Source organism: Passer domesticus, chromosome 6, assembly GCF_036417665.1.
Source record: "Passer domesticus isolate bPasDom1 chromosome 6, bPasDom1.hap1, whole genome shotgun sequence".
Taxonomy (NCBI): domain Eukaryota; kingdom Metazoa; phylum Chordata; class Aves; order Passeriformes; family Passeridae; genus Passer; species Passer domesticus.
Window position 1 is genome coordinate 58,154,763 of NC_087479.1, and position 143,266 is coordinate 58,298,028.

General features: G+C 40.7%; 4 protein-coding genes and 1 long non-coding RNA gene across 14 annotated transcripts in view; 4 read left to right on the plus strand and 1 right to left on the minus strand.

Annotated features, from left to right (window-relative positions):
* The first annotated feature begins 3,683 nt into the window (after positions 1-3,683).
* On the plus strand, positions 3,684-43,971 carry FIBIN (fin bud initiation factor homolog). 4 transcript variants are annotated; one of them, XM_064426070.1, is made up of 7 exons: positions 3,684-3,782; positions 6,296-6,364; positions 20,223-20,330; positions 23,541-23,666; positions 25,678-25,798; positions 39,158-39,234; positions 40,213-43,971. In XM_064426070.1, exon 7 carries the CDS (start codon positions 41,448-41,450, stop codon positions 42,669-42,671), a length of 1,224 nt encoding a protein of 407 aa, XP_064282140.1. In that variant the 5' UTR covers positions 3,684-3,782; positions 6,296-6,364; positions 20,223-20,330; positions 23,541-23,666; positions 25,678-25,798; positions 39,158-39,234; positions 40,213-41,447; the 3' UTR covers positions 42,672-43,971. The 4 variants fall into 4 exon arrangements, with proteins under 4 accessions (XP_064282140.1, XP_064282141.1, XP_064282142.1 ...); XM_064426071.1 differs by lacking the exon at positions 3,684-3,782 and adding an exon at positions 4,654-4,748; XM_064426072.1 differs by lacking the exons at positions 3,684-3,782; positions 20,223-20,330 and adding an exon at positions 4,654-4,748.
* Positions 43,972-53,165: 9,194 nt separating this feature from the next.
* BBOX1 (gamma-butyrobetaine hydroxylase 1) lies at positions 53,166-73,508 on the plus strand. Its single transcript, XM_064426074.1, has 8 exons — positions 53,166-53,335; positions 53,779-54,128; positions 55,791-55,905; positions 64,848-65,046; positions 68,437-68,542; positions 69,436-69,632; positions 70,330-70,496; positions 71,618-73,508. Exons 2-8 carry the CDS (start codon positions 53,907-53,909, stop codon positions 71,776-71,778), a joined length of 1,167 nt encoding a protein of 388 aa, XP_064282144.1. The 5' UTR covers positions 53,166-53,335; positions 53,779-53,906; the 3' UTR covers positions 71,779-73,508.
* Positions 73,509-77,114: 3,606 nt separating this feature from the next.
* Positions 77,115-93,903, plus strand: PRRG4 (proline rich and Gla domain 4). The gene is made up of 9 exons (XM_064426076.1): positions 77,115-77,347; positions 81,661-81,767; positions 82,658-82,720; positions 82,801-82,828; positions 86,442-86,556; positions 89,809-89,972; positions 91,310-91,358; positions 92,049-92,184; positions 93,245-93,903. Exons 5-9 carry the CDS (start codon positions 86,451-86,453, stop codon positions 93,462-93,464), a joined length of 675 nt encoding a protein of 224 aa, XP_064282146.1. The 5' UTR covers positions 77,115-77,347; positions 81,661-81,767; positions 82,658-82,720; positions 82,801-82,828; positions 86,442-86,450; the 3' UTR covers positions 93,465-93,903.
* LOC135303868 (uncharacterized) lies at positions 93,492-106,829 on the minus strand. 6 transcript variants are annotated; one of them, XR_010365257.1, is made up of 6 exons: positions 106,618-106,757; positions 105,072-105,494; positions 103,108-103,279; positions 99,908-100,018; positions 96,912-96,985; positions 93,492-95,176 (listed from the first exon to the last, which is right to left on the minus strand). It is a non-coding gene; the product is annotated as an uncharacterized LOC135303868 (long non-coding RNA). The 6 variants fall into 6 exon arrangements; XR_010365253.1 differs by lacking the exon at positions 99,908-100,018 and adding an exon at positions 98,056-98,194 and having other exon boundaries at positions 93,493-95,176; XR_010365255.1 differs by lacking the exons at positions 99,908-100,018; positions 103,108-103,279 and adding an exon at positions 98,056-98,194 and having other exon boundaries at positions 93,500-95,176.
* A 3-nt stretch (positions 106,830-106,832) lies between these two features.
* Positions 106,833-143,266, plus strand: part of QSER1 (glutamine and serine rich 1) — a 41,240-nt gene continuing 4,806 nt past the window's right edge. The window contains exons 1-10 of one of the 2 annotated variants that reach the window (XM_064426059.1): positions 106,833-107,083; positions 123,193-123,302; positions 124,411-124,575; positions 127,878-131,576; positions 134,456-134,751; positions 135,773-135,889; positions 136,487-136,620; positions 137,936-138,147; positions 139,697-139,834; positions 141,158-141,255. In XM_064426059.1, coding sequence (XP_064282129.1) covers positions 106,968-107,083; positions 123,193-123,302; positions 124,411-124,575; positions 127,878-131,576; positions 134,456-134,751; positions 135,773-135,889; positions 136,487-136,620; positions 137,936-138,147; positions 139,697-139,834; positions 141,158-141,255 — 5,085 coding nt within the window. In that variant the 5' untranslated portion in view covers positions 106,833-106,967. Of the gene's footprint in view, positions 107,084-120,888; positions 121,128-123,192; positions 123,303-124,410; positions 124,576-127,877; positions 131,577-134,455; positions 134,752-135,772; positions 135,890-136,486; positions 136,621-137,935; positions 138,148-139,696; positions 139,835-141,157; positions 141,256-143,266 lie in introns of those variants that run through there. The other variant, XM_064426061.1, reaches the window with a different exon arrangement.

Sequence of the window (143,266 nt, forward strand, 5' to 3'; positions counted from 1 at the left end):
ATAGTCAACTTCAGAGTGGAAGAATTTTTGACATGAAAATGCAAGTAATTATTTTGCAGCATTTGGCTTCTGCAACTGATCTTCTTGCTTCTCCGTCTTGTATATAACACACCCAGTGCAGAGTAGTAGCTTGATGAATTTTGGGATAATATTTTAGTACTATAATATGGGGTTTCCCCTGTTTGCATTAAAGTCTGGGTCGGTTTTTTTTGTTGTTGTTGTTGTGGTTTTTTGGTTTTTTTTGTTTGGGGATTTTCTGCTTTGGTTTTTTGTTGGATGTTTTTGAATTAGCATATTTGTAGTTTTATCTTTGGTGTTGTTTTGCCCTGTAACATCTGTGGAACATTAACTTTTGCTTTCTGGTTAGAGGAGAGAAGGGAAAACTGAAAGGCAGCAGTCTTTTTTTAGATTTACTTTTTGAGCAGGCTTTGTCTGCGGGTGAAGCCTTGGAAACGGGACCTCTGATGGGATGCCTAGCTCCTGCCAGCTGGCTGCACAGCTCTGGGTTAGTAATTCAAGTTCTCATTTTCTTTTTCCATAGGAAGGAAAAATAAAAAAGATCAGATGCCGAACTGGAGCTGTTGAAAATGACATGGCTAATGAGCTTTTGAAGAGGTAGCCAAAGGGTGCTGCACAGGGAAACCCTTTGGGATGCCCCTCACAAATGCAGAAACACTCGAGTTGCCTTTCCTCAGCTCCATCAGTATAATTTGACAAGAGTTTGTAGTTCTGACCTAAATGCTCTTTACCGGCTGTAATCTTTGATTTATAACTAGGACAAGTTGTAGGACACTTTGCTTTCAAAATGTTATCTACCCTGGGAATTTGATTATGCTAACACAAAGGACCCCTCACTGGACTACTTCTCCTGACTACTGGCATGTACATTAAATATTTATTAATTCATTTTGCTATATGCATAGTTCTTCACCACTTTTCTTCCTAAGACATGATGACTAGGCACAGCTCCATGACACAGAAATAGCTGAGAACTGACAAGTCTGGAGAAGAACTGAGATAGAAATAAACTGGAAATAATAATAAAGATTTGGAACACGACTGTATATAAGGCTTGGACTAATACTGTTTTGAAAACAAGTGGTTTGGAAGGAATCAGTTTTTTCTCTTTGGAAATGTAAGTGAAATTTGTGGTACAGGGTTTGATCTGCTTTTATATTGATGAAGGCATAGGCAGTGTGATTAAACATCTTGCTTACAAATGAGTAGTAATAAAAATCAGAGGAAGAATACCACTCTTACACTTTGCTTTCTTAGGAGTTGACTAATTTAGAAAAAAGACCTAAGGACTGTACATAATTTATTGTGTAAACACGTTTATAATTGGGGTAAAACTCCTATGCCAGCACTCTTTAGTTGTTTGTGTTCTAGTGAATATTATTTCTGGGCTTTGTGTGGGTTTAGATGGTGTGAAAATAATAGCTAAATAGAAAATACTGAACTCAAAACCACATCAAGCTTTGTTATCTGTTCCTCTGTTTTCTGTAATAATTCAAGGTAGGCATGATTTGAATGGCAAGTGTAGCAACTTGCCACATTATTAAGGAGCATGAATCAGCATTAAGAAAATACCTATTTTTTTTAAAGGTTCACAATCTACTTGACACATAGTATAATTTTACTGATGTGTACTATATATTTATTTTTATATTTTTATTTATATGGTATTATATATTATTCTATATTAAATTATGGTGTATATGATAATGTATTAAATTATAATATATTTGTATTATGTAAGACTTAGTATAATTATACTTATTTCCATGCCAGAAGTCCAATATAATTCTTGCCCTTCATGTTTTTAGGTCCCTAATTGTGCTTATACAGGTGTGGCAACTGTCTCAATAGGAGAGTTCTTCACAAAGAATGCTGAAAAAGATGGGGCTTGGATTTTTTCCAAGAATGGAGTGAACAAAGCTGTCTTAATTTTAAATTATGATCTATAATTATTATGTAATTATATTATATAATAATGAATAATATTTAAATATTAAAATAAATTATAATGTAAAGCAAAACATTATTTTGATGCTTAGTGAAAGACTTTATGTGCTTGTTGCTGCTTTGTATAGTTTCCTGGAAGAGGACAGATGCTGCTCCTACCTCTTCATGAACTCTGTTGGACAGAAATCAAAATATGCCAATAGATTGCTTTCCTTCCAGAGAATCAGCTGTCTAGATTTACCACATGATGATGTGAAATGAAAGAAAAATTATTTCCAAAGACAACCTTAGATAATATTAGAGGAAATAAAAACTTGCATATATTAATTCTCTATAGCATCACAGTTTTAAATGGGGAACATGTTATCATCAAGATAACTCAAAAATGAAATATTGCTGCCTAATCTCATAAACATCTTCACATGAAATGTCACCCAATCTCATAAATTCCTCACAGTTGTAGTTCAAGTTCTCTTTTAATTGAAATCCTATCTAAACCAGTAGGAAACATTTGGGAAACAATTGCTTTGTAATTGCGTGGACTGGTGTGTAATTCTACTCAGTGCCCCAATACCTCTCCTGATACCTTGTTTTGATTCATAAAAAATGGTGTTTCAATTAATTACATGGTCTTCTCTATGTAAGTAACTTAAAAATTGACAATTTCTGTCACTTTTTGCTGAAAGAATAGCCAAAAAGCCGGTGGCATTACCCACAAGAGCAAGTTGACAGTGGTATCACCATGCTCTGAAGAAGGTTTTGCTGAAATACATTCACACAAATGTATGCTTTTCTCATGTTTAAATATATCTCATCTGCTATATATTAATTCTTGATATTTTTCATAGACTAATGTGGTATGTTTAATTTTTCAGTGGATGAAAACTCCTGGTACTAAATCTCGTATTAATGAAGAAAATCAAACCCTGATGGAAGTCCTTGGGACAAATGAAGAAGGTTCTGCATCTTCCAACATTGTCTTTATTCTCCTACTTCTTCATGTCCTGCTTCTCCTGCTTGTCCCCACTTTGTCTTTGTAAAAGTTGTAAATGCTCTGGGAAAGAGGAGTAATGCTGTTTCTCACAGAAGAAAGGCTTCAGTCCTGGCTAGAACTGTACAGTCACATTCAAGTGCAATCTGAGAATCATAGCATGGTTTGGATTGGAAGGGACCTCAAAGATCACCTGCCGTGGGCAGGGACACCTCCCATTACAGGAGGTTTCTCACAGCCCCAGGGTATGGTGAAAAATAGCCTGGCTGAGTGCTTAAGAAGTTTAGACATTACTGGGTTTTGATCTATGTGGTTTTGTTTTTTAATTTTGGAAGGTTACTAAGTTTTAGAGCAATTTTGCTAAAAAATGGATGCATATGACCTACACTTTATGAAACTATTTTCTATACCTTTCACTTATTTTACATCATTGCTGCCGCTTTAAAACCGGTATTACAGATGGTGCTGTCAGAGTCATCATAAATAAATAAAGGTGAGAAGTGTGTGTAAGATGCCCTGCCAGGCAGATTGCAAAATGGGGGTGAGGGAGGGGAGGACAGAAGGAGAAAGTAGAGGTACTTTGTTATACTTTGCTGCAGGCCATGCCTGTTAGTAATGTATGCCTGTGAAATCTTCAGTGAAAGCTTTTGAAAAAAGTGTTCATGTGGGGCTGTATGTGTCTTTATCAGGTACAGCAACATAAATCCATCTTTCTGTTTTCTTCTCTAAGAGCTCCTTGGACAGACAAAATAACTCAGCAGGAAATAAGACACCACGCTGAAAAATTGTCTGCCTTCCACAGTTCTCCATCTGGAAAATAAATCAGGTAAAAAGAAAAACAGTAAATCAAGAGCAGTGGGGACTTAAAAAAATGAAGTTAATGTTAACTAAGTTAGAGAAGACTACAGAATGAGAATGATTTTTTTTTTAATTTTTTTTTTTTTTTTTTTTAGTTCCTGTCAACCCCACTCCTCATCTGGAAAACAAAAAAAAAATCAAAAGAAACACGAAAAAATACTGACAGAGAGCTGGGTGATCTTAGTGTGGGGATCATATAACCTGGTTTTTCAATTACATGGAACCTTTGAGTGTGTGTGTTGATGTAGAAATGAGTATTTTCCTTAGGTTTAGAAGCAGATCACTTTTTCAGTACTCCAGCTACTTGTGTTACTGTTCTCAGTTTGCCTGAGTCCCATGGATGGGAGTTGGAAATAGAGTTTCCTTCTGCACACTGGATTGATTCTCCTGATGTAGTAGATAAGCAAATCCCAATTAGATTGATGGAGACTTATTGATGTCTTTTTGTGGGGAGAGATTTGGATTTCTGCTTTGTTACAAGGGCTTAAAGAAGGGTTGAAGATCAGACTTCGTAGGCAAGGATGACTAAAGAGATTATTTGATTATTTTATTTTCCTTGTGTACAGATTTAAATTTGTTTTTAGTAGTAAACTTCAATTGTTTGTTCAAAAGGTGGTTGAACAGCCCCTCTTTATGGCTCTTACATTAACGAAGCCTGGGAGAAGCCCCTGTTTTCTTTTAGAGGAGAAGATGAAGCAAAGCGCTCTGTTCTCTCAAGAAGGATTGGAAATGCCATCTGAGTCTTTGCACAGATTTAATCAAAATTAGTATTGCAGATTAGAAGCTGTTGTGGTTTGACACCACCAAACACCAGGCACCACTCGCTCACCCGCTCCTTCCACAGCGGGGCAGAGGAGAGAAAATTGAACAGAGAGTTTCATGAGTTAAGGACCTGAAGAAAACACTCCAGGGGCAAAACAGGCTCATCCTAGAGGTACAAAGTGAATTTATTGCTAACAAAATCATAGTGGGATAATGAGAAGTAAAATAAGCCCTTCAAAACATTTTTCCCCACCTCTCCCTCCTTCCCACAAACAGCACAGGGAGGCGGGGTGAGATTTTGGTCAGTTCATCACTCAAGGTTTTCTTCTGCTTGGCTCAAGGAGAGAAGTTGTTTTCCTGTGAGACCGTGAAGTTTCTCCCAGGAGAGACAGTTCTCCACAAACCTCACTGGCATGGTTCCAATCTCACCAGCAGCAGTCCTCCCAAAACTGCTGCGACATGAATTCCCTCCACGGGCACACAGCCTTCCCAAAACTGCTGTGGTGTGGGTCACTGTGTGCACTGTGGTGTGCATTTCTCCAAGGACAGGCTGCTCCAGACTGGCAGCAGGGCCCCCTCTGCACTGGGTCTCCCACTGGATCACAGCCTCCTCCAGGGATCCACTGCTCCGACATGGGCACCTTGGATCCCACGGGCTGGGGTGGATCTCTGCATCCCCTGTGGATCCCCACAGGCTGTGGGTGGATCTCTGCATAACCAGAACTCTTCCAAGAACTCTTCCTTCAGACCCGTCCTGTGACTTTACATGTTTGGAAAATATGGATGTACATATTATGTATAAGATGCATCTCTCCTCTCTCAGTACAGATCTGTACACACATTCGTTGTATTTAATAGTTTTGCAATTTGTTTGGGGTTTTGTTGTTGGGTTTTGCTTTGCTTTGTTCTGTTTGGGTTTTCTTTTTTGGTATATTAACAACTGTTTTAAGACCACAACTTAAACAGATAGGTATTTTTAAACTCCTAAGTGATAAAGTTAGATTTTATATGGCTTCAGATTTTGCACCCTAAGCAGCTAATTTTTGGATATGCCAGGGCAGGGCTTAGTATGTGGAAGACAGAGACTGGAAAGAAAAGGGTGGGTTTACCATTAAATGGATGGTACTGAAATGAACAAACAATAATTTCCATTGTAAGGCCTCAATCAACTCATTCAAGGAGACTTTTGAAAGGGGCTACAATAGTTCTTGTAACTTTGGGTAGGACACGTGGGAGAAATACCAACTAGATATTCTCAAGAGGTCAAAATGACTTAACTGGCAAACTTTAGGAAGCTTTAGTAAAAGGTTTAGTAAAGCACCCGATCAACATAAAACACTTCTCAGAGCATTAACTTGGCCTATTTGACTTAGCAAATATCAAACTGATTGGGTGTTATTTTACTGAAAGGGCTCCAAGAAGAAGGAATTAGAAGAAAAAGAAAGAGGGTGTAGGCACACTGTTTGTGGTGATTGGGAGTGGGGCTGATCCCTAATTGATCCCTAATTGGTCCCTAATGGGCTGCAGCTGTGCAGCACAGGTGAATGCTATTGAAGGTGAGGAGCCATGGAGTGCCCAGGGGTGCTGCCCAACCCCACAGGGAGCAGAGGGCACACAGGGGCACTGCACCAACAGCAGGGCTATAAAAGGCTGGGCTAAAGAATAAGGGCAGATACTTGCAGCCTTCTGAAGTGGCATGATGTTATTTTGCATTGACAGACACTTGAAGCCTTCTGAAGAGATGTGGTGTGACTCTGCATGGGCAGGTCCCTGAAGCCTTCTGAAGAGGTAAGATGTTACTCTGCATGGGTTGAAGCTTTCTGATACTGTATGGTGATATTTTGTGTGTGGTGGCTCTCTCAACTGTGACTTATGCTGCGATAGATGCTGCAATGAGAGGGAAAGATGGAAAAGATACAGAAGTGCATGTACTTGGTGGTATTCACATAGAAACTCCAGGATGAAGGTAGAGTCAAGACATGCTTTGCCTTGTGTTTGGCCTTAAATACCCTTTGACCTTCCTGTGCCTTTCCCCCAGGTGGGACTTGAGGTCATTTGGCCACCGGGTAGCTGGGTTAGGGCAGAGTGGAGCATTGCCCCCAGCCCTGGAGCCTCTGTCCCAGCCTGGCAGTGCTGCCAATCACAGGCACACCGGTGGCAACCTGCCCCCTTAGCCCCCAACATGATCCCAAAATGTCTTTCCAGTTAACCTTTCCAGTCTCTGTCAATCCATACAGCATCATTCTTTTTTTTTTTTTTTAATATGTTTTCTTCTCATTAAGGAACCTTAGCTTGAGGCAAACAAAACAATAACTGTACTGGTTATTAGGAGACTCCCAGTAGAAGCAAAGAGTTTTGTTTCTTATTCTTGTGCCATGGCATGCATTGTGAGCAAAGTGAAGCCTACTCCAACTCCAGGAAACTTAAGTGGTTGTCAGGTGGTGTAAATGCTGTCTCACAGCTGCAGGAGGGGATTTTTTGTTCTGTTTTGAATTTTTTTTCGTGTAGAAATCCAGTGATTTCTGAAGCATACTGGGCATGAGAACCTCTCAGCTTTGCCGTGTAGCACTGTGTATGGGGTTGCTGTTGCCTTCTTTTCTGTATCAGCCCTACAAATTTGCTCTGAAAATGTGGATGAACTAAGTTAGAGTATTTCATTTGAGTTCATACCTAAAGATAATTCCATAGAAATGTGGTATAAAACAAAATCTACAAGAATACCTCTGCTTTAGGTATAGTCAGGGCAGGAAAAAAGGCATTTCTTATGGAGTGAATCATCTCAATGCAGTATGTAAAAGATAGCAGAAGCAGAAGATACAGGCATATCCAAACACAAAATATTATACTATACAAAACTTAGTACCAATAACAAGGGTAAAGAGGCTTGACTCACATGTCATAGTAAAGCTACTTTAATAAAAATTTATGATCAGCTCAAGTTAACTGCATAACAACTGTATTTTTCCCCATTTATGTTTTTATTTTTCTCATTGTTGCACCTTATTTTTGTACACTATATGCTTCAGGCTTCTGAAAGAACTTTTCTCTTATTAGGATTTGATAAAACCTTAAAATTCTCTTTCATATTCATTAAGGAAATATTCTGCTTGGACTGTTTGAATGAAGAGACATGCTCAGTGTAAGGGCTGCCTGAAGGGGAACATGTGGCTAATATCATCATAGTACTTTATTACATTTTGTTTATGATTAGGAGTTATGATGTGGAATTCAGAGCACTTGAGGACCTTCTCAAGTTATACCACACCTCCCTGATATTTTGAATTTTTATAGCTTTCACCTCAATGTGAATGTTTAATCATCTGCCCCACAGGGATGCCGTACGCCTGTGTCTCTTTAGTAGCTTGCAGAGAGTTTTGAAATCTGGAAAACTCATATTTTATTTAAATGTATGCTTTAGCAGTCTGTTGTGACAATGAAAATAATATATTGCGTGTGTGAAGGGAATGTGGAATAAGGTTTCAAATCATGGTTCAGTCTTAGGGATTTGGCTACCTGAGTACTGTCTGGGCTTATTTTACTTTTCTATTAAAAATTTAATGGTGTTTTCTTTCCAAGAACTTAGCATGTTAAAACAGTTTTCTGATTTTTCAAAGAGGTAAGTTAATGAATTTACACAGGGGCTTGGAGGGGCATCATAACAATGGGAGCATGTGTGAAATGCCATCCTGTCCATCTGGACATTTTTTCAATATAGCTGGTCTAAGTGTTGTTACTAAGTACCGTGCAAGAAAACCTTGAAGGGATTGTCCCAAATATTCTGGCATTTCTTGCAAAGATGTTTTCTTGCTAATGCTTTGGTAGACAGATTGCTCACACCAAAGGATATTTGAGCGATTTCTTGAGGGAGTGAACTAACATGGAAGAAAAGTAAATGCCAGGAAAAATGAACTGTTCTTGAAATGCTGTACATTGGAGTGCTGTATTCCAGTATGTAAATCTGAATTTTCAGAGCCCACTGGAGCTAACTAGCCAGGCAGCTGAATAGGTGGTTTGTCTTTGGCTTGTGTGCATCCCAAGCATCCAGCCTGCCCTGCTGGTTGATGCCACATGGAATAGGTTTTGCTTTGGGCTGTGCTTGCACTCACCAGCACGCTGGGATGGCGGGTGCAGTTTGCCACTGCAGCAATTACCCCCACCAGCATGGATTACCTTGGATTCTGATGGCAGTAAGCAACAAGGAAACATCATTTTATTGATGCTGTTTCCTAATTGTTACGTAAAAATGCCCATAAAGTCACTATTGAGAACATGTTTGTCCTGTGGGTTACTCTTACAAACATTTTCAGAAGGATTTAAGCAACATATGAAGAATGTAAAATATTATATACAAACTCTACAGATTAATCTTATTTTGAGTAATCCAGGCAGAAAGTGTCCTTTGTGACTGCCTGTGAGGATGCTGTATGCAGAGGGGGCTGACATGGCAAGAGTTACCTCCTGTCATAAAGTGCAAGAGTGCACATTAAGCACTTTTCCACGTTTTTCCACACCTGTATTGGAATGTCTTCACCCAAGGCAAATTGTTTCCACATACATTTACGTCAGGTTTATGCTGATTTGGCCAGAGAATTTTAGTTAATAAATTTTACAATATGTAGGGGAAAGGTAATACCTATCATATCTGAAAAAAAATTAATGTTTTAAGAGATGTGAGTGGATCTGGAGTTACCTTAGTGTTTTCTTATTAAAAATGACCTAGCAGTTAAGTTAAAAACATCCATCTTGTTGTAAATATTTTAATTAATTGTATTTATTAGGAGCTGAAATCTACTTCAACCTTTCTTATTCTTGTAATAGCACTGTTCATAAATGTGGTTAACATTCCACAGATTAAATTTTTATTCCCCCCACCCTGGTCCCACAAGAGTGGATTTCCCACTTCCCTTTATGAGGAGTTTAGAACCAGATATTTTTCCCTTCTGCTTACCAAGGGATTAATAATATAAAACTTGGCAAGGAAATTGCTGTCTGTGAACCAGAGTGAACATTACTTGATGTAACCCAGATATACTAGTTTCTTCTGCAAGCTAAAGTTTTTGAAGCATAAGGAATATAGGAATGGTTTAGTGGCCTGTGCAAATAAAGAGAAAGCGACTTTAACTTGTAGGTATGAAGGAGAGAGTTTGCTCTGCTTTGGAAAGAGCACTAAGGAAATAGGATGTAAAAATAGCTCCAGTCTGGGGGAAAGAAAAATCCATTTCAAAGAGTATGAAATTTCAGGGTGGAGTTTTTTGGTTGGTTTTGGTTTGGTTCTTTTTGGTTGGTTGTTTTTGTTGTCTGGGGTTTTTTTCCTGAAACCTTCCAAGTTTTTATTTGTTCTGGACTGGTATGATTCATATCTTGATGGCTGCCAGGCCTTTTTAAATGAACATGAAGTTGGCAGACTGGGACTGTGCAGGCACTAAAAGCACAGCAGTAGCAGCCATGATCTAGAAGGAGCTGCTACATCCCTTGTTTGTAAATACTTTAAGGAGAGGACCAGAGGGGGCAGCTCTCCCCATGCTTTATATGAAAAAGTTCTCAGTGTGAAGTGAGGTCAGAGCACGAGTCTGAGCTTTGTCACCTTGTGTTTCTCTGAAAATGTGGTCCCAAAGTGGAACCGTTAGCTCCCTCCAGTTATGTTGTTCAAAGAAACATGGATTTGTAGCCACAAATGCTTCCTCAGGTGGGGTATGCAAGAGGATTGCCTACTATAATATTTTTAATTTGAACTTTGGCATTTTTCACTGTATATACTACATCTTCTTTCCGAGGCCTTTTTTGTTCACATGCTTTCCTGTCTATACAGCAATGAAGAACATGATCATTTAAATTTGATACAAGCAGCTCAGTCTCTGTTTTAGATATTGTTCATTTGTGCAAGCCAATATCTGTGATATATCTTTATCTGGCCTCATAGTGGGGTAAAAATTGCTCAGATACTCAGCTTTGGATATGTACTGGCTTTTCATTTTTTGGGTGCATTTGTCAAAATTTTCATGGCACCACTTCTGAAGCTTGTCCAGATCCCTCTGAACAGCTTCCTGTCCTTCAGGTGTGTCAGCCACACAGTGCTTGAGTGGTGGGTATTAACTACTGTACCATGCACTTGTGATCTCACCTCCAGAGTCTGGTGTCAAATGTGTGTGTATACATATACAATTACTAAAAAAACTAAGTTTTGGTAGACAGTGGCATGTTGCTGTGGGCAATTTTAACCATTTATAAGGAAAACTCTATATCTGGAAATGTTTGGACAGGACAACAAGAGGAGATGTTTTTGTTAACCTCTCCAGGCTGTTTCTAGAACTTATTTGAACTATTAGCTTTTGGTGGTTTTTTTTTTAATTAAAGACATCAGTGTTGCTTTTGGATTTTTGCTAAACTTCCTCCAAATGCTGCGTATAATTGCAAATTCAGCTAAGTGTTTTAACACATGTCTATTTTTAATACCGTTTTAACTAGTGTTTCACTTGGACCCCATATATTCTTCATGCAGTTACTGTACTTAAGCCCCATGGAGTCATAGATATTCTTGCAGCAATTTTCTCCTGACTATCCCTCACCAAAAAGGAGTGCTCCCCTCTTAAGACAACAGTGAGCTGAATGCTAATTTTTACATCCACAGCATGAAGGAGGAGCAAAGAAAACATTTCTAGCAGCATGGGGGCATCTCAGCGTCAGAGGGAGTGCTCTCCTCTGTGAAACTAAAGCTGCATCTGTCTTTGTGACGTGTTTCAACTTTTCACTGAAGGGTATACCTGTAAAGTTAGGCAGAAGGACTTTGCCCATATGCAGTTGAAGCCGTTACATCTCATCTTCTTTTGAGCAGAGTTCTTTCCTCCTGAACCTTTTTGCCTCTGTTGAATATCACTGTTTTCTTTCTTTGGCACTTATGCTTGGTGCTTCATTCGTTCAATGTTGTTATTATTCGCAAGAGCAGCCTCTTAAACACACATTTTATCATCATCATAATCAAAACAAATTATATACGTTTCCACAACTTAATGTGCTGCATTTAACGCTGATTTTTCATTCTTCCTTTGTTTAGGTTTTTGTTGGCATTTTGCATGCTCAGGCTTTTTTTGCAAGGGAGGTGATAAATGTTCTGTGCCCCCAGGGGAGGGGCTGCCTGAAAGTTTTTTGGCAATAGCTGCAGATATGTGGCTCAAATTTAAAATCCCTCTTTTTCACCCTTCAGTTGTATTTCTTTAAACAATACAGCAGAAATACAAGGATTTGTAGTCAACTCTGGTAGGATGGTTGGCTGTTGCTGCCAAATTAATGTCGGTAGCCTTTGAAGCATGTCAGTGACTGTGGCTATAGCATGAACCCTCAAGGTCTTCCAAGGCAGAAAGGCATGCAGGCTAAAAGTCTTGTGTTATTTTGAAATGGTGTTTTTGTTTAGTTATTTTTAACAGAATACATAAAGAAATTTTTCAGTAGTGGTAAAATTTTCAGCACCAACTATACTGAAATCAAAGGTAAGGTCTTAGACTATTCATGCAAAGATCTGGGATTACATTTTGCAAATACAGTTGCATAACAGAAGAAGGATAATAGCTCGTATAAATTTGCTTATAAATTTGAAAATTGGTCCTTTTTCATAATTACAACCATTCCTCACGAATAAAGCTCTGCTTGCTCCTTCATACTGAAATGACTTTACAGGCTGAGGTTTTTGATGTAGTGATGCAAAGTTTGTGAATAATAACTAAAATAAATACAAATCCATTTCATTTTCCTTTAGTAAATTATCTTCTATTACTTTTTCATGAGGTCATGTACATACACAAGGTATTTTTAATGGAATGACAAACGTAGGACTTCATCACATGTGCCGTGATAACTGTTTTCCAATTTGTATCAGGCATTGAGGGTGATCAGAGCTTTATGGGTGTATGTGGAAGAAAAACTTGCTTTTTTTTGGTGAATTCTTGTATCATTTGAAAGATACCTAACAGGCGTCAGAGCAGATATTCATTTGTCCACAAACATAAAAATTTGATTATTTTCTCCTGAACAGAAAAAAAAATTGTGTTGGTTAGGTCCTTCCTACCCAAACATACAAATAATGATGAGCTGAAAGGAAGGGCACTGGAGACCAGTGAATGAATTCCTTTAGTGATTTAATGAGCTTTGAATTAGGTGCTGTGGTAATGCAAATAGCAGCACATCTTTTGAGGCACTCACTGTTTGATAAAAAAGTTGCAGACTCCAATTTAGTATAAAACTTGGTTAGGAAAATTTGATCATTTTTCAGATCTATATGTTGTTTTTTTTTCTAAAAGTCTGAGGTTTATACAAAATTTGCTGTGTTTACATTAGCAAGTAATGTGGTGCAATAGATGAGCAGAGTGAGGTGGCCAGAGCAAAAGCCTCTAGACCTACATCATCACTAAAATGCAACCTAAAAAGCAATGGGTACAACCATGACAGAATCCTATGGATCCCCTTTACAAACAAATGCAAAAGGGTTAGTTTATTTATTTCAGAAGTCCTTACATAGTCCCTTTTCTTTATTTGGTAGACCACTCTTCACAAATAAAAGGTGCAGATTAAATTTATATTAATGTTTTATTATTTAGAAAGAAACTGAGAATCTTGAAACTGGAACCAAATTTCTTTTAGGATGAAAGTTTCCAGTCTTGAGCTTTACACGAAACTGTCCTTATAACAAAAAGTATTGGTAATGACAGAGGAAGTGTCCCTAGAACATATATGTATCAATTTGCTCCCAGCCACCTTTTACTTGGAACAAAGGCAAACATATCCTATGCAGAAAAAGCAAACCAGGATTTTTTCAAGACTAACTGAAAGCCTCTATTACTCTCCACTTCTTCATGCTTACGCTCACATTCACATTTCTTCTTGAAATCTGTGATACTGATACTTTTATGTAGAGAGTATTTGCCTCCCAACTGATATTTTGTTTTTTGCTTCAATCTGTTAAAAATTGCCACAAATTGCATCTCCCTTCTTGCTACACACACTAGGCTCCCTGCATGTGCAAACTGCTCCTTTACTAATATGTAAATTTAAACTTCTTATTTTCCTGCCAGCTTAGTATGACTGGATTCTGACCTCAAGACCTTCTGTACATTCCTAGGTTTTGTCATTACCTTAAGTATAATATAAATATCCAAGCCAATTCCTGACTTCCATTTTTTGGGGCCTGTAGCAGTTAGTTTTGGATGTGTTTGCTTGGCATGCAGAAGAGTTTGAGATGCTGCTTTGTGGCAGATTAGTTCCAAAGGATTGGCAAAATTGGGCATCATCACCTCCTTGTATCAGTGTTGTACGGAGTGTTACTGTAGTCTCTGAAAACAGAGCATGCTCTATTTTTATTATTTTTAGTTTAGAGTCTATCCTTAGTTTAGTTTAGGCTATATCCTTAGAGTCTTTCATGGTAGGGAAAGGACAGTCCTTTGTCTGCTTTTGAAGCCTTCACTTAAAAGCACTTTTTTCCCATGACAGCCTCAGACAAGAGGAGGAATGTTCTCTGTAAAGCCCAGCAGTTGCCCAAGAATCTGCCACCACACAGCAGTAATGAGAGTTTTTAAGTTCAGAACATCAGAAGTGAGTGTTTCCAGTTGCAGAATATCACAGTCCTGGCTCATTGCCACCAGTCTGTGCTCAAGCTGTTTCCATTTTTGCTAACCAGCAAAAGAATAACAGGATGTTTACTTCTCTCTTTTTTTTTTTTTTGAGCAAGTCCTGCCTATAGGGCTGCATTGAAGTTAAGTGCATCTTTTTACTTTTTATTCTATAATTTGCAGAAAAGGGATGTGGTAATAAAAGATGAGAAAAAAGCAAGGACTGAGCAGTGCAGTGTTCACATGGATTAAAGGTTTACTTTGGCAAAGCTCACAAGCACAACATGTACTTGCATCACAGGTGTTTTCCCAAAGCATCTCAGCTGCCTAGACAAGATGTCATGGCAGCAACTCGTGTGTGCTCTTTACTGCTGGAGCAGGGCAAACATTTTGCTTAACCACAAAACAGCTCATGAAAAAAAATATAAAAAAACATGATGCTGTACTCTCAATTGTTTTCAATTACGTAAGTGATTCTTGGGGCCAGGGTTATTCAGATTTAGTCTGTCAGAGTTCATTCTGTCATCACAGAAAATGTAATCCTATAGCTCAAGGCAGAGGGAGAAGATTGACAGTGTGCTCTGAGCTTTGAGCAAATTGCTTTCCCTTACAGGACGGTGTCTGAGCTCCTGCCTCTCTTGTCTTTTTTAGATCAGATCTGCTGGTAGCATGACCTTCTGGGCAGGGGACTTTTTTTGGCCTGCTCTTGGACAGCACTCATATTGTCTGGGTCTGGCTGACCCCTGCAATAGCAATCATAAATAGATTAGCAAACAACATGTAAAACTGAGTACAGTGTGGTAACTGTTGCTGAGGTCTGTCATGCTCAAAATCCTTGAATACAAATTTTTATGGAAATTTTAATTATTCTGGGAATGCAATCTATAATCCCTAAAAAATTATAAATGTACTGAGGTAGTGGAATGTAATGAAGTTGGTATATTTTAACTGAAACCAGCACTTTTTTATTAGTTTCTTGCTCTGGAACCTGGAATCAAACACCTTCTCTGCTGTTGAATGGAGCTATTTGTAAATACCTGACACATTAATGGTTTTGTTCTGAATCTATTCCAGGAATTGCACCTATCAACAGTACATGCTTATTGTATGAGAGTTTTGTTTGATTAGTGTTGGTAAACTGGTTTAGTGATGCTGGTACAGTTTAACAATTATTTGCAACTTGTAATCTAATGTAATCTAAAGCAGTCCTGCATGAGTAGTGAGATAGCTATTTTCTGTGAAATTTTTACTGCTTTCCTATTTTAATTAATAGGAGTTTCCTGACAAGTGAGGGGTAGTCTGGGACATGAACTTTTATGAAACAATGCAGGAAGTAATGAAAATGGTTAATAACCAAGACTGAGAGACAGAATGCTTTTGTAGAAAGTCAATATTAATATTTTAAGGGGTTTGGAATATTTTAATGTGTTTTTATCATGTTATGATCCCCAAAGAGTATATTAGGCAATGGGAAATTAATTACTATCACCATCTTTACACTTTAGAATATGTTTGTGTACAACAAACTTACCCAAACCCTACAGAGAGCAACTTTAACCCATGCAGTCATAGCAATTTGGACAGAGGTGGTGGGAAGTTGCTGGTATTTGATGAGAGATTCAGTTTGCCCCACGGAGCTCTATTCTTGTAGAATACAAACTCTTCCAGCAGCTGTGTGTGCCATCCTGTACAAGGTCACAGAGACCTTCAGAGATGTGCTCAGGGATTTCTCAGCACAGGGGAGCTGGGATAAATCTAGTCAAGTAACACCAGCAGATCCTGATCATGCTCTGTGGTTGCTGTAAAAAGTCATTGGAAGTTCCAGTTCTTTGTATTTATGGACTTAGAAATTTGTATAATTAATTAGACCTTTAAACTACAAAGATACATGAAATTTTACCCCGTGAAGTTGCCCTACTGCCTTCAGACAATTAGTGTCATTAGCAAAGATGATAGCAGTGCAAATACCCATGTTACTAGAAACTTCAGCCCTTAATGAGTAATGTATGGCAGCCCTGTAGTGGTGTACAATTTCCTGTTGTGACATGTTCAATGCATTACAGATAACATATCATTTCAGTGCCAAGGGAAAACAGTGGTTTGATATTAGTTTCAGCCCTTTAAATTCTGACTTGCAACCTTAAAGAAATGAAGTTTATATGTAAGACTAAATGAGAGACTGGAAATTCCTTCACTGACATGTTGCAGTAATGTTTTGTATGTTTGTGGGGAGCTGCAACTCTGTTCCGTAACTCCTTTATTTGAGCAACAATTCAACAACAGTGTTCAAAATGCTGTTTGTGCAAGATGAGTATGAAGGAAGGTAGATTAAAAAAAAAGGGATTTGTAGGGCTGACCAGGCAGTACAACTTTGCCTTGAAATTTGAAGATAAAAAGAAAGGAGGACACATAAGCACATTCCACTTTTCAGTGACAAACACTTCTGTGGCAGCAAACTGTAATCAGTTCTCCTGATGAATGAAGTGTCAGTCAGCCACCTAGCTAATAGGAGAGCAAGGCAGCTGTGGGGGCTCTTCTCATAGGACATGAAACAACTGAAGAGCTGGCAGTGGAAGGACTATGAACAGTCATCAGCTTATCTGCTGCTGGGGAAATATCCTCTGTGCTTTGGCATCTTGCCCCCGAGGTTGCCGGCCAAATGTGAGATGATTTACCATTAGGGTGAGGCCGACTGCCAGATGGATAAGCCCCTACAAGCTGAGCTCAGACTTTCTGACGTCTCTCATTTCTCCTTTCTCTTCATCCAGAGCTGGGACCTTGTCAGGGGATCCACTGATGGGGAAAAGAACATGGAGAGTGTAACTGGTACTCAGGGAGAAGTGTGCAGTGTCGGAATGTCCACTTGGACTCCTGCACAGGATTGCAACATGGTTCATGCAGTATCTGCAAGGCCTTCTGTACTCTTGTGGACTTCATCCCAAATGAATTGCTGTCTAATCTGCAAAAGTATTGAAGCCTTGAAGTGTTGTTTTGAAGCCTGGAAATACTGTATTGAAGTCTTGTATATTCCACTCAATATAGGGAGCAATTACTTATTCTTAAGCAGCGTTAATACAATGTCATGCATGCACATATATATGTGTATAAACATGTACATGTACATGGAATTTGGGGGATTGCATTAGCTTTCCCAATTATTTGTTCATCTCAGCTTTCAAAGCAAGTAGAAGGTGAAAATACAACCAATCTCCTTACCTTTTAAATAAGTACTTTGGAATTACACACATAAGACACCTTTTATTTTTAAAGCTATGTCCTGTTTGAAATGAGCATGAAAACCATGTGCAAAATACTAATCTTCTCTTTCCAGGAGGAAGAGTTGACACTTCTGGGATTTCAGCCTGTGATAAGGCTATTATTAACCTGAAGCTTAAATTGCAAAGCCTCTAGTATGCTTTAATCTGTTGTGAAGCTGTACCATCCTGATGGATGGCTAGTAGCTCACAATGAGGCTTTTTCTAACATCAGGTGGCATCCCCCCTGCGTTATTGTGTGGAATACAACAGAAGTACCCCAGTGGTTCTCGCTTTTGGTGTCCTTCTATCTTGAGAGAAAGGAGGGGCAGATTTGAGGAGGTGGGCTGTTGAGGAAGTATGGTTCTCCCCTCCTTTGGAAAGAGCTGGAGAGGGGACAGGGCTGACCTCACTTGTGTGACAGCTCTGAGGATGTCACTGTTTTCTTACAGATGCTCCTGCTTGTTGTGGCACTGGTCTGTCCACTGAAGGACAGCAGGTTGAGACCAGGATTAAAGCCTCATTCCTTTCCTTCTGACTGATTGCTGAACTGGATCATTGGCACTCTCAGTGCAGTTTAACCACTTTGGTGCTTGGGTCTCAGTTTTTATCTTGAGCTTCGAGTTTTTGCAGTACAATTTGCGTGCAATTAACTTGTTTGAGAACAAGAATTTGCAAGTGAAACTAATTTTAATAGAAAATACATTTGCAATGGGCATTGAGATTTCTGTGCATCCAAGCTCTGAGGCTGTTCCATTGGCATGGGTGATAAATCCTTTCTAAAGGGTAACACATATTCAGGGCTCTGTGGACCACACATAAAAATATGAACTCACATTTTCCGAAGTAGAGTCTTTGTTCATTTTACTTTGGTGGTAGTATATTACCACCAAGTTTGTAGAATAACCAAAAACCTCCTTATTTCTGGAAACTATTTTCAAGTTCGGAGGCAGGTCGAAAAGGAAGGAATTCCATTTTCTATGACATCCACAGATATCTGGAAGTCTGTGTTTATGTCAATATCTCTTGTCTCTGTAAATGCAGTTTTTATCTTTTCTATCAAAAAACTGGTATGTCCAGAACGGTACCTTGGTAAGACCCCAGGGAGGATTTAACAGAGGAAGAGAATCTGTGGAAAAGATAAATTTGCTAATAGTGCAGCTATTGTGTTTAGCTGGTGCTGCATCAAGAGGGGAGACATCTCCTTCTGTCTCTGAGTGCAGCCAGTGGGACAAGCTGTGTGCTAGTGGGGCCACAGGGAGACTGCCTTCCTCTTGTGCTAGAGGAATACATTATCATTGAAACAGAGGAAAATAAAGGATCCTCTTGTTTGAAATTACATTCACTGCCCCAGAGGAGGAAGGTTTTATTGCTTGCCAAGAGGGATAAACTTTCACCTGAATGGGGAAATTGCGTAGATCTCTCTAGCAAAGAAGAAGTTGCTGGAGGGTGGGTGGCTGCAGCAGAGAAAGAGCTCTGTTCCTGCATGCCATACAGCAGGTGGGGTTTATCACTTGAAATAATGTGTAGTACAAGTTTTTGTCTTGAGATTGCAAAAAGTGTCCACAGTAATGTAACCACAGTGAACTAATCTGAGTTATTTTGAGCTGTGTCTGAATCTGACCCCAGTGTGTTTTGCTTCCAAGTAGGAAAGGCTAGGAATGACTAAGTACACAAGAGTTCTTGTGGATTATATTTAAAATCAAAGATTCTGCTTCTACATAGCAACTTACATGCCTCGTTTTGCAGACATATGGCTCATCCTTCATGTGTCATATCATGAAAAATATGGCTTGTAATGCTGCTGTGAAGCAAGACTTTTGTGACTATAAATACAAATTATGTTGTTTGTGGGTTTTAGTAAAGTGATTGTGAGCTATGAGAATATTTTCCATTTAGGGATGACTACAGGATGATGTTTTGCGTTATATATGTGTGTATGTGTACATGTAGATGTATATAAGTCCATAGCATTCTCAGACATCAAATGCAGGTGGCTCTTTCTGAATTCCAAGAGCAGAATGTATGTCTTGAAAAGCAGATTTGAGAAGGAGATTATTGGTACCTAGGCTTTGTAAGGCTGGAAAAGTGGACTAGCACTACAATATGTTGGAAAAGAAATATCCGTTAGGAACAAGTTCTTTAAACCACGGCAGCACCTCTGTAGCTTCCTTAGTGACATGGATTTTTCACATGCCTCCCTGAAGCTCAGAGGATGGCTAATTGCTAATGAAACTAATCCTGTCTTCCTGGAAAAGCCTGTTCCAGGAACACTCGATGCTGCTGATATTGGTGTCAGGAGGATCATGAAATAGGAAATAGCTGTTTGAGAACTTAATGAAGTCTCACATGCTGCAGAAGGGCTGCTTTGGAGGCTGTCATGACCCACTGGTATGGGGCATGATGTTCGTTCTAGGTCCTCCTCATGCTGAACAGATATGTGTCAAAGAACTCTTATGCTTCTGTTATGTAGCTGCCTTAGATTCAGCAACAGACCACTATTTAGACACATAAGGCACTGGTTAACAAGCCCTTAAATTTAACACTTCTTAAAAGCAGTGGCTAATATGCCCTTAGTTTTTACAGTACTCTTTAATGAGCTCTCAAATCCCACAATTCGAAGTTGCTGGCTGAGAAGCCGCACTACAGCACTTCTCAAAGGTGCTGGCATAAGCCACAACACTGCTTTTCAAAGGTACTGGAACAAACCACAAGACACTTCAACAAGCTCCTCACTGTAGCAACAAACTCCAGTATGGAGTCTGGGGCGGAATATGATAGCTGTTCTTTCCACAGGCAAATCAAGGAAGGACAGAAATAAAGACAGAAGAGAGAGAAAACAAAGAATATCACCAGTCTTTAGATACTTCATTGGTCCTGCCACATGCATAGTCCAGAGCTGAGGTAAGAGTGAAAGAGAAAGGGAAGAAAAAGGGCACAAGGGGGCCTGATCCACTTCCTTTTACAGTCACCTTGGTGCATGCCCCTGATGCAAACTAGATTTTTCTCGCTGTTTTGTTTGCCCGTGTGCAGACACCCCCTTTGAGCCTTTCTCTAGGAAGCGAGTAGAGGGACAGGTGTACTGGGCAGGAATCCCAAGGTGGAGCAGGATGCTGGTTGAGAACAGATCTGCCCCACTCCCTGGGACCCTCTTTTCCAATCACACCTTTCCTGTCCTAAGAGTCAGAACGTTTGAGAAAAGCATGTTTGTGTCTGGTCCTTTATGGAGGCTGAAAGGATGGTGAGCAAAAAAGGGTTAATAGGGCTCAGAGCTCCTGAGCCTGTCAAAAGACAGCAGAAATCTCACAGGAAAGATATCTGCTGTATCTCATCATCCCGAGCCACTCAAGAAACCCCAGAGGAGCTTCAGAGATTTGGCAAAAGGGGTTGATAAAATGCAGCAAGGCACATTAGGATTGGAATGCAGTACTTGTCTCTGGAGATGGGAAAAGGAATCACAGTAAATATATTTCTTCAGACTCGCATCACCTCTCTGTCTAATGGTTCAAGCAGTCACTACCCTGAAAGTGGGACATGATTTCAGCATCATGTAAATTGCCTTTCTCCTTTTCTGGTGGGTGAAACATCAAGTTGTAAGTGGTTCTATTGCTCTATTAACAACAAGTGTTACAGCCCATGAAATGAGCTTCAATGTGAGCTACTGCTAGTGCTATGGGAGTCACAGGAGGATCCTAAAAAGGTAGGCACCAACAGGACTTAAATCCTGTTTCCAAGGGTCACAACTTGGCCAATTAAATGTAATATGTCCCTCTGAACGAACTACTGAAAAACAAGTTAAGACCAAGCCCTAAGGCTGAAGTAATTTTATGTCCTTTTCAACCATATTTTTGCTAAAATTCTTTGTGTATTTTGGTCATTAAACATTGTCTCCACACTGTTTAAGTGGGCCCAAGGTGAAATCAAAGCACACAAAATCTCAGATGAAAGCAAATCCAGTAGTATCATCAGATACTACTGGATTTGCTTTCATTACTACATCCAGTAATCTCAGAAAACCAGCAAATCCTGTTGGTTTTCAAAAAGTCAATCAGTTTAATACTTTTTCTTCAAAACAGGAAAAATCTACAGGTGAGATGACATTAGAGTTTAGACTTGCATTATCATTCATATTTTATTTTAAAATCAATTTTGAAAACATCTTTTAAATCTGTTTGTTTTGGGCAATAATTTTAAACTGTCTGTGCAGAATTGTCTGAAACAAATTACCATCTCACAATACCTATATTCAGGTTTAATTAAATTGTTTCAACAGCCATTGCAAGAAATGAAAAGGAAGCTAAGAAATGAAAAAGATTTCTTCTAGCACTGAGAAACAGCTTGACAAATTACTTTTGATTACAAATTTAAAATACCAACAAAAGCATAAAACCAGAACAATAAAAAGAAAGATGATTTTTTTTTTTAATACTTTCAGTGGATAGTTTTTAACAGATTTGTGTTTGGTTCCTGTCAGTTTGTAGTAAGAAGTGAACCAGTATTAGAATCATAGCTTCAGTGATCAAACAAGGACTAGAAAAATTCTTTGGCAGAGATCCATCTACACAGGAACTTGGCCCGCATGCAGAGAAAATACAGTACAGATGTATAAATTACACAGGCTGGGGTAGTGCTGGTCAAAACCACCCATACTGGAGTCATGTGGGAAAGAAGGTCTAGACACCATAGATTGCCTTGCTTCCACTAAAATCATGCAAACTAGAAATTAGCTAAAACCACATTTGCACAAGTACACATAGAGAAGTTTCTAACCAGCTGTGTGAACTAGATGTTAAAGTGGGACAACCAAAGAAATTCAGCCAGTTGGATTCATTGGTAAAGCTTACGTACCATTTTAGTTGTAATTACATAGGTTTTTAAACAATCAATTAAGCCTACCAGAGAGGCAAAATCAGTCCACACTTTATTACAGAAAGTAACTTGCAGCCAAGGGTTAATTGTTGCAGTCCTACATTTTCATTGCCGCAAACAAACTTTATTAAAAGAGAATCCAGATTCCTAATTATTAGCACACTGGGCCAAATCAAAACAATGTAATTTATTTGATAATTTTAACCAAGGACAGGTTTTTTTCCTGAGGGAAAAAGTCAGAGTAGAAAAGGAGCAATGCAGGATTGTTCAGTCATTTTTGGGAAAGATAAGGAACTCTGTCTAGAGCTACTATGATTTTTGGAAGGCATGAGAAATTGGGGAAATGTAATATATGTGTTTATGTAATATATAATACCATATAATGCTATATTACATATAAATTCATAATATGTTATCATTATTTCTGAGATTTGGATTTAACTTCCCTAGCTGTATCCCTTTTGGTGATTGTGGATAGAGTCTGGCTACTGCAGATAGCCAGGGCACGAGTGCTTTTTGGACCTACATGCTCAGTCCCAAGCAGAGTACAGATTTCAAAGGTATGGATATTGCCAAGGAAAAAACTGCTCAGGTGATGACATGGACAAGAGAGTGAGCACCACTAAATCTTCTCAAAACTCCTTCAAGATCTTTCTGTGGTCTGCGTTCACCCAGAAAAACACTTACCTGGGCAGTCAGAAGCTGGCTTGTGTTTGGATATTGTCAGAGAACTTTTTATGGACAGTAGGGCTGCCAGTGTGCAGCTGCTATAGATGGGAGTTGTGACAGCTTTAGCTGCATTACAAGACAACTATTTAGGAAGTTTACAACTTTTCCAGGTCCCATCTGTGTGCCTTCTTGTAGGTCAAGCCATCTCCCCCTGCCTTCAGCATGCAGGCACAAGAATACATGTGACACTCAGACATTCCTTCAGGGTCTCACTCTTGCCATCAGTGGTGAGGCTGCTCACTGCTGCATCTCCTCTTCTTGAAGCCTCCCTTGCCACTTCCTTCTTTCCCAGACAGCACTTTTTGTGTGTCAGTTCAATTATTTCAGCAGCTGTTTTGTGCCCTCCCCAGCTGAGCCCCGCAAGCTGCCCCTGCAAACGCTTTCTGCTCTGGGACCTGGCACCCAGCAAGGGATGCACAGCCAACTACTCAGCTGCAGCATCTTCTAAATATATCAAACATCTTCTGTGATATCTTTGTAATCACACTCCTCACGCCTTTCAAATGTTTCCCCCAGTGCTGGCAGATGTCACTGAGTACAGCGAATCTGTGGCTCTGGATGTGCCTTGGATTGGGTGAATGCAGACCACGACCAGCCCTGGACTCCACTCCAGCTGCACTGCAAACACAAAGCCTCTCACAGGTATGCATCCACCTTCCAAAAAAACATGCTCTCTGAAAAATTATTTCCTTCACTGTAAAATAGAGTGGTGCAGGTGTTTCTTTTTTCCAGCTAAGCTGCCCTCCACAAATAGAAATATAACTGTTTACTTGTCTACATGACATTTTAATTGAGAGGTTTTACTAACCACCACAATGGATGTACCAAATAAATTCTGACCTAAAGTTTGGAAAGAACTAATGCCTGTTTTGAGTGGACAATGAATATGCAGGGGAAAAAAAAAGATGGAAGTAGCTATGTATATATAAGGCATGGCATGGTCTTTCAGAAGGCAGCAGAGAAAGAGATTCCTTCAGTATTTATCTATATTTAAAGACCAAAAAACCCCACCTACAACAGGATTTTTCTGAAAATAAGTTACTTATCTCCCTGTACTGATACTGAAAGTGATAACTGGCACCAGTTAGGTTAGACATTGTGTATATGTGGTATAGATGCTCAAGTTGTGATGTATGCTGAGGCTGAAAGGTTCTCCTGAAAAATCAGCCAAAAAACAAACTTAAGGAATACAGATAGTTTTTTACTAGGGAAATGCCTAAAATAGTGTGAATCTTTAGTCTTTGGTGTAGCATCCTTAAATAAGATGTTTGTTTAACTGGAAATGAAACATTTGTGTGACACTTTTTCATAGAAGATGCTGGCTGTTTTCAGTTGAAGGCTGAAGCCAGTTGAGGTCTGAGAACCTAACTTGCACAGTATTTAGAGGTGCTCAGTGTAAGAAATCTTAGAGTTGGTTTTTCAAGTGCATGAATTTTCAAGATTAAGTCCAGGTCTTCAAGACAAGCAGCTGGAAAATAACAAGTGCACAACTGGCAGATACCCTTTTCTGGTTGGTTTTCCAGCCACCTGGAACTCACCTCCTCTTCCAGTGCCCTCCTGCCTCTCCTGTGTGTGCCAGTCCGTGTGGCACTATCCCCCCCAGCAGTATCACAGCATTCTGCAATTGTAGCCACTGCCATTCATCCCCTGCTTGGCACTGGTTTTCCCACATGTCCTGGTACAGCTGCTCCCCTGATGAGCACCCACTGTGAGTCATCCAGAGTTGTTGAATTGTGCTGGTTAGTTCCTGGGCTTTTCTCTACTCATCACAATGAGCTCAGCAAACACCTCGGTGTCCATCTGTGAGCCCTTTTGCTCACAGAAAGCAGCACTGTGTTCTGAGGGTCAGCCGCTGTACACAATTACTGCCACGAGTTGCTCAAACTTAATTTCTGAGTTGTATCAGTCCTTGGCCTGCGGTGATTTACTGGGAGGACGTTCAAGAGCTCTTTTTCTTTGATGGCTCATTTCCCTCCTGTTTATGTCTGTTTGCTGTATGTATGTGCACATGTATAGTAATTTAGCTTAAATCGTTCTCATATGTTAGCATTCTCATATGTTCCTATGAGCTCATAGTGTATTTATAGAAAGTAACTGTATTGCTTCTCAGGCTTTATTTTAGTGTGTCTTCCAGTCTGTGTCATAAGACAGATATTTCTGGTTTTATGGTGCCTTTTTAAAATTTTTTAATTTGAAATTATCTTGCTTTAACAGGAAATTTCCGCTAACACGCTGCAAAGCACATTAGTCCAACTAATACAATCACACTAATACTTATTTATTTCTGTCCCAGATATCTTGGTTTCAATGGAATGGACTCCATTTAGGCTCTTCCACAGCTGTAATAGAGTGGTTTACTTATCCTGTGATCAATTAACATCCAAAGATTTTTCTCCTCTTCTGCCTTTAATTAGAGTTGAGTTCTCTGTCTTGAGTTCCAAACTCAAGACAGAAATTCATGCTCTTAGTTCCAGAGCACATATTTTTGCAGAATTTTGTCCTGATTCTATTTGCAAGTTGTAAATCCTTCTTTATCCTCCTTATATTAATTGTCTTCTTGTTTTAGGGCACGATCATATTTAGTTAATATCCTCTGGCTCTCTGTGGCAAAATCACTAATGAAAATGTTAAATTATGTTGGTTCCAAGAACAGCTCTGAAAGAAGTTACTTTATTACAGTAGAAGAACCTGGTGTTCCACTTTAGCAACACTTAAATACTCCTGGAAGGAGAGACGTATCTTGGATTATATAATGCTTGCTGATTACTTTAGAGGTAAGACTTTTCCCCTAAAATCATTAATAAGTATTTTATTAAAATAATAAATTATAAAATCACAATGTGGGGGGTTTGAGCAGAATTACTCTTTTGGAATCATAAAGCAAGATTGACATCAGTCATTAACATTATTTGTAGTGGAAATCTGCCATCCTTTTAAGTTAGTTTAGATCTTGCATTTTTCCAGTTCTGTTTAGTGCATGCAAGGGCTTTGTCATGATCATTAAAAATTCACTCCTTTCACTCCATAATTTCATTGGGTTTGAATTTCAGGATTTTGTTCAGTTGAAATGTCTAACATAGCTTAAAATATAAGCAGGAGGAATTAATGAGAATTTCGTCTGCTTTCTGGACAATGAAAGTGTGTTCTTTCTCCCCTTTTCATACTGAACAAAAATGCACAGTAAAAGGAAACAGTTTTAACATGTCTTTCTTCACACAGTTTTAAGTTAGTAGTCACCTAACTTATTAGGTGTTGCATAAATAGATTTTGCAAAAACTGAACTGCATCATCTTCCAAGAGAGGGGGAGCGGATGATGTATATCAGTGATGTGTATTTTGTCTTTATAGACAATTAATAAATCACAAGAAAATTAGGGGTTCTTTGGTTTATATCAGAAAATCATCAATGTACTTTAAAGTATTAAAGACATATGTCACTCTAGCTAAGTAAGTCAATAAAGACCTACGTCAAAACTGATTATGCCTACCTTTGAAGAAAACAGTAATATGTGAGCTACATATTTTGGCTGTTTCTAAAGGATGAACTCTTCTCAGCAATCTTTTTTGTTCCAATTCACTGTTTAAATCTTGGCTATTATTTTGTTTTCTGGGAAGTTAGTATAGCGTTTGCATGAGCTGTGTCATGTAAATTCAAAAAAATCTTGTCATGTGAAAGAGGATATTTTCTCAAACCCTTTGTATTTGATTAGTCTGTCAGTGCTTTGGGTCAGCTGAGACCCTTGTGCACAACCCAGTCTGTTAGAGTCCAGTTTTGGGGGCCCTTCATTAAAAATTCTGGTGGGTTGGAGGGCAGTTCAGGGTCACATGGAGACAGAAGGACCTTCTCCCAAGTCTCCACCCGTTTAACTGGTTTGTGGTGCCTCAGGGAAGATTTAGGGTAAGAGAGACCCCTCCCAGGTCTCTGCAGTCAAGTATGTTATCTACTGCTGGCAACTGGGAGCCCCCTTGAAGGACTCAGACATAACAATTTATGGAACACTCTTTATTAATATAACAGAAAACTGTTAAGGTTTGAAGATTGAAGGTGATAGTATCTGGCTGAAAAAAAAATCTATTGAAAGCAATATACAAACAAGCTCTAATCACTAAAAAACTTAGCCTGAGCTAAGTGATCTGTACACAGACTGCAGTTCTTACCCCACAGATGTCCTCATGGTGGAGAAGATATGTTCTGCCTGTCGGCTGATGCTAGAAGCATCAATTGAGTCTTCCCTATCTTCTCCAAATTTTAAACCTACTTTTATACTAATTTTTGTATTTAGTGGAGCTTGAGTTACCAGTCGCATATCATGTTCCATGCAGGGTGGTCATGCCTTGGAGATGGGTAACATCTGTATTGCATCTAAGGTAACCTTTGGGAATGGGGATGGGTGTCTGTGATCTCACCATGGCTGCTGCTTCAATGGCAAGAAATCTTTTTCCTCCCTTGTTTGACAGGTTCTACATGGCTAATCAGGTACCAGGTATCACCTAGTTATCCGCTTTTGCAAGAATTTTGGCAGAGACCTTGATGTTTCCACTTCACCCTCCATTTAGGCCCCCTCAGCATGTACTGTGTGTGGGAAGTTGGGCATGCTGACCACATTCCATCCCGGGAGTAGCAGCAGCAATTTCTCCCTGGAATTTTAAATATTGTTATAGTTATGTCTGTAACTTTCCACCCTGCTCCATCCTCCATTTTCATCCCTCCTCAGCAATGCTGACTGCAATTTTTGTAACTTTATTTTCCTTGAATTGTACCCCTGGTCTGTGCATTGCTTTGATGGCAACTAATAGCTGTTACAGTATAACGTGTTTGGGATTGACAAATAGTCATTACTGGCAGCAAAAGATATCTTTGTAATCCACAACTTCTTTGTATTACATTTTCTCTAACCTGTTAGATGTTAGGAGGAAATTTTTTACTGTGAGGATGGTGAGCCACCAGAACAAGTTACCCAGAGAAGCTGTGGCTGCCACATCCCTGGAAGTGTTCAAGGCCAGGTTGGACAGGGCTCTGGTCTAGTGGGAGGTGTCGTGCCCATGGCAGGGCAGTTGGAACTAGATGATCTTTGTGGTCCCTTCCAAACCAAACCATTCTATGGTTCTAAGATTTGTAGTGTTCCAAAATGTTATTAGAACATCATTAATCAAAGAATGAAATACAGTGTAGCAGTCTTATTGTAGAGACGTAAAAATACTTGATAGTTGAGTGAATTGATCTGGCTGCTGTACTCATTAGTTTAAGGCGGTTTTTTACATGTTTTAAGATAAAGGACTCTTTTCTTTTAGCTTCCACTGGTTGCATTAAGAAACTTAACAAAGGAAAAATGGCCCAATCAGAAATTGGAAATATCAGAAATTCATAAGCAGGATGTTCCAGGTATTTTATGGAATATCACAGTAGACGTAACTAGGGATAAGAATGTTCCATTAATTCTGGAAACTGAGTAAAAACCAGTTTACCTTTGAAGGGTGATCTATTAGTAAATTTAGACAGTTTCTTACTATGATTAAGGATTTAATAAAATATTATTTCCTGTGAAATTCTTCATAAAGCATTTTGAGGTGTCATTCTTTGACAGCTTATCCAGCAAAAGCAGGCATGCAGTCAGGTAATGGAAAGGATTACACACATCAGCCACCACAGCAGCCAAGGATTATCCTCAGAGATGCAAAATTCCCTTCTGAAGGTTCCTGAGAAGCCAGGTTTCAAGCCTTCAGGAAATTATATTTTCCTCAAAGTCTACCTTGAGTTAAATCAAACTAAATTCAATGCTTTTTTGGGCAAAGTGGCTCTTCCAGACGCTTGGTGGAGTACTCATTCTTAAACCTGCTGCTAATGAGTAATGCATGTTTGTAGTGTCTGGACCTCACCTGGGAGTAACTGCCTTAGCATTGGGAAACTGATCTTCTGGTGAGCCACAAATCCCTGTCTTGGGTTCAGTGCAAACATATTGAAGATGAGACACTCCAATGAAGCATTTCAGGTCCAATTATTTTTCTATATTTCTGTCTGATTCTGTTCCAGTGTTACATTTGTGTTTGAATCTAGTATAGCACAATATTATTCTTTATTTGAATTCCAGTTACATCATAGAATGGCTTGTGTTGGAAAGAACATTTACAGGTTAGAGCGTATGAAAATTAGACTCACAAGCTGAGAGCAAAATGAATCATTTTATTGCAGAGTTAAGACAGTACTTACACACTTAGTGTGAGAATCTTTGTTCAGTTCTTTGCACACAACTGGCTGCAGGCCTGTAATAAATCCACTGGCCTGGCAGTTTGTTAGTTTCCTCAAGGTTTGTAGGCTTCGAAGAAACAGGATGCCTTTCCTGCTCTCAGATAGTGTGTAATCTACTTTCTCTTGTGCTCCCCAGGAATTTTCTGCTGTGCCAGGCTTTGCTGTTTCCTTTCGCCTCCCCCTTTTCTTTTTAAAGGAGTCATAGTTAAGGCTGAGGTAACCATTACGTGTTTTTGCGTGCTTTTAAGAGCTCTGATTATGTTAAAAAGGACAAGACAGAAGATTAAAAAGGATATTATTGCTAGACAACTCAGTCCAATGAAAACCCAAACTCGTAAATTCATCCCAGAAAACCAATATTTTGGATTTAGCCAAGAGAAATCATTTTTTAGATCTGTCAAAACCTTTTGTTCTTGCAGAGTTTGTAAAGCTCTGAGTTGATCTTTTAATTGAGTGTGAAGTGACTGTATATTCTGTTGTAAGGCTTTATCAAAGCCCCTTGGAGGTGGTTTTTAACTGTCTCCCAGTTGTGTTCTGTGTCATTCCATGGAAGGGGAGTGATGCATAAGGAATTATGGAAATGTTCCTAATCACAGTGCAGGGATAGATGAGTTTTTTGGGCCTCAACTCTTTTGCCTACTCATGTAAGAGCACTTTCCAAGGCATCTAATCTGACCATTATTTCTTTATCAATGTTTTCTTATCTTTGTAACTGTTTTGTGATATTAGTTAAAGTTTACTCCATGGTATGAGCAGTTTCAATAGAATGACAGTGATAGCCACAGAGGCTGTGGTTAATATTATTGCAGCAGAAACAGTAGCAAAGATTAACCAACCCAGAAATTTCCAAACTCATCTGGATTTCCTCTTGGACTAGTTGAGCCAATTGTGAGAGACCATCCTGTCCTTCCCAGGACCGAGTCAGACTTATAGGTACCCAAATTTCAAATCTTCTTTTAAATGGAAGAAGGATAGAATAGTTACACATATCTCCATAGGTGATACATTAGTTGAAAACAAAAGAATCAACAGATAAAAACCCCAAACCATTTATATATTCTATCAAGAAATCATTAGCTAAAGCAAAAACATACTGGTGTGCAGTACAAGTCACTAGTAATTGTTGCTCTTGCAGTGTTGAAGTAGCAATTGTCATATTCTTATCTAATTTTACTTGGTGTCTCCTGTTGCCAAAAGCAGGTAAACACATTTTCCGCAGCTGTTTGTGCACAAAGGACTGATTATTACCTCAATGATATTGAATTAATGATCTGGCCATCCCACCATCACGGCAAACAATACTGCAGTTTGCCTTTTGGGACAGGGGAATGGTTGTATTGGTCCCACTTTCTTTAAAGATACCACGTGGCCCCCAATCAGTTACCCTCCTGTACTGTAAGAACTGCTGTTGTGGCCACTGTCCTACACATGATGTCCATTCCAAATGCCTTACATTGGAGATGGGTGTAAAATGACATTTGGGGAAATGAGGTGGAAGGCATCCACAGGTTAGCTGGAAGCAGACAGAATGTCTGGCAATGTAGTAGCAGTCAATTTTCTTGCATTGTCTGAGTGTGCATATATTAAATGCAATTGCACAGAAAAGTTAGCACAAGGTAAAGGCAAAGAGGCATTTGATTCCATGTTAAGCAGACAGGCAGTAAATCAGTAGCAAAAGTAGTGTTAATACTGTACGTATCTACAATATCCTGAGCTAGGGGAGGAAGCCAAGTTCCTCCTGCCCATTCTGTTCCATTGGTGCTGATGGGAGGCTCTGGATCCCACCGGGTCAGAGGCTGGAACAGTGGAGGTTGAATGATGTGGGCCCAGCAGATTCTCCCTTCTGCCATTTGATGGCAGCGCAGCGGTAGAAAGACAAAGAGGTTCGTTGTTGTCCTTATGTGGGTTTGGTGTATCTCGCTGGAAGCCAGTCCTGTAGGTAAAGACACATAGCCTCTTCCCCAAGCTCACAGTGGAACTGGACCTTTGCACTGATCACTGTGACATCCTTGTATGTAACTTCTGGGTGAACTCCTTCTCCATCAGTGGTCTGACCCAGAAGCCTTTTATGTGCAGTTAAGTCATGTCTACTGGAGAGATTAAAAAAATTTAAAACATTTGGTTGCTTTGTCAGGCTGCTCTTGAGGAAGTGTGCCTATTGGATTCCCCCTCTTTTGTTTTTGTAGCATGTTTCTTCATGTCAAGTTTGTCCTTTTGACTATTGCTTGCCCTGTTGGGGAATGGGCAATATCTGTGACATGTTTGCTACCCCAAATGTGGAAGATTTCTTGTGTTTTATGAGATGTATATGCGGGTCCATTGTCTGTTTTTATGTGTTGAAGGACACCCATCGTGCTGAAGGCATGGAGCCAATGTCAGGTGGCATCTCTTGATTTTTCACCCTTGTGTGCTGTTGCTACTGTGAATCCTGAAAAGGTGTCAATAGAAACATGGCAATATTTAAAAGTCCCAAAGCTCAATATGTGTGCATCTATTTGTCAAATGTCATTAGGTTTCAACCCTTGTGGGTTTGTACCTAATGTTTCTGGCAAAGAAAGAGTCTGCTGACATTGTGTGCAACTATTCAGTACATCCCGTTCTTCTGGCAAGGTTAAATCAAATTGGTCTGCTAGTGCTTGGGCATTGTGATGGTAAAAATCCTGAGAAAGTTTTGCCTGCCCTAACTTTTGTGGTATAGTGACCATCATTTACATAAAAGTAATGCTCTGAAAAAGATCAGTTGCTTTCTGCAAATGCTGAGGACTGTTTAGACATGGAATTAATGTGGTCTTGCACTTACGGAAATTTGGCCTTTCTGCCTGGGATGGTTTTGGCTAAGGGTGTGTTCTTGCTGCCTTTTGTTTTTAAGAAACAAATGGGTTGTTATTTATTGCTGAGTGAAATGGCAAGCACTATTAATATCGTAGTGCTGACAAAGAAAGCCTTTTCCCAGTTTGCTGTTCTTTTTTTCTCATTCTTTGGAAATTCCTGTTCTCTTTCCATAAACAGATACAAACAGACTAAACATTTCCTGCAAAATATGGCGGTGAGCACAAAGTAGCACTAGCAGGGTTATCTTGCTGATAAAAAGACGTAACTTTTTGGTATGTTTGCACTGTCAAAGCACAAAATTTCACTGAGATGGGAAGTTTTGTGTCAGGGTGTCTCTCTGGAGCCAATTTTGATTTGTGCTGTATAAAGATGAAAGGTATTCAGGAGCAAACTGCTGAAGTAGAAGGTTTTTTTGGACCCCCATCTTCCCAGCAATACCACATAATGCCACTTTTTTTCTGCTGCGACTTGCAGCTACAAACCTCTTTTGTGAATATGAGTCGCTGTGATGCTGACCTGCACTGCCCTGCCCAGAGAGCCAAAGCCCTGTAGGAGATGGGCGTGCTCTTTGGTGGCCTGAATAAGATCAAGGAATCTGCACGCACCAAAATTGCTAGAATTTGTCAAGCCTAAGAAAAAAATAAGAGCTTGGGGATTTATATATTTGAAGGCTCTCTGAGCCTTGTGATATTCAGCAGACTCAGACTATCCTCAGCATTTAAAACACTGCATACCAAATCTTGGGGCAAAACTGAGTTTATGTCCCTGAAACAGTTGACCTTAGAAGCAGAAATGCTCTGCAATCCCTGGCTAGTGGAAACTGCAACCACTAAGAGACAGCCTGGGAAAACTGAACATGAGCATTCCTCAGTGCTTTTAGAAGAATATGACCTCAACCTGATACTTTTTGTTCATTTGGTTTGTGCTGAATGTTTATGGAAGCTCTGTCCTTTGTAGCTGATGATTTAAACACAGGATTATGTTGCCTAGAGGTTTTTTACCCCCTGATATGAAAAGTTTGGCAAGTAGTCCAGTCTTTACCTCTTCTGTTTATCCCTGCTTCCTAGCCCAGCAGCACTGGCACAGTGAAACTGCCAGCATCTACTAGAGCTGATCAAATATAGGTATGATAATAACTGAAAAAAAAAAAAAGGAAAGGAAATACTAGTTTTACCACAATCTTGTATGTCTATAGTGAATTTTATTATGCAGCTAGAGCACTACAGCTTTATTTTCTGGTGTTGTGACCCGCTTGATGGGGGCATGGTGTTCATTATAAATTCTTGTCAGGTTGAACAAACACACCAGTCCATGTGTCAGGGAATCTTCTGCTTTACTGTAGAATTGTTTTAACTCTGGCAACTAGCCCACTACTTAGTCTTAAAAGCCTTGGCTCACAAGCCCTTGATTTTTACAACACATTTCAACAAGATCCCAACTCCTGCTTGGAATACTTCTGTATAGAATCATGGGTATAATATGATAGCCACACTTCTCAAGACAAAGCAAGACAGGAGAGAAATAAATGCAGAAGAGAGAGAAAGAGGAGAAAGAAGATCACTAGGTCTTAGATCCTGTGTTGGTCCTGCTGCAAGAGTGGTCCAGATCTGGGGTAGTGAGACAAAGAGAAAGGGAGAAAAAAACCAGAGGGGGACTGATCTACTTCCTTTTTATAGTTAACCTGCTGTGTGCTTCTCCTGTAAACTGGATTTTTTATGCCATTTGGTCCACACCAGCCATATCAAGCCCTCCAGAAACTGAGTTGGCATTGGGAGAGTTGATGCAGATGCAATGAGAATGAGTCTGAAGGCAGAAAAAAAGCTGGATCAGCGAAGTGCTGCCCCTACTCTGGGAGGGATCTCTTATCCAATAGCAACTTTCCAGTCACAACTGTCAGAATGTTTGAGGAAAAATGTTCTTACGTGCTTATGCCTGATCCTCCACATCTGGTCACATGAGCCTGAAGCTGTGGTACAGTAATTCAAAACATTGATTGGATGTAAGAAATGTAAGAGAGAATTATTTGAGGAAATACAGTAGTTTAAACTAAATTTTAAACAAGAATAGAGTAAGTAGTAGTTTCCTGAAAAAAAACCCAAAGCAAGCAAACAAAACAAAAGAATCAAACCCAAGTGTACTGGAAAAAAATCCAACAAAGTCCCTTCCACACATTGTGCCGCTGATGCTATGTGAAGTGAGTTTTGCTGATCACACAGCAAGTTTGAATTGGGTACCCGAATTGCCCAGGGATCTTGGAATTCATCACAAACTGGCCTGAAGGTGAGAATTTCGGACTGTTGTCATCAGAGGAAGAAGAAAAGGTGACGTGCTGGGGAGGCCCCACCACGTAATCAGCTACCAGAGTACAAATAGTGATGCACTCTCTTCACTGGTGGTTCCTGACATACTGTAGGAATACATAAGAAATAGAAAACTTCTATATGGAGACCTGCATGGTGAGTGACAGAAGCTTTTGAGGGACAAGGTGGATCGAGTCAGGTTGCAGATCTGAAAGCTGTACAGCTGGTTTTGGATATTGCTGAGCAAAAGAAATGGCCAGCACTTTACCTCTGTGCTGACCCATGGAAGGTAGAAAATGCTCTATGGTGTTGTCTCCTTCAGGAAACAGTCATCCACAAACTTCTCCAGTGTGAGTCCATGCCACAGACAACAGTTCTTCACAAACTGCTGCAGTGTGGGTCACTATTCCATGCAGGGAGGCTGGGCTAAATGACCTTTAAAGGTCCCCTCCAACCCAAATTGTGGTGGGATAGCACATGTTTCAGCCATTTAACCCACAGAAGTTTACTCCAGGCTACTCCTGTGGAGAGGATGGGCTGTCCTGTCCTGCCTTCCAGATACTACTTCTTTTTGAATATACCCTCTTAATTTTAATTTCAAACAGTTGTCACAGTATTTGCTTTGGTTTTGCTGAACCTTCTTAGAGCTCTGAATAGGGAATTGTTTAAATGCCTCCAAAGCTGCTTACTGTGAAACAGAAGCATTCTGTTACTAGAGGGAGTCTGCTTTTCTGTGTGCTTCTGTGGGTTTAGGAGATCCTTTTGCATATTGACGCTCAGGCATCATCTATCTAATCTTGTGGGAAACCCTTCCAAATTTGTCAAGGTACTCCAGTACTGATGCCTCAGACTTTTCAGCACCCAGAAAAGACTGGGGTTCCACTGCCTAGGGAGAGCTTGCACAGCTGGCACAAACTCTGGGAGCATAAACCACAGTGGGATTAAAGAATCTGAACAAACTGATATGTGAGACCAAACATGATGTTCAGAGGCTGTGAGTGACACCCAGTGGGGCTTTTTCATCCAAGGCAACCAAGCTGGAGGAGCTGTAATATTTCCTAAGCCTAAACTAGCCCCCAAGCTTTAAAGCCAACCATAGGTCTCTGCTTCTTGACCATCAATGTGGAAGCAGGCAGGTCACATTCCTGCAGCTTTGAGAAGCACCCCATACACCATGGTTCACAGTCAGGGCAAACAATCATGCTGGGGTTCCAGGTCGAGCTGCAGAGGCAAATTTCACCAGTATCCATTGAAGGATCTGCAAAGCCACAAGGAAATAACCTTGAATGCTAATTCCTAAGCCATGCCATTCCAAATAAAAGTCATAAATTTTAGTAGGAGGTATAAATTCCATATTGGCATTCTGCTCCAGCCTCAAGCATGGGAGAATAACGCACTGTTCAGGCTGCTGAATGAGTGCTCTGTGTGCCCGGAGTCATTAAAAACCTGTGGAATAGTCAACCATGGCTGCACAAAAATAAATACACAGCTGACTGTAAGTAATTCCTTCACCTGCTTTTTCAAGTAGAATTTTATAAAAATGTTTGTTAAAGGGAATGTTGTATTTTTTTAATTTTTTTTTTTAACACAGAGATTTTGGTATATTTGAATTGAAACCATATGTCTGGGTTTATGCTGCTCACATACAAAGTCTGACTAGTTTTAAGTTTAATACACTGTTAAAAACAATGAAATAAAAATCTGAGTGACTGTGTTAGGATACCAAAAGGACATTTTTCAACTCCTAAAAAATAGATCTGTGAATACAAGTGAATTTTACTATAGAAGCATGGGGTGGGGGTTATTCTTTTTATCCTACAATTGGAAAGATATGGCTGAGAGGAGATTAAACTAATTAAATCATATGATTTTTTTTACATCTTCCATCTCATCTTACTTTTATTTGCAGAGAGGATACTATTACATATATTTCAGTTTTTACCTCAGGCAGGAAGGCTAATCCTCTGTGGAGGCATGTTTAATAAAACTCCATGCATTTGGTTAGCCTAAACAGGTAGGCTCCCCCTTTAAATTCACAAGCAAAGACTTCAAAAGATTAGTGAGGAGAGGAAATTTGATGAATAACTAGTATAAACGTGTCAGGATCTAGCTTTTATTCAGGAATTCATGTCTGATCTTAATATATAAGATTACTTATAAATCAGAAAATGCCATCCTTACAAAGATGGTAAGAATGGAAATTCTTTAGTGTGTTTAAATTGTTGGGGAATTGACCTGAAGAACAGACCTGGTGAAATCCAGCTTTCAGAAAATTTATGTTCTCAAGACCCTGCCTCAAATGACTATATTAGATCACAGGTCTACAAAACCTGAGAAACTGGTATAAATGGATTAATCCCACTGGAGATGACATCAGCATTTCCTCACCAGACTCTCCTAGATTTCTTCCAAGGCTTTTATTTAAATTCTTTGCTACCCCTGCCTGAGAAGGACATGGCAGATTGTATGCTTTCTCTACGTTGTGAGACAGAGAGAGAAGGAAAAAGAAACTTTGGGGGTTTTAAAATCTTATTTTACTCCTAACAGGTTAGATGGAAGGGGAAAACATTTTTTATGAATAATTATGAACTATATTTCTGTAACAACTGCAAAGTATGTGTTTCCATATTCCGCCTTTTCATGCTTACAGAGAACATTAAAAATAACATAGAAAGGATTGAAAATCAAATCAACATGTTAAAAGCATGATATGCTGTCTCTGTAACAAACCACATTTACAGTAATTGGAAAATTTCTCCAAATTTCTCCATGTGCTGGCCAGCAATGATGTTTTTTGAGTGTTTTCATTTCCAATGAGGAAGTGTTATTATTTCCACTTCAGGAACCTTGCCGAAGAGATGCTAGCAATATCCCTTTTGGGGTTCAGGATTTTTCATCAACAGGCTGACACTGCACTACTAAAATACCAGTACATATTTATCCTGCTTCAGCTCTCTTTTAACCTTTTCCGTTCTTGGAAGCATCCAGATGCATCACATCACTTTATAAAAGCAAACTGAGCATAGCCTCAGTTTTCTGCTTTAACAAATGATATTTCCATAAAGTAAACCAGCACCCACTACAGAGATGGGCTGTGGTAAAATATTTTTCCATATTTTTTTGCCAAGGCCAAGGTCATTTTGGTGTTGGCTAAAACTGAAGTAGGTTCAATATTACTTTCAAACTCTTCTGAGACAAACAGCCTGACAGACCTTTTCCATTAGTTTTATTCTTATTCAGCCTTATACCAAATCTTTCTATAGCTACTTGTGCTTTTTAAATTTGGTTTTCTGTAATGCTTATCCAAGAGAGGCCAGTGCTAATGGACTTGGCTTCTGTGCCCAGATACAGATGTGGTTTCAGCCTGAAGTTGGTGAAGGAGAAAAGGGTTATCATAATCAGTTAGCTTAAATAAGCTAACATTAAAGTTGTTTTCTCTACAAATTTGTTTTTGAGAAATCTGTTGGTCAGCTGTTCCACTTCTGAATTAAATATGCCTTTTTGAGAAATTCAAAATTTCAGTGAAACCCCAGACATTCTTCTGATCCTGGAATACTCAGTATGGTTTGTGCTTCAGCATACTGATTCTGAATTTCTGCTGTATTGCAAAGTTATACTGAATGAATACTAAATGCTTCATTTCCCAAACCTTTTTTTCACTTTACAGAATTTCTGGTATGTTCTTACGGCAATGTTCCTACAAAAACTCCTGGCATTACTCCTTCACAGACTATTTCATGCCCCCTCCCCCCCCCCCCCCCCTTAATGCCCTTTGAGCATTTAGCACTGTGCCCTACAACTAGAAATTACATAGACATACTTTTTAGTCTCATTTTAAAACAAGGTTTCTTTATGTAAAGGCATAGTACAGTTCATAGCAGGAAGACAGAAGCCAGTAGTCAGAAAACATTTATACTCTGAAGCCTGTGGGGCCTTTAGGACCATATAACATATTTCTGTTCTCCGAATAAATGGCCATTTACCTCTGAAATGTTCTGATGTTGCAAAGTTTACCATGATCTACAACAGAAATAGCAACTACATGTGAGCCAAAAACCAAAGATGAAGCATAGCTTGCAGAAGAAAATGTGTACAACTGAAATCGCCCGAAATCCATGCTGAGCTGTGCATTTGCCATCAGTTTATAGGCAGTTTCTGGGCTGGAGGCTGATTTTGGTGCTGCATAAGCAGGCTATGCAGAGTAAATCCTACAGTTCTTTATGTTACTTTAAACTTTGTTTTAATTGTTGTTCATTTTAGCTACTGTTCAAAAACAGTGGCTTTACCACAACAGCGTATATAATGCCAAGTATTTGTAAGACAAGAGTACCAGTGTGTTGCTTTACTTTTTGCTTCCCATACTTTTTCCTCATTTATACAGAAGGAACTTTTAAATGCTTGAGCAGGCATGGAGGATAAGATACTGAAGTGAACCAGTCTTTTCGCAATGCCAGGATTTAAATGAGGGCCTTCATGGGAGCATGCCACAAGGGAGATGTTTCTTGGATGCATCCCAAAAGCTCCCCAGATATCTGATGTCATGCAGCAATCCCTATGGACTCCCAGCAGAAAATGCAATGTTCAGCAGAAAAGCAGCTCACTCACTTCCCTGGTTTTCTGCACCCAGGTTGCTGGTATTCTTGATAAATTCCCTTCTGTCTTCCTTCCGTTTTATTGCCCTCTGAACTTCCAGCTATTGCCAGAAATTACTTTACAAAGTTCTACACTGACTGATTTTTATGTTGTTCTTTCAGCCTTTGCTGTGGTGTGCCTGCTGCTGTTAACTGTGATGAAGATTTCAGACCCTTCACTCAAGTCTTTGTAGAGAAAGGTAATTGCTACTTTCAGTGCATGTCTTTCAGAAAAAAACCGAAAACAAACTGATTTTCATTTGTATGCACATAGTTTCATGGACAATTTAAGGGTATTCATATTAGATTTTCTCACTGCAGTCTTGAGACTTTTGTCTTTTAGGTGTGATTTTGGAATTAATAATGGCTATTCATTCAGTCTTGTTCTGTCAGTGTAAGCCTTCATCTTTTCCACCATTTGATACTTTTCAGTTAAAACTTAGAATTCTGTTGCTTTGTAATCCTGACCCCTAATAGGTATTGCTTTGGATCAGGCTGTTGCGTATCTTTCGTCAAGTTCCATTTTTTACCAAACCTTTGCCTCCTCAGTCACTAAGACTGCAGATCCCGAATTGCAGACTTCCTTAAAAAATAGACATTCCAAGTCTGCTTTCCATTGGGGTGAGACTATTTGGATATAAAATTTAAATTAAACCTGGATAATGTGTGCCCGATTGAAAACAGCAGTGGCAGGCAGCTGCAGCAGGAACAGCATATACTTCTTAGTCTCTAAATGTAAAAAAAAGACAACATATTTAGTAAGGCTAGGGGTTTTTTTACTCTCTGTGGCACTGCTGAAAGCATAACCATGCTGACAAAGCTATAGCTGGGTGATTTACAGTGCAGTACTTCCATGAGGAGACATCAAAAGGGGAGTCCACTAGAACCCAAGTACCAGCCAAATCAGCTGACTGTCAGTAATACCACCTGGGTGGAAATGGATGGAGACAATGTATTATGATTGGCAAAGAACAGGGATCCAAACAAAACTTTAGGTGAAACAAGAGCACCCTGGGAATAGAATTGTTTCAAGAAGCCCCTGTGGGCTAACAGAGACCAAGAACAAACACCAAACAGCCTCAGCTGAATAAGCTTTAAACATTTTATAAAAAGCTGAAGCACAGTACCTTAGCCTAATCCAACCTATTTATATGAGTGTTTTGTGATCTTAATTACAGACTTAAAATGTTTCCAAATGAGTGGAGTGCTTCTGTTACAATAGCTTGTCTAGCTGGGCTTCTCAACAGAAAGTCATCTGGAAAGAGAAGTTGCCTAGACACTGAAAATATTTCTCATCTTGAGGTGTTTGTGATCTCAAAAGACTCCAGAACTTCCAGAGACTACTTTAAATCAATTCAGTAAGGAAGGCTTCAGTTACTGCTCTTGTTGTCTCTGGTTAGTTTTTTGTTGGCTGTCTGACTTCTTGGTTTATTTTTTGCTTTTGTCTCTTGGTGTTAGTCTTAAGACCATGTGAGCTTATGTGAAGTGCTTCAGTAGGCTCTGCAGTCAATACCCAGGCACACTGATATCACAGGTTACCATGGAGCATTAAAGGCCACACAGAAGTGACAGCTTGCACTCAGTAACGATGTGTCTTACATTAAAGGGCTTGGCCTTGCAGTTAAGTCCATCACTGAGCTCCCAGGAACCTACCAGACAGATGGGAAATAGGTGCCTTCCCTCAAGGAACAGTCAGCAAAGAAGGGAGCAGCTTGTGGAGCTCAGTACAGTTGAAATTGAGATGAGCAGCTGGTCTCTGCAGCAGCTATTTGCTTCACATGTGCACAGAGACAGGACAGCTTGTCATTACAGAAAGAAGCTGATGTGAGGGGAAGGGGCTCTAGACTGAGTTTGAATTATAGGTGTCTAAAATTATGGCAGCCTAAGAAATGGTAGACCCAAAGGCCCCTGAGTCCCATAAGCCTTTAATCTACAGTGCCCAGAAGAATATGAAAAAAAGCAGAGATACATCTCAAGTGTCTGGCTTATTTTCCCCAACTAAATTAACTGTAAGCGCCGTAGTTATTTACCACATGCAGAAAGTGACAAGATGATAGTTCAAGTACTTACTTGCTTACTTTACAAGGCAATGTAAATATTGTTGCACGCAAATCTCCCACAAACAGCAGTAGGAGTTTCAACTCTGGATGACTGCAGGTTCTGGCATAATCTTTGTGAGGTGGTGATTTTTTCCATGAAAGAAGAAAAATTATATGAAAGGAGTTGGTAACTTTACAGACCCTTTCTTTTTGTGATCTCAGCTTGATTTAACAACTCAAAAATGGTAAAGACTGATTTCTAAGTTACATGCACGGTTCAAGTGTGCCACAGTTCTGCTACTAGATTCACCCAAAATATTGTTTCATGAAAAAGAAACACTTCTTACTAAGTCAGCCCCACAGGATGCACTGTAATGGGGTTTTCCTTGAACATATCAGATATCTTGTTTAAGAGCAAATTCTGTGTTTCATTTTCACATCTTACCCTATCAAGGTTTATTGTTTTACACTTTATACTTGATCCTGCATCATTTTCCCATCCAAGTTTTTTATCAGTGACAAACTATGTGGCCCTGAGCAGCTCGGAGAAGTCCCTCTGTCCCCAGCCGTGTGTTCGAGCCGCTCTACAGGCCAGGCTGTCAGCGAAGCAGTCGTTTCTTAGGGGCAGAAGAGCGGAGCCGAGCAGCTCAGGTTTAAGGGCTTTTCTGTTGAGAAGGGAGAGGGGTGCGTGTCTCGCTCGCTGCCGTGTGACAGCCCCGCGGGGGCGGCGCTGGCGGCCCTGCGGTGCCCGGGGCGGGGGCGGCCCGGCCCGGCCCTGCCTCCATCGCCGCGGGGCCGCTTCCCCCTCGCCGGGGCCGCGGCTCTTAAGGGCGGCGCGGCGGGGCCGGCCCCAGAGCGCCGCCAGCTCTCGGGCCGCGCTGCCGTGCTCGGCCCGGGCGGCCCGCAGCGCAGCCTCGGCCGGCAGCGGAGCCCCATGCGGCACGGGCGGCCCTAGGCTGCGCCCCGGCCGCAGCATGCCGCTCCCGCTGCGCCTGGCGTGGCTGCTCGGGCTCTGCAGCCTCTGCCGCGGGTACTTCGAGGGGCCGCTGTACCCCGAGATGTCCAACGGGAGCCTGCACCACTACTTCGTCCCCGACGGGGACTACGAGGAGAACGACGACCCCGAGCGGTGCCAGCTGCTGTTCCGGGTGAGCGAGCAGCGGCGCTGCGGCGCGGCGGCGGCGGGCGGCGGGCTCAGCCTGCGCGAAGAGCTGACGGTGCTGGGGCGGCAGGTGGAGGACGCGGGCCGGGTGCTGGAGGGCATCGGCAGGAGCATCTCCTACGACCTGGACGGGGAGGAGAGCTACGGTGCCTACCTGCGCCGCGAGTCCGCCCAGATCAGCGACGCCTACTCCAGCTCGGACCGCTCGCTGAGCGAGCTGGAGGGCAAATTCCGGCAGGGCCAGGAGCAGGGCGGCCGGGAGGAGTCCCGCCTGGGCGACAGCTTCCTGGGGCTGCTGCTGCACGCCCGCGCCCTGCTCCGGGAGACCCGCCACGTCTCCAGCGGGCTGCGCGACAAGTACGACCTGCTGGCGCTCACGGTGCGCAGCCACGGCGCCCGCCTCAGCCGCCTCAAGAACGACTATCTCCGCGCCTGAGCCGCAGCGACCGAGCCCGGACCCGCCGCCGCCTCTGCAGACACCCCCGGCCCCACCGCCGGGCCCCCGAAGGCACAGCCCGGGCGTCCGCCTGGAAGGAGCACCTCCTTGGACAAACCCTGCAGTTAGGAAGCTGGGAAAAGACATCCGAGATCACCAAGTCCAGCCTTTGACTGAATACCACCACGCCCACTAAACCATGTTGAGAAGTGCCACATTTGCTCATTTTTTGAACGCTTCCAGGGATAGTAACTCAACCAAAGTACATTCTTCTTCATGGAAAAAAAAGACTTTATTTATTTTACCTTCTAAACAAATAGCCCAGTTCTATAAACCAGGAGGTTCGAGGTATGTTTAAGTTAATGTCCCATATTAAAAAAAAATCTACCCTCTGTTTTATACCATCTTTGATTGCAAAGTGAAGTAAGCTTTCTGATGTCTGATTCCCTGTTTGTTTTTGTATCACCTGCTCTGCTGTGGGTCACCCGTCCTAAGTGTAGCTGAAGTGAGGTGCTGGCCAGCTCCTTCCAGACTCGTGTGTAGCAAATACTTAAATTGCTTTGTTGTTAGTCCTTCAGGGTGACACCTCTGGCCCTCCTTTCTAATGATGTGTATTATATGTTCCTTAAATGTTGTTCCACTATGTAAAGCTGTGATTTTCATTTGTGTTTGGAAAGATGGGAACTATTCTGGCAGGATTTGTACTTCCAGCCTTGCTTATCTGTGACTCTAAGCTATCATAACCCTAAGAAGCAGCCAAAAAGGCTTATGTCAGATCCTGAGAATGCTCGTGGAGATTTTTATAGCAAAAAGAATGAGCCCTAGCGCTGGTTAGAGTTTTGGATCCCAGATTTGAGAGCCAGGAGCATGTTTCTAAAGCAGACAAAAAGGTTTTGTCTGTGCAAGCACATTTGACTTTTCTTGTTGGTGACTTTGTACTTTTGCTAGCTAAGTTATTAATATAACTTTGTGGTCCTGGACAATAGCAAAAGTGCCTGGTGGGAAAGAGGGTGGGGTTTTTAGACTCATTGCTATTTAACTGACAATTTTGGGTAATGTGGCTATTAGGTTACAGATACTGCAGGCAGAATACCTGTTGGGACGAAATGAAGTTTATAGGTTGTTGTAATAAATATTTGAAAACAATGTTAAAGTACATTTTTGTTATTACTTTCCAAGACGCTCTTGATTTTAAAACATTCTGTTGAAATGTCTTTTCAGCAAAACATTGAAAGTTTGTATCTCCTGCCAAGTGAAATAACTTGCTTTTTAGTAAAAACAAATAAAAATTTACAGAGTCTGAGGTAATCAAGTTTCATTAAAAGCAACAGTACAAAAGGCCTTGCGGGGCAGACTTTTTTGAGTTTTTAAGCCTTTTTAAGCACCCCTGGAAGAGAAGCTGATGTACTTCTGAGGTCTGTTCTTGTTAACCCTGCTCCCATTTAGTTATACTTCAGTCTGCAAACCGTTCAGTGGGTGAGTTACTCAGCAGTGCAGTGGGCCAACATAAGTCAGCTTGGACTAGAGTGCTGAAGACACCACGAAAGTTTCCTGAAGGTAGGTGCTTACAGAGCCAGAGGGCTCCTTTTGCTGAAGGCAGTGAAATGTAGCCTACTGGCAAGATACTTCAGATGTCATTTTGCATTTTTTAGTCCTCAGTACCTTTAAAGATTTGCTAGAAAAAAAAAGTAAACATTTTATTGGTTGACTGTGGTGAAGCCACTCAGTGTTATTTTTCTGTTCTCAAGTTAGAAACTATTTGACAAGTTCTAGCTCTTAAAAATGAATTTATTTTTGATACTTTCCTTGCCTCTAGACATGGATGTCACAAAAGAAGAGTGAGCCGAGTCATGGATTATTGTATGCTCACTATCTTAGCAAAACATAATAGCATTTCTGGGCTGGACCAAGCTCCAGAAGTGCCTGACAGCCGCCTCCCCCAAAGATGTCATGCTGTTCCAGTAGTGCCTAGAGGCTTCTTAAAGGAAGTTTAAGTCTGTGTCTTACCCACTTTGAGTCATTTGTTGTAACATGAAGTAAATAAACATCAATGTTTGTTATAACATCAAACGGTTTGTTATAATACATCAGTAAATAAACAAAAATGGCATGACCGTGCTATTTTTTAGGCATATGAGAGCAGTATTCAAATCCTAATAGAAAATAAGTAGTAGCATAAAACACAGCTTCTTGAATATCCTTGAAGCAGCTTGACTATTCTATTTGCAGTAGCAGATGTTCGGTCAAGCTGAAACTATTGCAATGCATGCAGCATACCAAAATGGTAAATGTTTGCAGAATGCTTACTTTTCAAAGCAGGAGATGTGTGAGTGTTTATAGTATAACTCATTCCACTCAGTGCCCTCTAAATTGTCATCTAATGAAACAAGACTGTGGTACTTTACAGTCCACACTAATGTTTCATATCATATATGAATTCTTCACACTTTTTATGTTTCCGTAAAATAGAAACATTTTTCTATTTTAAATATGGCAGAATTCTGATTTTCTTTCAGTAGCGTTGATTTTGGAAGGCTTTAAATGGTTCTTTCTAAGAGAAAATGAAGATATCTGAGTCTGGTCTATGTATAAGTTCATGCATTTAATAAGAAAGGTCAACTTTATGTGGATTTGATGAAGCTAATACAAAAAACTTTTAGGACATTTAAATCTACTAGAGTTTGATTTACTTTGATAATTTTGGCTGACCTAAGCAAAGGTATATGTTAAATACATCATTTTTGAGTCAGAGGTGATACATTAAATGTTTTTTGTAGAGCTGCCTGCAAGAACTGAGTGCTTAGTGATATTCAGCAGTTTAAGTTTTAAATTCAATTTTTTTCATTAAAAATTATTAAAACTATATTGCAATACTCTTTACAATCTTATAAATGTCTTTCTTTTGCTTTTTATCTGATAAAACTTATTTGTTTTGGTGGTATGAAGATCCCCTGGATCTGGATCTTTATACAGCCTATTTTAAATAGTAAAGGTCTTTTTATTGTTGAAAATGTGGTAATTACATTTAAGCAAAGAGCTTTAAAAGGATGATTGTAGCACAGTCATCCCCATTATGTCCTTAATATCCCCTATGTTATGTTAAAATACTATATTGGTACTAGATTCCTTTTCAGTATGCAGAAGGTATCTGACAGTGGGGGTTTTTTTGTAGTTTTCTGATGATTTTCAAAACATGTATTATTTAAAGAGATGATCATGCTGAAGAGCAAAAGACTATTTTCTGGGGGGGAAAAAAAAGTGCTGCAGCTGGAAAAGTCATAGAGAGCTCACTTAATACTTAAGTTTTTCATCAAGGGGAACAGGCTGCCCAGAGAAGGTGTGGATGCTCCATCCTTGAAAGTTTTCAAAGCCAGGCTAGATGGAGCCCCGAGCAACCTGGTCTAGTGGAGGGTGTCTCTACAAGAGGATTTTTAAGGTCCCTTCCAACTCAAAGCGTTCTAGCATTAGAGTCAAAGCAAGGCACTAAGGGACTCACCTGCACTTCTCTCCAGGTAGCTCACTTTTGAAGGCAGTGCTCTGATGTGGACATTCTCGTATCCACTGATACACACAGAACAGAAGAAGCTCAGAGCATGCACAAAACCATTAATAAAAGCTCAAGAAAGAAAAGTGTACTTGCCTTGTGCCAAGTTAATGGGTAGGAACTCAGAGGAGAGTGTGCAAACTGGATTTCAAAACTGCAATTTTCAGTTTCACTGGTTGACTTACCCAGGACCATCATCACAAAGAGAAGTCAAGCGAAGCTTTCAAAACCTTGGTGAGCCTTTAAAAAACCTTATGTGTGCTGAGCTGAGGTGTTTGAATTGTCTGAAGCTAAATTGTTGCTCTTATAGGTTGTCACGTACTCAGATGCAGTTTGGCAGGACGTAAACCTCATAAGCAAAAAATATACCTGGCTAGGTCACTAGAAACAACCTTATGAGCTACAGAGCTCTGGTTATAATCTTGTCTAGGAAATGTGTATTTTGTGGGGAAATTCTGTTGGATATGTGTATTACTGTTGATGTGGTTGCTTGTTTAGATGGTCTTCATGTTTCTTTACCAGTTTCTTGCTCATGCTTCTTGAATATCAATTTTGTGACTATTAAAGAAATTTTCAGCTAACACTGAAGTGTTATGAGTGCATTTCACAGCAACTATACCTAAAGTAAGCCTGTGGATTCAAAGTATGTAATTTTTCTGTCTTTTAAAATGTATTTTTACTTGCAGTTCATTGGGGAAATTGTTTTTTTATTACCTGGGGTTTTCTTTTTTGGTGAGCCATTAGCAAAACATTGTTCAATTTGAGAGTCTGCATTTCATTCCTATAATATGTGAAACTGGCAAAAAAAACCTGACTGTGCTACGTGATTCTTTAAAAAGCTGTTATTAGAACATATGTATAAAAAAAGGACTAAAACTGCCTATTTTCTTTTCTTCATTGAGTTGTCATCCTGCCTACAAGATCAATTTATAACTGAAAAGACAGAATTTAATGACTACGTCTGTAACAAGGAAAACATATGGTCTCCATAACCATTACATTTTTAATGATGTGGCTTGGACAGGGCCTTTCCTCCTTGAAAACTGCCTTACCTTGGGGAGGTACTGCTGGCAGTCTCCAGCATGCCATTAACATTCTTTCATAAGAAAAGACAATGCCAAGAGTATCGTGTTTTCTCAGATGAAAACCTTCCTTAGACTGTGTACACCCCTTGTAGGTGCTTAGAAACTGTTTAGTAGTCATTGTTCGTGTCTAAACTCTCTTGGAGGGTCAGGGAGGAAAGTCGTTGGAGAAGGTTGGCTTAGGGAAGAGATTAATTATCCAGTGACGTGGATGATGTGAATATTGTGAAGAGCGTGATGACCAAAAATATATATATACTTGCATCATATTTTCCATACATATTCCACTCTGCAAATTTTTCCCTGTGACAGGAGTTACCAACATAGAGTTGTTTCAGTGTTATAATAGAAATTTACTATTATTAATACTAACAGTTTGGTGTTATATATTTGGTATATAGTGTAAATGTTATAATTTACACTAAAAATTTGGACACACTGTAAACTGCAAGATGTTTTTCTGTCTACTTGTTATCTCTTCTCAAAAATACTGTGACTGTGATTTTTAGTTTAGTGTCAGGTTTTAATCCACAAAAATCAATTCAGTGGACTTTTAGTTTCTCAGCTGGTTTTATCTAAGACCTTGTTATGGCTTTTTTGGGGTAATGATTAAGAATTATTTCCTTTACACTTGCTGTGTGGACAGCTTCTTGGTTAATGAAGAGCAGTTAATTTATCTTAGTGGCAGGCTTTGTCCTTTCTTTATTAATATGATTTTGTTTCTAATTTAATGTAATTCATCTGAGATTTGTATTAAAGTGTAATGCACTTTTTACTTAGGATTCAAACAGAGGTACAACAAAATGCAAGCTAATTCATAATTCATAACTGGATCTGCATATAGATCAGGATGCTATTAGATTTGTGATTTTAAATAATGTCTCACATACTCTCTACTTTCAGAAGAGAAACCCTAGAAAAAAAAAGAGTGAATGAACAAGAGGCCATCTTCATCTGATCTACCAGATGTAGGTTACATGTGGTGTTTAAAAGCCCAGGTTCTTTTGTTTCTTTCCACACACCACCACCATTCCTTCTCCCTCCTAGGAGCTTGAAGTGGTTTTCAGGCAATGTCTCCACTGCAGTGCTGTGCAGCCATGAAGGAAGGTGGATACAGGGGGCTCTCTGCCTTCATGGTGCTATTTGCTGTTGGCTTGTGAGGTAACAAGTCTTTTTCTGCAGACACTGGCACATGCAGGCACTCTGTGGTGATCAGGAGTGGGGCTGGGGCCGAGCCTCATCCCCAGTGGGTGCAGCACAGGTGAATGCTATTGAAGGTGAGGAGCCATGGGGTGCCCAGGGGTGCTGCCCAACCCCACAGGGAGCAGAGGGCACACAGGGGCACTGCATGCAAGACGAAGAGTATAAAAAGCTGGATTAAAGAACAAGATGGGCAGATGCCTGCAGCCTTCTGAAGAGGTATGGTATTACTCTATTTGGGGGATGCTTAAAGCCTTCTGATACCGTATCATGGTACTTTGTGTATCCTGGCTGTCTGGACTGTGACATAGGCTGTGACACCAGAATACAAGGTGATGTAGTCTAGCCTTGCAACCAAAGGCACTAGACACGTATTTAGGCAAGAGTGATACCAGGGGTGATTTCAGCCAGAAAACAAACTTTCTGACACAATTTGAAGCATTAGAAAGTAGGAATTCTTTATTCTCAGCATGCTGAACACACTCAGAAAATATTTCCCTCATTAAGTGTCATGAAACTTTACAAGTTATTTGTTCCACCGTGATCGTACATCTTAATTAATAAGTATATTTCCTAGCTAACACACAAACATCACTTTTCCTGGAACTAATTTGTATGCATCTGCCTCTTACTGGGAGTCCTTTTGTGGTCCTACAGGGTTGTCTAAGGGTCTCTGGTGGTCGTACTCACTGAGTGTCCCCAGTGTTGCAGATGACCTCACCTTGAACTTCTCTCAGGGCATACACTGTTTCTTCTTTTTAGATGGCTTTGCCACAAAAGCCACCATATTCTTCATTATCTGCTTATCTACTGGTTGCCACTATGTTTAGCATCCTTTGTGTCTACTTTTACTTTCTTGTATCTATTCTGCTAATTAGTCTTTAAGCTCTATTTAGCAACCTCAAGGGGATCTGAAAATATCTATTGTCTGTCAAGCTGTCCAGTCCCCCGTTTTCTTGAGACTATGTCTCTTTTAGGCAAGTCTCAATGCTTCATTTTCCAGCACAAAGTGTTACAACAGTTATAACATTGAATCATAATACAGGCAGGTACACACACTACAATGATTACAATGACTGCCATAAAAGTGTTTTGTAGCAGTCTCCAATTTGGTAACCGTGAAGTAAGCCAATCCCACCAAGAAGAATTTTCCTCTTTGTGTCACTCTTCTACTGCTCGTTCTGTCGAGGTGATTCCTGACTGTTGGACTTCAAACCCATCATTGATGGATGTGCTGTTTAATACTTAAACAGTATCATTTGCCACTTCTAATAATCTATTTAACTTCTTTATATAAACTCACAGGACAAGGTAGTGCACATGGGGCATAGCATGAACCATAATCTTCTGCTTTCTGAAATCAAAGGGGTGTATTGCAGATCATGCTGCAGTCCCTGGATGGAAAATGTTCTTTTGGCCCTAACTCTTATTGTGCATTTTGCCAAAGTACCCTAATGGGAGAAATTAATATTGCTTGGAAACAGGACCAAACTGTCCTTTAAGAAGCAATTTATAGGCATTGTTTCTGCATAGACAATAGGTGCCACTCCCAGTACCAAATATCTGATTTCCTATTTTCCACTACTGCACTGCTGATGGAGTTAGGGCTTCTATACCTGATTCTTTTGTGTCCTCACTGCCATTAGGCCAGGGGCAGTCAGAGAAACTAAATGTTGTGTTTTGCATGGTGCAGCTGAGAAAGAGGGGACTGTGTGCCTGACCATTACCTGGCACACAGGTCCCACCTAGGAAACTTGAGCACTGGTGACAAATTGAGTTGTTGTGAAATGCTTTATTGAATAGACCAGTGAAGATGTGCTGGGTGGCCTCTGTGCAGAACTTAACCCAGAATACTCTTACCATTCCACTCATGCATACCAGAAAAAATCCTCCTGAAAGGAGAAGCTTCTGGTCTGGTGCTGTGTGTAGGGAAGAAAAACTAGACTTGTTTTCTCCCATCTTATCTTAGTAGCCTCCTGCAAGTGGCCCATGTGCAACCCCTCCTCCACATGCATTTTGCATGACCAAGTTACCTATGACCAGATGAACAAATACCAGTTAAGTGACATTTGTAATAGCAAGACAATGAACACACCTCAGTGTCCTGCCACAAAAAAAAAAAAAAAATTCTATTACCACTAGTGTATTAGGAGTCTCTTAGAAGCAAGTTTAGATTTCTTAATTATATGATAAAATAGGAGCTGTCTAGAAGCCCTTTAAATCTGGCAAGCTTCACATAGGGCTTCAGACTTAGTGATGAATCTTCCCTTTGAGACATTCAGAAAATAAAGGTTTAATATATTTTCCAGTCCCTTGTTTTGGCATTTTGAAAAAAAATATTTATAGAATATCTATATACAAAATCTAGGTAGCTAGAACTGCCTTGCTAAAGAAGAGCCTTTGCTTAGGTTAAATACTAAGCATGTGAATAACAATAAAATTATTTGGCAATCCACTTAGACAAAATGAGAAATTTGTGTACAAAAGCAGTGTGTGGACTACTGGATAGATGAATGTAATGAGAGTATGAAATACATTATGGAGAAACTTTGAAATTAAATACTTAGGGGTTTCATATGTATATCCAGACCTCTGGATTTTTCCTGCTTCCCCTATTTAGTAAGCTGGAGGAGCTTCCTGATGGCCTTAAACATCTAAAGCAAGTGCTGGTTCTCATGGTCTTTTCTTGAGCAGATAGCTACAGGAGTGCCTGCTAGATTTAGTACACAGAGAAAAGCATCCCTGTCCCCAAAGGAACTGGGTGGTTGGTTCTGGGAAGAGTGCTTTGTTCTACAATTCCTTACACATTGAAAGATAAGTGGAATAATTTGATCTGACCATTTCTGTTGCTCAGGTGCCTCAGTTCATGTGGATGCGAGTACCATGCCTTGCGCTGGACAATTCAGCATTGTCCAGGGGTCAAGCAATGTGACTCGTTACCGTCAGGTAAACTGCTAACCTTGAGCAGAAAACTATCCAGAAATGAGGTAGCAAAAGTTTGTGGCATGTTGAATTTTTATTTTTTTTAACCCTAAAGCATAACACAACTTTTCAGCCATACATAATAAAACTTCATCCAAAAAATCTCAGAAGGACACTGCAGCCAGTCTTGCAATATTTTTACAGTTCAAAAGAAATTGCAGTATGGTAGAAATACACACACACATATATATGTGTGTATATATATATAGACATATGTGTATTTATATTCACATTTGTAGAAAATAAATTCTATTTAATCTAGATATAAACACAGTTTTGGATAAAAGGTGTTTAAGTCTGTATACACAAAACTAGCTGTGCTGCATTGCAGGTGAGGATTAGTAATTACTGGGTTCCAGTGGGACTGCTATCCATAAACACAAGAAAGAAAAAAACCACAGTATTCTGCTTTGCTATACTCAATCAAATGAAATAAAAACAAATGGAGACCCAAGGGTCCTGTGTGGCCTAGTTCTAAACTGCAGCAAAAAAAAAATATTGAAAAACCATCTGATAACTCCAGAAGGCCTTTGTGAGTGAAAATACTGAAGCTCAGGACATTTTTTCTGTGCACAAAGACAGCTGGTGAGACTTTTGTCCTGGTAGCATCAATATGTTGCCCTCTAGCTTAAGAACAAAAAGAGAAGATTCTTAATAAATGTGCACTAACTGACATTGATGAAGTCATTAAAATATGTACGTAATGACTTACTGATTCAGGGAGCATCCCCTGAATTTTTCTGAATAAGAAAAAATATTAGACCAGAGCTTTTCTCATTCTAGGATCTGGATAGACCATCGTTCTGCAGTACAGTATGCAGCTGGCTTTAAATAAAAGAGTGTATCTATAGAAAATGGTCTGGCTGTGAAAGGAGAGAGGAACTCTCACAGAACTCGGCTGCTGTTGCTGTTTACAAAGCTTTTCCTTGCAGGGAGGTGGATTCTGCATTTTCTATTCCACAGTATCCACAGCAGGGGTTATGGTGTAGGTACTTTCATGCTTTAGGTTTTGAACATGGTTAGTAGTAGCTCTGGCTTTTGGTTTGTGGAATTGGTTTTGGTGTGTCTTTCTGTGAGAGACTGAAATGTTATGGCTAAGGGCTCAAACATTGTGATGAAGGACTTGTTGCCCTTTCTGGCAAAACTGCATAATGAAACTGTGACCACCAAAGCCCACCCCTTCCTGAATATGCCTCCTGATTGGAACTTTGGATTGGGGAGTTAAGCGGCCTAAGGGAGCATGAGATAACAGTGACACTATTGTCCAGTTATGTCAGGGCCAGGGAGAAGTAAACAAGGCCTGGGAAGAAGAAGGTATCCACAAGAAAGCCAGACCCAGTCCTGAAAATGTGCTCTGGCTGTGTTCGGGGTGGGGGAGGCTGTAGCCCCCAGACTCATGTGCTGGGGCCGGGTTTGCACACACCCTTACCCCAGCCACGGGGAGAGGAGGGTTCAGGGCTGTTGCACCATCTCTGGTCAGAGGGTGTAGCAACAAAAGACAGCCAAGATGATGGATCAGATTGGAGGGATTTTTGAATAGCTGTGTCTGAGTATACCCTCTGTAAGCAACATATAATGACTGTTCCTGAAGTCTAGGTAGTTGGAAGGTAAGGGAGAATCATTGTAACACTGTCCTTTTGCTGTACTTACTTCTTCAGTAATAAGCTGCTCTTGGTGGTGTTTTAGGAGCCCGGGATGGAGTTCCCTGAAGAATCGTGTTTCCTGGGCTGTTGGGGTCCACTCTGGCTACCTATGGGCCCTTGCCCACACGATACTTCATAGACGATGGTAAAAGATTAGAGAAGCGCTCTCCTCCACGTGGGAAACGTTGTCCTTTATTCCAAGACACACATCAGGTGGGCAAACCCATGGGATAAAAGAGAGAGTTCCCTGCTGGCAGGGAGCTTTTATAACCCCTGGGATGGGGACAGAGGGAGAGGTCCACAGCCTGCAAGGAGTGGCGAGGGGAGGGGTAACCCAGGGGAGAGACCACCAGGTGGTACCGGGACAGGTGAGGGAAAGACCATGTGATAGGGAAAAGGGGTAACAAACCACATGATGTAACATAAGCTACACAGTGCAATATAAAACTATTCTGTGCAAATTCCCAATCACCCATTGCAAGAGAGCAACTGGTGCACCACAACAGTTCCTTCTGATCTTTTTGCTACAGAACCCAATATATAACATAATAATGCTTTTTAAAACTCTGCCATATGCTTCTCCTAGTTGTTGAAAATACAGACATTTCTTGCACGTTTAATGGCAACTCAACTTTTCCCTCTCTTTATTCTCTAAGTGGCTTGAAAATCTAAGAGAACGAACGGCGGACGGTTTCAGGAGTTTCCCCCTGACGTCTCCCCGTGACGTTTTGGCTGCGGAGCCCGGAGGGCGGCGGCGCCGGCAGCGGGGCTGGGAGCGCTCGGCATGAGCGCGGCCGTGCGCGGGGTGCGCGCTGCGGGCGGGGGCCGCTTCGTCTGCGTGCACTGGGAGGACGGCAGCGAGAGCAGCTACCCCTGCGTCTGGCTGCGGGACAGCTGCCAGTGCCCCCTCTGCTTCCTGCCCTCCGCCGGAGCGCGCCGGCTGCTCCTCGACCACCTGGATGTCGACATCGTGGCGAAGCAGGTTGCCCTGGCAGGCAGCAAAAAGGTATTTGAAGCAAACCATCGTTCGCCTTCTCGTGAAACTTGTCTAACAATGCTCATTAATCTAAATGCGAGACAATTCCGAGTTGCGCTCTAATCACCGTTTGCTTGTTTGGAAACCTTACCTTGCAAAGCTTTCAGGAAGAATCGCAGTTTGGAGATTTCACATCTTTCCACCTTCACGTGAAACTTAACTGTATGGATGTTATGCAGAGGCTGCATAAACCCAAGCTTCAGCTTTTGTCATATAATAATGCTTTTAAAAATTGTGCCCTATGCTTCTTCGTCACTAGTTGTTGAAAATACAGACATTTCTTGCACATTTAATCACACTTACTCTTTTTCCTCTCTTTTTTTTCTTTAACTAAATGGCTTGAAAATTTGAAAAACAAATGGCAAGATGATGATGATGACTTTAATCCATAATGAGAATATCAGCTTTATTAGCAAACTTTCAATGCAAAATAACCTTTGTCTTGAATGAACACTCAAACCAAAGTTGAATCCAATAATCAGGACTGCACTAATGTCTGTGTCCCTGTCTACTTATCTACAGTAGCATTTCTTCCTGAAAATGGAAGGTTATCAAGCAAGAGAGGATAGGAGCTTATGCCCTACTTATGAATTTGAATTTTTCCTGATATATAAAATCCTGGTATATTATTTAGATTTTTTAATGTTTTATTAGAAGTAGTACGTGGCTCCTTTGGCAAACTGGTTTCCTTTGTTTTATACCTAAAGATGTTTTAAACATATTGAATATGCAGCAGTCAGCCCTGGTCAGATGGGGCAGCCTTGCTGCAGGGGCAGTTTGCAGAGGCTGACTCACGTGTGAGTACCTCAGCCACAGGACGAGGGTCTCTGGTGAGGAATTCTGGGCTCCCAAGTTGATTGTAGACAAAATGAATGCAATGTAAATTCATTACTTGATCAGGCAAGTTAGGAATTGTCTGCTTCCACTTATACTCAGAAACTGATAAAAGCACAGCACTAATGCTAAAAATGATATTGATAGTGTTTTATCATCATGTGAATGAGCAGAGCCATGTGAATTGGGAATTGATACATATTCATCCACCTTAAAAATTGAGCTGAGGGTCGGTGCTGGACTGAGCTCTTTCAGTTCATGACAAGCAAACCCATATGTTTTCTATCCATGTGTTTTTCAGGAATTGAAAAACCCAACTCTTTTTAAAAATTTATTTGGTAGAGGGAAGAATTCAAAAGTCTAGGAGATGGATTTCTCTCCTAGCACAAGGTCCTTGTCTGTCTTGTTCTTTTTCTTTTCTCTTGACCTGTCAGTGTTTTGCAAGAAATTTTCTCTCTTCTGAGCTGGGGTGAAGTGTACTCCCCAGTGATACGTGCCAGTTTTTACAATTCCCTTCTTTCTGTTAAGTGCAGCTCCCACAGTGGAAACAGTCCATACAAACCAGCCAATTAGGTCATGAGTTGAAATAAAAATGAACATTTATAGAAAGTGTCAGAATTTGAATGGTGTTTCAGCTGGGTTTTCATTACTTGTTTGCGGTCATGCTTCAGGGAAAGTTTAACTCTGATATTATTGATCTAAGTATTACAATTTCTGCTGTTTCTAAGGGGTTTTGTTATTCTAGATGATATTTTTCAAAGATTTTTTTTAAACTCACCTTTTCCTTTGTGTTGAAAGATCTCTATTACATGGCCTGATGAGCACACAAGTGAATATGAAGCTGAGTGGTTGAAAAAACGATGCTTCTCTGAAGAAGCCAGAGCTGTCATGCGAGCAGATTTATTTTTACCAGGTAGGAATTAAATCCATGTCTGCCATGCTTGTGACCAAATGCAAGGGGTTTGACACTGACAGTCCTGGCTAGAGGTGCCTGTGTGGGGACCGGGCACACACAGCTGAAGCCGTGGCAGCAGCCCTTGGTGCCCAGTACCAGGCTGTGCATGTGTGACAGGGACCCATGGTTATCTTTTCCCTCTTCTACCTGCTCTGCCTGAGAAAAGTACAACTAATTGGGCTGCACTCACTTTCCTAAAAGCTTTGTCTTTTCAGAAAGTGTTAATAGGTCTCATAAATAAGCCATGGATGACCAGTGGTCTTGACTATGCAAGTGTGTGAGTGCTATTTAAACTATTTAAATTTTTATAAAAAGAAAGATTATTTGAATTGCAAGGGAGTTACAACTGAAATATTTTCCCCCTTTTTCATGGCCTTCTCGTTAAAAAGTAACTGTGTAGCATGGCAGTGTGTAGTGCTGAAGTTCAGGTTGTGTTTGCTTTGCTTCCTGTGCGTATTTTAGCAGTAGACTGTCTTTTGATCACGAGGTATTTTGTACAACTGCCTTTGTAACATTTACCCTGTACAAATCACTTACCCTTTAAAGTGAATAATTCTAAACCCACAAGTTTTGGCATGATGCATATCATCATTACTTTGACAGCATTTCAGACTGAGCATGAAAGTGTGAAAGCTTGCAAAATATCTGCGATTGCTCTTGACAGTGTTCCTGTGAGATCTGCTGTTGCAGAAAGCTGTGTGTCTGTGTTCAGTGTTAAGAAAGTATCTGTTAAAATAGGACGTTACTGGTTTAAAAGATAAGAAATATCTCCATTCATTGCAGTGGATGCGGTAATAGACTCTTCATAGTTCAGAATGGAACTATTTTCCCCTGGTAATACAAAAGTTTCTAACCACTTTTGGCAAAAATAAACAGTTGTGTTTACTATTTTGAAGAGTTTGGCATGCTTTCAGAGTGAATATAGTGAAGATACAAACCTCATTCAGGGAAACTAGACTTGATTTTTCAGATGGCAGGCACTTTTATTTGTGAAAATGAATAGCCTATGAAAGTTAGCAGGATATTTTGTAGTCTTCAAAGGGGTCATCGTAAATTGCTTTAATTAATACCCAGACAAAATAATCTAGATCTCGGGTTGTGTTCATTGGCAAAGGTATTAATTACTGAGATTTCAATATTTGAGATGTAATGCTATGCTTTTCACCTATTATGAAGTCTTAACTGGCTGTGATTTGCCTTCACATGCATGCATTTGCACAGTGGTTACCCTTGGCATCTAAATACAATGCATGTTTTGGAAGCCAGTTCTCTGCTCTGCCACTGCTCTTCTTCATTGGAGCCATCCAGGTAAAAATATACATGAAAGATCTGTTTCATTCTTTGGGTAATGCTTTTTCAAATTCTGTTTCACCTGGTCAGTCTGAAGAAATAAAGTGTATAAATGTTACATCAATTAACTGGCTTTTTTTTAGTGGTGTTTTTCATCTCTTCCTCATGCTCTCAGACAAGGCCTGGCTCGTTATGATTGACACCTTGCAGTTTTTCCCAGGTTTCAGTTGCAAAAAAAAGGCTGTGAGTTTGCTTGCTGGCTGTTTAAGATCTGTTTTTGTTGTATATTTTGGTAAGTTTAGAACACACTTCCTTGTGGTGAGTGGAGATGGGCAGTGCAAATTACATGCCCTTAAGTAGCTAACCATGCCCCAGCAGTATAATGTTACAGAGAGTGGTATGAAATGCCAGCCCTGCATGCTGATTCAACAAAGAGAAATGCAAGCTTGCCAGACTGCTGTAGTTAAAGGTTAACCTTCACTGCTGACATTCACAGCTGTGGCTGTTTGTTTTTTTTTTTTCTTTTGCAAGTGGTTATTTGCTTTTAGTGCTGCTTTTAAAAAAATTGTTTTTCCATCATAGTTTCTGACTTAAAAATGTAGCTGTCAGACATTGTGTCAAGCCCAAAAAGACGACTAGGTCAGATTTTCAGTGCGTGATGAAGTGACTATAAATAGCTCTATGGCAGTATGTCAAGATTTCTGTTTTTAAAACATTGCCAGAGCCTATCCATGCAATACGCAAAATCATAATCTGTTATTTGTGCATATCAAGGCTCATTTCAGCCCAGCTTCTAAGATGCTCCCAAAAGAACAGCCAAATAGCCATATTCTACTTCTACAGCTGTGGTGTCTCAAAGATACTCTTTTTTCTTTCTGTTTACTTGAGTTCTACGCAGCAGATGTCACAGGAATGATTTACCATGTCTGTAATTCAGATGCTGGGGGTAGTAGAGGGTGCTTGTGAGAGACACTGAGTAAGGCAGTATCCAGCATCTAACTCCATTGTGCTAGCTGAGACTCATTTTCCAACATGCTGGCATTCCAACAACAGGATGGGGCTGGTGGGGTTCAAGGGATGGGGGTGGAATTTAGATAACATCACAATCAGATTTTCCTGTTGGGTGAAAGAGAAGATTCTGCAAAGCTAATCTGTAGTGGTACCTAATATTTTTAACCATAGGTTAGGTTAAGGTTTAAACAGCAGTTTAAAGGTTTCAAATGATGATATTTCTTTAAAACGTGATAATATGATACTGGATGTTTATATCCTGCACCATAAAAGTTTGAATCAGGATGTTAACAGCATCATGTTAACATGCTGTTTTCAGTTTCTCTGCTAGGTTCTGAGGGATGATAATTTTAGGAGGGTGAAATTAAAAGTAGTTTTTTATTTAAAAAGTTTGGTCATTTGAATTTATACTTCAGTAATAACTAATAAGGGCTTAATGATGAGTTAGGCTGCCATATACATAACTCACAATACAGCAAAAATACACTTGGCTTTCAACAAACATTAAAATACTTGCTGTAGGCAAAATAATTTTATATGAAGTAATTTACTCTAGTGGTGTCTAGACTTCCTTATATTACTCCAGAAGATTTGATCAGCATTGTCCCAAGTGGTGTAGTGAATGCTGGATAATTCCAGGTGTTGATGCATGCACACCATCTGCAGGTTCTGAATAAAGGGCATCTTCTCATTTTATGCAAACTGCAATGGAGTTAGGACTAACCTGGTATGATCAAGAAATGGGATTTTTGTTTTTTCTTTTTCCCCCAGATTACTGTTCTGAAATTATTGAAAGAGGCATCAATTCTTTTAAAAGAGTCTCATTCTTCCAATTTGGAAAACCACTTAAGACTTATTCTATAAGACTTGTTTTTATCCTGTATGAGTTGTTCAGTTACATTTGCAGAGAGGCCTGGACACGTTGGATAGATGGGCTGAATCCAGCAAGGTGAGGTTTAACAAAACCAGTTGCCAGGTCCTGCAGCACATCAACCCCTGCAGTGCTGCAGGCTGGGGACAGTGACAGGACAACAGCCAGGCAGAAAGGGACCTGGGGTTGCTGACTGGTGGCACACTGAACGTGAGCTGGCAGTGTAGCCAGGTGACCAAGAAGGCCAGTGGCACCTGGCCTGGATCAGGAATAGTGTGGCCAGCAGGAGCAGGGAGGTCACTGCTCCCCTGTGCTCGACACTGGTTGGGCAGCACCTCGAGTGCTGTGTCCAGTCCTGGGCCCTCACTTTAAGAAGGACATTGAGATGTTGGAGCATGGCCAGAGAAGGGCAACAAGGCTGATGAAGGGCTTGGAGCACAAGTCCTCTGAAGAGCAGCTCAGCTGTGGAGCCTGGAGAAAAGGGGCTCAGGGTGACCTCACCACTCTGCACAGCTCCCTCAAAGGAGGTTGTAGCCCGGTGAGGGTCGGGCTCCCAGACAACCAGTGACAGAACAGGAGGACACAGACTGAAGAAGGTCCAGGTTGGGCGTCAGGAAGAATTTCTTCACAGAAAGGGAGGTTGGGCATTGGAATGGGCGGCCCAGGGAGGTGGTGGAATCACCGTGCTGGAGGTGTTTAAGAAAGGCTGGATGTGGCGCTCAGTGCCATGGTTTAGTTGTCAAGGTGGTGCTAGCTCATAGGCTGGGCTTGATGAACACAAAGGTCTTTCCCAACCTAGTTGATTCTCTGATTTGCAAGCATAAAGATTTTTAATTTGGCAACTGCTGCTGTGCTGTGTGAGTGAGACCTAAAGCTGTCCAGACACTGACGACTCATTCTTATCTTTCTTACCCCTTCAGCTTTCAGAGCATATGTTCAAATACTTCTACTATAGTACAATGGAAGCTGTATTTGCTGCCTTAGCAGTGGGAAGAAATCTATGATGACACAATAAAACAATGAAGCACTTGAGTGGGGTCAGTTACCACCAGGAAATACTGCCAAAGAGTACAGTCCCTGTGCCGTTCAGTGCAGCTCCTTGACAGATTTTCAGGCTGAGGAGATTTTGTGAATACAAATGGGTAGAAAGTTCCTGTTGTTTGCTATGTGGAAGAATAACATGCCATGGGGAGCACACAGTTTTCTAAGCCTTTCAGGCAGTGTTTTTAAAAAAAACACTTTTAAATGGAAGAATGTAACTATCTGCATACTACAAGATCTTTTTTCCATTCTCCGAGTTTTGCTTTTCTGTCCTTTTCCAATTAATTATGGACCTGGTAATCTATCAAACTGTAAGTACTGGACAACACGGAGCATTTTCATTTGGAGCTAAGGTGTAAATGCTGCTTCTTTTAGCACAGACCTATGACTTGTCTCTCAGCTATTGCTCTTGTGCTCGCCTGGCTGTGATGCTCTCTGGGACCAGTCAGGAGAATTCCTTCACTGTTTTTTGTGCAAATATGAATTGTTTAAAAGCAGTTCATGTGTATATCAGACATAAGTGATAGAAATTAGACCTCAGAACTACTGCAGCTACTAGAAGGAACAAAATTGGCACTAGTGTATTTAAATTAAGCTCTAAGAGCTCTCTGAAAAAAACCCACAACTCCTAATATGTAAAGCAAAAAGATTAAAAATTCTGCAGGAAATTCTTTGCTAAAATTAATAATTTTCTTTGGGATATTTAGTATTAAATGTCGTGGTCACATTCATATCACCACTTGGAGCTATATGTAAGGTTTCAACTTCTAGTGTATTTACCATGGTGTCATTACAGAGTACAAATGTACTGTAGGCAATGTGAAGGGGGAAAGGCTGCTCCTGCAGTAGCTCAAAGGCCAAGCTCTTGACTGCATCAGCATGTCACTGAAGGGCTGGAAATTGAAGCCTTTCTTCTCTGAAATTTGAGGTAGGATTTATATGCATTTGTGTACCAGCTTGCACCTTTAAAAAGAGAGATAAATCTAAACCATTAAGGATGCTGACTACACTTGTCACTGGAAGGGAGTTTATATGAGCAAAGTGAAAGAGTTTATAGCCTTGCAAGGCAGGATTGAACCATGTTTACTCTCTATCTTTTTTGTTTTGTTGGTGTTTGGGGACTATGTTTGTTTGTTTCTTGGTGTTTTTAAAATGCAAAGTGATGAAACATTAAACAAAAAAAAGCTCTTCAGCTTTATTAGCTGTTTTGGGACTATCAGGGCAGAGTTCAGTTTCCTTGACACTTTGCAATTTCCACATTGTAGCAGTATGGTAGAGGTTAAAGATCTCTTCAGTCAGCAGGCAGTGTTATAGTATTATTCCCAAACACATTTCAGAGTCTGGCAAAGGCTAAATTCCCAGAAAAATTATTTCTCTTTAAGTTAAGTGATATGAGAAACATGTTGAATTTAGCTTTTGCCTCGCTTTGGCTCCATAGCTGTTTGGATGTGAGGCCAGATGACAGTCGCCAGTGCTGCAGGTCTGGTTGGGTGCAGATGGAGGGTGGTGGTTCCACAGGCCAGCTGGAGGGGTTGACAGGTTTGTCATGCCAAAGTCCAAGACAGTCCCAGGCTGGCATGCTGCGTGTGTGCTGTTCTGCAGTGCTGTGACAAAGCACAGGTCTGTAACCAAAGCCAAACCCACCTGAAAACCCAACACCACGGGCCATGCCCTGCTGCAGAAGTGTCATCCCAAATCAGGTGAAACTTCTAGCAAGAGCAATAGGCATTGGAAACTTGAACAAGAGGACACTTCACTCCATGTGCCCTTGGAAGCCTGGGACTCCTGGAGGTGCAGTTCAATTCCAGGTGCATGTATTTATTTTCCAAAGTGAAGAAAAATCTGTTGATATATTCCTTGAAATTCTACTTGTTGTTTCTGGAAAATTAGGAAAATATTTATTAGCAAGTCAGTAAGAAAATTAGGATGGGAAAGATGAAACTTAAAAATGTTGTGTTAGTTGTCACATGGTTATTCACCTGCTCTGTCTTTCAAAAGATATTCTTAGCATACTTATACAGCGTGCAACATACTTAAGTCTATTTTAATTTCTTAACTTCTAATAAAGGGAAGACATTAATATTTTATTTTTTCACAGTCTTTTAAATGTGTGAAAATATGTATATTAAGTTAAACACAGTGGAGAAGTGAGTAACTGACCATGGAGTGGTGTCAAAAAGGAATTTAATGATGTGAGATATGTCTCCTCAAGATTTGTGCTTTTTTATTTTGTGAACATGTTACAAAATTCAACAGCTTGTTGAATCATACTGCTGTTTCTCTGAAACACAGGTAGACCATAAAAGATGCTCTTTGTGGATAGCTCATATCTGGGCATGTGTTCTGATTCTTGGACCCTTCATCTCTAACTACTCTTAGCCAGATAAAAGAAGAACCCTTACCCTAACTCTGTAATGTCTGAGTTCAGGGTTTGTTTTTTTTTGTGAGTACATTGTATTTTGTGCTTCCTACCTATATCTAGAAAGAGGTGAAAAATACATCCAAGCCTGGCCTTCACATTTGTTTGAACAATAGTATGTCCTTCAGGCACAAGGTAAAATTACCCAGAGTTCTCAATTCTGAAAGCTCCTTGGAGTTTATAGTTTTTATTGGTCTGTCCATTGAAGAGGAATAAATAGAGATACAGGTGTTTTATAAGTGATGCCACCTGCATAATTTTACAAATGTTGATGTGGTCTCATTTCTAGTGTGTGATCTCTGTGACTGATGATTGGGCAAGTTATCTGAATATTAGTTAAAATACCAAGTAAGGTAGTTGTTATCTAAGCAAAACAATTATTCTAGATAAAATCTTTTCATGCTTTATAGTACACTGTTCTAAACTTCAGATTCACTGTTCTTAGCTTCAGATTAAATATATAATAGCAAGAAAAAACAAATGTGTCTTTGCTGTAAAAATAAAAGCCCTGATTCAATATTTAAGATAATGCTTGACTTAAACCAGTAATGTTTCAAGTTTTGCAAAAAGCTAGAATCAACGCTAACTTTATGCAAAAAAAAAAGGTAAGAATTAACATCTTTGTCCTTTTTACCCATTACTGTGTGCTATCTTTGAACGTGTGTATGTTTGTGCATACACAAGCCAGTAAACTGAAGAATTTAGAAGATATTACTAAGGGAGAAATGAACAAGAAGGCAGGCAGTCTTAAATTGGGGAGTATCTGAAATAGGTCTTGTATACAGGAGAAAAAGTAATTACCCCACATCTCTTTCCGTGTGTTACAGTACCTTCAAAAAGCCCATTTATCTGTCCAAGTGGTCTTTGGTATCTGCTGTCAGCACAACTTTTCAGATCAAACAAGCAGCTCACACCTCATTTCCTCAGTCTGAAAGCTGACATGTTCCATTGTTCATAGCCCACAAAAAGTCTGAAACATGTAAGACCCAAAGTTGGTATGAGAGAGCCTGGAGAGTCATAATCACCAGGATATTTCACCAGGAGTCAGTAACTTACCACTGAATTGTCAACAGTGTACCGAGTCCTTTCACTCACCCCTCAAAGAGCAACCACAAAGCAGGCATTCCAAACTTTGGGGAGAAGACACCACACATTTGCAGGGGATGTGCAGAAGACTTCTGCTTTGTGAATGTATGGTGTAGCTTTTATAGTTTGTGAAGTGGGGTGTTTGTCAGTTCCAACTTATCTTTCCACATCTGCTTCTACAGCAAGATGTTTATTGTCAGCTCAGGAATGGGAATCCCATGGTGCCAGAATAACTCATTAACTCAAAACAAGCTGTCCTGATGGAGTTATTTCACCAGTTAGCAAACTCATGTGAGAGGCGAGATGCCCTGAGTTATTGCACCAGCTGGCAAGCTGATAAGGGCAGGGGGCTGCACTCCAAATGCCCTTCATGTGTTGGAGACTCCAGAGCTGGATGCAGTACTCCAAGTGGGGTCTCAGCAGAGCAGAGAGGCAGAAAATGAATGGGCGTGAAAAGTGTTTCATGGACACAGGCAAGGGAAGCTGAAACGATTGGCTTGGGTTTTGAGAAGCTTCTTCACAGAGCTCTGCAGGGACCAGCATGGTCCCAAGCCCTGAGTTTGACCTCAAGTAACTCCTACAGGCTAATTGGTTCAACTCAGGGAATCCCAGCACAGTCCCAACCAATGAGTCTGACCTCAAGTGACCCCTATAGGCTAAGTGTTTGACCCCAGCATTGTCCAAATTTATGAATTTGACCTCAAGCAGGCTAATTGGTTGAACCTAGGTAGCACCATCATGGTCCCAAGTGATGTGTCTCAAGTCAAGTAAGCCCTTGGGTTGACCTATGAGAGATGTCTCAGGGTGCTCCTTGGTTTTTCTCCCTTGACAAGAAACCTTCAAAGCAGTCATATTTTCAAATTTTCGCTCTTGTGGCTCATCAGTACGGACAGAAAAATGAATATACACATTTCTGATGCACTTTTAGCAAAAAATATTCCTTTCAAAATGTCCTTTCATTCAATTTCTGACCTAAAATTCTGATACTACAGTGTCTTGCTGAATTTAATCATTAGTTTGCTTGTCATGGGTGCAAAATCAGGGACCCCATTTGAGATGGTTTGCAGGATTGAGGAATATTCACAAATCCATAGAAATACCACTAACTTCCTGCTTTGATCATATCCTGAGTTTTGATGCTAAAACAGCTAAGAACTTGTTTCTCTATTTCTTCCCTTTCAGAACGTCAGTACTGGGGCTCAGACCTTCAGCTTACCAAAATACCTTTTGAAGAAATCATGAGCAATGATGAAAGTGCATACAAGTGGTTGTGCACCCTAAAGAAAGTAGGAATTGTTCTACTGACGGGAGCTGCTACAAGGCAGGGAGAATTGATTAGGCTGGGCAACAGGATTGGGTTCCTGCGTCTCACATTTTATGGGTGAGTTTGTTTTATAAAATTTTTGTTTTGGCAGTGTTGTAATCACCTCTAATGTTCTTAATCTAAGCTTGTTATTTCTCTTCTGTGGATTTATATGTTAAAGCAAGGTGTATGTTTTTTTCTCTATATATTAGAAAATTTGGCATCAAGTTCATATACTGTAAAAGATAATTGCTTTGCTGTTACAGGTAGGGTATGAAGGGAAGAGCAGAAATAACACAAACTGCTGAGAGAAGGAAAAGTTCCTGAAAACAAATGTTGTTGAATATAGGATAACAATGAGATAGACTTACTTATCTATGCCATGAAACAAAACCATAAATCCCTAATCTAGTCCCATTCTGAACAGAGGAAGTAATCTGTTCTGAAACTTTTTTTTTAGTCTGATTTTGAGTTGTAGATATAGGCCAGACTTAGATGATGGTATTGTGGCCCACATCACCAAGAAGATGGGCTGAGTACCCATTTGCCTGCTTTCTACAGAATATGCTCTGGAAAGCCATAGCCAATCCCAACAAGCAGAGTGCGGCTTGAGGGAGCACAAGCAGCTCTTGTAAATTATCCTTTTGATGCCAAGAACTGGCAACCTGAAGCTCTAGCTCTGCAAGCACCTACTAAAAGAACAGACAAAGCATGATGGCAACTCTCATTTTGCTGAGCTGAATCAGTGACCTCCATCTAACTAAGAAGAAATGTTTCTAGCTAATACTTATCATAATTTTCATCTCTGAAACAGAAGTTCAGTTCTTACTGGCATCCAATTCTGGAGTGGCTTTTGCAACGGTAATAAAATAATAACTCTGGGTTATTATTTCCCTGGTGTTTCACTGGGAGCCAAATACATGGCCTACAAAAGGATAAACTTGGAATTGGCAAACTTGCCAAATTAAACATTACCTCAACAGAGCCATGAGTTTTAAACTGAAATGTAGCAGCAATGAATATAATTCTAACGCATGCAAGAAGAAAGCCTTTCTTCTTGTCTAGGTGTCTGCTCGGTGTGACCTCCCTAAAATGTCATTACTGTAAAAAGTGGAAACATTCTCTCTATCAGCCATATAACAACATCAAGAGTTTCCACATTTTTAATTTAACCTTTTTCTTTCCATTGTGGAAACCCAACTGGATTAATGAAGTCTCCAGTCATACCGCAATTCGTTTCTCCAACTTCTCACGCCCTAGACCTTGTGTTCCTCTGTTCTGAAGCCTTGTTCAGTGCTTGGTGTGGTGTCAAGGCCTTCCTTGGGGGCTGCAGCACTGCCATGCAAACAGCCAATCCATCAGTATCACCTGGAGGTCTTCATCAGCAAGAGAAGGACACGTGTCCCAAGTCTCATATGTATAAGACATAGACTTTTAATGAAGTGTAAGACCAAATGATTCAAATGTGGCTTCAGTTCCTAGGGCTGCCCTTTGGCAGGACTAAGGAGGTAACAGCCTGGTTTTCTACTGGTGAAGACTGAGCCCATATTGCTATCTAATGCAAAAAAATTGTTACACCTGTTTGGTGCCAATCTTCCTACTCTATCAAACAACCTGAACAATGGGCTTTGAAATCTGACCCTAATTATTAAACCACAAACCATTCCAACCCATTTTGCTCTCCTTAAGGTCCCAGAGTCCTCTGACATAACCTTACTACCTGTGCACCCAACATGGCCAAGTTGATGCTTCAGCTCAGTTGAGACTTAGACAAAGTAAGGCTGATTTTTCCATATTCAATGCTGAGCTCCCCATTAGCCTCTTTGACTTCAAGTCAGTAACTTGGGCTTTGCCCAAAGCTCCCTGTGTGGAAAGAGAGCTCCTGGGGAGTGCTTCCCTTGCAAATCCTGACAGTACAAAAGCAATGATTGCTTTTACAAAAGCTTCTGATGATTCCATAAAGTGTTATCACTCCAGCAATTTTATATATTTTGTATAAGACAGTTAAAATGTGTTAAATTGTTTTAGATCCATCAAGTGACACCATAGCCTATTAAATTAAAGATGGAGCAAATCTAGCTGCCTTCAGCACTAATTACAGGAAATATAAAAAGGGGCTATTTTTTGGCTGTCAAACTGTGGAAGTGTGGTTGAAATGATCATACTTGAGTACTGAGGTCATGTGATGATGAATATGTGCTGTTACTCAAGTAATGTACTGATGAATATGTGCTCTACCAAATAACAAAAACTATTTCTCCTAGGCAGTTAAACACATTTGCAAACACTCAAGAGAGTTTTCCCTCTGGAAATTGCAGAAATCTAATTTTAGCATTTTGCTTAATTTCTATACTAAATACCATTCCTAGACCAAAAACATTTATATACTATATAAAAATAATTTTATCTGCATGTTCTTTATCCTATTTTTTTAAAGCTGTTATTAAGAAGTAAAACTAGGCTCACACCATCTGGAACATATTTTCTCTATAGTATTCCACAAGGGAAAATGAGTTTCATAATTTCTTTTTGGTCCCTTATGTGCACGCAATTATACCATCTCTGTATGGTAAATTACACTTTTCCAGACAAACATCTGGATCTATAACAGATGCATCTTAGCAGATCCATGCATCTGCTAAGGATTGTCTTCAATCATGTGAACTTTGTGTAAATAAACCCTGTGGTTCTGGGTCTCAAATTCTCCTGCATGGTGTGTCACTCAAAACACATTTTGTCTGTGCAGCAACATGAAGTATTCATGTCCTAGCTGTGACTTACTTTTTTCACTGCAGTTGTCAGAAATCTTTTTTACTGAATTGTGCCAAATTCCAAGAGAGAAACTATGTAATAAAATAAACAGAGCTAGTTCTCAACAAGGGTGTCATAGAAAGGGGAGAAGTTTCAATATCTTTCATCAAGACATTTTTCTCCAGAAACCAAATTTTCAACTTACAGGAAAGATCCCCTGGTAAAGGATACTGTATATTTTCTAAGATTATGAAGCCTTAAAAATAACTTCTGGGGAAAGTTACATGGCCTTTACAAGTTCTGCATTTCATTGATAATGTGCTCCATGTGGTAGAGGGAAAGTGAAAGGTTGATGAAAAGAAATGAGCCAGCTTCTGTTCACTTATTTCTGAAGCATCTAGGATGATTTTTACTGCCAGAAGCCTCTTGGTTTGTGTCTTCAGCTGGCCTTTGCCGCCACTAGAAAGCCATCCTTCTTCTAGGTACTGCCCAGGTGCCAGATGTCCCTTGACACACTGAAGTTTTATCTAGGACTGCTGAAATAAGCCTCTGATGGTGTGGAGGGACACTGCTAAATCCTTATTTCATTATAATGTTGCAATATTTTCATGTCCAAAGATGAAGTGACTGTTGTACTGTGATTTCACAGTTTCAATGTGTACTGTCTGGCATGCTGGATGTTCTAACATGTTTTCTCTTTTCCCTTTCATTACAAAGACCAACTTGGCAAGTGCAAGACAAAGCAGATGCTAACAATGTAGCTTATACAACTGAGAGACTCTGTTTTCACACTGATTACCCTGTTCTGCAGCATCCACCTGGGGTAAGTTGAATTTACTGACTTTTTACTCCATAAAAAGGGAAAGGGAAATGTTCCTGTAGTGTGAAATATGGTTGGTGATCAGTGGCTAAGACTTTTGTCTTGAAAGAGCAATGTAAAAATATCAATATATTAATCTGCATATGCTGATCTATATACACATGGTGTGCAATTTGTACAGTATGATGTAAATTCAGCACGTCTCCCATATATCCCATAATTTTAAAATTAAGTTCACAAAGTATTGAAAATATTACCATATGAGAAAACTTTTGAGTCCTTTATATGCTTTGAATACTGTTCGCATTATTTCACAAAAGTTAGGTGTCTAAATGCTGTAGTCAGGTTGTGACATTTTAGGACTCATCTCTTCAGCTCGGGAGGGGAACGGAGAAAGAAATGCGATTAAGATGGTATAGTCTGTTTTCTGTGAATTGGTGCAAGATAAATACTTGTTTGCCCTTTCATAACACACAAAAAATCAGGGCCATTCTGTACAGCTGGACAACCACAGAAAATATGTTTTCATCCAGTTCTTGTCATATCAAAGTATAATTCACATCATTCCATAGAACTGGAAAGTAGTAGGAAGAGGAAGAGTGACTCAAAGCAAAGAAGCAAGACCTCTTTGCCACTGACTCACAGGTTGTAAGCATTAGAAGATATCCCAATGGGATGGATTTATGAACACGCTCTTTTAATTTTCTGGCTTTGTGATACTGGTGGCAGAGTGTTGTGAAGCTGCAGTAAATGAGAGCTCAGTCTGTCACTTGGGAAAAAAAAAACAACCAAACAACAACCAGAATAAAAGAACCACAGATGTGAGAGAATTGATACTAATAAACTGTTAAATATGCAAGCCAACTATTTTTTAAAGAGCTGTTAATTCATTCCAGGTTCAGTTCCTTCATTGTATAAAGCAAACAGCTGCAGGAGGTGAAAGTGAAGTTGTAGATGGATTTCATGTGTCCAACAAGCTGAAGAAACAAAATCCTGAGGCATATCAGATCCTGTCCTCTACTGCTGTAGACTATACTGATGTTGGGGTGGATTACTGTGATTTTGCTGTGCACTGTAAACAAAGGATTATAGAGTGAGTATTTTCAACAACACCTGAAAAGAAAATCCCTGTCATCTGGTGGATGATGTGTTGGTAGGAGAAGGTCTGCTCCTGCCACCTTGTGGGAAAACACTAGTTTAACTTGGTCTGTGGTTCTAGGTTTGGGTGGAGTTCGTTGGTTGATTGGGATCTTTAGTCTGTTTTTTTTGGTGGAATGTGTGACTTTTTCTGTGCATTGTGCCACTCAGTTGGTTTTGCCACACACAAAGAAGAAGTGGTGGTAATTAGATAACTCCTAGGCACATGCACAGGTTAGCAAACAGCCAAATGCCAGCCAATGTACATGTATATATCATGCCAAGGAGAGGTCGTGATTTGAAATATTTAAATTAAAAATTATATACTATCAGAAGATGAAATGCAAATTTCCTTATTATTTTCTGATTTTAAAAAATATGATTTATTAAAAAAAGATTACAATTAAAGAGTGTATAATATAGATCTTTGAACAAATTCAATGTCTACAATTTCTCCTGGGTTTCCGTTTTTAAGTTAGTATTAATTAGCAAAATCCAATCCAATATCAATCTGAATTTTACTATAGAAACATACAGATACTCTAGCAGGAGAATTCAGTTATTGTTTAATCATCTTGAACTGTTTCAGTAGCAACAGAATACATTCCTTTTTCTTTTTTCCTTTATTTTTTCCCCTTTTCTTTGTTTTATAGCACGGATTCCAGAGGCCAAGCAATTCGCATCAATTTTAATAATGCAACAAGAGACACAGTGTTTGATATACCAGCTGAAAAAGTGAGGCCATTTTATGCAGCTCTAAAGGAATTTAATGATTTATTGAACAGTGTAGAACACAAGCTTACTTTCAAGATGAAACCAGGTCAGTAAGCTGCTTCTCCTCACAACAATTTTTCACATGTTTTTTCCTGACAGTCAAAATACTTGAACACTGCTAGCACTAGTACTCAGAGGAACTTCAAGTCTTTCTATCATCTATTTTATTTCATACTGCTTTCTTACCTCCATCTCGTAGATTTATTTTGCCTTTGTTACACTATAAAGAAGAAAAAAGTGGTAGGGGAGAATAGTCTACCTATAGATTAGTCAAATGTACCTTTAAACTAAATACAAAACAGCGTTTTATGCTACAAAGCGTATTGGAAATGGAGGTATCAATAGCACCATAGACTGGCAATGCTATGTGTGATATCATGTGTGGCCTTAATCTCTGTTCTTTCATTCCTCAGCATTTCAATACATATATGAATCTCTCAAGAGATACTACAGAAGTAAATTCATCTTTGTATCTGACTGCCTCATATACTATGGTACTTGTGTCTAAAATGTCTGTGAGGAAATTAATCTCTCTCCATTAGAAATACACAATAAAATAATGTGTACAATCACATTAATGTAAAAACAAAGTGCCTTACATTACATTAATGGCATCCATTTTGTTGATTAACGCAAATGATGGTAGAGGGAATGAGGAGATAAGAAAGCCTGTGAGTTTATTTAATTCAAGATTTACCATAATGGTGACACACAAGGGAGAAAAATTCAATTGGTATTCTAGCATTAATTATGCGATTTCCTAACTTTCAGTGTTTTCACTTTGTTCTCATGAAATTCTCTTAACAGGGATAGTATGTATGTGTATAGTACAAATAGTACTAGACTGGTCAAATAAAATGTACCCTAGTGGTTTTCAAATATTTTATTTATTTCACCTCTATGGATTTGCATTCTCCTCAAGGCTTGATTTTCTCACTATGGACTCCTCCTCTACCACCCTGGTTTTTAACTCTTCATTATACAAGAAATGAAAGAGATGTCAAAAGAGAACTGGCCTCTCTGGTTGAGAAAGTTAAAATTACTGTGTTGTTGCTGTGTATCTCCAGCTGGGCTACTTAAAATTATTGCTCGCTAACTGTTGATACGAATCTACCTCTGTATTTTTTTGAAGGAATCAGCTCTAACATTTGTGCAATCTCTTTACAGGAGACATACTGACATTTGATAACTGGCGTGTGCTTCATGGTCGCCAGAGCTACCCACCCCGTTCAGAAGTGACACGTCACCTGGAAGGTGCCTATGCAGACTGGGATGTAGTCATGTCAAGGCTCCAGCTCCTTAGGAAAAGGGTCCTGAATAAGGATTGAGTTTTCTTCTAACTAGAATGATCAAAATATTGATTATCTAACCTCAATCACAACAGCAATATTAAAAAAATGAGTCGTCTTTTCAGAAACTGACATAACTTTTGACAATAACTTTTGTCATAGAACCAGGGTAAAGGCTTTGAGCTGACAGAGGGTAGGTTTTGATGAGATATGAGGAAGACATTCTTTCCTGTGAGGGTGCTGAGGTACTGCAGCATGTTGCTCAGAAGAACTATGGCTGCCCAGTCCCTGGAAGTGTTCAAGGCCAGGCTGGGTGGGGTTGCAGCACTCTGGGACTGTGAAAGGTATCCTTGCTTATTGCAGAGGGGGTGGAATGGTATGGTCTTTAAAGTCTCTTTCAACCCAAACCGTTCTATGAGTCTGTCATAAATATATTTTTGATTTCTATAAGCTAAGAAACATTTTGTTCATAACAATTTAAGGTTTATCTGTGGCCTGGTATTTGAATCTAGGAAATATATTGCTATGTCTGTAAGTGTATGTGCTTTTATAAAAGCAGTGTGCAAAGTGGCTTGAAAGATTATCACTTCGCTGGACTGACTGTGGATCACAATGCCTTCCTTCGCCTCTACATATCTACCTGCCATCTTATAGCAGCAAGAAAATAATCAGCTGGCAATAAGTGTTTGCAAGACAACACTGAAGAAGCTTTTGGGCTGTATCCAGAGGGTCATAAAGGACATGATTTCACTCAGCTGTCGAAATCCAGAAGTTGTAATGCTGTATTAGCTTTGTGCTGTTCATGATACATCAGCTAACCAGGCTGTGGTCAACAGGTGAAGAAACAGAAAAAAAATACATACCCATTTTACTATTTGAAAATGCTTCTTCTCTTTTGTCCTAGCTTTCTTCTCCTCCTACTGCATTTTGTAGCAGTGGATATTGGATCCAATCCCAAAGCACTGTTTGTATGTATATTTTGTGAAATCTTCTTTTATATAGCAGATTTCCAGCTATTGTTTAAAGTTTACTGAAAGTAAGTAGCATCTTGGGCAGATCAGTGCACTCACATCTCTGTGGATCACTTCAGCACAGGCTCCACTCTGCTGCTGTTGAGCTACCTGCTGCATGGACCAACTAATTTTGGCTGGTTAACCAGAGTCCAGAGAAATCTCCAAATGCCTGTTGTGGGAAGAAAACTGGACAAGCTGCCTAGGGGTACAAGTTGAAATATATTTTAATTTTTATCTATATATATCTGTCCAGATACATCTAAAATAGTTTTAGAGTATATACTTAGAATCATGTTACCCAGAGGCATAAAGGCATATGCAGTCCTGTTCCACATTTGGGCTCTCTTGACTGTGATAATGTCACACTTGTAAATTCAAAACAAATCAAATGCAGCTTTCCATTGCATGCCTAGTTTGGGCTGAAAAATATGTTTTTATTCTGTACCGTGTTTTTCTCTGTCACAAATCAGAGAATAGACTTGGTGATCTTGTCTCAAATTCTCCTTAAGGTAAAAGAGGTTTTACTTTAATCTACACCCTCATAAAGACAGCTGTCAGGGCAAGTCCATAGTTAAAATTTTCATGTTGGAAATATGAAATCACTTGTGTTAAAATCTAACATATTTTGGACACACATTTCAAGCTTACAGCAAAACATCCCCCATGCTGACATGCCAGTCCAGTAGGACAAAAAAGATGGTAAACATGCAGAAAGAAGACAAAAATCCCCTTTTAAAGTAAACAAACTTAAACAAAGTCGAAAGTTTAATGTATTTTTAATTATTTTTAATGACTAAGGGGCCAATAGCTTTAAAGCAGGCAGAAGATTTTCTTGCTGTACCGTGATACAAGTCTTATACAAGTCTTCAGCCATTAGCTCAAGCAAAGTGTAAGGCTGGAGGTCTAAACATTGGATGTGGATTGCAGAAGATGATTTCTCTATTATTCTTCTCTTCCAAGCAACCATTTAAACCAATATCCATTCATGCTGGCAATAATCAAGCTATTCATCTTTTTCAAGTTATTTTTGGATGCATTCAAAGCAGTGGAAATCACAGAACAACAGACATGAAGAAGATAGAGAAATTTTTAGGCTATACCCTACTCAATTTCCGAAGTCTTGCCCTGTTTTTATTCAAACAGGAGTGTTGGTATGAAAAGGTGCCAGAGGCCATACAATGCCCTTGAAGGGCAGTGGGTGAGAAGCAGCTGCTGCAGCGCGCACTGTGGTAGGTAGGATGCCTGGAAGCGCTGCTCATGAGGGAGGAGCTGGTTAACATCCTGCAGCATGGCTGGAAAGCAGGAGGACACAATTCCCTCGCTCCTGGTCACACCAGCCCACAGCTGCCTCCTGTCCTTTGCTGTCTTCAGCGCTGTGCTCTCCACTGGGTTTTCCATGCTGCTTCCTGGCAACGTGTCTTTGACTTCAACATGCAAGTACACCAGAACAGGGCAGCTAGGAGGAACATCCTATCCATTCCCTTTCTTGGCTTCTCTACAAGATTGCCAAGTAAAACAAATGTTGTACAGTCACCTTGTGACTGGCAGCTGAAATCTTTTTGCATCTCTCACTGTTTATCCAGGGATAGGGATCACATAACTACCTGTGGCTCTACCTCTTCCTCGGTCTAGCTTTCTTGAAAGTTAGGAATATTTTTTTTCCCCCTTTTTGTTTCCTTTTCTCTCAGGAAATTCTCTCCCATCCATTGCCTAAGAGGTAGTAACAACGGGGGCAAGGGGTGCAGCTGGCCGCAGCCTCCTAGCCAGAGGCTTTTCTCCTGGGAAGGGCAGGAATACCCTGAGGTGTTTGGCTGGGGGCTGAGGGGCTGGGCTCAGCTCCCGGCGCTCTCTCTCTCGCTTTGGGGACAGGAGGGGATCAGTCGAGTTGATGCTACCGCGGGGAAAATTCACCACCACTGGGGAGTCCAGCCTGGCACTGACTCTTCTTTACCACGGGTGAGTCTCTGCTGATAAGAGCAGCCCGTGAACCGGGACCTTATTAACACCCAGTTTAAGTGGAAAGGACCCTCACCATCTACTGCGGTGCCTCAGGGGAAAACCCAGGACCCTGACCCCTCCTTCTTCCCAGAGGAACATATCTCCCTGGCATCCACACCTGTTGCTGCCTCCCTAGTGGGGAGAAGAAACCCATGCTGGCACTTGCTGCCTCTCATTAGAAGTGGATGTTGCTCTTCTCTCAATGCCCTTAAGATGTGCAGAGCTCCACTCCCCTCACATCAGCTCTGGGCACACCGAAGCCCCAAGCTGATGACAGTGCTGCTGACCTGGTGTGATCTAGCTTTGGCTCACATAGGTTAGAAAGGGGGTCTCAAGTCATGGACTTAACTTGAAAAAGTCATGATAGCTCAGACTAAGGGTTAATAAGGGTTGCCACAGTGCTCTCTGACCTTTTTTACCTTTGTTGGAGCTGTGGGCTGACTAAGGGGTCTGATCTGCAGCCAAGACCTCCTGGAGATTAGACAGCAAACAGAAGTATGGCTCTGCAACTACCTCTCCCTTTCAGATCAAATGCTTCATCTCAGTAAGTGCATTTGTGTTCTATTTACCCAGGTTTATTTATTCAGAATAAGGTGAAGAATCATTAATTCTTGAAAACCTCCTTTTTCCTTCCAAGAATTTTCATTTAGTCCATTTCATTTGGCATATAAATCTGAAAGTGTTTTGTACCGAGGCATAGATCCAGTCAGCTTTTATAAGGCCAAGGAGCTATATTCTCTGTTTCCAGTGAGTGATTTCAGCAGTATTTTTAGGCTCTTGTTTAAGAAAGGAGAGATGAGCTCACATTTTCTGCTGCCATGCACAGCCATCCTTGCTCATAAGCACATACGTTGCTCCTCCTCCTGTAAGGGGAAAAGGGCTCTCCCAGATAAGGTTGTTGAATATAGAAGGGGCATGAGTTCATGGATTCCTTTCCAGGGCATATTTATGACTATGAAGAATTAAAAAAAAATTAAGAAACGTCTGAAATAGCAAGTACCATCCTCTCACCATTCAAGACCCCTCACATGCCCTTGCACCCTAGGACTTGTGCAAGGATAACAACACTGCTCAGGAGAAGCACCACAAAACATCACAGTGTTAAGCGTAGATATTAAATCAGGACTGAAAAATCCTGCCTTCAAAACTCAACATTGCTGCAGCAGCCCTGTTAATTTGCATGTTTCAGAGAGCTGGATGTAGAGGAGTCTCTATCTGTTCCAGTTCCTTTCTGGGTCAACATAACCTTTGGCATCAAGGTCCCAGCACAACCCTGAAGCTGGCTAGATGTACAAATAAGTACTCATTAAAACCTGCTTAAACTTCACTGAACCCAGTTATTACCACTGCAGGGAGTATACACACAGTATATTTAAGGAATCCTGCAGTACTCTCTGTTGCTGTCTCAACAATGGATGTTTCTGTGAGAGGACATCACTCTCCTTGGGCAGTGGATGCTGGAGGACAAGCTCTTAGCTTAGCATTGTTGTGACCAAACAAGGCAAAGAATCATGGTTTTTTTCTCATTTTACTTCTTCACCCATTTGTCATCCAGACTGCCAAATGAAGACCTGTAAAATCCTAGCTCTTCCTTGTGTTTAATGTGTTTTTATTTCATATTTATGTTATCACAGAAAACAAGGAAAGAAGAAATGTGACTGGTTCCCACTATTGCTGTGTGAAGGCTTTTTTTAAGGGCTGGTGTACTTATGCTCTCTTTTTCCACTCCAAGCTTGACTATTTCCCCTCCTTTTCTGAGGTCTGCTGTATTGGGTATCCCAAGGAGGGCGGGGTTCCTCAGCCAGGGTCTTAGGAGTTGGTGCTGATTCTGCTTTTTCTGGAGGTGTATCAAAGTATGCTACCAAAGACTGTTTTCTCCACTGGAAAGCTTCCCCTCAATGACCATCAATGCAAGTACATGTTTTAATCGTGTAACCAGGTGGACTAAGAAAAGCCAAAACCCGTAGGAGACTTCTTTTTGCTTTGTGTCTCTGAGAGGTGGGCTGTGTTCTGGAGAGGGAGGGGCACTGTTGGTGCATGGCAACAGCCCCGGGTGTGAGCTGTGAGGGTGATGAGGGCTCAGTGCAGCCCCGGGTGTGAGCTGTGAGGATGATGAGGGCTCCGAGCAGCCCCGGGTGTGAGCTGTGAGGGTGATGAGGGCTCAGTGCAGCCCCGGGTGTGAGCTGTGAGGATGATGAGGGCTCAGTGCAGCCCCGGGTGTGAGCTGTGAGGATGATGAGGGCTCCGAGCAGCCCCGGGTGTGAGCTGTGAGGGTGATGAGGGCTCAGTGCAGCCCCGGGTGTGAGCTGTGAGGATGATGAGGGCTCCGTGCAGCCCCGGGTGTGAGCTGTGAGGATGATGAGGGGGGTGGCTGCTGCAGGGGGCAGTTTTAGGCGGTTTGCCTCAGTTCCCTTTGGCATGGAGCTGCTAGAGGAGAGGGGTTTACGGGAGGCTCCCGGGGCTGTCTCGTGGAAGGACGGTGAGAGCTTCTCACGGAGTCCGGGGGAACGCCTGGATACGCACTTGGATGTGGGGAGCATTGCTTCAAGGAGGTGCCGAGGAACAAAGTTTCGCGCTGGGAAGCAGCAGCAGTACAGGTGAGCTGGTGTGGATTTGTAGCGGGGACTTTTGCCCTTTCCTTTTTCAATTTCGTCTCGCCGATCCCCCACCCTGTGCCGCAGGGGAAAAAAAAAAAAAAAAAAAAAAAAAAAAAAAGGAGGGGGGCAGGAGGCGATTATGAGGGCAAAAGAAAATAAAAAGAAGGAAGCGACTCCTCTTCCATTATTGTCTGCGTGTGAACTTGGGGAGGGAGCGGGGGGGCGTCCCCCGTCATTTGTGGTTTTAAGGGTATTGATTTGGAGGAAAACCTGCCTTTTCTAGTGTGTTAGGGGTATTACAGGGGTGATAGGGAGTCCCTGTGCCCTATTTTAAATGGAAGGGTAAAAGTATTGTTGTCGTATTATGGGTTTGAATTGAAGGTAGTCCCGCCCCGCCATTTTCATCATCCTAAGGTTTAAATTGTTTAAATTGAGGGGGCAGCCCTGTTGTCCTTCCCTTTAAAGGGTTTGAATTGAGGTAAAAATCCCTCTTTTACCGTAATTTGAGGAAAACCTCTTTTTCTATTATAGGGTGTGAAAAACGCCAATCACTTGTTTTTGAAATTTTAAAAGTTTAATAGCAATAAAATGGTTATAAAAATAGTAATATAATTAGAGTAATAAAATTTGAACTTTTAAGATTAGGACAATATGAGGCAATAAAAACAAAGCGATACGGACGTCTGGGTACCTTTTTCTGGGCAACACAAGCTCGAAAAAGGACCCCCGTTAACAGAGGATTAACCCTTAAAAACAATCGCCTGTTGCATATTCATACACCTCATACATGATGCATAAATGCCATTCAAACACAGGATTCTGTCTGGTCACTGTCAGCTTCTTCCTCTGAATCCTCATGCCATCTTCCAGTCTGAGCGAGGTGGGAAGAACTTAGTTTTCTTCTGATAAGGGAGCAATAAATTCCCTTTCTCTCAAAGATCTAGGTGTCCTGTGGCTTCCATCTGGTGTGAGTCCTTTCTTAAACAAATATCTTACATAGCATAGTTTCTATTTTAACATTATGTTATAACCTAAAACTATATTTAATACACTACTTAAGCAAATTAACATAGCATAACTTTATAGCATAATACAATATTTATTTTAATACTTGCGAAAAGCCAATCATAAAATCACATTTTTCACATAGGGGATGAAATTGAAGGGGAGAACACGTTTATTTGCCCTTGTTGAAGCGAGGTGAACACCCCCTGCTGCCTCAGTTTCGGGGGTTCAATTGAAGGAAGCTCCAGCTCTCGCAGCCTTTGCAGGGTTGAAGTCGAGCTGTGCCGCTGCATTTGAAGGAGCTTCTTCTGCCCGTGCTTCTTGAATGTTACGGTTCTTGGTTCAGGTGTTGATGATAAAGTATTTTTTTTTCCTGAGTTTTGTTGTCCGATGTTTTGTTTTTTTTTTTTTGGTGGGGTATTATGTTTTTAAAAGATATGTTTCTTAAGGTGTACTATGGTTTTTATGGATCGTAGCATGAAGTAGAAGGTAAGTTTTAAATTCTGCTATGGTGGCTTTCATGAGTGTGAGTATGTAGTGTTTGTTTCGGTTGGTGTGAGGTAGTGTCATGTAGTTTATTGGTGAGGTTTAAAAGATATTTATAATTGCATTATTGCTTATGATATTTTCGGTGTTTTATTTATTTGGTTTGTTAGATTGTAGTGTATGTTTTGTGCTTACGGATAATTAGGGAGGCATTGTTTACGCTTACATTTATCTTTAGGCTTCCTGTTTATTTCTCGGTGGTAGTTTTGTTTCGTTGGATAGAGGCATTTTGGGTTTGTCGAGTTAGGAATAACTTTTTTGTTAATTCTAATTTATTTGTTGAGTTTTTTTGTAGTTTGGTGTGTTTTGTTTTTTTTTTTAGTTTTAATTTTGGGGACATGGTGTTTATATGGTGGATTTTTTAGGTAGTTATTTTATTTGAGTAGTTATTTTTTAAATTGTTTTTTTAATATTGGTTATTTGTTTGGTTTTCAAATTAATTTTATAGAGTATTGTTTCCTCTTTGAGTTAGTGTAGAGGTAGAGTTTTTGCTATTTTTTTAATAACATGTAGGGTCTGTTGTACAATTTGGAGTTTAGGAAGTTGGTTGGATTTCTTTTTTTGAGTGGTTTCTGACATTTGCTCTGTGGGTTTCTATAGGGTTGGTTTTCAATTTTGTTTCAGTTTTGTGATATGATAAGAATTGTTAGTGAAAAGAGCATGGTGTGGGCTTTTTCCTGGTAGTTGGTTGTATGGTGGAGTTTTTTTAGTTTGTGTTATTTGTTTTGGGGTTTTTTTGTTAGTTAAAGTTTTTATTTTGGGGTTAATTTGTAATTATTTTCAAGGTGTTAGTGTGATTTAGATTTTTGATTTGGGTGCGAGTATGATGACAGTAATTTGTATTATGTGGAATTGATGGCAGGGTAGAGGACGTTTTTGTATAGAATATGCACTTTAATCAAGGTTGTTGGGATGGTCAGAGGAATTGTGTTTTAGTGTTTGTTTTTGAGGTGGTTTGGAGTTTTCTTACAGGCTAGGGTATTCTGTTGGCTGATGGAGCTATTCTGACTTTTTTATTATATTGGTGGGAATTTGATGCTGTTTCTTTTGTTATTTTTAGGAATTGTATCTTTTCAGTAGGCTTTTTGGTTTTGCTTTTTTGATGGTAGAGTTGTTTTTTAGGACAATTTGAGTTTTTAAATTTTTGTTATGCTTTTTATGTAATATTGTTGGTTCATTGTAAATGTTTTGGAGGTTTTTTTAGTTTAATTTGAATGAATTTATGGTGGATGCTAGGACTGTGTTTTTATTTTTGGGGTAGTTGGTTATAGGCGTATTGTATGTTCTTTAAGTGAAGGTAAATCTAGGTTTGTATTTATTTGTTAGAGGAATGGAGAAAAATGTATTAGTAATGTTAATAATGGTGTGTTATTTTGTTGGTTTGGATTTTAGTTGGTATTGGAGTTGTAGTAAGTTTATTACTGTAGTGTTTAGTGGTGGAGTTTGCTGTAGTGTGTTTGTTTTATTAGTATGTTTACTGTTTGATTTGTAATTTTGTAGTTTCCTTACACTGTTCCTTTTGTCCCTGCCCTTTTCCCAGAATCCTTTTACTCCTCCTTTTATTAACTGCCAGTCTCTTCCCCAACCTGCCTTCTTTCGAGTAATTTCCCTGTCAGTTTTGTATTTCTCCAAACCTTATTAGCTCACTGAAAATCTTCTCCTCCCTTGAAATTCTTTATTGGTTTATACCTTGTTTTTTACTCCCAATTTTTCTGATTTGTTAGAGATTGTATTCTCCCCTTGGGACCTGCCCCCATTTATAAGTCATTGTCTGCAACCAGTTCGGGGTCCTGGGACGCTGACGAGGGGAAGTTTTACCATGGAATAAAGCTACCCAAGACCCGTGGTGCTGCTCTTTGTTTATGCTGCAACATCACTGGTAGCTGGGAATCAACGGGGCTCAAAGGAGGGATTTGCTGCCTTCCCTGTCACCATCCAGGCGGGACGTGCGGCAGGAGTTACTTAAGGTACAGGAGTTTGTGGTCAATTTTGATTCGTTTTAGATTTGTGTATAGGTTAAATGGAGTTGTTAAAAGCTGAGTAGGTTTTGTTGATTACTTTTTGGTGTTTTAGTTTTTGGAACGTTTTTTGGATGGTGGTTAGAGTATTTTGAGTTGCTTGGTGTTGCTGGAGGTGTATTGTTGAGGTGGTAATGGATATTTGTTGGGTTGTTTTTAAAGAAGTTTTATTGTAGATGGTCCTAGGTAGTTAAGGTTAGGTGTCTATTTGTTGTATAGTTCTTAGCATTATAGTAGCTATTTTAAATGTTTGAGTTTTTTTTGGTTTTGAAATATTTATTTTGGAGGACGTTCATGTTCAGAATGTATAAATTGTTGGGTCAAAATAGCATTTTTAAATTTTATTTTTAGTGAGGTTTTTTTAGGTTTTATTACAGTTAAATTTTGTGATATTTGTGTTAGGTTAGTAATAGAAATAGGTTTTGTTTTATATTTTGTGATAAGGGTACCATGGACTGGTGTTCACTAAGGTTTTATATTTTCATGGTTCGGAACTGTTAGGTTAATGAATTTATACAGTTTACAAGACAGGGGTTTTTTGATTTTATTTGGTTACAGACAGGGCTTTTTTAGATTTAAGGGTATTTTTTGGCATAGATTTTAGAGGGTTTTTTTATGTGTATTGGACATGGGGTCTTTTAATTGCATTTGGAAGTTTGGTTATAGGAAAATGGGGTTGACTTTTTTTGGTGGAATTTTTGGGTATTGTTCTTTTTTAAATTAATGTATGTTTCTTGATTGTAGCTGACCAAGGGACCACAGCGGTGACTGCAGGAAATTCCTAGTGAGAGAAACAGCCTTCTTTCCCACTGGACGATGTGGATTTTCATCCCTGGACATCCAAGAGATAAGTTGAGGGCTGTGACACCCAGAGGGATGAAAGCGAGGTGCTGGGAGGGCTTTTTGAACAGCTTCTTTGGAGGCGGGGATGTGCAAGAGGTGGTCCCTTAGGCCACATGAAGGAAAAGTCTCACGGTGCTGAGGTGCTCAGGGCAGAGCAGCCCCAGTGCACGTCACTTGTGTCACTTCTCTGTTGTGCCTTCTGTGTCTTTTGGGTGTCTCGTGTTGCATGTCTTTTGCTTTAGTCCTTTGAGAGGCTTATCAGAAATCCAGGTGTCCATCTTTGCATCTCAGATCTCTGTGCTCCTCGGCCCAGTGCTGATTCCTTCAAACTCTTGACTTGGGAGCCTGGACAGGCATTGGCATAGCCTCTCTTTAGAAGCATCCAGTCAGATGTCTTTAAAGGTCTTGTTCTGAGCTCTTCTCGACAGCTGTGCATGGCAACGATGCATTCTAGTGCATTAGGACTTGTGCAAATGCAAAGATAAAGCATTCTGACTTCTCAGGCAACCATCTTTGTGATGCTTGGAGTAAGTCGTTCAATTAGCATCATATTCCTGCAGGGTTCTCTGAGCCTCATTGGCTCGCCATCAGTCTTACCTAGGTCACGTTGTTCCGTGTTGTCTCGTTCGTTGCGGGCCTTCTCGCCAAGAACTTTCTCTCCCTGTTCTGAACCCTCGTTTGTCTTGTTCTGTGTCATGGGCGTCTGGGTATTTGGGCCGAAGCTGCTCTGCCCTGCTGCATAGCCTGGTGTAGGTATAATGAGACAAGTCCCACGGCCTGGAAATTTGTATTGCAGGGTGTAGATGGACTCCAGATGAGATTTGTAGATTGGCTATAGATGTCTGGAACTGTTGAGTTATCCTGCAGCACTCTGACTTCTGTCCTAACCTTCTTTCAGATGCAGCCAGATGAAATACGTGGCAGAGCGTCCCATGCCGGGTGGGTGGGTTCCCCTGAGAAGGTCAGTCAGCGTTTGTTGTTGCAGGGGAAGCGTAAGTGGTGACTCTGTTTCACAGCATTGTTCTTTGTATTTATTTTCAGGAAGTAAAGCCGGACGCCAGCAGTCAAGGTGAGTGGGCAAGGTGCGCAGTCGCTGGTGGACGGAAGCAGTTGCTATTGTTCTGGTCTTAATTACTGGTGCAACTCTTAGCCTCCATTCTGATTTGTGTGCTTTAGGCGGTCCACTGGTATTATGCCAAGACCCCGTCAGCAACTGGCCAACAGGCCCGGTTTGTTGCTCTTGTGGGAACTCAGGAAGTAGTACAGGGCTCTGTGATAAAGACTCGACCATTTGACGGTGTCGCCCGGGGAGTCTTGAGGAATGGCCGAGGAGTTGCTGTCAGTTGGAGAAGTTGTGAGGAGGAGCTAGGTCCACTTAAGTTTCAGCAAAGCCAAATCACCTTGTCTGTTCTTAGCCCAGGCTGTCCCCTGGGACAAGTGTGGGCCTCCCAGCACGGCCGAAGTGTGTGGCCTGAGGAGCCAGGCATTGTTAGGAGAAGGGCAAGTAGCAGAATTGTTGGGCTTTGGCCGCTGCACAGCTAAGATCATGCAGTGAGGTTTGGTGTTTCTGATTGTAGCTGACCAAGGGACCACAGCCCAGTGATGGCGGGAAATTTCCTGCGGGTGAGGCGGCCTTCCTTCGCACCCGATGTGGAGACTCATTAGCATTCTCATAGCGCATTACGACTTGTACAGACGTGAGTACAGCTAGAGGATTCTTACCTGTGAGTGGGCGGCTGCCTCCTCAAATTCTGAAGTGTATCGCATGTCTCCCTGTCCCAACCACCAACAACCTCCAACGCGTGCTGCCTTGACAGTCCCCTGCACCTGTTGCAAACTTGAATCAGCAGTCTGGCTGGAGATTTTTGCCTCCGAGGGAAAAGCTGGCATTTGTGTTCACGGGTCTGTGGCCCTGAGTGGCTGGCTGCCTGCTCAGGTTTCGCACAGTGCAGGATGTCTCCCAGTTCAAAGCTGCCACCCCAGCAAACTAAGGCTGCTTTGAGAGTCCCAAGTGCCTCCTACAAATTGACTACAGGAACCTGGGCCTTCCAAGGTGAGTTCTGTTACCCTAGGACATAGCTGGCATTTTTATTCAGGGGCCTTTGGCCCCTGACTGCCTGCAGAGGTTCCAAGGGTGCAGGAAGCCTCCTCGTTTGAAGTAGCCACCACCACAAACTCAGGCTGCTTTCAGAGTCCCAAGCACCTCCTCCAAACTCACACCAAGAACCAGCGCGAGTGACTTCTGTTGAACAGGAGAAATGACGGCGTTTCTTTAAGGGACCTCTGGCTCGGAGTGGCTGACTGCATACTAAGGTAGTGCACGGTGCAGGATGCCTTTTCGTTTGAAATTTCCACCACTGAAAAATCAGGCTCCATTGGGAGACGGAAATCACTCCTGCAAATTGCCATAAGCAACGTGGGCTGGTGAGTTTCGTGTCACAGGAAAAATGGCCAGAGTTGGTGTCCAGGGGCCAGTGGCCCAGAGTCGCCAGCTGCCTGCTGAAATTCTGAACGTCGCAAAATGAATCCAATATGCAAAGTGCCAACATCAGCATCTGTGCCTGGTTTGACAGTGCCAAGTGCCTCCTGCAAACTGACATCAGGAACCAGGGCTGCTGAGATTAATTTCCCAGGGAAAATGGCCAGACTTGGTGTCCAGGGTTCAGTGGCCCAGAGTGGAATGCTGCCTGCTCAAATTCTGAACATCTCAGGACGCCTCCGAGAAGCAAGGTGCCACCACAGGCAAGTGTGGCTGGTTTGACAGCGCCAAGTGCCTCCTGCAAACTGACATCAGGAACCAGGCCTGGTGACTTTTGTTTCTCAGAGAAAATGCCATCGTTCCTGTCCCGGCCCTTGTGGCCCGGAGTGGCCGGCTGCCTGCTGAAATTCCAAACGGATCAGGATGCCTCCCAGGTGCAAGGTGCCACCAGAGGCAAGTGTGGCTGGTTTGACAGTGCCAAGTGCCTCCTGCAAACTGACATCAGGAACCAGGCCTGGTGACTTTTGTTTCTGTGAGAAAATGCCATTGTTCATGTTCTGAGCTAGGAGTCGCCCGGAGGCGGAGGCACTCCCGGCCCCGGCTCAGGTGCCAGCCGGGCGCCCCACGCTTTCCTCCGCGCAGCAGAACCCCCCAGCTTCCTGGCACCAGGGCGCAAAAAGCCAGGCTAAGCAGGAGAAGGGGTCTGCAGGAGCAGAAAGGACCTGCTGTTTGCTCCGCACCTGGGAGGTCAGGCAGGTGTCCGGAAACAAAGCCCAGCGTAGTGCCCGAGGGAAAACCTCTCCCGCAGTCCCTGCGCTCCCCATGACCCCTCTTTGCCCACGCTCCAGGGGCGTTTCTGCCCCGCCCCGGGGCGGACCCAGCCGGGGCCCCGGAGCATGGATGGGGCGGCCCAGCTGCAGCCCCGTGACTGCGCCGCGCCCTTCCTGGGAAAGGCTGTTCCTCACCTGATCCGCCCAGCCGGGGAAAGGCTGTCCCAGCTCTTTATCCGCACAGCCGGGGAAAGGCTGTCCCAGCTCCTGATCCGCACAGCCGGGGAAAGGCTGTTCCTCACCTGATCCGCCCAGCCGGGGAAAGGCTGTCCCAGCTCTTTATCCGCACAGCCGGGGAAAGGCTGTCCCAGCTCTTTATCCGCACAGCCGGGGAAAGGCTGTCCCGCTCCTGTTCCGCACAGCCGGGGAAAGGCTGTCCCGCTCCTGATCCGCACAGCCGGGGAAAGGCTGTCCCGCACCTGATCCGCACAGCCGGGGAAAGGCTGTCCCAGCTCTTTATCCGCACAGCGGGGGAAAGGCTGTCCCGCACCTGATCCGCACAGCCGGGGAAAGGCTGTCCCAGGTCTTTATCCGCACAGCCGGGGAAAGGCTGTCCCGCTCCTGATCCGCACAGCCGGGGAAAGGCTGTCCCAGGTCTTTATCCGCACAGCGGGGGAAAGGCTGTCCCGCACCTGATCCGCACAGCCGGGGAAAGGCTGTCCCGCACCTGATCCGCACAGCCGGGGAAAGGCTGTCCCGCACCTGATCCGCACAGCCGGGGAAAGGCTGTCCCGCACCTGATCCGCCCGGGTTCCGCCGCCCAGCCCGGGAGGGGCTGCCCCGTCCCGGGACAGGTAGGGCAGCGCTGGGAGCGGGATGAGCTGCTCCCTGTGTCCCGGAGCGGGATGAGCTGCTCCCTGTGTCCCGGGTGCCCGTGCTGCCGGCCGGAGCGCCGTGCCCGGCCCCGGGGGCTGTGGCACGTCCCGGCCCCGGGCGGCGATGGAGTTTTTACCCGTGTCGGGTGACTCGGCGCAGAGTTACGGGTCTGTTTCATGCCTCTGACAAAACGGGCTTTGTACCCTTTCCCGTCGGGGAGATTTTGTTACCTACTGGGCAGCGAAGGCTGTGCGGTTCCAGAGCGCACCTGGGGCACCCTGCAGGGCTCTTTCCCCGCCAGCTCGCCACCGAGCGTGGGCCGGGAGAGGAGAGCAGGGCGGCCGGAGCGGTGACACGTGCGGGTGTTGCACAACCAGAGCTCCGCAAGAGACAGGCAGGACCAGTTCGGCTCGGTGCCTCTTGCAGGGACCCACTGGTGCGTGTAGCTGCCTGCGCTGGATGACTTCACGGGCAGGATGCGCTCAGGGTTCATCGCTGACACTTCAGAGGATTGCGCTGTCATCCCTGCTTAACTCACCTTGGTTTCTGCCTGACAGATCCCGGCCATGTTCGCGGTTTTGGTGGTGCTGTGTCAGCTGCATGTGACGCTGCTCGCGTTTCCTCACTGCCCTGGGAGGTTAAATCACTTGGAGCAGCCGGAATGGAAAGATGGTAACTCAGTTTTAGCGTGACTTTGTGCTTTCCAAAACTGTTTCTAACTTTGCTTTGCTGGCTTCTTTAGTTGTTTGGTTATTGTTGTTTTGGGTTTTTTGGTGGTTTTGTTGTTTGGTGGGGTTTTTTTGTTTGGTTGGTTTTTTTCGGTGGTTTGTTTGTTTGGGTTTTTGTACTTTATAAAAAAAAAATTAAGCTGTTTTATGCTTAATTTCAGATTATTTTAATACCTCTTGCTGAAATTATTGATAATTTACTTTGGTATTAATATCAAGTATTTGTCAGATCTTGCAGTAAGTGCAGATTGGGACAGCTGAAGTTTTTCCAGCCCTCTGAGGTTATTGTGGTCAATACAACCAAAAGCCTTTAAGTAACACCAAAATTCAAAAGGTTTGAAACCTGTGTTAAGGCAGTATTGTTTTGGTACTATTTGAGCACTTCACAGTTGTATTTGTGTATCTGAAATTGCTTTGCATTTGAAAGGGTTTATTTGGTTGTTTTTTGAAATCCGTATTTTCTCTCAATACCGGGCCCCCTTACACCACCTGGAAAGATAAGCATAGTGCTGCTTTTGTAGTCCTTCCCTTTGGAGGGAGAGAAGTGGGGAGGAACTCATATAAAAGCAAATAAATTCCCCAGAGAGACTCAAGCACTACGAAGCAAAGACTTTCGATGGTTAGCATTTTAAGGACTTCAAAAAGGCTCAGCTGTCCATCTTCTCAGTGGAGAAGGAGTGCTGAAACCTTAAGACAGATTTTTAAAAGTCATCACATGGAGCAGGAGGCTCCTTCAGGGCAGTATGTGGAGCAGAAACCATGGCTAGCAGCAAAATGCTTGTGAGAGATGATTTGTTAAAATCCATCTTGCTCTGGGCATAAAACGTCAGGCTGCCTCTTCCCTGTGAGCTCCTGTGAGAATTCTCTCCTCACTATAGGCCCAGACCACTCCTCTTTTAAAGACAGAGTTGGACAGAGAAGTATTCCATTAATATCCAATAATATCAATATAATATTAATATTATAATATCGTATCCAATAATATTAAATCAATAAAATATTGTCTATATATTTTTAATTGTGTATATATATAAATAATCCAATAATTCAGCAAGTAGAACAGTTGCCAAAGCTATGGGGTACCTACATTGAGAGGTCCCTCTTCAGCATTTTCTGAACATCTTTTATTAGCAGAACTGATTTACTGAGAGTATTGTGTGGTTGCATTTTTAATTAAATGCTAGGCATCCTGAGACTGTGTGGATCATTTTATCAAACCAAGGGCTGCAGAACTGCATCCAGGTCCCTCACATTTAGGACACAATTCAAATCCATCTGTTTCATTCTTCAAATACTGTTTTAATCACCAGGTAGCAAGTAAGTTGGAGATGGAGATATATGACAAAGTGAAAAAAATGCAGATAAATGGAAAAAAATTCTTGAAGAGAAAAAGTGGGCCATGTATCCCTGGGAATTGGGGGTTCTAGGCTCCAGGCAATTTGATTATGCATTCCATTTTAAACAAAATGCATGAGTTTTCTAAGTTAATTCAAAGGACAGCTAATACTACTTGCATGGTAAAGAGTGAAACGTTACTGAGCAAAACTGAAGATCTCTGCTTCAGAAGACTAAAGTTACTTTTGTAATTTGCACTAAACCAAGAATATTGATTTTTTTTTTTTTCCCCCCATGTAATTATTTTCCCTTTCCACTTGTGGGTTTGAGGGAGTTTTGGTTTTGGGGTTGTTTTGTTTGTTTGTTTTTGTTGTTGTTATTGTTTTGTTTGGGTTTTTGTTTGGTTTTCTTCAGTTTTTGTTTGTTTCAGGTTTTTTGGTTTTTTTTTTGTTAATTCCTTTTCTCTGGTTACTGTCTAGGTATAGTATAACTATTTTAAGCTTGGATTTTCTTGCAATTGCTTCAGAATAACAAAAACAAATGCATGTGCACATGTGTAGCTACTTCAGTACACAGTGTAACAGTATGCAAATTATATAAATATATGCTGTCTATTCCTTAAATATACTATTGTATTAAAGACATAAACAACCAATATGTAGGTTATGCTGCAGTTTTCTCAGTTTTCAGAGAGGAAAGTGTTATGAGAGAGCACTGCAAGATTTAACAGTAACTCTTAGGGTGAAAATTCCAGAGCGATGTGATAATCTTGCCAAACAGGCTAACAAGAACACAAAGCTAATTTGTAGCTGAATAACTTTATCCTGAATCTCATCTCCCTTTTCAGCCATCCTGCTTGGTATGTGACAATGCAGTTTCTGCATTACACTTGCAAAAATAGTCCTCTAGTCATTTTGCTCAACCAAAGAGCCTGAATTTCGTGGACATAGATTAATCTTTCATTAGAAATTTGGTTTTGTCTTTTTTTTTTTGTTTGGGGGTGGTTTTTTTTTGTTTTTGGGATATTTTTTTTGTTTGTTTGTTTTTGTTTTTTGGTTTTTGGTTTTGTTTTTTTTTTTAAATAAGACACTGGAGCAAGAGCAGGCTAAAATTTGACTATGGAAAATGCCTAGTGAGGAAATACATTCCTGTATTCCAAAGCCTTCTATAATTTCACTCACTGTTCTGGAATCTCACCTCACCACTTACTCCATGAGGCCTCATGGAACACAAAAGAGAATCTCTTCTTTTCAGAAGTCTTCAGAAATGCATGTTGTCAGTAAAATTCATATCATGGACAAATTTAAAACAAATAAACTTGGCAATAAGGCACCTTTATGTAAAGTTTGGTACCACAATGTGAAAAGAGAACAATTGTAGAATGAATAGGAGTCTGCTGATGTGATAAAATGTGGTACTCACAGATACTAGAATACTGATAAATGTATATTTGTTTTTTCCTTCCCCTACCCTTGTCTCCTTCCCCCACGAGGTCAGGGTGTTGTTTGGATCTGACTGAATTCTTTATGTGACAATTACTTTGTTCTTAAGAGCTCCAGTAAAAATTGATGCTCACATCCCACCAGGGGTCGCACCAAAACTTGACCAAAAGGAATAGCTGAGATGGTTAATGAGAAAGGCAATATATATTTATTTCATGTTACATAATTAGAAAATATAGTAGTGAAGAAGACATTTTAGGAGGAGACTTTGATATTTCTTTCCCTTGTACATAGCTGAGAGATGCCAGGGAAAGAAATGATCCCAATGTGGTCCTTTAAAATCCTTACCATTCTTTAAAAAATACCAAATCTAGCCTTCCTAATTTGCTTTAAATCAACTTGATTTTTTTTTTCATTAGTGTTCACATCTGTAAGGGAGGCCAATTTATTCATCGGACGACATCTTCTGAACAACAGATTTGATTTTGAAGCATTCACAGCTGATAACCTGGAAAGAGAATGCTATGAAGAAGTCTGCAATTATGAAGAAGCAAGAGAAATTTTTGAAGACCCTGATAAAACGGTAGCAGTTCAAATTGAATTTAATATAGTGAGGGAGGTTATGGGCTAAATAACCGTGTTTTTGTACACAAATTATTGTAATGTAAATTTTTGTACACAAATTATTGTAACATAAATTATTATGCACAAATACCGTAACTCCTCTAATACAGCACTGAGAGTAAACTACTTATTTTGTTCTAAAAGCAGATGTCCCAATTACATGGGGTTCTTGCTTTAGATACACAGTGAATGCACTTGAGTATGTTGAATAATGTCTTAATATATGGATGTTGTTTTAAAATATGAATATTGTCTTAAAGACTTTAGATGTGAATTTAATTCTGCAAACAAATAGAAATGAAGCTTCAGAAGTCCCACTTGTGGCTATTCCTAGATTTTCAGACTTCTGGATTTTTTTAGTGACTTCTCAGCATCCAGTTGAAATGTTTCACATTATTCATTATTAATGTATTAATTGGCTGATCACATCCTTGTGTCATGCTCAGAAGTGTTTTGTAAGAGGCCAGTGTGGAGCAAACCTGCAGTTCAGCTATTGCTGAGTATTCCTATGGCAGCACATTCTAGCTCCCCACCTAGACATGGCTGAGAAGAAACCTGGTATGTGTGTGTGTACATATATATATATATATATGTATATATAACCAATGAGAAACCTTTCAGCTCAGCAAAGGAATGTGAGGATTGTCCAAAGACTGGTTGTTGCACAAGCAGCAAGAATCTCTTTGTCATTCATTCTAGGTGTGCTCTGCAGGAAGAGTGAGGAATACACCCCTGTTCTAAAGGTGGAAGCGTTAGCTTGACATTGCTAACATTTTCCTAAGAAAAAGGTCAAATTGCTAAATTGAAATCTTGCTTGGTAGCAAAAGTGAAAATTATAACTCAACACATTTAACGCCTGATGGTCATAAAACATTAAAGTTTTTCTCTTAAATGAATCCCACTATTTTTCCTAGCTGATGTGAGTTGAAATACTGTTCATGCAATTAAGAATTAAACTTTGCCTCAAAAACTGTTTTGTAGGGATTTGCAAAAAAAAAAAATTGTAAGCATTTTTTTGGTGTCAGAATATACCTTAAATGCTATTGTAATCTGGCAGAAATATGAGGTAATACTGGATGGTTAAATATGCTTTTTTCTTTTACCAACTGGGATCTGAGAATTTTTAATTCAAAGTTGTGGAAGAAAAATACCATGAGTAAATACAAATCCTTCAGCAGGAGCTATTTCTGTTTATGCCACTGTTAAATTCTGCCCGAGGTACCATGTTAAATATAAGTCAATAGGCCTGTAACTTATGTATCTCATATAAATCTGATTCTTTTCTGGGTTTTATAGATGGATTTTTGGAAAGACTATTCAACTAAAGGACCTAATATAAAAATAGGTAAGTCATCTTTGTATTTTTTATTATATTGCAATATTTTCTGGTTGTTATAATAGTACATTCTTAATAGATCATGCATTCAGTTAAGGAAATCAGAAATTATCTTTTTACTGAAGATCACTGTGAACTGTACAAATATATTTAATTTTCTGATAAAACTGAAGCATCTTAAAGTGGGATCCATTATAGGTCCATATAGGTAGGTAAAATCAATAATTTCCTTGACCACTTCTTTATTACACAATTGGTAAACTGTGCAGCAATTTTGTGGCTGTGGTTTGGTTTTGTTTTTTTCTTTAATACTAATATATAACAGTCTCATTTAGGCTCAGAGTAATCTGATGCCAGATGTTTAATAAAAAATAAAATAAAAAGTTTAACTGACCTTATCAGGTCAGTTGGACCTGATCAAGGTCACAAGTACATGAAGGAATATTTGGAAGGCTTTGGAAGAGAGGGATCTCAATAGTTTAATGTAGAGAAAAGGGGGCATCAACTCCCTTTTGCTTTAAGTTGACTGTGAATGATTCTCTTGGGTTGTGTTGCACAGATTTACAGCTTCTAACAGCAAGTTAGACATTTGTGGAAGGAACAGCCCAACAGCAGTGCAAAAGCAGTATTTTACAGTGTACACTGCAGGCTGGGTGGATGGAAAGAACACTGTGAAAATCACCAATGTTTTCTCTCCAGGTGATGAGGCACTACAGAAGATCAATGTCACAGGACTGCTCATCAGCCTGGTTGCTGCTGGAGTCCTGCTGGTTATAATTGCTCTGATTATCTTCTACTGCTGCAAGAGCAGATGCAAATCAAGGCAACCACCAGGGTAAGGAATTTCACTGTTTAAAAAACCCAAACACACACAATACAAACTCTTGCTTAAGAGTGGCATTTAAAAATCACTGTGGGTTGGTCTAACTATTGTATTCTCAGAAAATCCAGTGGAAGTTCTAGTTCTTACTTGCCTAGAAGCAAAGTTAAATGAGCACCAACAGTAGTTATACTGCAGTTAATAACACAAAATCATAAAACAATATTGCACACCCAAACCTTTGGGCTTGCCTTTTTTTTTATTGCATGTGTGTGTGTGTTCTTGGTTTCAAAATATTCTTACTAAGATGATGGAATAATTTTAGTAGGTGGGGGCCTGCAATGGGAAGTCTAACACGCTCCGTGGGTGCTCTCAGATAAGCTGTGTGCTCTCAAATAAGCTGTGTGCTCTCATGGCATGTGCTCTACCTCAGATATGAAGTGGTTGTGGTAGTGGATGATGAAGCAGTTTGGGGGAAATGCTTTTTTACCAAGTCTCTGGTGCTATTGAGTCAGGGATGGATTAAATGGTTCTATGGTTCAGAAGGTGAAAAAGAGAATATTTATTGAGGTAGCGTCTTTTTATAACTAGGATTGCTGAGGTGAAATTTGATTAGTCTCAAAGTAAAACTTTTTCACACTGTCGGTGAACTATGAATAGCACATTCTGAAGGTACATATCTATAAACAATATGAACAGAAAGAGAGATAATAATTGTTTTCATTCTTCTTCTTTAAGTTTCCCAGGCCTGAAGCCTGGGAGAATTCTCTTCGACTGAACTGAGAATCTCTACAAGTCTCTACTCCTGAGTGCTCCTTTGTCCTAATCTTGAAAGGAATATAAAAGGATTCTATGCTTTCTCTTCCCTATGAATTTCACATCACTGAGCTATTCTTACCTGTGGTTTGGAGAGAGTGTTTGCCTTCTGGTCCTTGTGATCACTGAAGGCATGATTTTTCTCTTGTGGGGGTTTTTTGGGTCGTTTGGGGTTTTGTTTCTTTTATCATTAAGACTTCATCTCCTTGCTTCTCTTTAAAGCAGAACTTCCCACTTACCTGCTGTTACCTTTGTTTAGGTACTTGGGTTATGTGAGGAGCAGACGACGGAATTCAGCCAACATCTTCAGGAGGCATGAGGAGTTCTCCTTAAACCCCCTTCCTGTCCCAGCTGAGGAGTCAGGGCTGCCCACCTACGAGCAGGCAGTGACCTCTGATGGTGTGCCCCCACCCCCTTACCCAGGGCCCCCCAGGCATCCACGGTTCTTCCAGAAGTCCATGTCCCTCCCTGGCCCCTAGGCACAAACCTCCTGCTGGGCCGGGGGGGGGTTGCTGGAACATAACATGCTTTTGAAAAAAGTGCGTGCTACCTTGCATATTGCAAGATGATTTACAGAAATGTGAAAGATCTTCTGGACAACGAGGAAGGAGTGAAGTTCCCATTTGGGAAAAGGGACACGAAGGCTGCAGGACTGTTCTTTGCACAAAGGCACTGTGCCAAGAGGAGAGAAAAGAGCAAATTTTGTACTGCTGCCCTCTTCCATATGAGCCATCCCATCAAACTATTGATGTTTCATTAATAGTTTCATCTTCTTTTTCTTCAGAAAGAAGAGTATTTTAATTGCCCATATTGACACTAGCTATTTTTTGTGACTTAATATTTTAAACCACCATAAGAAGTCTATTTTGTTGTTTGGCAAATCCACTTCTTTGCTGGATGAATTTTCTATTCATTCTTGTAATAGATTGGAGCGTGAAAATTATTTCATGACTTGATCTGTCAAATATATATATATATAGTACTGCTAGTGGATTACACTGGTTTGGTTTAGACATTGCTGCTCACATGACTTGTTTTATTTTTATGATCATAATTTTGCATCAAAAGGAAGCATTTGTTGCATGGCACACTACCAATTCTGACAAAGTACACTTGCATCAAGTTGTTTTGATGTTGAACAGTAAATACCAGGTTAGAGAGAGGAAATAGAATACTGTGGGCCAGTGGATGTTAAGCAAAAAGCCAGAGATTTGTCCCTATTTAAAAAGCTATCCAGGTTTCACAGCTAATGTTTCTTTCATAGCTTAAAAGCTGGAATGTAGAGAGACACATTTAACTTTCAAACCAAAGCCCGACCTACCCCCTAGAAGCACTTTAATGTCTTGCACTACAGGGATGACAAAATGATACCTTTAAGTAGAATGAAACATCATATTAGATCAAAATTCAAGAGTCAAGAACTTGTGGGAGTTATTGGTTCAGTGTGTCAGGACAGTTCCTGTTCTTACAGCTGTAGCCACCATTAATTTTACGTCTTATTAAAATATCAAGCCCCAGCATTATGCAGCCCATAGGTCCTGCTGAGCAAATTGCTGCCCACCACTTGTGTCCCCTCCTCAGCACAGGAGCCAGAGCAGAGGTCTCACAGGAAACATGTCAGGCTGTTCTCCTGTTTGACAGTGGCTGTACAGTTAAGGCACAAACAATTAAAGAATTTTTTAAGATGAAACAACCCCCCCCCCCCTTTTTCCCCTTCATTGAGTCAATGCTGACAACAGCAAATTCTCTTTCAATTTGGTGCCTCCAATCCACTTGATAGTATAAGTTATTGGCTTAAGGGTTGAAATGAATATGTAATATTTCACCGAATCTTATTGTTTTTAACATACTGGAAGCTGCAGTGTTGTTGAGCAAGATGCAGAAAATTGGTCTGAGATTTTCAATCTGTAAATGTCTTTGTAACAATGGAAACACTTCAAATCTTGGAATGTGAAGGGGGTACACTGACAGTGCTACACAATGAAGTCTTGCCTTTTGAAAAACAAATACAATGCCATTGGTGTTCCTGTTCACAAAATTTCACCATCCAATTTGGCTTTTGGTGAGTCACAAATCTCTCTCCAGCTTCTTATTTTTTGTTGAGACATGGGGAAATCCCCATGCTGGGATGTTTCAATTCACTTCTGCCCTATTTGTGAGAGCATTTTGAAGTTCTTGAAGTTCTGTAAGGCTGAAATAAATGAATTGTGTGAGGTCACTGGTGATAATCAAAATACAAGGTTATGAGAAGCTATGCAATCATAAGCTTGCAAAAACATTCTGCCATATTTCCCTTTCATTTAGCTAACAATTTTAATTTTTTTTTAATATGCATTTTGAGCTCTAGAGCACACTTTTACCTAGATTTTTCTTGGGACTCAAAAATTGTTAACTAATGGAACTGACAGGAGCACTGCAGAGGAAAGGGATTTCACAGGGCTTGTGACCATCCAGAGGTTCTTTAATGTTACTACAGACATCTGGCAAAGCCAAATTTTAAATACACTACAGAAATTGTATAGAATCCCATTCAGTCACTGGACATTTGATTTTTCTACTGTTCCTACAAATTATTTGCAACTGATTCCATGCAATACAAGCAAAAATCTCATCTTTCATAATTAACCAAAAAACTTAAGAGGGTGTAGCTGTTAAACATCAGTTGTGTAGTGGTTTGGGCAGTAAACTGCCCTTTCAGTAGAGTAAGTCTCAAATTTACTCAAGGAGTCTGCACCTTAGACCCTGAAAATGTGCAGGGACTGACATTCTAACACTGGTTGCACACAGCATGATAATTTGGAAGACATCCTGCCTTTTACAAAGAAGGAGCAAAGTTTAAAATTTAGTTGAATACAGTGTAAACTTACCTCTCCTTGTAGAGGGACAAAATTCCTTTGAATGGCACTTGTTTGGATTGAGTTTTATTTCTTTCTTTCATACACTGACTCCTGGCCCACTCTTACCTTGTATCTTATCTCTTTTTAGAACTCATGATTCCAGAGGGTTAACAGAGGGAAAATCGACAAGAGACAGACTATGGGGAGTTATAAATTTACATTTAAAATGAAAATGAATTTATTTTGCCACACTTGCAGTTTTTACATGTAGCTTCCTTTGAAAATGGAGTTGCTACTAGAATACATAAAGCAGCAAATGACTTCTACTTGTGACAGCAAATAACCCTGATAGAGGCCAGGGTTGGATTGGATATTGGGAAAAAATCCTTTACTGTGAGGGAGGTGCTGCACAGGCTGCCCAGAGAAGCTGTGGCTGCCCCTGGATCCCTGGAAATGTTCCAGACCAGGCTGGATGGGGCTTGGAGCAATCTGGTCCTGTGGAAGGTGTCCCTGTCTGGAACTGGATGATCTTTAAGGTCCTTTCCAATCCAAAGCATTTTGTGATTAAGTAGGAAGAGGAGGAGGAAGATTTTTGAGGAGCAAAGCAGCAGCAAGTTAACCTAACTTGTATAGAGATGTAAACTATCAGTGTTTTGATTTTGGCATTTCTTTCCAGGACCTTTAGGAAAGACAGTGGATTTTAAGTGATTTAACAGAGATCTACTATGACAGTTGAAAACAGAACTGTCTAAACAAAACACTGGTAAACACAAATATTCTGTTTTAAATGTGCCACTATAAGTGCTGTTAGCCATTGCCTTGAACAGCCTTGTCAGCATCACAGAAGATTACAGCATGCAACCTTTTATAAAAAAAGACAGTTTATTAATTAGGGCAAATAATAAGGGTCAGAAAAGTGATCTCTGGCTGTGTCAGTTGAAAAATAAATCAGTGAACCTGCTTACAGCTGCAATAAGAAAGCCTGCTATGTGATCTATCAATTATGCATTTATAGGCTGGGGGGTTGTTGGGGTTTCTGTGAATTCATTAGGACAGCAAAACCAAAGCACCACGTGGAAGTGCACTTACCCCAGCTTGTGAAAATGTGAGCTGTGAAGCATTTGATTCTGGTCCTGTCAAGGTTTTTGTTGGCTGCAGCTGAACTGGGATTGGAGCAAAAAATGAGATAACTGATCACTTCAGGTAATAAAAAATATAATGCTCTGCCAAATTCTTTACCACAATGCTGTTGCCAAACCCAGTTCAGAGTATTCTATTGTTATAATGATGCCCACTTCTATTAATTAGAGTGTTTCATTCTGATCTGCCCTTAAAAGTTATATCTGAAATTTGAAAAGCATAGCAAAATTCCTTATCATTCCTGAGATTACCAGCTTAAAGATTAATTTATTACCTGCAGCTTATTAGCAACACTACTTCTACCTTTAAATAAACCATCAAAGTAATAAAAAACCCCAAAAACCAGACACAAACCCAACTTTTCTGTCCACAGTCTCTCCTGCCAACAGAAGTTTTATTGCTGCTATCCTTGCTTGTTCCATGTGGTATAAAGAACAGGAAGGAAATTCTGGATTTAAAAGCCATTTTCAAACACGTCAAGCATGGTCTTTCCATACTGTAAACATCTTTCAATTAATTCCTGTCACTACAAATTTATCATTATCCTTTCCATAATAAAGAACTTGCACGTGTTTTCCTCTCAAAAATCTTAAGCAGATCTTCTCAAACAACCTGCTCTTTATTTAGCTATTTTTGACTATTTCCAGTCATTCTGAACTGTATAAACAATTACTTAATCTTATGAACATATTTCCTTCTACTCATCTGTCAGAACATTTTGAATGCACTTGTCACTGGCTATATTTAATTCTAACTTTGATTTCAAGTGCTGTCATATTTTGGGTGATGGGTAGCAATATTTTAAGCTGTGCTATTGTCTATATTATTTTTAAAAACAATTTCCAAATAAAAATTTATATAAATTAATCACAACAAAAGAGAATATGCTAATTTAGCCTATTATTAAAAAATTTTAAAAACCTCTGGCAATCCTTTTGATTTCTTTTAAATGGAGTTGGTAACAACTCTTCTTAAAGGGTGCTCACAAGAAAAACGGAGACAAACTTATTAGCAGGGCCTGTTGTGACAGGATAAGTGGTAATGGTTTTAAACTGAAAGAGATTTAAACTACATATAAGGAAGGGGTTTTTACTATGAAGGTGGTGAAACACTGGCACAGAGAAGTTTAGGATCCATCCCTGGAAACATTCAAGGCCAGGCTGGATGGGGCTCCATCCATGAAGGTGTTCCTGCCCATGGCAGGGTTGGTAGATGACCTTCAAAGTTCCCTTCTAAGCGAAACCATTTTACAGTTAGATGATTCTTCATGCCATATAGAACTTATTGGCAGAGAAAAAGGGCTATTGTTTGTTTTCTTTAACATTGGCAATTTCTGCTCTGGACAAAATCTTCCTGCCCCACTGCTCCAGTTTAGCTGAGCATCTGAGGTTCATGAACTGCAGACACTGAAGATGAACTCTTCAAGACTTAACCAGGTGTTAAGCCTTCCATCTTCCTTGACTTTCGTCAGGCCTTTGGTGAAAAGATTTAACACAAAATGACAAAAAAATACCACTTTCCTAGGGGTAGTGAAGTAAGATCCCCCCCCTCCCCGCAATGAGGAGCAGAACTGTAGCTGTGATATTTTATGAAAAATCCTTTGCTAGGATTTTTCCCTCCTGGGAAGCTGAAGAACCTCAAGAGAGAAATGTAAACAATAACTATCTGCTGTTGTGGAATGCAACAGGTGCAGCTGGGATTGGTGCATGTTAGTTATTTTTAATTAATAGCCAATCACAGATGCAGCTGCATCAGACTCTCTGGAAGTCAGGAGTTCTTTGTTATGCATTCCATTCCTGTTTTTTCTAACCTTCTGATAAATCTTTTCTCTCTATTCTTTTAGTATAGTTTTAATGTAGTATTTTAATATAATATATATCATAATATAATAAACCAGCCTTCTGAAACGTGGAGTCAAAGCTCGCATCTCCACACATGGGGCACCAGACACAATACAGAACATGCAAAAGCAAGGCAGGAAGCAGGAGTTCCTCATTTGGTAATGGTAATTTCAATCTGAAGTGGATGCACACATGATGCAGTGTGCGTGGACTTCCTCAGAGAGGCAGGAGAGCAGCTAGACAGAGCAAATGTGGAGCACAGTGAATTTCACTAAATTAAGCCACTCTTGATTTACCCCCTGAAAAAAAATAGTCAGAGCTGTGCTTTTTCTTCCAACCATACAAGAGGAGCTGAGCTCCCCACAAACCACCCAAATCTCCTATATTTGAACATCCAATGAAGCTTTTTAACCAGTCAACTGAACTGATATTTGAAAGACAGCTAACGGGATAGATACTTCATTCTCATCAAGTGTCTTGGGACACCAATTCCATCTTTCACTCCATTTATATAAATTAATCATGGCAAATGAGAAAATGCTAATTTAGCCTAGGATTAAAAAATGCAAAAACCTCTGACAACTCTTGATTTCCTTTAAATGGAATTGGTAACATTTTCTTCCTCTAGGTGCTCTTTTCCAGAGCACTGAAGCACTGAAGTAGTAGAGGACATCACATGCAGGCTTGTTGCTGCCTAAATTCTGGGAGCCCCCAAGAGCTCACACTATAAAGGGAGCAGACAGACTTCCAAGCATCTGGAAAAATATTCTAATCTACAAACTGGTGCAGTTAAACATAAGTTTTGAAATGGCCTCGTTTCAATTTCTGAAGCAGTGCCTACTTCATTTAAGAAGCAAGAAACATCTCTGATTGCTCAGTAGAGTTCAAGCTTCAGTTTAATATCTGTAAAGATCAGCAAGTATTGAATACATAAACATCCAACACTTCATATTAAACACCTAGCATTGATATAATACAAAGGAATATATCTTCTAATAAGAGTTAAAATAAAACACTCCCTATTAAAAATATGAGTTTGTTCAAGATCAAAGGTTTTATTTAGGTTTTTTTTTCTACATGTCATTGCACATTTCTCCCACTTACCTTATACCAGTTCTAGTCCTCACTAGATCCCTTCATAAATCATCCAGTGAAAGCACAGACAGCTTTCTCAGGAGCGGGTGATTTGAGGTAACACAAGTGCAGTGGTGGCACCTTGGAAGGAGTGGAAGCACATGGCCAAGAGGAGGATTGGGAACAAAAAGGAAACAAGACCTTTCTCTTCATTGCTGCAGTGAGCACTCCATCAGCTTCATCTTTTGTCATGTCAGAAGTCAAGCTTTCATAGAACAACTTTAGCTCAATAAAATGAATTCTGAAGATTTTGTTTCATTTGTTTGTACATATACTAAAGTTTTCAAATAAATTCACAGAGCAATGTAAGTGAAGAAATTCAAAGGAAAGCATTTGCTGTGAGTTTCCAAGACAGAGCGTGCTCTTTGAAAGGCAGCACTCTCCTCCTTTTTCACATTTATTTTAATGCCTAGCTTTATGTTTAAAGAGGCCACATGCCAAATTAAATGCAAAATCTAATCTGTTAAAGCAACTGCAATTTTCTGCTTTGGTCAGAATCACAATTACAACAATAAACAACGCAGTCAGTGATTAATAACAAGCCTAACCAAGACTCATGTTATTACTGCCTATCTGATCTACTCACTCATTCCTGCTCGTGCAGGATACCACAGGCTGGCAGCAGCCACAGCCTGCACAAAGGTGCTGCATCCAGGATGTGTAGCTGTCCAACAGCGCTCAACAGAAACACGTGCTGCAGAAATCTTATTTTGTGCACTTTTCATAATGTGTTGATACATCAGACCAAATTCAGCTTTGGCCTGAACGTCTTCAAACTTCATCTGATTAGACACATTCAAGTTTTTTATTGCTTTATCTTTGAAACCTTAGTTTTTGAAAAAGAATGTCCTCAAGTCTCCAAAACACCATTTCCAAACAATTGTGAGGATTCATTCTCTAAGAACAAGGCTATTCATTAAACTTATTTCTAGAGCTTTTGTTGACACGTGGTTAACCACTGAAAGCTAAGCACTAAGATGTTTGTATATGTTAGCAAACTATTTTGATACTGTGATAGTTCTAAAATAAAGTACTGTTATGTGCTGAAATACAATCCTTTTTGTCCACTTGTAACAACCAAGCTGTAATCTCAGACTTACTCCATTAACTGCACTTTCTGCCCTTAACTACTTTCTTCCATCAACAACAGGTGAAGCATGTGCATCTGCCTATTCTTCCATGATTCTTTTCAGTCCACCAAACATTGCCCCAAAGCACATTAAGAATTTTGCTGCAAAGCCCAGTTTACAGGTTTAGCTGAAAGCCTTTTAAAGGAAGAAAAAATATTTTGGTACTTAAACACAAAGGAAGAGCCAGAACAAGACCAAAGCCAGCCATCATCTGTTATGGAAAGGCAAAGTACAGGAGCAGTGCTTTCTGTGAAAGAAGGGGGCACTGGGGATAGAGAGACATTGGAAAAACAGTGTAGAGCCAGGTTTGTTGTACTTGCAGTGAAAAGGATGCCAAAATCACAGGCAGCAGCTGCTGGCACTGTGAAGAATCACCACGTGCTGCCCCAAGCACAAGGACCCCCAGTGGTGCTGGCCTGGTGTTCTAACACCCACCCCTGACACCATTAAAGCTGTGACACACCACAACGGTATGGCCAGTCTGGTACATCCCACCCTTCCGTGGTGCAGCTGACCCTCCTGAAGGACAGGCTGCCATCCAGAGGGACCTGGACAAGTTCAAGCAGTGGCCCATGGAAATCTCCTGTGGTTTAACAAGGCCAGGTGCTGGTGCTGAACCTGGGCCAGGGCAGCCCCTGGTACCAGTCCAGGCTGGGGGTGAGCAGATCCAGAGCAGCCCTGGGGAGAAGGACGTGGGTGCTGGTGGGTGAGAGGCTGGACATGAGCCAGCGGCGTGCAGCTGCAGCCCAGAAAGCCAATCCCAGCCTGGGCTGCACCCAAAGCAGCGTGAGAGCAGCTGGGGAGGGGTCCTGCCCCTGTGCTCTGCTCTGCTCTGGGAGATCCCACCCGGAGCTCCGCATCCAGCTCCGGGCTCCCAGCACAGCAACAACAGGGACCCGCTGCAGTGAGGCCAGAGGAGACCAGCAAGATCAGAGGATGGAGCACCTCTCCCGCGAGGACAGGCTGAGAGAACTGGGATTGTTCAGCCTGGAGAGGAGGCGGCTTTGGGGTCACCTACCGTGGCCTTCCAGCGCCTGAAAGGAGCCAGCGAGAGCAGTGGAGAGGGACTTTTACAAGGGCATGTAGTGACAGGACAAGAGGGAAGGCTTTACAATGAAAAAGAGTAGCTTCATATTAGATTTAGAGGGAAATGCTTTGCTGTGTGAGTGGTGAGGCCCTGGCACAGGTTGCCCATCCCTGGAAATGTTTCAAGCCTGGCTGGATGGAGCTCTGAGCAGCCTGGGATAGTGGAAGGAGTCCCTGCCCATGGCAAGGGAGATGGAACTGGGTGATCTTCAGGGTCCCTTTCAACCCAGGCCATTCTATGATACACAATATAAAAAACAATCACACTCAACTCAAACACTGGCCTACATTATTTCTGGTAACATATGTAATAATTCTAGCACACTGTGCAACAAAGAAGCTAATAAATAAATATATCAGTTACAAATAAATACATTGATGCAAATCATGAACTGGAGCTAGATTTTAGCCCTGGATCTGTGATTGCTTTATTGCTTTAATATGATACAATCAAAGAAAACTGCCAACTACCCCTTAGCTTGATCCTGCATTTAATTTGGTGTATGTTCATGCTAAACATGTAACCAGACCTCAGAAAGCAATATTGCCATTCAGCCTTGTGTAACAGTGAATGATTTAAAGAGAAACAGGAAATCTTCCCTAAGGGGCAGTGTGTATTAGCTCTGCACAGCTCTGCAACAGAGCTGGCTTGATTCTGCTTGAAGCGTCACACAGGCAGAGGAGCCCACCACTGTCTGCAGAGTGCACTTCTAGATTCTAGAGAATATTCTAGAGAATATTCTATATTCTATATGGAATATACCATGAGCCAGGACAACATCTCACCATCAGAAGTAAAACTTCCCTGTCATCTCATCCTGGCTGCTCACTACAGCTAAGCCAGCTCTCATGAAGGCAAGCTGACTCAGCTCAGCAAAATTACACAAAAATCACCTCTGGCAGAAAAAGGTAAAGGTGAAAAAGGGAAGCCAGTAGAGTGAATTCATTACTCACCCTGTGGCCAGAGCTCATCACTAGAAGTGAGAGGGTGAAGCAGGGAAGGAGGGACAGTCAGGCCTTCTTCTCCTTTGGGTGTCAGCAAGCAGCTGAGGCAGCCCAGCCCTGCTGCCACGCCACATCTGGAGCCAGCAGCACATGCTGCAGCACTGGAGATCGTTCCTCAGACCTTAAGCAGATGATTCCCATTAAAGTGTTACCTTAAGTACTTATATCTGTCTCCTAGCTATCAAATGATATTTTTGATTCTATAAAAGATTTATTTTTTCCAAGTGCAGACTCTTAGTTTAGGGAATGAGAAAAAAAAAAAAAGCAAACCAGTGCTGCTCCAGGCTGGTACGCTGTACAGATTGTGTTACAGTGCTTCCACTTAAGATTTTGGTCTTAAATAGAGAGAAAAATTCTATTAGCTTATGTTTCAGCAAGATATTTTTATTATATTCAGTTCTCGACTTCAGAGAGAAGCACGTAAATATCACTACTGGTTACAGGCACTAAGTTATGCACTACAGTTCAGAAGGCATTTTAGCCCACCAAAGCTCAGTTCCTAGACAGCAAGTAACAGCTGCATTTGAAACAAAACCATTTCTTATTAAGACAAGAATGCAAGTTTCAGAATCATTAACACACCTAACATGACTGCTAAATATACATTTTAATATGCACACTATAATCTAAACATTAAAAAAATCTAATTAACATGCTCTAGCAAAGGATTTTCTTTATTCCTGAACAGATCCTTCAGAAAAGCTGCTTATAAGTATCCTAGGTACCAGGATACTGTAACAGCATTACTCTCAACATACTCTTTTGTTGTCTAGAGAAAAATGTTACAAAATACCATTTGGCTACAAAAAGACAAAATGCACAAACTTCGAGGAAGATTTCCTAGACAGAGGACAGCAACGAGCAGCAGGGGTCAGTTTAATAAGAAAGCTGCGGAAGTCTCACTGGCTGATCTCAGGACAAGATTTATCTCATACACAGGAAAAGCAAATCTCTGGATAAACTGACCTTATCTGATGGTTATGGACATCAGTGATTAAGGTTTCAGTCTATTCCACCTCTATTAAAACCATGTAAAAGAAATTAAACTTAACAGCTGTCACAATTTCTGTTTCACTCAACTTCACTATTTGCCAGAAAAAAGGATCTACTCCAGTAATGTTCAGGGAAACCATGTGCCTGTGGTTCATTTAGTGGTATAAAGGCACTGTCTGTGTTCCCCTGCATGCAAATCTGGATGGGTTCTTGTTTGTGATTTCTCGTGTAACATGATTTTACAGCCATGTACCCACCCCCACATTCTCTTTTGAGCAGTTCTATAAAGGAAATAAACAACATAATGGTACTCTTTACAGTTCATGTTGTCATTACTTGAGGGGAAAAAAAAAAAAAAAAAAAAAAAAACACTAGCAGTTTTACAATTTATTAGCACATCGTTCCAAATTTGGGACAAGAAACTCCACAGCAACACATGCACTCTAGAAAATCAGACACTACAGCTAGATGGAAAAGGCACTTCATATCAGTTCCACGTATCACCCTCCTCTCAGGCCCACTTGAGGGAAGCAATGTGCTCTAAGTGTAATAATAAGTGGAGATTAGTGGAGATCCTGCAGGGAAATAAAAAACTGTGGGTCCTTCCCCACTGGAAATGGCACTTTCAATAGCATCAGCATGGCAAACGCTGCACTATTAGCATACAACTGGAGTGATTTTCTGTCATCAGGGCTCGTTCATATGTAAAACAACAACCCTCCTGTCTCCCAGGGAGAGAAGGTCTCCCACCCCCCACACGGCTCCTCCAGCTGCAAGCAACACAGGTGCTGACTTATGCAAACACAAGGAAAACTCACTCTGCTGGTTTCTGCCTTTGGGGAGCTGCTGCTTCTCCCTCCACCCTCTGCCCTGGCCTCTGGGTGACTTCGCTCCTCAGTGCTGATGACTTTCACACTCACCTTTCTTTCCCTCCCCATCCACGGCTGCATTTCTTCCTGCTGCTTCTTGAAATCAGGCTTGAGAAAAGCAGAACCTCAGCTTTTCCTCCTGAAGTCTCATGCCTTTTTTCTTTCTCATTTAGATCACTCCGTCTTTTCATTCCAATGTTGAGGTTTTTTGCAACTTTTATTTAACATCTAATCTGATTGGCTGCAGCCAAGTTTCTAAATGCATTTCACTACAGAATTCATTTCAGTCTGTGGTTCAGCATTGCCTGGAGTGCTACAAACTGAATCTTCAAAAGACTTACTCGCTCATCAGCATACACCTTCCTCTTCTGAGCAGTGCCTTCAGGTGCAGTCACCCTCTTTTCAAGAGCATATTCCTCATCTTTACCTCTGAGGCACATTCCTCCTGCTCATCTCGGCCTGCCTATCTTCAATCTGCAGGGAAAGCAAGACACCACAGTTCACTCATCATCCTGATGTCTCCTTTGCTGCTACCCTGCTCTGTGCAGATGGTGCCCGTTTCCCTTATTCTTTGTATTAACAAGCATTCAGCAAAAGATACAGGAATTTACCGCCTACAAATCAGGTGGCTTAGGCTGCTCTCAATAAAAAGAAACTGCTTTAGCCAGTCCTAGCTAAAGTAGTCCTCTAGAAGTTTCACCATTTAAATTTAGACGAAATAAGAATAAAGAAAGAATAAATAGATATTCTCTCTGTTCTCTTGCTAGCTGACTTTTGGTGTACACAAGAAAACTGGAAAGAGACTTTTCACAAGAGCATATGGTGATGGACAAGGGGTAATTGACAAGGGGCAATGGCTTTAAACTGGAAGTAGGATTAGATTAGATATTAAAATGAGATTATTTACTGTGAGGAGGGTGAGACACTGGAACACCCAGAGAGATTGTGGCTGCTCCATCCCTGGAAGTGTTCAAGGCCAGGCTGGATGGGGCCTTGAGCAGCCTGATCCAGTGGAAGGCGCCCGTGCCCATGGCAGGGGGGATGGCACTGGATGATCTTTAAGCTCCCTTCCAACCCAAAGCATTCCGCGGTCCCATGACACGATTCCGTTCAGGCCTGCAGCGACTGCCCGATGGGAATGCCCGAGTCTCTGGGAAAGCTCTGGCACACAGGCACCCAGGAGAGGCGGTGGCGGCCCGGCGATCCCCGCCGCGGGGGAGGCGGACGGGCGCGGGGAGCGCCGTCAGCGCTCGGTGACGGTGACGGTGCCGGGGCGGCAGGGCCGCCCCACAAAGCGCCCTACAATGGGGCGGCTGCCGGGCTCCATCTTGGCGGCGGCGGCGGCCCCGGAGCCCGCGGCTGGCGGCGCTTCCCCTCCGCGGGAACAACATGGCCCCGCCCCGGTTCCTCCAACAAAGCGCCAGCGCTTCGCTTCACCGAGGAACCGGCCTCCCCCACAGCCGACACCGCCACCCCGCCCGTCCCCGCCTTCAGCCCCCCCACCCCGCCCCGGTGGCGGCTACCGCCCCCCGCCACGCTCCGCTCCCGCCGCCGCGCTTCCCCCTCGGCCCCGGCCGCCCGGCCGCGAGTCACAGACCTCCTCCTCCTCCTGCGCCCGCTCCCCCCGCCGGCGCTGCTGGCGGCGGCCCCGGCGGCCCCTCGGCCGCGGCCTCCCTGCCCCCGGACACGGAGCCCGTGAGCCCCAGTGCGCTGGCGGGGGAGGAGCATCCTGGGAACGCGCAGCCCGACATGGGTCCGGCGGCCGCGCAGCCCCCGCCGCCGCCCGCAGCTCCGCCCGCCGCCCGCCGCTGAGCGGGAGCGGAGCGCAGGGGGCCGCACGGGGCCGCGGCGCTGCCCGCCCCGGATGAGGCGCCGCTCCCCCCCCGCCCCGCCCGGTGCCCGCCGCCCTCAAAAGCGCAGGGCCCGCACGGAGCCCCCGCGGCCCCGATGATGGACAGGAACTACCCCGCGACCCCCGGCTTCGCCGAGCCCCTGGCCCCGGGCACCGCGCCGCCCGCCGCCTCCTGGGCCTACGAGCGCGGCGCCGGCAGCCTCAAGCCCAGGTGAGGAGGGTCCGCCGAGGGGGCAGCGGCAGGAAAGGCCGGGGGCCGCGCCGGGGCCTGGCCGAGGGCGGCCGAGGGGGCCCCGGCGGCGGGGCAGGGCAGGGCGGGGGGCGAGCGGGGCCCGGCGGCCCCGGGGAGGCCGGGCCGGGCCGGGCGGGGCGGGGGAGGCCGCGTCCCGGCGGGCGGGCGGGCGGGGGGCGGCGGCGCGGGCTCCCCGCTGTCCCCGGCGGCCCGCGGCGCTGGCGGCGGCGGGGCGGGCGGTCTCTCCGCCCCGGAGGCTCGCGTCGGGCTGCGGCGCGGGTTCAAGAGTTCACGCGTCCCTGCCCGGCTCCCGGAGGGAAGCGGGGCCGCGGGCACCGGCGCTGCCCGGCCGAACAATGCTGCCCGCCGGGGCACCGGGCCGGCGGAGGCGGCCGCGCCAGCATCCCCCGCGCCCTTCCATTTCTCCGCTGCTGTGCGCTCCGCTGAGCCCGGCGAACCTCGTTCCTCTGAAGCGCTGCTCCGGGGCGTGCGGAGCCTCCTCTCAGCCAAAACTTCTCTGGAGCGATGCAGTCCCGCGGAGAGTTCTGCAAAGTTCCGGGAAGTGCGGGGAAAATACAGGATATCTTATTGGCTTCGGGTTGCTTTTTGATTGTGTAACTCTGCCAACTAAAAGGAGTATTCTCTAGGCGATGAGATTTTCGTTATCGCCTGCCTTTTATGTCTCTTGCTTGATTTATCTGCAGTTCCCATCTCGACGACGTCTAAAGGTAAAAGGAGTCTCGGGCTAAAAATACCCCGTCAAAATAGGTGCGCTAATAGATGACTTTGCACTTCGTTCTGAAAGTGGTCGGACATGTCTGATAAGATTAATAGATTATCAAGTCAGAAGGACTGTTGCAATCATCTAGTCTGACCTCTTCATTATGCAGGCCATAGAACTTTTCTTTTTTCCCAATCTGTGTTTGAAAATAGAGCTCACTTTTTGGAAGGTGTAGTTAAAAATTTCCAGTGAGACAAAATTCAGCACGATTCTTGGAAAAGTGTTCAAGTGACTGATTTACATTGTATTTCTGATATGAAGAGGGCTAGCTTTAGTTTTTGGCCACTGAGTCTTGTTTATAGCCTCATCAACACTGAAAATACGTTGAGTATGAATCCTTACTAATTTTAATAAATTTCTTGTTTTACTTATTTTTCTTAATGAAAAGAACATAATATTTTGAAGCTTATTGCCAGAGATTTTTTTCTTTTTTATCACTGCTTTAGTTATTCTCCCAGATTTCTTTCAGATTTCCTCCACGTTGTCAATTTCCCTTCCTGAACTGTGCACATTGCATCTGAGATGCAGTTAAGGCAGTGAGAAGTGGGATCACAGGAGCTCCGTGGGATGAGAGGCTGTACATTCCCTGTTTCACAGAGAGTTGCAAGGACAGGCAGCTTTTTGGCCCAACCCTTGTCCCATGAAGCTCTTTAGCCAGTTTCCCTGAGGTGTTGCCTGCATGGCAAAGTAAGGTCTCCATTAAATTATTTCCTAATCATTGGAGTGCTTTTGGTCATGTTGCTATGTTGATTTCAGTGGAAGTCAGGGACCTGTCCTTTCTGTATTGCTTTTACCAGTTCTCATCATCTCTTGAGGGTCATGCCAGCTGTTCCACAAGGGAAGTTTGGATTTCCCAGGTTGTTTAGGTAGTGCAGAAGCAGAAGTGGGTCTCTCTTGGATTTTACAAGAAACACAACTTCTTGATGATATATTTTTTAAAAGAATCTCCTGGTTTTAGAACACATCTTGCATTTTTTTAATGGCTGCTGTATTAATGCAGTCTTAAATGTACATTTTGGGAATTCTTTAGAAGAAATGGCATGCAGCAAAATCCCAAGACAAGTACCATGCAGAAGCTCGTTAGATCAATGCCTGCTGCCTATACCAATCAAATTAGTATTACTGCATCCCTGTATGATATGGCAATATTTATACTATGCTTCAGGAAGCAATGTGAAGAAAACCTTCTTTTGGTTCTTTGAAGTTTTGTCTCCAGGTTCTATACACGGTGACAAATGATGCATTTAAAATGTGTTGGCTGAAACATTTAAAGTTCTTTTCTTTTGTTCCCAAGAACAGGGAAAATACTGGATAATTAATCATATTTTGTGCTTGAAATTCTCCTGAACTGACTTCTTTGGGTTCACATCATTTTAACAAGAATTAATATACCCTGTCTTTGGCCAGATTTAAAGATTTTTGTGTCCATGTTGGACACTGTGATAAGTAGAGTCTGGGCTTTAGGTGCTTGTGGTTTCCTCTCCTGCTGATAGCATTTGTCTTTGGATGGATGGAGTTGCTGAGGAATTGGGATGGAAGAGTCATTTCTGTCACTGCCAAGGCTTGCAGCAGCCTGGAAGGAAATTGTGAAGGTATAGATGTACTGTAAAAGAATATGCTGTCCATGCCCTCGACTTGTGTTACAGATCACATCACATTTTTCAAAGTGGTGTTTTTGATTGTGGTTGACAGGTAGTCACCTTAACAGATGAAGCTGCATTAGCCTGATGTTAAATTAAAAACTGTGTGTCATGTTCATCTGGTACTTGCTTGAAAAGAATTCAGCCTTTAGGTGATATAGATGACAATATTTCATTCAAATTTCATAGTTATGCTCTTGCAGGCTGTGTCGTGGCAGGTTATGTTCCCTTTGTGTGGAGAACCACGTTCACAGTCTCAGCTCATCTAAATGATTTCTCCTCCCTACAAGCATTGCTCCTGTCTTCCTGCGCTTCACTTCAGCCATCTGGTTTTTATCCTGCTTCTTATTTCTTGCAGGCACTGTTTTGTCTGTGCAATGCCTCTATTCTTATCAACTAAAAGGAAATGTGTGGTGAAGTGTTACAAGGACATTTCTACCAGGCCTGCTGTGACATAGCTGTTCCCATGGAATAGGAGATGGTGAACAGGGGTGGAAGCTGATGGAAATCCCTGGGATCACTGTGGTACCTAAGCAGGGACCACTCTTGCTGGGGAGCACATTGGGACACTGCAGACTGGAAGCAGGGGCTGAGGGGGTGCTCCTGACCCCCAGGCCCCTTGCACAGCCTGTCAGCAACTTGAAGGGATTTCTGGTGGCTCTAGCAGTGCGCTGCTACTCATGACCTTTTACTGTAGCTGTCAGAAAACCCTCTTAAACCCTCTGTGCTTGAACCTTCTTTTTGCCAAAAGCTGTTGAATAGCAGATAAGGTGTGTCATGCTAACTTGCTGCTTGCTCAGGAATTATTGAGTCTTCAGAAACCGGGTGGTGTGTAGTAGTGTGAGAAACTGTTGTAATTGCTTGGAAAGAGGCGTGGAGACACCTGATAATGGATGAGGTTTCTGACTGAGTTTCTCTGACTCGGGGGTACTTGTGTAGAAAAGGATTTTAGTAATGGAAAGATCTCACTCTTCTTGTTCTGTTTTTACCACAGCTCTAAGACTTAAATCTGCTACGTGTGAGTAAAAGTCAGTCACAATTATTTTGTTGTTGATTTAAATTTTATGGTGATTGCCATGGTCTCTGATGTTCCTTTATGTCTGTATCCATCTCTGTCCTACCCAAGCATATAGGGTTTTATGTCATTTCATTCAGTATGGTTCTTTATAACAGATAGGACTGACATTGTGTTAGTGTGGCCTATAACAGCTAATCTAAGATAAAGAGTTAGTTACTGTGATAGTTCATTTGCAAAATTACATAAATGGGAGACTTGCACTTTTATGATAAATGGTTATGATGGGTTTTTAAACTAATTTTTGCATAGCTGTCAAACTAATGCTTATTGTAACAGCTGTATGATAATTGTGTTTTAGTTAAGGCTCAATTTTAAATTCTAATGGGGTTTTGCATAGCTATAGGAACTCTGTAAGTGCAGAGTATTTTAGAAAAGCAGAGAACATTTTCTTTCATCGAATGAAATTGTTCTGAGAGGTGAAACCAATGTTTGTTGTTAAACACATTCTACAAAAAGTTCCCTATGGCGTAGTATTTCAAGTGTTGAAAGGAAAGCTCATAATCTGGGAATATACTTAGAATTTTTGTATTAAAAGGTACAGAAAGATTAAATAAATTTTACAAACATATAAAAAGATAGATCACTTTTCAAATCTTACCAATTTTTCTGTCATAGTTTGTATCTGAAACATTTATGCATGCAAAATAAACACAGGTATAGCACAGATACCTCACAGGGACTTGCTGGCTTTTGTTGGCCTTCCTTTCTTTTTCTTTTTTTCACCTGCATTCAGCACACGCTGAAATCACAGCTGTGGGAAGGTCAAAGATTGGCTGAACGCAAGCTGAATGTATTCTTGCTCTGTGTCCCACAGCCTTTCCCTGGTGCAGATGTGTGGTCATCTTGCAAAATCTTGGCTAAAGTTTCAAAATGAGCCAGCCAGGCTTGTTTGGATTGAGATGCTGCTTACCTGTGTGAGATTTAATGCCAGCTTCACATGGAAGATTTCAAGCAGTGTGTGTCATTCTGCTGCAGTGAGAAATGGTGATAAAGAACTATCTGCGGAAGGAGTGAGCTGAGACTTAGTGTGAGAGTGCAGTTACCTGAGAAGGCTGAACTGGCTGCTCAGGCTCACTGCTGCTGAAAGGGGCTCCCTTCCTCTTCCCTTGTCTTGGTTTGGTGTTTGTGCCACTGCACAGGGAGCTGGTCCCATTTGTTAATCCATGAGAACTCTCCTGGCTGAAGCAGTGAATGGCTTGAGCTGGATATCTGTGCTGGTGAACCTGTGCTGGCAGACTGGAAACCAGAGGTGCTACCTGGGGACGAGCAGAACTGCAAGGAGTGAGCCCTGTGGCCTTGGCAGGGATTCCTCCCAGTGGCTCTGGACAGGATTTAGATGGGCTCAGTCTTGCCATGCCACTGTCTTTGATGAACATCCCACACAAATTGTGCTGCCTGCTTCCCTGGCAGGAGCACTTATGGTAAGATGTTAGCTGGGTGCCAGATCTGCCTTCAGATCACCTACAATGCCATTCCAGATAGGAGCCCTTTCCCATGGAGCCAACAGCCTCAACACAGGGTACAGAATACATTGTCCTGCAAGAAACGGGGGTTGTATTCCACCACCTATGCAAAAAATGTTTCATTCTCGTGTTGTGTATTTTGCCTTTCCTCCTGTTAACTTTAATCATAGGTGTGTTTACCTACACCAACAGAGAGCAACCTTTTCACCTTGTTTCTTCTGTACTTTTGCCCACCTTTTATTTTTTATTTGGAGTTGCTGCTGATTCTGACATAAAGCTGTCATAGGAAGGAGGCTGTTTTTAGAAAAATCCTTGTTCCTGTCAGGAAAAAAGCACCTATGCCTGAACTGTAGTAATTCTGAACAATACTAGGGCTCTTATTGAGTGGGTGTATTTTGCATGGATATCTTTGTTGTATTTTGTCAAAGCTTTCACAAATTTGCCTGTCAAGAAGTTACTTTGCATGGTGAGTGCCTGTTCCATACGTTAAACAAACAAAGAAAAGACAAACCAAAACAAAAACCACTCAAAAGGCGGTACATTAATAGTCTCACTTCAGACTTTCCTTAGCAGCCTTAACTGTGACAAAAATAATTTTTAGCAGCATGCAGAGCTCAGCCTTTCCAGCACAGCATTTCTTGCTGTACCATGCAAGTAGCAGAGAAATGAAAATTCTTTGAATTTTTAAGCAAAGAGAAATGCTTTCTGAGGGGACAGAGTGCATGGTTATTAAGTACTAGATTTACTTGTCTCACTGGGCAGATTTCATAGGTTTTAGGTTTACTTCTGCTTGCTATTCTGTTATTGTTAAATGGCTTCTTTTGTTTCATTGCCCTGGATAGACCTGGGGCTAAGTGGACACGGTATTCTTTAGAGCCTCCTCAGAACGTCTCTGGTGATGGGCTACAAAAAGGGGCAGGGAGCTCTTGTTCCTGGATTTCTGCACACTTAAAAGTTTCTTATTCCAAAACAGTTCAGCAAGAACTTACATATGTTTAGACAAGCTTTTACTTTCCCATATTGCTTTTCTTGTTTTTCATCTTCCTTCTACATGCCTACCTGTGCTGCTTGCTTAGGACGTGGAAAAGTGCAACCAATTATGCTCAGCAGGAAGAAGGCACCCTTAGGCATCCTTATCTTGGAGTAATAGTGTTTACACAGCAGGATACTGAGGAGCATTTATTCCTTAATAATCCTGCAGGAGTTCTACTTGGGGCAGTCACACAGCTAGATTTCATTGGAGATATCCCTCCTTTTTCAGCTGGCAGTGTTGTGCGAGAAGAGTTAGAGGGCTCCAGCTCTTGGTCTAGCATTCCAGATGTCTGGCAAGCTGTCCTGAGACCTTTTGGTCATCCAGAACGTGCCAGACAAAGGGTCGCAGCATGGGCCAGGCTGAATGTACCAGCCTGTGCTGCACCTTCCACGCTGCCCTTTTTCCTGACCAGGAAATCCCTGTCAGAAATATGGCAGCTTGGTGTTTCACACCACATCCTGTTTACTTTCTCTCGTCTTCGTGTCAAAAATTCCAGTGCTAGACAGTGAATAATCCTTCAATCCCCATGCTCGTCCCATTTCATTATGTTCTGCTGAGTCTGCCAAGAACAGGATTTCTAATAAGTTTTTCTTGAATCTGACCATTTGTTCATTTGCTGTGCAAAGAGTGATTGTAGAAAGCCAACTCCTCCCTACTCTGAACACAGCCATGTGTTAACTACCTTCAGCTGCTGGCACTGGTGAGCTGCAGCTTGCTGATAGTCAGCACCACTGGAGAGAGATGGGATTTTCATCTTTTCCCCTTCAAAAAACTCCCTTTTGTTATTGTTTTTAAAAGAATACAGTTTTTTTCACCAATTAAAGGATATTTTTTTAGTTTCATGTGCATATGCGGTTTTGATCTGGATTAATACTTGGTTTTGTTTAGACATGATCATCATGAAAGCTCAAATCAGTATAAATATTCCTTGAACATGAGTATATTCAAGGAATTTGTTTAATATAGTGTAGTTTTTCCTATCTCAAAGTAAATGCCATGTAGCTGTAACTGTATTTCTACAGTTTTGAACAATGCACATTTTCTGGTTGAAGCATTCACAAGCAACAGGGTTTGTCTGGTATTTTTAGCTAAATAGTGACTTGTGGCAAATGAAATGATAGCCAGGATCCCCTTTGCAAGGTTAAAAATGTAAATTTAAACTTGTTTTAGGATGAGGAAAGCACTTGTGAAGAGGCATAAGAGCTGTGCTAATTTTCCTCATAAACTTGGTTAATAACACCCTGTGATGCTTCCTTTAATGTTAAGGACTCTTTGCTGCTGTGTTTTATGATGAACTGTGTTGTTAATATGTTAGATCTTTCCTGGGCACACCTCCTAAATTGGAGTGGAAGTGGTGTTAGTCATAGGAATACCTCTTGTTATGAATCTGAAGGAGCTCACATGAGCTGTTTAGCCCCTGTAGTGGGATGTGGAAAACACTTGCTGGCCATGTGGACATGCTGGGAGGCTTAGAGCCCACCTAATGCCCCTGAATTTTTGGTTGTAGGGTGGCCTGATGTGTGATCTCAGATGTGGTCACTGAGTTGCTGCCCCATTCTATGCCAGTGGCTGTGGGCCATGAGACCACTGCTCTCACAGGGGTGCACTTAAACTTCACAAAACTGCCTTTTTTCAGTACTGGAGACTCAGTGGTGAGGGCTGTAAATCAGAGTGGTTATTCCTTGTGCCTGGCTTTCCCTAGAGTGAAGCACAAGTCATTCCATGGGTTATTGAAAGTGCTTCAAGGTTTGGTAATGGAGGGAACCCACTGACAGCATAAGATGGCTCTGTCAGTGTGCAGCACACATGTATTTGCACTTCTTACCTCTTTCCGTGATGAAAACCTCAGCTTCAGCATCATCCTTTCCATATAATTGGAAAATAAAGGGCTTAGGTAAGAAATGGGATTTCAAGTATTCCTGTAGCACCCTAAAGGTAAGACTCAAGCTTGCCACAAAATACGATGCTGTAATAGCTGTGGGAGAATGAGGGTTGAAAAGCCTCAATTTCAATAGGTAAAATGAATTGTAATTTTGTTAAGGCTCTGATGTGGCTAACCCACATCTTGAGATAATGCTCTGCTGATTTTTATATTTTGAAATAAAATTTTGTTATTAAAAGCGATGGAATCTTTTTGTGTGTAATAGAGGATTATGCTGTGTGTTCAACCGTTAATACTGGAATGATCTAGAGAAGAGTTTTGAATATGCCCCAAGTACACTTTTGACAACAGAATAGCATCACATATCAGAGAAAATGTGTTAGATTTCCATTACTGTCTGTTACAAAAATCTTTTGAAATTGTAAGTAAAACTCCAAGAGAGAAGTATTTATAATTTTAAAAATCACAGCTATTCTCTTTATGCTGGGTAAAGGAAAAGTTCTTTGATACAGGGAAGATAAGAGAAGAAGATAAATGTAGTGACAAAATAATGCAGTGTCTCAAAAGGCAGAAAAAATAAGATTGCAGATCTTCTAGTGGTGGAAGCTACACAGACCATAATAGTACTCCTGTTTCTGCAGGCACTGATCGAGTAGAAGCTGTCATTGAAGATGTATGAATCCCCAAAACACTGCTTGGCAAACAAATGTCGTAAAATTATTTCTGACACTACATTATAATGCAAATTGGGAGGAATGTGTTACAGTGTCTGCTTAAATGATAACTGTCTTAATAAGGACATCAAAGTTAGTCTTGAATATTCAGAGCAGGAAAGCACTGAAAGCTCCTTTCCAGACCTTGAAATCTTAAAACATGCATAAGGAGCTCTAGACTGACATTGTAGAACAGTTTAATTTTAGTTTCTTTTTTGTAAGCTGCAAAGTTTCTGTTTTGGTTAAGTTACAGAGTTGTTTTTGTCAAAGCCAAGAGAAGCGGTTCCAAATTTACCAGTTCTGATTTTTTAAAAAATTATTTTGTTAAATGTACTGCATTTCAGTCATAAATAACGTCATAAAGAAAACTGTTTTGGGTTGCATGCATTAAAAAATGACAAAGTAATTCATCCAGTCAGTAGTAATTGAAGTTTATAAATAGCTCATTTTTATTAGAATATTAGTTTTCACATACACATTTTCAAGACAGAGTTTAACTGATTTTTTGGAAACAGAATTATATTCTTTGTTGTTAAGAACTCTGCAGGTTACTTAATCAGACAAGCCGGCACTTGCACTCAGGTATTGCAGTCCTAGTAAGACTATTTTGGCTTTCCTGTTTTTCATTTTTAAAAGGATCAAGCATAAGGAGTTCAGACACATTAACATGGGAATAAAAGGGAGCTGGACCTTTTGTGTCATACAATCTCTTTATTCCTTTAAGATGTGATATGTATTCAGGTGAAGAATCACAGGAACAGTGTGAACTTTTGCTTATTGAGGCAGCACCCTGCATGTAATTTTCTACCTCAAAATCTAGTTCTTAGAAGCTCCTTATCTCTGCTCCTAGAAAGCAAGGAAGTAATGAGAGTTTCCTCTCACAAGTACCTCCAGGCATTCCTTGGCCCACATTGTGGCAGTCTCAGCCATGCTCTTGGTGGCTCTGCCTTTGAATTGAAGGGGAAAATTAACATTATAGCATCATTTTTAATGAAAGAATGGAGGGTGATTGCCTTTGGTGTGTTAGGATGGGATATATTCTATTCTGGGTATGTAGTGTGTAATTGCATTAAAAGGGAGAATGTGCCATAACCAACAGACAGTGGAGCTTGTCAGTAAAATGCTGCTCCTCTGTGCTTTACTGACTTAACTCAGTACTGGTGTCTGATTCTGTATTTTCCATCTTTCCAAAAGTCATCTACCCTGAAGAACAATGCTAATAATACTTAAAAATACTGACTTATATTTTTTCTTGCTATAACAGACAAACAGGCTAGGCAAATGCTAAAGATGTATGCTGTTCTTAAAAGAATGCATTACATACCCTGAGGTATTAGTTTAAGATTATTTTATTTTGATTTTTCAGCAGTGGACTTTATTTTTCAAGTAGCAAATCTTTTTTCTTTTGTTTCTTGTAGTGTGGGGCAAACATATTTGTGTGCAGACAATATCTATGTTTTTAAATACAGCTGCAAAAAATTCCACCCCTTTTCCTTCTCCCTCCTTTCACTCTCAGATCTAGATTTCAAGGCACAAAACTGATTTCTGGGCTAAACAGACAAATGGGGATAGAATTCAGCATCATAATCACCCCAGGACACATGGACACTGCACTGTTCTGGATTGTTAAATATTCTTTCTCTTTGTGCAGTTATGGTGTTAAGGTTTGTCTTGTCTTGTGTAATCTAATGAGAGGATCAAGAGAATTAGATGCAGGGTGTAGGCTGGTTTCCTATTTTTCTTGAACCTGCCAACATTTTCAGGCTTCAACCCAAATTTGTGTTTGCACTGTCTTCCCCCTCCCTTCAGCATGTCTGTGGCTGGGAAATAGAAATGAAAAATCACATATTGTATACATTTAAAAGTATTGTGCACTGAAATGAGTTTCTGGGCTGAGAACGGGTTTGTTTTCCATTGGAATTAATTATTGAAACCTTCTCAATTTTTGTTTTCTGTTGTTTTTAAGGGCTTTATGTGCTTTTAAACTTCCCTAAGTGTGTTGGACTGGAGTGACTTGGTGTTACTAATGGTATTGAACTCATTTAAGTAGCAAGTTTCTTCCTGGGCAACTCCCTCCTCTGCTTCTTAGGGTCATGGCTTTTTTAAAATACAAGATTATATCCATTTCTGGATTGAAGTCATCTACCTGTAACATTGCTTTTAAATTTTAATTTTATTCTGAGCTGCAGATAACCCCTGGGTGCTGAATTACATTCTAGTTTGACTGCAGCAAGCGGAACTCTTGCTGTTAAAATGAGCAGCTGAAGGGCCATCTACCCTCCATTTCATCTCTGTTAAATTCAAGTGAAATTTTCAAGTAATGTTCTTCCATCCTTTCTCCAGGAAATGTTTGAGTAAAGGCAAAATAACAAAGAGAAGTATTTAAGTAAAGTAATAAATGTTGTATCTAATATTGAAACTATTATTCTAATTATAGTATCTATTCTATATATACTAGATATTCTAATATGTAACACTAAAGCTATTAAATATTAATCCTAACTATGTACTTGCCAGCAGGTAATGCAACCTGGAACTGCATTTTACACATCTAAAATCAAATACAGTGGACAAAAAGAGATGTAAGCTGTGTGTCAGTTTCTATATCTTATATTTCTTATGACATTTTTAATATTTAGAAGTGCTTTTGTCAGTTTTATGGCTTTGCTTTCTGTCTGTGAGTGGAATTTGCTATAGCACAGCTGAGTAGCTGGTTGGAGAGACACTCCTTTGCCAAGTGTCTGAGCTTTGGGATAGAGAGGGAAGTTTGATATTTCTCCTATTTCACATGTATCTCACATAAGATAAAATGCAAAGTGTGAGTTTAAAGGTATTTTCTTCCCAGTACGAGGCTATCACTGTTCTTTTTAATCTATTTTGTGGTGATTTAATTAGAAGGGGGCTGTGCCGAGTCATCTTCTCACAGGAGCTCTTGTTTTCAGTAAGGCAGAACGGGCAGACAAAAATGAGATCAAATTTCCTGCTCTGCCTCAGATCTGATGCCTTGTGTGCGTGCTGGGTCGGTGGCTTTTGTTGTTTGTGCTTGGTTGTTTTGGTTCAGACTTGTGCTGGGGCACCGAGCTCCCTTCTCGGGGTGCTGGCAGCACCTCTGGGGTTTCCTGGAGCCAGGAGCTCCCACTTGTCTTGTTGGTGTCCAGGTGCACTTTGAGCACAGTTTTGGAAGTGCTCTGGGATTTAATCTGGGTGTTTCTGTAGCAGATTTCCTTTATGTGAGAGGCAGGAGGTGCAAGTGCCCAAGAGCAAGGGATTGCACCTGAAGAGTTCTGGTCTGCTTTCCATGTAAGCACTGTGAGTTTCCCTGGTACTTCAATGATTGCTGTTACTAAACGAAACATAATTCAAACAACCCTCCAGAAAACACCAAATGCAAAAATAATCAATCCACCTTAAAAATTGCTAAGCTGTAATGAAGATTTACCCAGAAAATCAAGTAGAAAGATGAAAAAATTTACTTTATATACTTAGTAAAAGGAGTATCATTACATGGAAAGGGGGCAAAGATACTGGTGTGAAGTTCTTGTTTTCCCTTTCTGTGTTTTATTCTGTGTGGATTCCTCGGAGAGCATGGTATTTTATATAAGTAAAATAAATAAAAATACTTACTTGTATGTCCAGTGTTTATTGCAGCTAAATTCTGTTTCCATGTAAAAATGATACCTCAGTCTGAGTTTGAAATTGGGAAATGCATAAACCTGATAATTGTCTTGGCAAGTGAGGAGGGTGGTGAGTGCAATGAGACTCGATAACCTTTTGCAGATGGAGACCTAAATTTGTATGAAACTCTTGGATTGAAGAATGCTTTGAAAATAAATGATCGTGAGAATAGCAATGCAAACAGATGTGTGAAGGGTCCATTCCTGACAGATTTAATCTGGGCTAACAAAAAGGAGTTGTAAATCAAGGTTGAGGTGTGTTAGTAACAATGAAGTGCAATGACTGTACAGTTTTCTTTCAGAAATTTTACTGGAGAAGTAAAAATCTTCTGTTAGCCCAGCTGATGCAGCTGAAAAAAATCAGATTGATACTTGAGTCATTTAACTTCCATTGTCATACGTACTTTTCAATTGCATTATTACAGCAATGACAAATAATAATAACTCTTTACAGGATATCTCTTACATTTAATTTTAGAGTAATATTTATCTTTTCAATGAACAATACTTCAGGGGAACTATTTTCCAAATGTGTGTGTCAAATTAATATTATCTCCTAGCAGTAATCACTGTGCATTGTGCTGTTCACTATGACAGTGGGAGTGGGAAATCACTGTGATAATCAGTGATAAGGGCCAAGTGCTTTTGGAGCAGGGCATAACAAAGTGCAGAGTAATGTGAATGTTTCTTCAGTAATTTATCTGACATTTCAGGACAAGTGAGAACTTGCACAGTTGTAGCAAACTTCCAAACAAGAGCATACAGAGTTTGGTAGCCATGCTGGATGTATTTTTGATATGCAAATTACATGCTGTGTAAATTCATCTGTTTAAAAGTTGAATTTTCTAAAAAGAAACCTTAAGGCAGTAATCTCTCAGATTGCCGTGCTTGTTTAGGATAAGCTTATGTAAACTGAAGGCATATATGCAAGGCTTTTTGAGATAAGAATCTACATTCCAGCAAGCAGTAATTATACAATAAACAATTAACTGTTCAAATAAATACAATGTTTTTTATTGAAAGACAGATTCATTTTTGAGGTTGCGGTTGCATTAACTATGAGCTGGGAGTTTGTATTAAAAAAAAAAACCACGATCATATACTTAGAGTGTTCTAAGATGCCCAGCATTACTAGATTTGAGGGTCTGGTAATTAACAATGTTTCTGAGTGCTGAAGTCTAGGAGTTATTTTGTATCCCAGTGCTAATTCTAGCACCCTCCTTGTTACAAAGTCTTTGTCCAAGTTTCTTTTGCAAGTTACTTTTATCTTCCAGAGGATTCTGCCTCTGGTCTGCAGGCTTGTCTTATGGTGTCTGTCTTATGGTATTTGTGTGTACTGTACCTGTCCTTTGCTAAAAAAGGTATTTATTGCACAGGAGTGAAGAGGGGAGAAATTAATCACAGTCTGGAGCAAACAGAATAAATAGAAATTTAAAATGAAACAAACAACAAAAACCCAAACAAACAAAAAACCCTCACAACATTTTTTTTTATTTTCAGGTGGTTAATTATAGTTCATCTGCTTTTTGCTGATGAGGAATGAGGTGATGTTGCTTGATACTCTGAACTGGGTCTGGGGTCTTGCCTCATCTGGAAGAATTTTGCTGCCAAGTGTAGCCCCAGTTGTCTGGAACACCACCAGAGTGCCTCTCACCTGAAAATACAGAATGGGAAAGGGAAGCTGTGCTGCTCTAGGGCTTCAGAGTTTGCCTTTAAAATGTGTATGAGAGAGAAGTCAGCACCATGTACTTTTATATAGGTAAAAGCTTTAAGTAAACTTGCAAGAAAACCTAAAAAGAACCTATTGCTGTTGCGGGAAAGTTTCCACAAGCTCAGCATCTTTGTGAGTTAAGATAATTCTTGCAAGTAATCTGCCATGCTTCAGTTTAGAAGCTTATTTTCTCATGTAGTGCTTTTTTATTTCTTAAAAAGACCTGAAGAGAGCTTCATGTCCCTGAAGTTCTATGTTTGGGGGCTTTTTTCCCAGCCCCCAAGGGTTTTTTTTTGTTCAAAAACCCTAGACCACCTTAACTTTAACATTTTTCTTGTGAAAATACTTGCACTTATGGTTTATGTACAGAACACTGATGCTTTTTTTTTTTTTTTGGGTCTGGAAATAATAGAAGTTGTTTAATGCTGTAAATAAAAAAATAATCTACAGTGTCATGCAATCATGTCTGCCAATTGTCCATAGCAGTGATGCAAATAGTTAGATTTCAGTCAGCATATAATAGAAATCAGTTGCTGATGCATAGTGTTGAATTGCACAAAGATCTGTCCTCTACAGCATAAGCACAGGGATCTGCTGACTCTGAATTTAGGTTTGACAATTCTCTAAATTGCAATTACTGCTGTGAAAGGTGTTAAAGTGCTAGACAATGAGCACAACTGAGAAAAGCAGTAGCTGAGGTTCTTTGTTTTTTCAAAGGATTTTGGTTCATTCTTTGGGCCTGTGCTGTAGCCTGGCATGCTGACTATAGAGCATTGCTGAAGTGGAAAATACATCCCCTGATAGTGCATCTCGGGCAGGAAAGCCCTGCACAGGCAGGCTCTTGCTGGTTCATGATGTGTGCAGGTCACAGTGCTCTAAGAGGCTCATCTGCCTCTTAATGAAAATGAAGCCAAGCCAACAATGTTGCCAGTTTTTCTATTATTTGGTGTATTCTGTAAAAGTTTCCCATGATGTCATGATTCCTGGCATGGAGAGTTTAATTTTTCCTGATGCAGAGTGCCTGCCCCTCATCCCCAGGGATGAAAGATAAGGGAAATCTTCCTTAGAGCAGGCAGCAGGGAGGGCTGTGGGTGTCCTTGTTTGGGTTGTTTTGGCATCTGTTTACACTTGAATTTTGAAATTGAAACAGTCTCACATGTGCACTGGAGTAAGTAGCAGCTACCTATAAACTTAGTGTCCAAAAGCAAGAAAAGAAGCAGGTAAATGGTTACTTGGTCATGCTGGCCTTAATTTTCTTCCATTTGACGGGTGGTATGCAGAGCTGAGTCTGGGGAAGGTTGAAAGTTTGGGGATTTTGTTTTGCTTCCCCTTCTGTTTTCTGCTTTTTAAACTGGGAATCATTAGGGCTTTTGGCAAGTTCCTAAGTCTGCTTGGTGTTTAGATTGCATTTATTTCTTTTCTGTGTTATTGGTTTTGCACAGACCCAGACAATGTATATTTTATGTGTGTTTCCATTAAGTCTGATTGAAACATCATGTTAATTTAGGTGACTTGCTTAAAAATGTTAAATAAAAGCTGTGAATCATTAACTTGCATTTCATGCTAGGAAGTCTGAAGATGGATTTGTCACTTGGTAGTGCTTTCACTGTCAATTTTATTAAATTGTACCAAAAGCACCAAAACCTTTTTAAAAACTATTGCTCCTACAGCTTCCTAGTCATTTCAGCCTTTTAATTAAATGAGGCTGTAAGTTTTAATGGAATTAAAAATGGAAATGTTAAAGTGGGCATGTATTCATATTTATCTGCTTTGCAGACTTGCTATCAGTAAATCATTACAAAAAGTGCCCAGTGAGTGTTTCTTACAGTTGAACTCTGTCTTTCTGATCTAGTCCTTTATCAACTTTTCTGTAGGCAGCTTTGATTTTTGTACAGTTTTTCCCACCCTAAACCCTTTGGCTTTTTAGGTTTCAATAGTACATTTTTTATCTGCTTAACATTTTTTGTGATCCTCTAGCAGAGAGATATGTCTGGTCTTGGGCTTTTGCTTCCCTGTATTTCTGTAACTTTTTGGCTTATGATTGAAACTTCATAATTGTTTTTTTGTTTCTATAGGTGTACATTTTTTTAATAATGCTTAATTTCTTCCTTAGTTTAAGCTATGGAGGAGGACATTCATCACATTCAGAAACAGACCTTCACAGACAGACATACACAGCTTCTCATCAGCTTCCTGGATACTCAACTACACAACATGCTGCTGGTAACTGTCCCTATCATGAGAATACTGCTTAAATAGCTACAGAGGGAAAAGAAAAAAAACAACTGTTATGTCATTTAGATTGAAGTTAATGAATTTTATAATCAAAGGGAGTTTGTCATGTAAGTGGTGGCAACTGGTATTAAAAAATCTGAGTGTGTAGCAGGTGGTTAACAGTTGTTAGCTTTTACTCGAAATGTTGTAAGTAGAAAGGAAAATATAAAGGCAGGTTATGCAAGCAAACAGCAGAACTGATGTGAGCTGGAGCATGCTGCTGCTGGTACTGCCATGTGCACACTGAGACCCTGCTGGGGAAAAGTTTAAATTCATTTAAAATGTAGCAGTAGCTTAGGCTGTGTTACTGCTGCATTGGGGTCTGTCTTTGATCCTGATGTTATCCTGGCTCTGGATCCCCCCAGAAGATGAGGCTTCACCTCTTCATGCTCACTTTGCAGCCCAGGTTCCAAAGAAAGGTGTTTGAGCTCACGTGCTGACTGGAGTCTGTATCTCCTGCCAGGTCCTTGATCAGGGCGATGGAGGGTTGGAATTGCAGCCTTGACCTAATCTCACTTACTCACAGCTCTGGATTTCACCAGTGCTTCCCACTGAGCCCCCTGCTATGGAAAGGTCAGAGCAGTGGGAAACACATGAAGGTGTTTGTTGAAATAGGAAATGCAACCAAAACCCCTTTTCATGTGCCAGTCCTATAGATGTGTCCAAACTTCCATAAGCTGTCCAAAAGGGAGAAACTGGATATAGAAAAGTTGGACATGTTTCAGGAGGGATTCTGAATGTTTGACCAGGTGAAAATAGAACAGTGAACCTTGAGATAAGGGGAGCATTTTACTGGTGTACCTAAGTACTGTAAGAAGCATCATATTTGACATACATTTAATAATGGGTTTTAAAATGTATACTGACGTTTCAGTTTACAATTGTAACACTGCATAACAAATAAACACAGAAAAATCCATGTACTTTACATTGCTAATGTTTCATAAGGTAGGGGTTTTTAGTGATTTATGAACATATATCTTTGTTATTTGATTTTGCTTCTTTGAAGTTCATCTGAGTAATCTGTTTTATTTCATTTCCCTCCACTTTCATCTAGGTCTTTCAGGAATATTTGATACCAGTATGCACAGTGCTGGAGGTAACACTAAGGAAACTTCTTCAGTTATGAATTTTCTCTCTGCTATTGAGTCTCGTACTGCTCAAGCAGTCTCTTCAGGATCTACCCTTTTACCACAATTCAGGGCTCCTTCCTGGCAGACAGGTGAGCATTTTATCTTTAAATAAATTTTGTCATTGTTATATTGAACGTTTGGGAGGATTTGAAACAAATATTCTGACTAAGTGAAAAGGTGGTATGTTTTCTACCTCTGTTACATCTCAATATTTAAAAATATTAAAATAAATGAAATTATGTTGGCATGAGATTTATATGAGCAGAAGTTCTTGCTGTTTAGAAGGAATTTAGATGTATTTAGATGTATTGGGTATTATTTTATCTAAGTCAAATTTATTTTCTCAGCTTTGTTTGCAATTAGTCTCACTAACACTATAAGCATTTTCAGGCACACTACCTGTACCTCCTAGCAAATCTTTCACTCTCAAACTCTGTTCGCTGTGATAGTTCTTGTGTGGTATCAGTACCAAAACCTATGGGTAGCTTTGGCCCCTTTGTACACAGAAGTAATGAGCAAGGTGTTCTCAAAAAGAAGGTCTGAGGTGCATGTCACATAGAAAGGGATCTAATTTACAGCTGAACAAACGTGCCATTTCTTTTGGCAGACTGACTGCCTTCCACAAACCTCCCCCATCTGTCAAGCCTTCTGTGCAGGGCAGGAAACTGCAGATTTTGAGCTTGCTGTAGACAGTCACACCAAGATAAGTGTTGCTACTGCATCTGTGGGTAGCTTCAAGTTCTGGTTAATCTTATGGAGTGATTGTGCAGCTGTGCAGTGAATTGGATCTATTCACTGATCTGTGAAAATGTTTGAGTGGCTCTTTTCCTTTGGTGGGATGGTTTTCCTCTGTATCAGCAGGCTGATCTGTGTCTCAGTGCAGCTGTATGATTGCTGTTCTGATTTGGGGAGGAGACACAAGGTAGCCAGAGTGGAGCAGTCCTTTATTGACAGTTTGCACTTGTTCTGTTAAGGATAATGTGCAGCTGCATTCTGTGAAGAGCTGCTCAAAAAGTTGAGACTGGAGACTGGCTTTTAACTCACCATTGACAAAAGCAGATATGTTGGAGCACAGATGAAGGTGCACATTGGTAATCTGGCAAACAAACTTAATATCAATCAGTTATGAGCTTAGAGTTATGGTGACCCATCCTCACATCAGAATGTCAGCTGGGAAGAAATCTTTTTTCTCTTTGTCCTAGCATTTTCTTCATTGCAGCCTGCCTAACAGTGAATTGTGAAGAATGGGGAGACATGCTGTGGGTTGGGTTTGATGTTGGGACCAGTGACTGGGAGACTTCTCAGTACTCATTGCTAAGAACTCATCAGTAAGCCCATTTTCAATATTGCCATATCTCTGAGCTTTCTGTTGTCCTTTAATACTTTTGCTGCTTTTCTGTAACCCTTGATTGTTCCAAGTGTCTTCTGAGAGCTTTGTCTTCTGCAGACTTCTTTGATGAGGGAAAGCAAGAGCTCTTCACTCTGCAAGTTGACCTTTTTTCAGAAGGGTTTTTTACTTTGGGGTTTTCTGCAAACCCTGCCCTGCTGATTTTGGGGGAAAAAAGGAAGAACATTGTTATTTTAGTCCTTCCAAGTGTTCCTTTGATCTGTGTTATCAGGGTTCTGATTTGTTAGGATAGCGAGGGTGTGTCTGTGCATGCAACTTAGTACCTTTGCCATGCCTTTTTTCTGCTCCTGAGCAAATATTAGAATATAAAGCCCAGCAGTTCTGCCATAGTACTGTTCCTGTGACAGGCTCTTGTCTGGTTTAAGAAGTTACAGGTGTATTTGGAAGCGTTTTGATTTATGGAAGAGAAAGGTAAAATACTGGTTAGATGAGAAATGAACATCTGCAGTTAAAACAGGTTTAAATTCTTCCCTTTCTTTGAGGCTTCCAGATGGCCCTTCCTTTGTGTTAGCAGTAGGGATCAGTAAAAGAGAACCCAGTTGTACATGAAGTTGCAGTTTTTTAGAATAGGGGGAGAAAAATGCATTAAAACTCTGATTATGTTTTCTCACTCAGAAAGACCTTATTGTTGACTAAGGAAAAATATCTTGGCATTCCTTCACTATCACATCTCTTCATATCAGTTTGTCTTGGACTGAAAGGGAGAAACAAAGAATTTATTTCTCAGCTTCACCTGAAACTTCAAAAGCAATTGTATGATTAAGTTGCAATCAGCTTAAGAAGACTAACTGTATTGTAAATGAAATATTTCTTTAACTGAAGGATTTGTTTCAAAACAAGCTTTATTTACTGAGAGTTTTTATTTGTTCTTGAGTGATGCTAAGCTAAAAAGTGTTTAAGTGTTTTAAGTGTGGAAGAAGACTCTAAAAAGGTCAAATAATTCCACTGATTTTATTTTTTTTCTGATTTGCATACCCTGGTAAATTTCCCAGAGGAGAAACTGATTCCTTTACAAGAATTTTAAGCTTCTCTGGGAATAAACTTGTCTTCTTCGCTTTTCTTGGTAGACTTTGGAAACAGTACACAAACTTCACCAGTGTCTGCAAGTTACAGGGTGAAAAGCAAGGTGAATGACTACGGAGTTACAGGGTGAATGATATGGATCACTGCTCCGAGCCTCAAAGCTTGCAAGGGAATTTCATACTCCTGTTTCAGTTGGAGTAGTGTATTCTGTTGAGAAATCTTGTTGAGCCAGGGTGTCATACCCATGGCTGGATGCAAATAAGAAATGTGCTTTTCATTTGGATAGCTGATATTGCACCATGCAGATAATTGCTGTCTGAGGATATTTGGTACTCTCACTTCAGAAAGCATACAAATTATATTTACTGCTTGTACTGAAAGTCAAACCCCTCCTTTAAGAAAATGAATTGCAGAGTGTATAGACCATTAGTTATTTCACTGTACGCTCTGAAATGCTTCCCATAAAGTGAGTTAGAAAATTATTGCTGAGGGTAACTCCAGGAGATGGGATAGCTTCTTAAGCAATTGTAATGTACTGTGTACACATTACAACGGCTAAGGTGTAATTCTGTCTTTTTAGTGTTTATTAAATGTGGCTAGGGCTTTGATCAGTTTACTATGATGTTCTTTTTAAACTGAAATAAAAACTAATAAAGAGCCTCAGTTTCAAGGCAGAATTGATCTTGTACAATTTTTTAATCAATAATTTGCATCTTAAGGATATGAGGTATAGTTTGGCATTCTAAAAAAACCCTACACTTCCATTTTGAAAATTACCCACGATAAGTGCCTCCCTATGTGTGTTTGGGGTTTTTTTTAAGTGTAGTGATTCTTAAGAGCATTATATTTGTAAATGCTGTAAGAGCTTGCAGTTAAATGACTTACAGAAATGCAGTGTTGTTACTTTTAAAGTTCTCTTATGCTCCTTTTTCCTCCTTGTTTTGTTTTTGTTTTTTCCAGGTATGCATTCCTCGACAGCCACAGAACTATTTGTTACTGGAGCTTTGCCAACCTCTGGAACATTTCCACCAACCTCTGCTTTGTCAGCGTATCAGCATCCCAACACCTTCAGCAGCAGAAACTTTGCTACTACCCCTTCTCTTACTCTTCAAGATGCCACTTTCAGCGCTACGTCCAACGGTCTCCTAACTGCCCATGATCCTTTATTGCAGATTAAAACATCCCAAGGCACTGTTCCCACCGCTTTGACATTCGAGCGCCTGGGCAGCTCCGTTCTGAGTACCAGTGTACCCCCCCAGTCATCAACATATCGTTCTGCTCAAGAATCTGCACCCCACCTTTTGCAGCCTCAGTTCAGTTTGTTGCCTTCGACCCTTGGAGGAGCCCAGCAGGTGTCTCAGGCCTACAGCACATCTGTCTTCACTGGTTCCACTGCTTCCATGGACAGAGCACTTCAGCGAGAATGTAGTGTTATTAAACACCACCAGCGGCCTTCGAGTACTCAGTCTGTCCAGCCTCAGCTGACTGTTTCACAGCATTCCTTACACAGCTATTTAACAAGTACAAGTGGAGTTAACTTTCAGGATACATCTAGGCACTCAGCGTTATCCTGCAGTCCGGTTGGAGATGTTACTCAGGTGAGCAATGGAGGACCACAGCAGAAGACTTCTCAAGTCACAGTGGAACTTGCTCAATCGTACACATCTGCAATTCCATCGCCTGGTTTTCCCTCTGCTTCCACTGCAAAAGTGAAAAACTGTTCCATGAAGCAGCCTCCGAGGTCAACAAAGACCCCCAAACCTCAGAGTGTAGCTCCCACTGTGCAGACACAAAGCTATGCCAAAACTGCACAAAATCAGAGTTCTGTTATTACGGGACAAGCACAGATCTATTCTACAGCACAGCTCCCCAGCCTCTTGTCGGTCAGTCAGTCCCAAAATTACATTTCATGCCAGGCTCAGAATGTGCCACCTGTCAGCCACTCACAGGACTTCTCATCCAGTAAGGTTGAGAAGCTGCCCTCACTGTATAAGACATTGACTTTTTCTGGGCAATCGCAAGCTATTACTTCTGACAGTCAGACTCTAAGTTACTCCTCAGAGGAACAGGTATTGACCTCAGTTCCAAATGAGAACTACTCTGGGCAAATGAGGGAACTTTCTTCAGTCAGCCAAGCTCAGAACTACTCTTCTAGTCACTCTCAGGGTTTATCTCCAGTTACCCAGTCCCAAGTTAATTTTTCATCTCAATCACAAGTTTTAGCAGCTGTTAGTCCTTCAGAAAGCTATTCTTCAGGGCAGTCTTTAACGTTAACATCACCTTCTCTTTCCTTTAATGCCTCTCCTCGGGTACAAACTCTTCCAGCCTCGAGCCCTAATCAAAGCTATATTTCTTTACATTCTTCTCAGAACTCTCAGTCACAAGAATCCTCCTCTCCGCAGTCTCAAAAGTTTTTGCCATCTGTCCAGTCTCCTTTTGCATCCCCAGCTCACTCCCAGACGCTGCAGAACAACAGACCTTCCTCAGAAACAAAGTCCTATGTTAAAAGGAAGTCTGACTCTAACTTGTACGCCTCATCAAAACAGGAGGAGGAATTATCAATGCAGGACATGCAGGCATTGCAACAGCAAGCTACTCTTGAATCTTCCACTCAAAGCCTAACAGAGGAGGAGATCAATGCTCAGGATGCATCCTACAGGGTCTCAAAAGCAAATGACAGATACTCTCAAAGCGTAATCAGAAGCAACTCTCGTCTTGAAGATCAAGTTGTTGGACTCGCTCTTCAAGGACCAAAAAAAGATGAAAGAATGGTCAGTTCTGTGGAACAGCTTTCCCAACACATTGGCCATATCAGCAGCCTAAGCCATGATATCAAAAAGACAGCGAATTTAATGCAAACAGCGCAGGGAACTGTGAGTGCTAAGGAACTAAACCAGCAGCATTCCCTTTTGCATAAGGTACATGACAGTAAAGCTCAAGAGCAGCAGGGCCAGGTCATCAGCACGCCGCCGCAGGTGCAGCCTCATGCTTTAAGACATGGTCATCAGCTGTGCTTGCCCAGTGCACAGGTACTGCTGGAATCAACCTGTGACTTGCAGATTCTTCACCAGTCAATCCTGCAGTCGGGTTTAGGACAAGCAAAGGCATCACCACAAGTGCAAAGGATACAGAGTCCTCAGCAGGTGGCACATCCATTCCTTCAGATGGATGGTCACATTGTTCAAAGTAATGGGGGTCATTCTCAGCAGCAGCTTCATAGTCAGAATGCAGAAGTAATGAAAATGGACATTTCTGAGTCTTCAAAACCACTACAGCAACATTTGACCACAAAAGATCATTTTACTCAGACAAATCAACATGATGCAAAAAATCAATTTGTTTCTCTTAGTTCAATATGCTTCCCAGAATCTATGCTTCTCAACGATGATAGGAATATATTATCCAACGTGGATGACATCTTAGCAGCAACAGTAGCAGCCTGTGGAGTAGCACCATCTGACTTTGCCAAATCAGCCTCTAATGAAGAGGAAATCCAAACTGTGGAAAACAGTGAGGAGTCTAAAACGCAGTTCCGAACGTTGGATGCCAGACACGTGTCTTCTGTTTTCAGTGCCTCACCTACTGTAGTTGGAAAGCCAGCAAGCAGAAATAATATTTCTCTGAATGGAGGCCAAATTACCCTAAATCTTACCCCAGTGTCAACAATACAGACAAAAGCTGTGAGCCTGGATCAGCAGCACCTTGAAACTTCTGATCAGAGTGTACCAATAAGAATGACCTCTCCCACCCTTGGTCCTGGTCAGGAGGAGCAGGAGGCTGTTCGAGTGCAGAAACAATCTAGCATCAGTCACGAGTCTGAAGAAGATAATGATGCTTCTGTTGATGGTGCACTGAATGCAAGGGAGACAGAGTTTGTTTCAAGTGGTAGGAGCCTAAGTGAGGAGAGTGCTGCTTCAGAGAATGATTTTAATGTGGGTGGTGAGGATGGCACAGTAGCAGGTAACCAGTCAAAGGTTCCATTGCAGCCGCTGTCTGTGCCCCAGAGTGCAGATGGAGCCATTAACAGAACTGAAGAAGAATGCCAGGATTTAACTCAAGGGAGCCTTCAGAAGAAAAAAAGCAAAGGAAAAGGCCAAAACAAAAATGCTGCAGAAGATGACAGTGCAACTCAGAAACAGGTAAAAAGAAGTGGACAGTGTAAACGTCAAAATTCAAGAGGAAATGATGCATGTTTCACATACTCTTCTCCTGTTTCTGAAGGTTGTTATGATACTTACCAACATCAGGAAAGAATGAGGCAAAAAATTAAAGAAGTTGAAGAAAAACAGCCTGAAGTCAGAACAGGATTTATTGCATCTTTTTTAGACTTTCTAAAGTCTGGGCCTAGGCAACAGTTTTCCACTCCAGCTGTACGAATGCCAAACAGGACTAGGAGACCAGTCACACAAATAGTTCGTGCCCCTTGCCTGCAGCCCTCTGCAAAGCCTCAGCCAGCAGCAGCACCACCTGTGGCTGCTGAGGTCAGTGGAGAAAGTCCAACCAAAAAAGCTGATGAGGAACTTAAGAAAAATTTAGAAACCCTGCCTTCATTTTCTTCTGATGAAGATGATTCTGTGGGTGGTAACCATGATCTTCAGAAGAGCATCTCTACTGCATTGTCAGCCCTGGATGAAACATCTGACAAAAAGATCAGATCAGGTAAAAGGGTTACTACACATGCATATGTTGAAGGAGATTTTTATAGCTGATGGGACAAAAAAAAAAATTTATCTCTCTTCAGGTAAAGGTTTTGATTTAGTTTTGTTTTGGTCACAACTGAGATTTTTCTTCAAAATGTGTATTGACTATGGACTAAAATAGTGTTTTCCACTATTAGAAAACATGTAAATTATCTTTTTCATGCGACTTAAATAGGACTAATGCCAAAAAGTTATTTTAGCCTGGAGGTGGAATAACGTGTGTGTTCTCTTCGATTCTGGCTTGAAACACCAAATATGATTTTCATCTGGGAACATCAACAAAATATATTAGAGGGTCTAAACCTATTTCAAACAAATTCTAGCAAGAGAATCTATTAATAATTGCATCAGCAGGTGATAGGTTCTTGCTGGTAAGCACACATTTTCTGTGACAATGGAGTTGCACTGGATATGTGTGCGAAACAACTTTTGCTCTTGTAAATTGCACTCATTTACTTCTTGTAAACTTGTGGTCCAAGGTAGGAGTCATTTGAACCATATTGATCAGGGGTGTTGTAGCTCCATGTGTGTTGATAGGTTACTAACAAAAGAACAAAACCTGGGAAGGATTGTTTGGGTAGGGAAGAGCAGGCAGCAACCACTGATCACAGGAGTAATTAGTTTTTCACACACTTTTCAGCTTCACTTGTGCTACCTCCATGCTGTACATGCATGTTCAGAGCTTTTAACTGATGGTGCTTTGTTTTGAAGTATTTTCAGCATAGAGAATGTTTTTGCCTGGACAGGTCTCCTCAGTAAAGATTTTTTTTTTCTCCCCCTCTGGTAAGCAATTAGAAACTATCCAGCCAATCACATAATTGTGCTAATTCCAGAGAAATACCATTGTCTTCCAAAATAATCGCAGGGAGAAAATGAAACAATTCTTTAACTCTTCTCAGGATTCAGAACCTGTGACCCATAAGCTGATTCTTAACAAGAGAGAATGAAGTAATGGTTTCCCTTTCTAGATTAAAGGAGAAAAGGAGATTTTTCTTTCTCTAGGTGTGACATGATTTACTGAAAAATACATAGCAAAATTAAACTTGGATTGTAATAATCACACCTCAGATACTGGGAAATTATTGCAGAATACTTGAGATGCTGAACAATACTTTATCTTAATTACTATTCTGGGTTTTTTCTGTGGCTACTTCCATGTAATTATGTTAAGTGCATGCATTTCAAAAAGGCTGTTACAGAGGATGAAGTTCCTTCTGTGTCTTTCAGCTGAATATATATTTCAAACAAGAAAGCACTGGTTATTTTTATTCCCAGAAAGCTGAAATCTAGGCAGTGCCGAGGCATGAGCCTCTTGCTGAAGTTTGTAAGCCATTTCTGTTTACAATGTCCAAAGAAATATTTCAAATGGGTTTTTTCTGTTTGTTGGTTTGTTTTTTTTTTGGTGAGCATTTCCATTAATGCTTTATTTTTAGTGATTTATTTTATGATATTATTGTATCTTCTTTGTTATCCATAAGGATGTAATATTTATGTCACCAGTTTCTTGAATTCACCTTCCTGTTTTGTGACACACGAGATTGTTTGTATAAGATGCTAAACAATGACATCTTTCTTCCTTTCTTGCTGGTGTTTTGCAGGTTTTCTAGTAATACCCTCTTCTGTCTGTTTTTGCAAATAAGTATAGACAGATGAATATTAAAACATAGTCTTTTGTTGATAGTATTAAGTAATACATGTACCTTTATCTGCTGTTCTGACAAATATGTAGATACAACTGGCCAACTAATAATGGTATGACTAATTAAAGCTGTCAGAGCTCTCTTTCACTGAAGAAGTAGAAAATATTTGCAATAATGTGAGGTGATGTATCTGGAAGAAGATATTTCACATTCCAAATTAACAATTTTATTGAATGGATTTAATGAATCTTCACTTAGGTATATAGGTTTTGTATTGATACATTAATTTGATATTTAACTCATTTGTTTGGAGTCACTTTTGTTAAAATATGTTGCATTATCTTTTGTATAATTTTTCAAGTGAAAAAGTCAACAATTAGCAGTGATTGTAACAAAAATATGCAGTGGTTTAATTTTTCTGAGTGATATTAGTAACTGTGTTATAGTTAATATAATTTGATTTCTTTTAGATCAGCAAGTCACTGTTAAAACTAATATGCATAGAAGATTGTAAAGTAATATCTAAAAAGGATTCTAATTTTTTTCAGGTGGGAAAGAATAATTTTGAAAGGTGGGACTTCTCTTTGGCTCTTTGGAATAGAGGAGGAAAGGAATGTTCTTTTCCCTTCTTTGTTTTGTATCATCAGTTCTCATTGCTCACCTCTGTTAATATTAAAAATCATTAGGCTATTGCTAAAGTTTTAATCTGGAACTTCCCGTTGCCTTATCATAAGATATAAATTACAAATGTCCAAAAGTCACACAGAAAATGTTTTCATATTTAATGTGTATTTCTCTTTCTGCAATCCAATTTCAAAAGATTTATCAGCAGATGACAAGATTCAGTGTTGTAACCTTTACTGTTGTATTTGTTTATTGTCACAAAGTACAGCAGTATTACCTGGTGATTATGTCTGTAACTATCAAATTGTTTTCCAAAGCATTCAGTTTTGTTAATTCCAGATGCTAACAGATGTAGCAGTTTAATACAAACAGAGGTATATTAGCTACAGTATTCTGGTTTTGTTTAAGATTTAGTTGTGGTCAAATACTGCTTCTAATTTAACTCCTAGAACAGGTGTTTTTCCTAGAATAGCTGCTTTTAATATAAATTGTAACAGAAAAGAAGAGAAACCTAGCTCCATATTACATTGCTAAGCCTTGATAATTTAACTGAAATTTGGGTTTTTTTCTTCAGAAACTGAAAAAGTGACAGCTGTTACTGCTGCTGCCACCACCACCAGTGCTGTGGTAAAGCAGGAATCTCCACAGACAACTGCTCCTGTAGGCAATGTGCAGGAGAAAATGAATCCAGCTGAACCCTTAAAAGTAGCTCAACAGGATGCTGTGACTTCAGAACAATTGGCAAAAATGCAGGAGACTGTTGCAATAGAAGGATGTACTGATGAGGAGAATATGGACAGTGAAGGAGAGGGGATGTACAGAGAACGTGATGAATTTGTAGTGAAGATTGAAGATATAGAGACACTAAAGGTAATCTGAATATTTACTGGGGGGGAAACACAGCACAAAACCCCTGCGTATGAATTTAGCCTCAAGGAACTACCAGAAGAGGAAAGGCTGCAGATTAGTTTTCTCTTTCTATTCTAATATTCCCTGATTGCTGCCAAAATGCCTTAAAGGTGTCTTTCTAGTGCAGATTATAAACATGTTTTGAATGTACATGGCCCATTTTATGCTACATACATAATAAAGTAAATCTGTGTGCTGGTAACCTCTGTTAGAACTTGGAATTACCTATTTGAATATTAAAAAGCATAAATTTTTCAAAGGCTCTTGACTACTTTTTTTAAGATAGCAGTAGACTTTCAAGTGTAACTTTGCAAAAGAACTTGAATGGAAGTGGCTTCTGGTTCTTTGTAAGAGGTTCTGCTTTGATTTCAACAAGAAATTATTGCCATAAGCAACCAGTACAACTCTTCACATGAGTTTATGTGAATTTCCTTGTTGTCTTTGATTGTTTGGTTTTGTTGCTTTGCCATTTTAATTCCTCTGCATGTGAACCTTTCCTTTTGTTGCTATCATAGTCAGCAATATTCTTACTGTTAGAAAATTTCTGGTTTTGATTACTTGTTTCTGTGCCCATCCTCTGAAGCTGCAGTTTTAAATGAAGTAATGCTGCTTTGTCACATAAGACGAGTGTTATCAGTTTGAAATATTCCCTTGTCACTTATAAAATGGATTTAAGTACATTAGGAGATGTTTTGAATTTTGTTAGTTCAGGAGTCATGAAAAGGTAATCAATGTTTGACTACTTTTTCCAAAAGGTTTATTTGACTTAGTAGTTTGTTTGTAAGATCTAGAGAAAATTCTCATTCAAGCTGATAATTACAAACTTGCCTTGATGCAAACAGGACTTAATAATGATGGTGTTGGAATTTTAAATGATTATTTACATTTTATCCTTGGGTAACTTCCTCAAAAAACGTGATGCACAAACACATTTCTGGAAGAAAAATAAGCATTGCTTTTAGCAATTTTTATGTTCTTCCAGGTTGCTTTGCAGACAGGAAAAGAGCCTCCAGCTATCTGGAAAGTACAGAAGGCTTTATTGCAGAAGTTTGTTCCTGAAGTGCGTGACGGACACAGAGAGTTTGCTGCTACTAACAGTGTGAGTCCTCAGAATTCCTTGGGAAGCCTCCTGGGAGCTGCTTTCATGGAAGGCTGGGAAACTAAATAGAATGTGATTCTGCATACATTCTTAGCAATCATCCTTGAGGGGAAAACCCCCTCCAACTCTCCCTGAAGACATCTGTGGACTGATTTTCTGCTTTTCAGCACGGGGTCTTTGATATCATTTTGGTATCACTTTGATCTCTTTTGTAAAGGAACAAGTTTTCCTGACCAGAATAAAATCAGTGGAAAAAAGCTGGTGAACTAACTGATACAGAGAGGAAGGATACAGTTTTAACAGGCAGTCTTTTGCCAGGCAGATAATGCTTTTGGGATAACACACGTGGGGAATAAAATCAAGGGAGAAAAAGAAGCCCACAGTACCTCCCTTACCATATTGTCTTCAGTTTTAATTATTATCAGGAAATCAGATGGAGAATTTTGTTTAAATTATAAATGCTGTAGAGTGGCTTGTTGTTGTATTTAAACATAGGGGAGTTTAAACTGATTTTTTTCTTTAGTATTGAAATTTTTGACAAATTGACAAATCTTGCTTAACATAAACAATTGTGGTTTGGTTTTTTTTTCATTTTAGTATCTTGGGTACTTTGGGGATGCAAAGACAAAATACAAACGAGTGTATGTGAAGTTTGTTGAAAATGCAAACAAGAAGGAATATGTCAGAGTATGCTCAAAAAAACCACGAATCAAGCCTGTGCAGTCAGCAAGGTATTTTATTTCAATTTGTTTTTCATTTTGCCATATTGTTTTCATATTAAGAACGCACCTGTTGAAATAAACAGGAGTTATAACTTTCATGTATATTAATTGTGCTTTAGTATGGAAATGGAGAACTGTCTGGTTTGCTTTAAGAAATTAAATATAAATCACTGCATTGTCTTCCCTACTCTATTCTGTCCCATAATCAGTTGTTTTGGAGGTGTTAGGTCTCTACATCCTATTTCTATGTCATCCTTTGCCCTACATGCCTGCTAGTGTAATGATTTTAATTTTCTGTGTGTTGTTTTCTCATATCCTGTGGACTTTGCTAGTTAAGGAGTTTTTTCTGGTTGCTTTAATGACCATTCTGTCCCGGTGTACTGAAAGTACCATGCTTTCTTCACAATCCTGGAAAGAAAATTTAAAACCACATGTTCATGACAGTGCTCTTCATTCAGGGAAACACTGGAGTTCTAAGTCTAGTTTGCTCTCAAAGAAAGCAGTGCCATCAGATAATAAATTTTATTCAATAATCCTGTTCTACTAAAAGAATTTGATGGGATTTTGATGCTCCTTTTTTCTTGGGCTCTGGAAGACTGTTCCAGGACTGACCTGTTCTTGCAGTGCTCTGAAGCAACCCCTTCTTTTAACAAAACCTTGTGATGAGCTTGTTAAGTTTCTGCTGTTCTCTCAACTCTGCTTTTGGCTTTTCTTTCTGTTTGTACTGCATGTTGTATTTCTGGAGAAATCAGTCAGAGCCCACCTCTGTGTCCAGTGTTTCACTGAGCTCCATTAAGTGAGGTCTTTCAGCTTCCTCCTTTGGGGCAGACTTTCCATTCTCTCATCCTTCTACTGTCTGTTGTCTCCATCCATGTTGGTTTGAAATCTCCATTTCTGACAGATGTCTAGAATTGTTCTCAGTGTTCCAGAAGATACTGGCAGTGTTTCTGCTGTACATATCACTGCTTTCCCATCCTGACAAAACTCTAACACTTCCCAAGATTGTATTCCCTGCCATGCTCTAAAAACTTTATTAGTCCTGCATTATTAGTCCTAAAGTACAGAACTTTGTATTTCTGATATTAACATTCTTGTTTGTTTCCTGTTTTGAGAGGTGGGAAGAGAAAGGCGTTGTTTGGTCAAGTATTATTTCAAAAATATAGTAGTATATAAAATGGGTAGGACCTAATACCCAGTTACAGTGAAATAAGTATGTATGATCAGTGGGGAGAATATTCTGGTTAAATAAGGTTATAGCTGTTTTATTACTGCCAAAACTTGTCTGGTAATTATATTCATAAACATTCTCCTCATAATATTGCAGGACTATTCACTGCAAACCTAGTAATAGCAACATCAAACCCCCTGAACCACCAACACCAAAACCAGCAGCAACAAAAGTCTCTTCTGTAAAACCCAAAGCTAAACAGCCAAAGGTAAAGGCTGAACCACCACCAAAGAAAAGGAAAAAGTGGAAAGAAGAATTTTCATCTTCCCAGTCTGATTCTTCACCTGAGGCCCAGAGTGAAGAAGATGGTGAGTGAGATACCGTTGCTGGCACCTAGACCCTTTTGAACTTAGCTGAGAAGAGTATTAGAAAATTACATTGTTTGATCTTGCACATTCTTCTGTACAAGCCTCAGAAAGAAAATATGAAATCCGACAGTGCCCTGCAAAATGAGTTTCTTAAAACTTTTCAGTTGCTGTTGGTGTATAAGCAAATTGAATTTATTTCAAATGTAATTTATCTACATGGATACATTTTTTACCACTTGCTGTCTGTGACGGGTACAATTGTAGGAGGAGAAGCCAATTTGAGTTTTGAATACATCTTAAGAATGAGATTCTTCATTAGTTTTCCATTACAACTGAATGTCATGTCTAAAATAACATTCCAATAGTGTTTGCCTGCATGCAGATGTGGGCAGAATTCAGATACTTCTGTTGTTTTTTCAGAACCCAAGGAGAAAAAGCAGTTGACTTTTTGGCTGCTCCATTGCTTGTCTGAATGCCAGCTGTTCAAATGTAGCCTGCTGAGCAGATTTGCTATTAAGACATTCATAGAACATTGAGGTTCAATGTTTGCAGGAGCTCTCCAGAAGAAAAAGGGATTTCTGAAGTTTACAGTGTTTATTGGGGTTACCTGTGCTAGCAGATTTACGGTGCATTTTGCAGGGTTCTATTTCCTGGATGTTTGAAGCAAAGCTGTGTATTGCTCATACTTTGTTACTGCTGCATTTGTAAAGCATCCTGGTCACTTTTAAATGTAGATACACCATCACTGGTGTGCTGATACACTGCCTCTGTGAGGACAGCACCTTTGAAATAATTTTCAAACAAACTTGCCCAAGTAACACTGTCCATATTTAAGGCCTCAAGTAACTTGGTGATTATGGTCATCCCTAAGGAAGTTTAGCAGCCTTGCTGGCTGAATCACTGCAAAACCCTGGTGTCAGACATGGAGCCTATAAAAAGCTGCAGAATGCTTCCTAGTATTGGTGACTACTCTGTGTGCATGTTAAAATTGCTGTCTATAAAAAATAAAAGCTTCCTCAGAGTAAGCATAAGCATGCCTGTATTGCTATACTGATAAAATTTGTTTTACCTTTTTTTTTTTTTGAGTTTAAAAATAAGGTGTGATTGACTTCAAGGTATGCAGGCTCCTAAGTGACATTAGTACTCAGAAATTTATTTTTCCTGTTGGATGACTTCAAATTTTGCAGTTTTGGGAGGTACTTACCTTGACATAAAAATTAGAGCACTTAGGGTCTTCACTTGACTGAAGTTATGAATTATCCTGTTTCTCTGAACTTCCATCTACAATAATAGGACAATGTTTTAATTCCTTAAAATATAATTTAAATGCCGATAGTTAAAACACTGAACCGTTTGTACCATATTTGGTGTCTGCCCCTGTTTTTGACATTTAAGTAGCTTATTGCAATTGACTGCACTGAATTTTAATCTCTTGGGGTACCAGTAGGGGTCACTTTTGTTTTAAGAAAGAAACCTTCAGTTTTGACAAACACAAGTGTTTTTAGGATATTGAAGGGAAAAGAGTCATTGTATCCTGTTGGCTTTTCAGAGGTTGTACCTCCAGCTCCACTTGTTACTCGTTTTTTGAATACAAGAGCTATGAAAGAGACTTTCAAGAGCTACATGGAGTTGCTTGTGAGCATTGCCTTGGATCCAGACACAATGCAAGCCTTGGAAAAGAGCAATGGTACAGTATGTTTAACATTTGTGTGTTCTTACTAGATTTTAAGGTTATTAATCAGTTAAGTAAGTGTTCTTTTTAAAAAGCCCTACACACATAACAAATTCAAGTTATATAACCTCATCTGAAGAATCTACACATATTATATGTGTGTGTATATTTTTTTTGCGTTATCTCTTTGAACAATCAAAGTAACTTGGAAATATTGTTTTATCTTCTATGCTGCATTAGAATTTTGCTGTGAATGTCAGAATTGAGCTATTTGTTCCTACAGTTACTATACTTCACACCTTAGCAAAGATTTATTTAAAATTGCAGAGTTTCAAGTCTGTTTGCTTTCTTATGAAGAAATAGGCATATAACTATAAGTAGATATGATTCCTCCTGCTATTAAAAATACAGCTTTTTTTAACTCTAAAATCTTGAAATCCTGATCAAAGAAAATTGTATTAATACACACTTTTTCTTTGAAGACAAAATATTTGGATTTGTTTATCCTAGTAGACTCCACGGTAAAGTCAAAACTCCTATTTCTCAAAATTTAGTAAAACACTCATGTTCAAAGATAAAGGTTCCAAAAGAGAAATCCTTTCATGTATTATTTAGTTGCAAGCTGTTGTTTTGTAATACGTTCTGTTCGCCTGTGTTTTCAAACAAGATTTTCTAGCCTTTCCTCTCCTGCCTCTCTTGATTTGAGTGTGCATCAGTGCACACTTATCTCAAGATTTCAGACCCATGTATTATGTCAGTAGTCCCACTAAAGTCAAAGTCATTGACTTTATAAATAAAGTGCTCCATACTGAGCTGTAAATTTTCATTCCAGGCCACATGCCTATGTTCAGCTGCATATTGTGCAATTCACAGTGGTTTATCAGATAACTTTTATCAGTAAGCACTTTCCTCAATTTTTTTTTTTGTTATAAACACCAGCAGGACCATTTCTTGTAAAGTGGAATAACAAATGTCAAAACCACATACTTGTCTTCATAAAACTGCCAGCTGTATTGCACAGAAGAGGGTTATCTAGGAATTGGTGTAAAATTGTCTCTAATATTTATGCTCTGTATTGCTCCATCTTAATTTTTCCTTGCAGCAAAGAAAAAACTCAGCGAAGGAGTAATTAAACTTCATACTATCTACACCAGCTTAGTGGGCTGATGAAAAATAAAAGATTTTTCTCTCACGTTTGAAATTAGATTATGTACCAATTGCTTTATTTTTTACTTTCCACTTTGTATATTAATGGGTTAAAGTATAGCATGAATATGAATCTCATTATTGTGCATCTCTTAATAATCAACTGCTGTGGGTTTTTAATGTGTCTTTTAGATGAGCTGCTTTTGCCTCACATGAGAAAGATTGATGGTATGCTGAATGACAATAGGAAAAGGCTGCTGTCCAAATTGCGCTTGGATCACGCTTTCAAGGTACTCTTTCAAATTCTAGGCTTTTAACAGTGGTGTTTTGGGTGGATCACTGAATTCATACCATGAGGGCACAGCTTAAAACCCATTTGTAACAGAAGCGAATGTGGATTTGAAAGAGGTGCTATAAATTTAGTGCTTGTATGTGGCATTTGGAGAACAGTTTGGGATGGAGGAGTTTATACTGCAGAGGTGAAGTTCTAGTTTTACTCGCTATGCTTTCTGGTTGGTTCTCAAGCATTTTTTCCTTTAGGTTTTTCAAGTTTGCCAAAAGAAAATCTCTTTCCTGTCCTTCTAGAGCTTTTGGTTACGTGATTGTATTGCCTAAAAATAAAGTTTTATATGAAATAGCTGTGCTGTGGAGCAGATGTCTGAACCTCTTTGAAGTAGAGAACATGATCAGAGGAGTTTAAAACCAGAACAGAGAGATGCAAGAACAACTCATTTGTGTGCTCTTTCATGTATCTTCAGCATGGAAGGTTGAGAAAAGTGTGGATAACAAGCCCATATTACAGCAGCTTTGACGTGGTAATAAAAAAACAGGTCTGGATGTGGCCAGGGAAGAGAGAAGCCGTACCATCTCAGTAGAGAGAAGGTAAACAGGAGGATAATCGCTGTGCTTCCTACTGTTCCCACCCACCCTCCAAGCAACAATGCAGAGCTTGCAAGCGCAGGAAGGTGATTCCCACTCATGTAGGTTAGAAAAGATCGATTCCAGCTGTTAACCCAGCACTGCCAAGTCCACCACTAAACCCTGTCCCAAAGTGCCACCACATCTGCTGCACGTGTTTCAGGACCTCCAGGGACGGTGACTCCGCCACTTCCCTGGGCAGCCTGTTCCAATACTTCATAACCCTCCTGGTAAAGAAATCTTTTGCAGTATCCACTCTAAATCTCCCACTTCCTCTTGTCCTGCTGCTTGAGAATAAGACGTCCTTTTGTCAGTGTCTATAATCAGACTGATGATTTGTTCTTGTAACAGTTTTGAGGCCAACAACAGTAAAGCAGGCCTGACTATGAACACCATCACCAAACTTGTTCTTTGCCTCTCTTTCCCTGTCCCCTTTTCCTCTTACTGTCCCACAGCACAGAGACACTTGGAGAATGAGTGCTGTTCTTTGTACTGCTGTGAGCTTACATCTGAGAACTAGGTGAGGAGGGAGATAATAACAGACTTGAAAGTTCTGCTTGTTTCCATCATGAAAGCTTTTCCCCCCATTCCATGTCTGGTAAATTTTGTGGGACATAAGGTGGCTTTGTTTCAGGGAGGAGACCACCATCAACCAGAGAAACAGCTGTAATTCACACAATTCTTGAACTTTTTATATGTTAGTTATGCTGTTTTCCCAACAGCTGAACAAATTGTATCTCCTTGAACACAATTGCTTGTGGCTCCCTCCTTACAGTAAAAAGGCCCAGGGAGGGCTGTGTAATTTCAAATGCATAGAGCCTCAGAGCAGTAGCGTGTGTTAGCCCTCCTTTCTGTTTTTCTGCTGTGGTAAGAATTTAGTGCTAATAGTTATTAGTATAGATATCTCTTTTTGACCTGTCTGTGCAGAGAAGATAGACCAGTTAAGAGAAGATACAAATTTGTTGAATTTCAGTTACATTCACAGTACACAAAAAGTGAGAGGTAGTCACACCTGATTTTTTTCCCAGTTTAAGGGAGAAAAGCTACAATAATTCTGTTATACCAACATGTAACTCCAACATGTAATTAAGCTGGAATTCATAGTGAATACAATAGCTTTGCTGTGTGTTCACTTAGCAGCAGATTATGTATCATATCTCTAAAGTTAGTTTAATACTGTATTCCATCATATCATCTGCAAGATGTTAATGGAGTTAAGGGATGTAAGGAAGGGATCTGCTTGTGATGTCATCTGCAGGATAGAAAACCTTTTCTGTTTTTCTTCAGATGTGACAGTGCCAACTTGTGCCATCCTTGGGTCAATATCTTGGACAAAAATGAAATGCCTACTTGTCATCATAACTGCTTATGTTGGTTAGGAAA

Coding starts and splice junctions, on each gene's coding strand:
- FIBIN (XM_064426070.1), top strand. CDS start 41,448: ATGGGGTTTTCCTTGAACATATCAGATATCTTGTTTAAGAGCAAATTC.
- BBOX1 (XM_064426074.1), top strand. CDS start 53,907: ATGAGCGCGGCCGTGCGCGGGGTGCGCGCTGCGGGCGGGGGCCGCTTC. Junction 68,543..69,435: donor TTCTGCAGCATCCACCTGGG/GTAAGTTGAATT, acceptor AATTCATTCCAG/GTTCAGTTCCTTCATTGTAT. Junction 70,497..71,617: donor TACTTTCAAGATGAAACCAG/GTCAGTAAGCTG, acceptor ATCTCTTTACAG/GAGACATACTGACATTTGAT.
- PRRG4 (XM_064426076.1), top strand. CDS start 86,451: ATGTTCGCGGTTTTGGTGGTGCTGTGTCAGCTGCATGTGACGCTGCTC. Junction 89,973..91,309: donor TTGAAGACCCTGATAAAACG/GTAGCAGTTCAA, acceptor TGGGTTTTATAG/ATGGATTTTTGGAAAGACTA. Junction 91,359..92,048: donor AGGACCTAATATAAAAATAG/GTAAGTCATCTT, acceptor TTTTCTCTCCAG/GTGATGAGGCACTACAGAAG.